We start from the raw sequence: 128,329 nt of genomic DNA on the forward strand, positions 1-128,329 counted from the left end.
GGAGCTGCTGTGGTAATGACAGATGGTAAAGAGAAGGAGAGGAACACGTTTGTGACTCTGGCTCTAGGGATATGAACTGACACACACTGTAAGTAGTAAGTAAAGCTTTATTTATATAGCACCTTTCATACAGGAAATGCAGCTCAAAGTGCTTTACAACAGGAATAAGAACATAAAGTGAATATAAAAACATATATAAACATATACAAGCATAGAATGAATATAAAAGCAGGGGAAAACAGTAAAAAGAAAAGGTAAAGATATACATTTAAAAAAAAAAGGGAAACAATGTACAACCTCTGCTCATTAATCCAACTTTCCATATCCTTTTCATCTCCCTACCTTACACAGTCTTTCTGTACTTCTCACCGGCTTTCCACCAGCACCACAAACATCAGTTTTTGGAAAAGGTCCGTCTCAGTCTCTGTGTACGTTCTCAGTCTCTGTGTACGTTCTCAGTCTCTGTGTACGTTCTCAGTCTCTGTGTACGTTCTCAGTCTCTGTGTACGTTCTCAGTCTCTGTGTACGTTCCCAGTCTCTGTGTACGTTCTCAGTCTCTGCTGGACCTTGCACCAAAATCCAACTACTCAGTATCAACATTACAGTTTCTTTCTTTTGCACAATGCACAATCACCTCTTTCTCAACTAGTCTGTCAGTCTGTGTACGTGAATATAAAAGCAGAGGAAAACAGTAAAAAGAAAAGAAGAAAATACAATAAAATGATTTTTTTTAAAAGGGCTAGTTGTTAAACCTTTAAAGTGCAGTAGCTGGCAAATGACCAGTAGGCAGGTGCAGATGAGCTAGTTGAAGGCTATATTGAATAAGTGGTCTTACTTTAGCAATGTTTCTAAGGTGGAAGAATTATGTTTTCGTCACCTTGTTAATATGGGACTTGAAGCTTAGGTCTGAGTCGAAAATAACACCTAGACTTGTAACCTCAGATTTAATCCATGATGTCAGTTTCCCCAGATTATTAAACAGCATTTCCCTTTTTGCTTTAAGGCCGATCAGTAGGACTAGCTTCAAGCTTCAAGCTTCATTTGGTTCAGCAGAAATGTACAGTTGCGTGCTATCGGCATAACTGTGGAAACATACGTTGAAAGTAGTGTCACACACACCGCCTCACACACACACACACACACACACACACACACACACACACACACACACACCGCCTCTCTCATGACAAAGGGCCAGACAACAACAAACCCCATCTGATGAATATCCATTGGGTATGCATGTGTAGCAAACAATAATTTGATTGAGTTGTTATAATGTTCGTGTGTGTGTGTGTGTGTGTGTGTGTGTGTGTGTGTGTGTGTGTGTGTGTGTGTGTGTATGTGAGTGAGTGAGCAGCCTCATTGCTGGCACTGTTCCTTTAATAGATTTCTGATCGCAAAGCAGTTTTTTTTCAGAGCTCCAATACTGCAGTAAAGCTTAGAGCAGCAGTAGTGAGATTACCCCCCCATACACCCTCACACACACACACACACACACACACACACACACACACACACACACAATAATAAGCTGTGATTCTGAGCCTGGTGTTGATTACACACCAGACATGATCTCCAGCTCTATCTCTTTATCCATTCCCCTTTTTGGCAGCACTCAATCACTCTTGTAAGAGAGGAGGCAGAAGGAGAGAACAATAAAGAGTGTCAGTATTTCAAAATGTTATGCTCCCTTTGTGTGCATTGTGCACATTTTATAAAGTAATCGATTACAATTACTATTATTTACTATACAACAAGAGCGTGTTACCAAACCACGACGACACAGAGAGAGGGAGAGGGAAAGGCCACCAGAGAGATGGCAGTTGGTAAGCTTTGCCCCTATGACCTGGTCTAGAAAAGTAATGTGTGTCTGTGTGTGTGTGTGTGTGTGTGTGTGCGGTCCAATCACATTTCTTATTTTTACCCCTACCCCTCTTTTTCGAGTGCCCCTCACTTTTCGACTTGCCTCTCGGAACAGAGTTACAAGGGGTAGTGGTGGTATGAAATGGGAGAATCCTTAAAAACCCTGATATGTCATCAGTAGTATCATAGAAAATTCACAACTTCGTTCACAACTTAAGTTTTGCGCTATCAATGGATCAAACAAGTCATCAAATAAAAAAGAACAATGCTTCATTATCAGGCCAGTTCATGACAGAATAGCGGTGCTCTGTAGGCTAGCAACCCTGCTCCTACCCTGCCAGTCTGCGCTGATATTACAGGAGTGGTAACAAGTGCAAAACAGAGGGGTAGGGCTAAATTGTAGGGGCAAGGGATGTATTGGGATTGGGCCCAAGGTTCCCTACAGATGTCCATCATCGTACAGCATCACTACGCCTCTATCCTCGTCTCTCTCTGTGCCCCTGGCACGCTGCCCAGGGGGATTCCCATCGTCTGGCTGGCCAGGATCAACCGCTGGGAGACAAGGAATTTAGGGGGCAAACAGAGGACCAGGCGGGGGGGGGAGCACGGGGTGGGGCTGAATTTATTTTCAGAGTGGAGTGAAAACATTTGAAGGGTGAGAAGGAGAGGGGAGAAAGATGAAAAGAGGGAAAGAAAGAACGAAAGAAAGAAAGAGGGACACAATTGAGGAAGCTGAGGAAAAGCCACCATGCTGTACTGACCTGCTGTCTCTGGTCTGGATAGCGCTCTAGAAGCAGTTGATTCCCCAGATTCAACCTCTCCAACACTGTTTCAACCTCTCCAACACTGTTTCAACCTCTCCAACACTGTTTCAATTCAATTCAATTCAATTCAAAGATACTTTATTTATCCCCGTGGGGAAATTCGTTTTGCCGCGCCACTCCACTAAAAACCACACATAACAACACAACACAACATAAAGGACAGACAACAACACTGGGCCAGCCATGTACAGTATATAAAAAACAGTGAGATCATGATATAAAAGTGGATTAAAAAGATGGCTATAGTTATTATATTAAAATACTAAAAAGTGATGATGATGATTAAAATAAATAATAAATACAAATTCAGGAGCCTTGACCCCGACTGCTACTTCGCAAGGCATGCAATCCTGCCAAGACCTTTTATAAAAGACCTTTTATAAAAGCATGATTCCCCATTGAAACCAATGTTAAACTTCATATTCCATCTGGACATATAAGACTGTCTTGAACTGCGATTTTTATTTTATTTATTATTATCTCAAAACACGTCCTGTCTTCGGAGGACAGTTTGATTCATTTTATGGATTTTATCAAGTTTAAAACATTTGTCCCTTTATCAAGTGAGAGATGAAGATATTCTTTGCACTTTCTCCTCCACATCTCTATCTCCCCCTCTTTTCTCCTTCCCCATCTCTCTTGTTCTAACTATCTGTCTCCCCCCCCCCCCCCCCCCCCCCCCTCTCCATCTCTTTCCTCCTTTCTCCTCAAAAGTATTTGATTTGCATGACAAGTGCCTAAGCACACACACACACATCCAGAAGACAAACACATGTAATGTTTCCCTCCCCCTGGCTGTTTCTGGAAGCTCTCATTCGTCTAGGCACCCTGCTGCCCTTGCATGCCCTGAGGAGTTGGGGGGTTGCTTGTAAATGAAGCAAGCTAAAAAAGATGACTCTCTTGGGGTGGAAACATAGGCTGCAGATCACCCAGCCAGTGTCCTGAGAGTGGATGTGCACTTCAGAACTATGCTTAATTAATAAGCTGATTATTGTACCTTTCTTATACAGTTGTGGTCACCAAGTGCTTAGCACACCTAATAAAAACAATGAAATTAGATAATTAAGAACCAGAAATAAACATAAGTAATGAAAGTCAATCAGATATGAACAACTCAACAGCTATACAACGCTCATATTAACACGAATAGAAACGATTCATCTTAAAGTGGCAGTTTACCAAAACAACACATTTGGCTGTCTTTCTGGTTGGAACACAGTTTTATACGGTGACCTTTCGCTTTTTCACAAACCCAAGCACTTTAGATATCACACTGGTCTCTCTCTCCCTGTTCACTCAGATCCATGATGTGTTGTAACCAGTACTCAAGTTGTAAAAGAAAATCAGGGGGGATGGTAGATTTTATCATATGCGGACAATTTTAGCATCCCCACAGCGTCAGTGACTTCACTGTCAGTTACTTGGTAAAAATGTCACACATGTGTGCACCCTCGCCCGCAGTATTTTACTCAATATGCGCAAAACCAAATGATGAAATAGCAGTAATACCACGTTCATTGATAAAATGACATAAGGGATGGAAAGGGAGGATCGCAGTTTTAGAAGGGGGATGATTTTTACTGTTTTTGACTCATCCCCCCTCAACTCGAGTGCTGGTCGTAACGTGTCTAGAAAAGAGACCCTTTCTCCACTCTTACAGACCCTTGCCTCCCTAAAGGCAAAGAGCCCACCCAACATGCAACTCTGCCCAGAATGTGAGCAATGCCTTGTGGGGGTTGAGATGTCATATGGTCATCTGGATCAGTCTGATAATATCAGAACGAGATTCCAAAGGCGTTACCGATTAAACAAACAGAAGAACTCTGAGATGGAGTGAGTCAGCGTTGCATTGAAAGCAAGTTGATGAAACCTCTGGAGCGGTTAGTGTGTAGACTGGAGTCCCTATACCACCACTACTGCTGCATGCTCTGGAAAGGTGTTTTCCTTCAGAAACAGGTCTAGCTCCCCCCGAGGCTACACTGTCTTACAATGACCCCTCAGGATTGAGGGGAGGAGGGAAGGAGGGGTGGCGGATGTGCAAATGCCCAGTGGCCTATCAAGGTGTTATTTATGAGTCTGTCTGTGTCTGTGAGTGGGTCTATTAAATCTGCCTGCGTGCACTGGTGTGTCTGTTTGGATGTGTGTGTCTCTGTACAGGTGCGTGAGTGTATGTACAGTCTGTTTATCTGTCTATGTGTGCGTGCGGACATGTGTGTGTATGTGTGTGTGTGTGTGTGTGTGTGTGTGTGTGTGTGTGTGTGAGAGAGAGTGTGCATGCGTGTATGTGTGTGTGCGTCTGTGTAAAGGAAGATGTTGGCGTGACCTTTAGGGACCTCTAGGGTCAACATAACAACAACGAGGGTCAACCATGAATACGTCTCCCTTTCAGCCGCCCCTGACTCACCCCCCAGTGCTCTCTCCTCTGGTGGGGTTAAGTGCGTCACTAGCCACCATTAACATCCTGTTAGGCCATAATCTCACATTCCTCCATCACAGCCTGGCTCACTGTGTTCTGCAGACACTCTTGACCTCTCTATGTATCTCTCTGTAAAGTGCACCCCCAGACTCATACTACGGCTGTTGGTGACCATTCATTTGCTTTGCTAGTGAGTTGAATAGGATTCTAAATAGCATTTAATAGAACATTATAATGTTATAATATGCATGGTTGACAACATTGGGTTTTGTACATTTATTCCAAATAATGTTAAGAAAAGTTGATTGAATGATAAGGAAGAATAGAAAATAAAAAACATTTTCAAGTTTATAATGTACAGTATGCAGCACATTAGACATGGGTACATTATATGATGAATACATTGTTTCAAGGTTCAAGTTTTATTCTTATGTCACATTACACAAAGAGAGTAAAGTTCTTAGGCTTCGGTTCCTGACATTACAGCACAAAGACAATAAGGCAAGATAAGTCAAGATAAATATAGTGGCAATAGTTATAAGACATAAGTGACACAATTGGACAAGTGACAAGTTGTAGGAGACAAATAGACAAATAAGACAGGACACAATTGTCAATTGAGCAGTACAAATTATTTAGGAGGGGAGCCACCCCTCCTAAATTTCGTTGTTTGGTACCTGTACTGTAGCAATGACAATAAAGTCCATTCATTCATTCATTCATTCATTCATTCACAAATAGTAAAAAATCAAATAGTACAAAGTAGAAATGTCATGAGTATTACACTCGGAGGCAGTGGGAGTTACTGAGTAAAGTGACTGTGTGCTTAAGGTTAGGTAGTCCGTATACATGGGATGTGCTTGGGGATAATAGTCATTTGTCTTCAGTAGGCTTGTTTTGAGCCTGATGGCCTGGGGGAAGTAGCTGTGGGTTAGCCTCTGAGTTTTGCCCCTGAGGTTCAGGGAGAGGCTTTGTCTTTTGGACGGCATCAGTTCGAACAGACTGTGGTTGGGGTGGCTAGGATCTTTCATGATCCTCTGAACTTTGCTGACACACCCTTTATTGTATATATCCTGGATGGAGGGAAGCTCACATCCACTGATACGCTCAACTGTCAGGGCTGTCTACCCTCTGTAGCGCTCTGCGGTTGAGGGCAGTGCAGTTGCCGTGCCAGGCAGTGATGCACCCAGCCAGGATACTCTCACTTGTGCCTCTGTAGAAGGCCCGCAGGATCTTGGACCCCATGCCAAACTTCTTCAACCGCCTGAGGTGAAAGAGGTGCTGCTGGGTCTTTTTTCACCACCTGTTTGGTGTGCACGTCCCAGGTGAGGTCGTCGGAGATGTGGACGCCGAGGAACTTACAACTGCTTACCCTCTCTACGGCTGACCCGTTGATGGTGATGGGGTCCTGTTCCAGACCTTTCCTCCTGAAGTCCACCACCAGTTCCTTGGTCTTGTCAGTGTTGAGAGAGAGGTTGTTCCCCCTCCTATACTGAACCAGGCGGTCAACCTCTCTCCTGTAGGCCGTCTCATCACTGTATGTGATCAGGCCAATCACTGTCGTCAGCGAATTTAATCACTGAGTTGGAGCCATGCGTGGTCACGCAGTCGTGGGTGTACAGGGAGTAGAGGAGGGGACTCAGGACACAACCGTGGGCTCCTGCGTTGAGGGTTAGAGGGGTGGAGGTCTTTGAGCCCATTCTCACCACCTGTCGTCAGTCCAACGACAAGACATATGGACGTATTGCAACACGTGTAGCTTCATTTATGAAAATGTAGAGATATATTTCATAATATAATTATATATTCTATATTCTATATGGAAATATAGAGATATTTTTCTGGAATTGCTTACTGTATTTTCTGCCTGACAATACAAATGTAGTTCTTATGTTTCATATGCTTAAACTGAATTAATTCGATCTGGGACTGAAAATGTACTAAAGCAGCAATGTACTGTACCATTGTCCAGTACATTGGGATAACCACAAACTGTGTCGGCAAATCCCTTCATCAGCAATGTTGCCAGTTATCATGAAGTGATAAAGTTAGTGTTATCATTTTGAAACACATTCAAGATCAATGAAGAACGATATGGACACCGTTAGTAGAGGAGGTATGTTGTCATCGTCTAGACATGTGCTCTGCCAGCTAATTAGCCGCTTAGTCTAAGGAGTGCTTTATAGCCGTCAACAGAGGTTGTCGTCCCAATGGTCTCTCCTCTATCCCTCCTCTCCGATCTACACGCTCCTTCTTAAAACGTATCGGAGGAGAGTATCTAAGAGGAAGAACATAGGAGCTTCCTCTCTAATGCTTTTGAGAATAGGAGAGGAGAGACTATTGGGATCTTGCATGGAGCTCCTCCCTGTGTTGTTGTTGACACAGACAGAGACAGATCAGTGGAGGGGATTGTGGGAGCCAGCCAGGCAGACGGTGGCGCTCTTTAGACTGATCACCAAGGGAAAGGTGCTGAGACTGCAGGTGCTGCACATTCCTCACTTCCCCAAATTAGTAAATGCAATCAATATCTATTCACTCATAGATGAAAACAGTTTTATTTTCAGGGGGTATTTTTACTCACATTTTGTCATGTTCAGCAATTAGCACGCTGTGGAAAATCCAAGGTTCTTCTTTAAGATGCACCATTGACATTGTTTACCTTGACTTCTGGTTTGAATTTAAATAGCATGGTTCATACTGTGCACATACTGTGTCATTTGAATCAGTGTCTTACCTTAACACTAAATCCTCAGTTTTATGTAACCAGACAAAACAAATTACTTTTTGGGATTTATATTTGTTGCTGATAGGCTGTTGATTGGTGTCCCTCGAAGAGCATAATTCTGTCCAATGACGTCCAATTTCAGGGACACTGTTTATGAGTGTGCATCCGTACTGAGAAATTAATCATTTGTACCATATACCTACTACAGGACGATTATGAAAGGAAAGGTCAATATGAATAAATAACTATGGGGACAGAACTGATTTCAAACTGCAAATGTGCTTTAAGCAAAAAAATATGAACATTACAATGATACTAATTATATAGATTTTATATAGATTTTCCACCTTTATCTACATATGGCGTTGCCCCACCTACAGATAATATCTGTTCTAAGTGCAGCAGCCTCGTCACCTTCAGAAGGGTGTATAGAACCACGTAGACGGACATGTCATGAATAAGAGTGATATGACTCATTACTCTACATGTGAGAGAGGCAGGTCTGTTCTACACAATACACAAGTATGCATATTAACATTAAACCCCATTGAGCCCTTACTGAATGAATGCAACCCTTGTGGATCTACAAACATGAGACAGAGGTCAGGAATGATCTGGGGGGAGACAGGGGGCTTATAAAATGAACCGGTAAGTGTAGCAGTAAGAGGAAAAGCTGGTGCCACCCCCCCATTACCTCCACTAATGCCCAGAGCAACAGATCAATGTTGCCACACCACCAGACTGCATTAGCCCAGAACACATAGGCCTTCTGGGGCTGGGAGAGGCACTAGAGTGTGTGTGTATGTGTATGCTAATGTGCGTGTGTGCGTGTGTGTTGTGGGGATCTACCCTAATAGTCAGTCATTGATTGAGCAATAAAGACTTTATTTACTGTAAAAGGTGAGTGGGGCAGAGAGGGGGAACAGACTAGTGGGAGGACAGTGTGGAGAGCTGGACCCAGGACGAGAACCAACAACCTCAGTATGTGTGTCAATATGGGCCGTGTTATGGGGCTTTTGTACAGCAACGTCTCCTGTAGCGTTCAACATGATGAGGCGGTGTTTGGAAGTATGTGTAAACGGTATCTCACGCTGAGAATTGGTTTCTCTCACACAAGCTCACAAGACTCTGGGACATGCATCATTTGTTTTGTAAACACACGTGACCCACCAACACACCTGATGTCAACTAGTTATGCCACAGCAATCGATTCAATATCGTGTGGGGTATTTCAACTGGATGAGGGAGTTTACCATCCCAACTCGGGTTATGCAGTGAATAACTAGCAGACTGTCAAGGATTGTCAAAGAGATATATAGGGCCGGTTTCAGAGACAAGGCTTAAGCCTAGTCCTGGACTAAATCACACTTTCAATGTAAAATCTCCATTGAAGATGTTTTTTAGTCTAGGATTAGGCTTAAGCCTTGTCTGTGAAACCGGCCCTTAGTGTTTTTCAGACTAGAATTGAAGGAAAACTGTATCGTACTGTAAATCTCAAGAAAAAGCTGTGTTCAAGAAAAAGCAGTGTTCAAGAAAAAGCACCTAACCCTAAAAAATTTTTTAAAAAAATTAAGACTTTCCAGGAGTTGAACTGATGGGGCTGTGAGAATCTTTAGTCTTCATTTGGTCTATGTAAAATTCTCTCAATATACGCAAGTGAGGTGTGACCTCCTTTTAACATCTACATTATCACTGCACCTCCCTGTGTGTGTGTGTGTGTGTGTGTGCGTGTGTGTGTGTTTTATCGTACTGGATACTGCGGGTGGTCATGGTGTGTTGTTGTGGGGTGTTCCAGGGGTGTGGGTGGTCATGGTGTGTTGTTGTGGTGTGTTTAACTTGTGTGCATTCGTCTCTTCTGGATCATCATACTATTTAAGCAACCTTCTCCCTTTGATTATGACTCCAATGGCCTCACAGCTTTGATCCCCCTACTGACGCCAGTGTAGAGAACGGTGACAGTCTGGAACCTGAGGTCTTCTAGCCTGTAGGCGAAGTCGCTGCACTAAATAAGGATGTCCAATTCATCTGAGACCCAAGGATGGATCTAACTAATGATGTGGTACAGGGACACATGTTGACATTACACAATTTTAAGTCTGTCCATAGTGTTTTGTTATAACTTTGAGCATATTACTGTTCCTTTACATAATAGCAAGCACTAAAATACACAGTGGAGATCATTATAGCATTAATTTAAGGTTGTTGCAGATTCCCAATTTGAGAGCCCTTATACGTTTCTCTGGATAAGATGACAAGTATGTACACCTCAATTCTGTTCAATTGTAGTGTTTGAAATCCTGGAAAGAATCTAGTACTACTCTACCTTGCCTTCACTCTGTATGAATTGCTGGATTCTTCTGCTCTCTAGTGGCTGAATTATCAATGGCACCCCGCCGTTGGCTGGTATTAGCATGGTATTAGCATTAGCTGGTATTAGCATATTAGCATAGAATAGTATTAGCAGTGAGTGACTGAAACCATAATGCGCATGTCAAATAAAACACTGTTGGAATACACATGGAATAAAAGGTTAAAACCCACCACAAACACATTTATTATTCAAATAAAGTAAAATGCACATGATAACAGGAGTTTTTCCTCCATAACATTTTTGGTCTAAAACACAGAGTGACCCCCATCAAATAATAGATTACATTTGATGTATTTGTTCATAAAAGAATCTTGCAGTTTCACCAAAAGAGGAATAAAAACATGTGTACACCACTAAGGGTAAGTCCCTGGGTCTCTTACAATTGTAGGAGAATAAGGATAACAAACCGATTTCATTATCCAGACAATCTGCAGAAAAATCATTTGATACACCTGCTCACGGTTGAACCTCACCTGGCGACAGATTATCTTCTGTAATTTAGGTTTCCAAAATGAAGCTTTAAGTAGCATGCCTAACAGAGTTCCAGTATGCAGTAGTAGGCTATTATTTCTATATGAAACATTTCATTGCCAACATATTTTGGTCTAATACTTTATTTAGGGAACTACTTATCAACATGCTTGGCGCATTATAGCTTCATGTTAGGTGGCGCAACTTTGCTGAGTGTGTTGTTGTTATAAGAAGTGAAGACGCGAGGTATATGATTGTCTAACTGCTTTCTATGCAAGTAAGGGAAATTGTTTGATCTCATAGAGTGCTGGAAAAATAATTAAACATTCTATATGCCCGCATGTCAACATGTTATGTTTATGTTATTATGCTATTCAAGTACACAAAATCTACTCCTGACTTTTCACAGTCTGAATTCCATATCATGACTTTAAAATTGTACAACATGCTTAGTGTTGCAACCACATAACTTGGATTACTCATGTTTTGCATAATTCTCCAAATAACATAAATGAATGGCACAAATCAAATTTACACACCCAAATCTCAAGATGGGGATTCAGCCTGTAGGGATTGTTGCCTATATTTTGAATCCTCTCCCTTTCAGTAGTCTCGAGACATCTGTACTAGCTAATTCATCTTTTTAAAAGTTTTTTTTGATAACTTAGAGAAAAGTCTTCTGGGGGGGCTAAGAATGAATAGAGGAGGCTCAGAGTAATAACACTAGCCAGTTTGCTGTGTGTGCATGTCCCTCACCTTCTGTCTGTAGTAGAAGTCAGTTGCTGGTCAGATGGTTAGCTAGGAGCATATGTCATTTGTGGGAGACAACACATGTGATTTTAACCCTTTCAGAAGATACATACAGTATAGATGTATCAGGGATATAATGGAAGTTAAACAAACGTAAACACGCCTTTTTTAAAATGGTGGATAGCAGTTACTCTCCCAGAGTTTTAACCTGCATCCACCAGCATCCAGCGTTTCTCCAGCATTTGACTGTTTCTCTATCGCTACATAATATCACTTCCTGATTCATGGTCATAGTCATTTTAAAGACTGTTTCCCAGAGTGTGGGAGTACTGAGGGGTTAGAGAAGGGTTGGTCCTGGGTCTAGTGGTGGGGGAGGTGTCAGTCTTTGTCGGTGTAACCCACTAGACGAGCGCTCTCCTCCCAGAGCCTCCTGGCCACCGCATCGTCTCTCCCCTCTGGGGTGGTCTGCTTCACAGCACAGTCACTGCAGCACACACACACACACGCACACACATACACACGCACACACACACACACACACACCCACACACACACACACACACACACACACACACACACACACACACACACACACACGCACGCACACACACACACACACACACACACACACACACACACACACACACACACACACACACACACACACACACACACACACACAGACATGCACAGACATGCACAAACAAGAGACATGAAGACCAAATCATACATAGCTATATAATACAATATATAATAATGAAGTCATTTTTGATCTGTCTACTTCAACACCAGGCAGCAACTCTTTGCTCTGTTTACTTGAATAATCATTGGTTTCTCAAACACACTGTTAAATACAAACTACCATTTAAAAACAACATGCTGTTTGTAGAGTATTCTGAAAGCGCAATGAAATGTACATCATAAAGTGCAGAATGCAAACATAACTAATAACAAACATAACTGGAGGCACTCGTCGTTTTTGGAGACGGGAAGTAACGGTTTCCAGCAGAGAGTCAAAGAGGTTTGTGATTAATGATAACTACAAATAAATTACTATTTTTCCTTTAACTGAAAATGTAACCTTGGGGCGAAACAATCCACATATTGACTTAGTTAAGTCTGGACTTACCAGTCGGGCTGGCCTGTGTTCAACAGTGACGAGTGTCTTCAGTGATGTATACATTCTGCAGTTTATGTAAGTATGGACTTTCATAACGTATGATATGAGGTTTCCTGTTTGCACAGCTAAGTCCTATTCTGCCCAATACCTCAAGTTAGGCATCATTCAGACAGGATGTTCGTCATGTATGAAGCTCATATGTGTCAATGGACAACAGAGTAACGCCGTCTGTTACCTCTGTTTTTACATACGTATTTTACAAAAAGTAGAAATGAGTCAAATTTATGGTGGATAAGCGTAAAACACAATCCGTTTTCCCTGCATTTGGTCCTTCTCTGTCTGACTGGTGCAATGAAGGGTTCACAAGCCCACAGTCCTGACCTGAAGTAGCAGCCGGACTGGGCCTCCAGCCCGGGGGAGACGGCACAGTAGATGGAGGTCTGAGCGCCCTGGGTGGGGGTCTTCATCAGGAGCAACGAGGGGGCCGTCAGGATGGCCCTCAGCATGGGGAACCAGCTCTCCACGTGGCGACTCAGCTCTGTCCTGATCACGCCCGGGTGCAGGCTGAAGGACGTCACCCCTGTGTCTGGGACCACCGCGGTGGTGGAGAAATGAACGGCTTTATTTGACAAATTGTAAAACTCACAGAAGTTGCCTCAGCCATTGGAGTACAACAATACACACATACAATATTAAAAACTCAACAAAGTCTACACATTTATTTCCATTGTAGGTCCTCGTTATAATCTAGTCTGCAGCGAGATGGGACAGCTGATGGTCATAGCCCCCACACTCGTTAAGACTGCCGGTCTTGGATGGAACAGGAACCTTCATGTCACTCATAGAAGAGTCCCTCTGGTAAACGTTTCCTCCGTCTCACCTTTGGCCCGGCGGGACAGCTCCCGGGAGAACAGGACATTGGCCAGCTTGCTCTGGCTGTAGCTGACCAGGGAGTTGTACGGCCTCTTGGCAAAGAACAGATCGTCAAACTGGATCTTGCCTGGAGTAAAAAAATAAAATAAAATAAAACCTTTCACATTTAATCGTTAGTAGACACCTATCAAAACTGCTTGAACACATGCTCACTCATTTGAAAGTGATCAATAATAAGCAGCATCATTATAACATTGGTATAGTACAGTACAGTATAGTCGCTGTAGTATAGTAGTGTAAATTACAGTCTAATTGTCATTTTGTAAAGAAGAGCCCTAGTGACTGTAGTAACCTAATGGATTTAAAGGATTAGTTCACCTAATTACAAAATCACATTTGGTTCCTTACCCTGAACGTCTATGGAATCTACTTTTGGTTCTGTACCGGGGCACTGTCACTAACCGCTAACTGATAGCATTTGTAACCAAACACCAGTGGTAAACACTAGAGGACAGACACATTAAACACCAGTGGTAAACACTAGAGGACAGACACATTAAACACCAGTGGTAAACACTAGAGGACAGACACATTAAACACCAGTGGTAAACACTAGAGGACAGACACATTAAACACCAGTGGTAAACACTAGGGGGCAGCCACATTACCGCCTCTGTGTGCGATACTGGCCACGTTCACCACCCGGCTGGGGGCAGAGCTCCTCAGCTTCCCCAGGAGGAGGTTGGTCAGCAGGAAGTGTCCCAGGTGATTGACAGCCATCTGTGTCTCAAAGCCGTCTTCTGTTATCCACTTTGGGCACATCATCACACCTGATGGACAACCATGAACATGATGATCTGGTGCTTTAAAAGCCATGTGCAAGGGCGAAACTTTGGTTGGGGAAGTGGGGGAGACACAATAAAAGGGTCACAGTAAAAATGTTCATCCCCTCTCCAAAGAAAGACAAGATTCAAGTGTTTTTGGCGCTTCATTTTTATTGGTTTGCAGTCTGCACTCTACACATGTGGGTCAGCACCTTTCTCATCTTGAGCATTTTTTTCAAGTGGGCGTGCCTGATGCCCGTGTCCAAAGATGCCATAGGCATAGCATAAAAGCAGGGATGGTAGAAGCTGTCGCTACTCCTCCGTGGCAATCTTTTGGAGTATAACATATCAGGGGCTTAAAAAATCTGCAACTCAATTCACATTCTCAGCCAGAATATGATGGCTGGCCAAACAGTGTATTAAGCATGTTTACGCACGATTTCTTTCGTTTAAAAAGTGGGGGGGGGGCAGAATCAAGGATTTGAAAAGTCTCTAGTGGAGATTTCGCCGATGGCCATGTGTCTGACAACATCATCTTCAGCATCTAGATATGTGTCTGTCTGAGAGGGGCATGGCTCCTGCCCTCTCTCTGCCATTTCCTGAGCAAGTGTCTTCGATGGTATCTCTAGTTTGGCCTGGAGACTAACACGAGGCAATTGTTTTATATAAATAGTTACCACTTTAATTTTCAATCAAATCTGAAAGAACACCAACGCTGGACTGGACAGCCCAGAGAGGAACAATGCTACAGGTCTTGGAAGAAGCTGGAGGACTCAGATTAGCACTCTGAGGCTTGACTAGTCTCGCGTAGCCAAACCCCCCAAAGCACACACATTTTCACTCCTCCTTTGGAGTTCAGGAGGATTGTTGATTAGCCGATCTGGCTTGGATTGAACCGAACGGAGTGATGGGAGAGCCTTAGTATATTCCAAGAACACCCTCCCACACGGCTGTAGTTGATTGCTTGTTGTTATGTCCATCGTCTTTTCCGACTGGGTAGGACTATTTTACAGAGACGTTGTTACTGGATGGTTGTTTTCAACGTAGACTTACGGTTGTCATTTGATGCTCATCATCTAACATTGCTCCATGATTGCACATGGGTTGAAGATGTACGTGTTCTTAACATTGGCAGTTGACGAAGTCAGCATCAGACCATATCACAGTTGAAAATAATAGTTCATTACCTTTTTGCCTATTTACTTACTCTGAAAATCTGTATTTGACGGTCATCACACAACACTGGAACAAGGTTGCATGTGGACTCTAATGGAAGGTTTTCTACATGTCATTATGTGACAGTCATGATGCAACATTATACCACGGTTGCCCATTGATTCTTAACCAAAAGTCAGGTAAAAAATAACATTTCATTAATAGAACTTATTGGATGTGTTACCTCCTTTCCGCCTTCCTTTGCAATCAATTTCATCATGTCTATTAGTTAAATTAGTCAGAACCACCTTCCCCTGTTATCATTTTATGATGGATGGAAGATATTACAATGACATTGCACAAAATGTAAAAAAGAAAAAAAAAGATACTGTATTGTTTGCTTTGTTTCACTGACACATAGGACTGTCAGCATGGATCAACTTTCAACATGTAATAATGCATTTGTGACACAGCAGCCCCGTGTTGTACTCACCAGCATTGTTAATGAGTATGTCCAGGCGGTCCTCAGTGACAACATACTCTTTGGCAAACTCCCTGACAGAGTAGAGAGAGGCCAAGTCCAGGTGACGGACCACCACGTTCCCATTCCCTGTGGTCCGTCTGATCTCCTCTGCAGCCCTCCCGGCCCGCGCCAGGTCCCGACACGCCATCACCACCCGTGCCCCTGGAACACCCCAAAACAAGACAACATGACCACCCACACCCCTGGAACACCCCAACACAAGACAACATGACCACCCACACCCCTGGAACACCCCACAACAACACACCATGACCACCCACACCCCTGGAACACCCCAAGACAACACACCATCACCGCCCACACCCCTGGAACACCCCAAGACAACACACCATGACCACCCACACCCCTGGAACACCCCACAACAACACACCATGACCACCCACACCCCTGGAACACCCCAAGACAACACACCATCACCGCCCACACCCCTGGAACACCCCAAGACAACACACCATCACCACCCACACCCCTGGAACACCCCACAACAACACACCATCACCACCCACACCCCTGGAACACCCCAAAACAACACACCATCACCACCCACACCCCTGGAACACCCCACAATAACACACCATCACCACCCACACCCCTGGAACACCCCAAGCCAACACACCATGACCACCAATGACAAGACAGTTCCTAAAGTTCCAGGGCCTCCACCTCCACCGACTATCCCTTCATCTGGGCCTCCCTGCCTACCCTCTCTGCCCCAGTGCTAATGGGCACCTGGTATGTCCTGTGTTGTCCTGTTTTTGCATTTGCATTTGTATTTGTATTTGTTTTTGTTCATGTATACATGTGAAAAAAGCATTAATGCACCTACTGTATTTTACATGTATTTGTATGTATTTGTTCATGTATACATGTAAAAAAGCATTAATGCACCTACTGTTATTTATTTATTTATTTATTGAATGTTTTCTGTCTGCCCTACTAAGCTGTTTGACAACAAAATTTCCCCATTGGGGACAATAAAGGTTTTCATCATCATCATCATCGTAATGCCAAAACAAATGTGTCAAATGTGTCAAGCATAATGGCAATAAACGTTATCTGAATCTGAATCTGAATCTGAATGTACCACTCTACCTCCCACACTCTAAGTCCTACCAAGACAACACACCATCACCATCCATGCCCCGGAACACCCCACAACAACACACCATGACCACCCACGCCCCAGGAACACCCCACAACAACACACCATGACCACCCACGCCCCAGGAACACCCCACAACAACACACCATGACCACCCACGCCCCAGGAACACCCCACAACAACACACCATGACCACCCACGCCCCAGGAACACCCCACAACAACACACCATGACCACCCACGCCCCAGGAACATCCCACAACAACACACCATCACCACCCGCAGTATCCAGTACGACAAACACACACACAGGCACACACACACACATACACATACCATTATGAACTACTATGGTATACTGTAAACACTGTGGTTGTATACACTGTGTGTTAACATACCTCTGCGTGCCATGTCACGAGACGTCTCCTTGCCAATGCCTGTGTTGGCTCCAGTGATCAGCACTGTCTTGCCCTCCAACCGAACTGGACATTGACACACACCACCAGCGATCCATTTTCTTAGCAGAACCAGGCCTGGGGGTTCCAATAAACAAATAACACGCTGTTAGGAAACAATCCATTTCCTCCCACATAATAATTTGAGTGCAGCGTGTTTCAGTATTCAGTATAACATACAGTATGTACAACAACAAGAACATGGACTGGATCTCTTGCAGAGAAGCTAAACAGAGTTTAGGATGTTTAGAAGAGGCAATGCTGTTTTTCAAGTGTCTTTTCTGACCGTTTTTGTGTGGTTACACCTGTGCTCTTGGAATAATAGTATGGTACATTTAGCTGAAAACATGTTTCTGGGAATGATATCAACGACAAAATAATACTGTAGTCATAATACTGAAGTCGTTGATGCAGAAAAGAAGAGGAGTGTCATAACATAATGTATATGGTAACTGTTGCAAACAATGGATAAAGAAATGCAAGATACTACTCTCATTTAATTTCAAAAGGAATATTAGGTTTGAACATGTATATTATAGTTTGATCATTAATATTTAACAGAAAAGTGGAATATTCTCCTGTGAGTGATTGAGAACAAGATAATCAAACATAGTGAAAGAACTACAATGATTAAATAGATGAAAATTATCCATCCTGATTGTTTTGACTGTTTATTTCATTTCTTAATATTGAGTCTCTTTATAATTTCTCTATAGACAAAAAAAAAATCAGCAATACCAACTGTATTCACTGCTCTCTTATTCTCAGTTATGTATTTAATCTTCGTATTTGATTTGAAACGAACATTATTCAAATTGATGCAACAAAGACACATGAGCCACAAAGGCCATGACTTACAGATCCCTGTCACCGCTATGCCAGCGCCATACATCACCGGCGCAGACGGCGCAGACGACACAACTTCATCCCACATTTTCTCCGTCGGCGCAGACCTGCCAAACCATCGGCTGATCGAATCCCCTTACTGGAAGAGCCCTCTCTTTCATCGAGGAATGGTTATGATGGTCGATGCTCTCGCTCGACAGCGAGACTATGAATAGGTTTAGCAACTTAACCAGGCTTTAGCGTGTCTTCAGATTACAGGCGATTACGACGCGATTCTCCTGTGTGTAATGTAATGGACAGTAGAGAGCCGCGGTGGTGGCCGATACCATTTTAGTGTTACTGCTCTAGGACTAGGTAACCTAAACCTGACCTTACTTCAGCGAATGAAAACGCTGCAGACAGATGTGTACACAATACCAACGCCAGGACGTAACGCCATGCATTGCATTTTATTCGACTCCAATTCCTGATGTATTATCTGCCATGCCTGTTTCATGCGATTCGAATAGGTTGAATTCCTTTTGCAACTGGTGTTGCGAGTAACGAGTAGGCCTACAGTAGCCTACAGAAATAGATACTATTGACAAATGAAGTAACATCTTAATTTAGCACTAAGTATTCATCTGAAGAAGTTAGATATTATTGCAGCTGATGTTGTGAATTTAAAAAAGAAAACATAGAAAAATAATATTTATGCATGCATAATCTTAAATGCACAATCTGGGATTTGTTTAATGTTCATTTCAAGATGATCAAATATGATTATATTATTGTTGAAGAATATGACCTACAGTGTCCTCCATAAGTATTGGAAAGAGGAAGCGTTTTGTGTTCTCTCTATACTCCAACAATTTCTATTAGGTTAAAGTAGATATTCTCATCAATTCATCATTTAGAAATTGCAACCCTTTTTATACATAGTCCCCTATTTCAGGGCACCAAAAGTATTTGAAAATTGGATTGACAGGTGTTTCTGGTCAGTCAGGTGTATTCTGTTACATCATTTGTCTAGTAGGCCTATTGATTTTAGGCTTTGCATTTACCTTTGAAGTGTGCTATTGGTGTCTGTCAACATGAGGACCAAAGAGACGTCAATGAAAGTGAAGGAAGTATTTATAGCTTACCACCTCATCTGTGAAACATGGTGATGGGGGTGCTATGGTTAGAGCATGTATAGCTGCCACTAGAACTGGCTAAAACTGTCTAACTGCCACAAAAATCGGCTAACTAATTCGGTGTACAAATTCATTGGATGGCGCTCCGTCATCCAGTAAGAAAATTAAACACCATGCCATAGCAACTAGGGAGTTCAGTTTTTCAGGGCCGAAAACCAGACATTTGTTGACTGGCCGAGTTAATCTTCAGATTCAAATCCAATTGAACGTGCATTTATTCTTTTACGTAAAATCTTCTTTTTTTTACCTAAAACCTCCCCCCCGAAGATGGCTGCACTACAGGCCTGGTATAGCATCACCAGAGAACATACTCAGCCTCTGGTTGGGTCAACTAGTCGCAGACTTCAGGCAGTTATTGCATGCAAAGGATTGTCGACTCAACATGAGTACTTATTTTGATATTATTTATTTTTTTCCAATACTTTTGGAGTATGTTTTTTAAAAAGTTATTTCAAAATGGTGAACCCAATCTGAAAAAAAACAACAACATTGAATTAAAGCTTAGAATTTGACCATAGTAATTGTTTAATTTCAAATCAAAACTGCTGGTATAGAGCTAAAATATGAGAAAATGCTCCTTCTTTCCAATACATATGGAGGGCATTAGCCTATATACATTCCTAATGAGCTTAGTACAACTGTCTACCTCAACAAATGTTGTTTTACTACACTAAAACAAATCTTCTTAACAAATAATGTATTGCTCGAAATACATTTAAAGCTATCAATTCAATATCATGGATTAGTCCTCACAACCATAGCTCTGGCCATCTCTCAACTTTATACCAAAACAAACAAGGGGACAGCCTTTTTGTTAAAAACAAACAAATGTAGCCTACAGTATAGACTCAGTGGTGTGACATGAAGTGGGATGACCTCAGAGCTGTTTTAGCCTCACCCTTATAGGGATATGTTTAGCATTTCAACAAGGGAACTAAATATCCCAAAACTGTATTGGAGAATCGAACTGGGTGAAACCTATTCAATCATAAGATCTACAGGAGTGCATAAAGGGCAGGGGTTACTAAACACTCTGAAACACGCACGCACGCACTTACTTACACACACACTTACACGCACACACAACCAATTTCAAATGTACATTTCAGACATTGGTTGGCCTTATCTAATCATTGTGCTTCATCATTAAATGATGTAAAACCTGAATTGTTGAACACAACAAAATGGCTGCCTGCAGTCCCCATAATTATGTCTTTATCAAGTCTCAAGAAGTAAGTATTGATAAAACTATAGTTTTAAATGATTCCTTTGGATGTGATGACTGTACATGACCGTGTTGCCAGTTACTGTACAGAGTAAATTTACGTTTACAATGCAATTTCTGAAAACACCGCAGTTTTGAAACAATATGGCTATATTTCCTGAATGTCTTGTCCCGCCCCTTCTTTGCATGCGTTGCCAATCAGAGTGCAGTTTGCAAAACGGAAATGAGATAGAGCTTTGTGTCGACCAATGAGAGCTGATAAGAAGGGAGACGTCGACTCCCTCCGAGCGCAGTGATACGGCTCTAATAGGAGACAGTAGCCCGCGCGTACTTTCCCTGTGTTCTCAGATTAGTGTAATAGTGACCGTAAATTTCACACAAAGAAAAGGTAAGTCACTTTTATGTTCTATCGTCTACTTGCAGCTTGTACCTTTCACGTAGAATTGCTACTATTCTGTGGTGAAAGTCCAATGTTTAACATGGAATATCGCAGTGCAGGGACATCAGCACAGGACACAACACGCTGTTGTATCATTACGCCGACATTATACGTTTTTCCAAATTTGAAGAATATCGTTTTTTGAAGAAGAAGACCATGTCATTCTTTTGGAATGCAGCAGTTATAGAACGTCCACTACAATATAGGTGTATCATGAGTTTGAATGCAGACAGGCACATCCAGTCTCAAATGCATGAAGGGATCTATTTTTCTCCCATGGAAAATGCCTGGTTGCCAAGGGAAATTTTGCGAGGACTTTTATTAAAAGGAACTCAACGTAATTGTTCTTGTTTAACGGTTTGATTGCAAATTCTTGGTCTCAATACCACAAATAACCTTGTTTATCTAGGTAAGATTACTATTGATCGATTTTTACATTCAAAATAGAACAAAATAATATGTACATTTACAGGATACATTGGAGCTTCTCCTGACAAGTCTGACGTCAAAAGTGACGTTTAGCCATTTCCGAGTCCAAACCAGAAATTCCCTCCACCAGTGAACTACAGCGGTAGAATGACAGTTTAATAGTTTTTTAGACTCGGATCTATTCATACAACAAGGGACACAGCACTTTCCCGTTTTCTCCATATTGTCAGGGTATTTGAGCCTCGGAAAAGCGCTATATAAATATAATTTATTATTATTATTATTATTTCGGCATTTCGAAGACAGCGCCTCAGCCAACGTTGGACCCGGAAACACGTCACGACTTAACAAGCGGATAGCTCTGTCCACTGTAATGATAATAATGACACAAAATTAGTATATGCTAATTCATATTAATCCATATTATCATCACCAACATGATAGAGATAATTGTATTATATGTAGCATCTTGCAAGCATTGATTAGTAGTAAGATCACTAATTAACAGAGGAAGTAGAAATTAATAGGTGTAATTAACAATCAAACTGAGTACTATTACAATAGTATAGTTAATGTCAGTCAACCAATAAATCGCCCAATAGCCTAAAACAACCAATCATCTAATAGTAGCCTAAAGCCCAATTTATACTTCTGCGTCGAATTTACGCGCTACTACGCCGTAGCCTATGCAAGGGCTCTCCCAATTTATAGTTCTGCGTTGGTCGGTGTACTCATAGCGGCATAATAGCGATTTTTTTTGTTATGCTTGTTGTAAAGAAAATGTCTATAATGCATTGAAATGACATTAAACTAAGATAATAAGATGGGTATCATAATTTTTCTAATCTTTATTAATAAGTAATTACAGAAAAAGTAAATGACATTTCTGTCATGGCTTCCGCATTAAGGCCTACGAGAGAGTCGGAATGTGACACTACCAAGCGGACCAATCACAGTTCTTATAGATAACTTTACATTAAATATGTCTATCATCCGCTATCAAATGCCACAGGTAATAATTTATTTCGAAATAAACAGGACAGTGTTTCCTCCAGGATTTTTCACATTAGTGGTGGAGTGTTCAAACTTCGCGTGCGCATTTTTTCCCGCGTGCACGCGCATGAAACGCGCACTGGCGCTCAAAACAAAGACGTCATTTCACCGAAAACCAGAGGGTGGCAACATTTAAAATAAATAAATAAATAGTGGTTAAGCCATTAAAGCCGAACAGCTGATTTTATATAGAAGGTGATCAAATACCAAGATATCCTACAGCTGCAGCAGAACATGCGGAACGCGCATACAGCACTGAACATATAGCCTACATGTGACTGACAGGCTAAGACACACACACACACAGAAAGATCATCAGCTCATCGAATATGAAGTACACGAGAGATAATCAGCTCATCGAATATGAAGTACACAAGAGTAGAGTACACTCCAGATATGGCCGAGGCACACGGGAAGCGGCATATTGGCCGGCCGCTTCCGAGGGGGGTATAGGAGTATTTCTGGACTAGGATCCGTCGCGCAACACCGCCCCCTGGGGTGCCGGAATAACGGTACTGGGCTCGAGGAGCCAGTCAGCCTAGTCTGCCTGGCGCCCTCCTCTGGGACTGCCGGCCACGGGGTCGGGCGGCGGATCCAATGCAATAGGCAGGGGATAATTGGATGCTAAGTTGGGTTAAATTGGCTACCAAATTGGGTGAAAAAGGGATAAAATCTGAAAAACAAATAAAAAAAAAAAAAAAGAGTAGAGTACACAGGGAATCGGGAACGCGCATACAGCACTGAACAACATCCGTGGAATATAAACTTGTGACTGACAGTCACATACACACACACACACACACAATGAAAGATCATCAGCTCATCAATATGAAGTAGGCCTACATGAGAGTACACGCACAAAACGGGCTAACGTTACTCATTAACTGTTTACACAAGTAAAATCACAGTGTGACAGTCAGATGGAGAATTCGGTAAACAACCAACAGCAAGGTAATGCATCAGCTGAGTTAAAGAAAACCAACTCTTACCTTTGATGACAGCGACATGAGCCCTGTTTACCCGTCCGCCGTTCTGTTGGTGATTTTAGAGGCAATAGATTATTTTTGCCCAGAGCATATTGCCCTGTAGTTAGACCACGCGACCACAGCTCCGTTGTCTCGTCCAAATGTTCCCTGAATTTTTGCTGCACGTTTTTCCAGCATGTAAATCTGTTGTCAATAAAAATTCGACTCCCCTTCTTTCCCCCTGCCAATACTGTGTCGTTTGTGACATTTACCAACGTTTATGCTATGAATAGTTCGAAGCTAGCGTGCGAGGCTGCTCGGGAACATTATTTGTTTCACAAAATAGCCTGATTTAGTTGACCATGAATATCAGACTACATTACGAATGTTCATTTAAAATACTCTCCAGTGGTTTTCAACCCTCTCCTCGGGGACCACCAGCCGTTCCACATATTTGATTTGTTCCACCACCAGCACACCTGATTCAACTAATCAAGTACAAACCATAATTGCTTTGCACTTGATTAGTTGAATCAGGTGTGCTGGTGGTGGAACAGATCAAATATGTGGAACGGCTGGTGGTCCCCGAGGAGAGGGTTGAAAACCACTGCGCCTAGTCTATAGTGAGCACTGGTATAAGAACATGAACCAGAGAACAGCAGTAAATGCAATAACCCACAGTCGTCGCTGATGATGTTGCATTTCCCATTAGGATACGGGATTAAAGGGCCGGGCGCCGGGCGAAGAGAGAGAAAGGGATTTCCAGAAATCCAAATGTCCCGCTAAATTCGGACCAATCACAAAACTGTTTTGCAAGCACGTCGCCGACGAGGTTAATTCCAACATTGTAACATATTGTAACTTACTACACCCTAAGTCGGAACGAAATGTAGGTCTGAAAGCGGCCTAAATTAGCTTCAATCTGCTTTTTTTCTGTTCTCCGGTCATAAAGTGGACTGAATCAATTAGTGGCGGAGAAAAATAATTTGTGGCGGCCCGCCACGAATCAATGCATGTAGAGGAAACACTGCAGGATTGTACATCTCGTAAATGTGAATCGCGCTCCTTATGGGAAGGCTGTGCTTGACGCTTCCATTTGGAACGGTGTAGGTACTCATTAGGGATGCACGATATTATCGGCGCCGATATTTATCTGCCCGATATTGGGAAATTAATGTTATTAAATATTTTATCGGTTTTATTAAATTTTAGCCGATATAGAGCCGATAATATGAAGCCGGAAATATTTCCGGTTCCGGTTGTCGCGCTCATGATGCTGCGCCTGCGACGCGAATCTATCGACATTAGTCAAATACATGCTCACATCCAGTCATCCGCTCACTGCTCTCCATCAAAAATGGCACATCCATCAATAATATTACATAATAACAACTGCTCTGATTAGATTGCTTAGATTGTTTAATACATCAACGGGGGTGAAAGCGAGATGAACTCGCGAGTATCATGCTTCCTCCATTGAACGGAAAGTCCTATCTATTCCATTCAAAGTGTTTTAGCCTTCCCCCTTTCCACTGGTAATAAGGAATAGGCAAGAATAGATCTATATAAATAGATCAACATAATGCAGCACTATCATGCACAGATCAGCCTTAAAACATGTAACGTTAGATATATCGATGTATTTCTACGGAAAGGCTGACTGACGCGGGGCTCATACAATCTCCGCGTTTGTTATAGATATGAGTGCTCCGGTGTCTTGCTGGTAGTCAAATATATTTATTTATATATACAGCATATGGATGTTACGTGCCCGTTACCCGCCGCTTTCAGTTCTAGTAGTTTAGATCTCGCAACCAGGGAAACGCCGACATGTGTTAAAGGGAGCAAGACGCGAATCTACCGGCATTTGACTCATGAGTGAACGGAGAAAATGGCTGGACGGCACAGCTTGGGATTCCATTGAAGTTACAGGGAACTATGTGTGAAAGAGGCTTAAATGTTGAAATAACAGTAATACAATGTTCATTGATAAAATGACATAAGGGATGGAAAGGGGAGATGGCAGTTTTAGAAGGGGGATGATGAAGCGCGCTAGACTGAGGAACAGCATAGGACAGCACAGCACATCGCCATAATAGCGATTTTTTTGTTATGCTTTTTGTAAATAAAAGTTCTATGATGCATTGAAATGACATTAAACTAAGATAATACGATGGTTATCATATTTTTTCAGAGTTATCAAAGTTATTACAGAAACAGTAAGTGACATTTTCCGAGAGCGAAATCTGTTGTGGTATTTAAAAATGGCGGTTAGCGATGAAATCTATGAACATGGGATGACGATTTCCATTGACCAATCAACGGTGTGCAGCGTCACACGTCACACGCAGCCTGGCAAAAAAGTACCTTTCGCTCCTGTAGTTCAGCTCGCTTCGGCCCAGCTCGGTTGGCAATGGAGAAAGGATAATAAACCAAGCCGGCACGGCTCGGCTCGAGTTGGCCCGGTAGTGGAAAAGCGCCATAATAAGAGGTATAAATTGATCCATATCAATTTATAACATAATTATAATTGAATATTGGATTGCTGTGGGCAATCCAGTCAGATAATGTCATTTTCACTTTACTCTCTCACCTGAAAAAAATATGTCCAACTATAAAAAAAACAGACAATTCCAATGTCCAATCCACTGTCCATGTACTGTAAATATGCCATTATGGTATTACCATGAAGCCCAATTCTACCAGAATAAGAAAGATTGTATATCTACTTTAAGTAAAATAATAAAGTGCATAGCATAGCTCTTTAGCTGGCAAGTGTGCAAGCAGACTAGCTCATCTCATCACCTCTGAGCTAGCTAGCTTGCTAGTTCTTCTTGCTAGGTATTTTACAATTTTACCAATTTTAACCAACTTTCTCTGTCAGAACACTCAGCAAGTATATTTGCTAACGTTTCAACTTGCTTACTTTCCATCTGCAGACATCTCACCCTGCAAAAACTCTCGCGTCGCGTGCACACACTCATCTCGCACACACTTGCGCAACATCTTGTATTATTCTCCAGTGCGAAGCGAAGTGTGGAGAGATAGGTCTGGCTATGCGAGACTACTGGCGGACTAACGTTACCAACGAGCCCATGGGCTTGCCACTCGCCAGATTCGGGTTGGGTGCGTTTAAAAAAAAAAAACGTGGATATTTTAGCCTGCTTGACAGATGTTTGGTGTCTGTCTGTAATAATTCCTCTTTCTTGGGGAGGCGGGGGGCGGCCGGCCCCCCCAAGGCAATTGTAGGGGAAACACTGCTGTGTGATCATCTAATTATGTGTAGTAATGAGTGTTTAGCATGTTGATGTTCTATCAGCATCTTGTGATGTGCTAATCATGCAGTTAGATGTTCATAGTAATGTTCGTCATTTGAAAGCTTAAGTTCTGCACTTTTGTAATCTGTAAAAAAACTGAAAATGACCTTGCCCTACTTGGGGACTTTTTCACCAGACCCTGTCACGTTCTGAATCAGCACCATGGACGGAGAACTGTTCATGGAGTGTGAAGAGGAGGAGCTGGAGCCATGGCAGCAGGTGTATGACGAGGTGGAGGAGGAAGAGTTGGAGTTTCCGGAGGGTGACACTGATAACGGTGAGCATGCCCTATCTATCGCCGTGATGACAGGCACCTTAACGGCTAACTGTGTACATGGCTGGATGTGTGTTCTATAACCTCCCTGGATGTGTGTTCTATAACATGCCTGGATGTGTGTTAGGGCTGGGCAAACGATAAACATTTCTTTTTCGATAATCACAAGAATTAACGATCAATTATCGATTAATTGATACGCTTTTTTTTCATTAAAACAACGCCTAGGGCAGAAATAACAAGTTTTCCTTGGGGAAAAAACGTTATTCTTGATTTCTATGCCCCTGGTTATGGAACGTCGCGATGGAATAGGATATGCTGGCTCGACTATTTGCGCACGAAATCCTCTACCCTCGACAAAACTGAGCGGCAGAATATCTGTTTAGATTAATTTGCAGATGGCCATCGTTACTTTCTCTTCTCGTTGTGCATCACACCTCCCGCGTATTAGATGAGACGTGATGGAGGGCTGAGAAGGTAGCGAAGGAGCAATCAGGGTCGGATGTACTGTTTGCAGGTGGTATTTCATCGGGGTCGTGTTGTATTTATATGTCACTGCGCAGTGTTTGCAATGAGCGGCGTAACTTGTTGCATCATGCCGTACTGCGTTGCGAAATTCAATGCGAAGGCAAATGCAAAGTTCATTTCTCACACATAACGTGGACAAACTAATTTCCACTCAATTTATTAATGATTATTGAGCAAAATATTTTGTGATCGACCTAGATCCTTATCAATCAATTATCGATCGTCGATCATTGATGCCCACCCCTAATGTGTGTTCTACAGGGTTCCCACGGGACCTTGAAATCCTTGAAAGTTCGTGAATTTGAGAAAAAGAAAATCAAGGCCTTAAAAGTTTTTGAAAATAGACATGGGTCATTGAAAGTACTTGAATTCCCCCCCCCCCTCTCTCTCTTTTTTAACGTAATTGTAGTAGATAAGTCTCTGTATTGCTTTATACAGTCAGTTTACACATATTTCACAATATATTGTTCTGCTGTGCTGTGGTAGAGAAGGCAAGAGACCATCTAATGTTCAAGCCTCGACATTCAAAAGCCTCTCTTTTTAATTGTTGTCTGTGAGCGGATAGTTCCTATTCTATAAATTCTCATCTAGATCTGTCTCAAACTATGCCGTGTTGGGTCCTTGAATTTGAGAGAATTGAGTCTTGAAAGTCCTTGAAAAGTGCTTGAATTTGATATTTCAGAAGGTGTGGGAACCCTGGTTCTATAACCTGCCTGGATGTGTGTTCTATAACCTGCCTGGATGTGTTCTATAACGTGCCTGGATGTGTGTTCTCAGCAGCGCTTCAAGCCTCCTCCTCCTCCTCATCTTCCTCTTCATCTTTCCGTGAGACTCCACTTCCCAGCATGCTCCCTGCTGCTCCACAAGCTGTGCAGTGTTCCCAGGCAACCGTTGTTAACACTAGCGCCTGGCCTGGCAGTGGCCAGAATACGATCGTCTCACAGCTCACCACTATAACACGTGAGTCGGTTTGCGTTGCGTGCGTGCGTGTGTGTGTGCGCGCACAAATCTGCTTTCCGCAGAAACAAATCATTTGTACACGTCAACACCAGAGACGTACACCCAGGAACTTAACTGGCCCTGCCTATGCACTATCCACACTCCTCCCATCCCCAAAAAACGCTATAGAAGTATCAATTCACACACCACCCGCCTCAGAAATAGTTTCTTCCCACGGGCAGTTAGGTTGCTGAACAGCTGAATCACTTGGCACTTTACACCCTGCACTACGCACCTTGTACTGTATTGTTGTTTTGTTTGTATTGTGGACTATGTTTGTTTGTGTGTAATACTACAGAGAGAGACGATGCTGAAGAATTTCATTGTATTAATACATATGACAATAAACATGAACTTGTGTAGTTGAACCAGCACACTCCTCCTTTACCCCCCCTTCCCTTTTGTCTTTCAGCGCCAGTCATGGCGTCGTCCCCTCTACCTCAGACCATCATCCCCACGGTGGCCCCCCCGGCCCACCTATCCGCCGTGCCCTCCTCCCTGGTGCCACGGGCCCTCGCCCAGGGCCAGCAGCTGATCCTGACTCAGACGCCCGGCGGCCTGGGCACCATCCTCCTACCCCCCGGCGGGTCCAACACCCAGCCCTTCTTCTTAACAACCCAGGTAAGGTCCTTTTTTTCTGGTCCATTAACTTCCATTGAGGACCAAGCCACGGGTTCAAGTAGAAGATGATTCTCTTGCTGGGAGATGAGGTGTTACCTCTCTGCTGTGTGTCACAGATGTGCTGAAGTCAGAGTAGTGTGTAAGAAGAGTGGCGCTAATGAGCTTCCCGGTTAAACTTCCCAGGTGATTTGTTACTGGACTAACACCTGGTCGTCTGGCAACATGCTCTGCTGCTATAATGTAAAGGAACTATTTCAAGTTGGCCTATAGAAAATGGATGCCGCCATTGGCTCTGCTGTTAACACTAGGGCAGCCGTGAGGTGTCATTTGTTCTCAGTGAGTACAAAAAAAATTCTACCTTTGCACTCGATAAAATTTCAGGACCCTCCTTTCATGACTTTTCCTAGATATGTGCGTTCTAGTATAGTGCGAGTTATAGTATAAAGCGATTTTGCAGTATTTCTGTTAGGGATGTCCCGATCCGATACTGAGATCGGATATCGACCCGATATTGGTCCTGAATGCTGGATCGGAGATCGGACCAGAAAAAAAAAAGGCTCCGATCCGCGTGCCCGATCCGCGTCTGTGTTACGTCTGTGTTTACGACAGTTTGGGCTTTACGACATGTGCCGTATTACGTTTTGTGTTACACTCGTGTTTGATTAAATGGAGTTGCCAGCTCCGACTACAAGCTCTGAGTTCGACTCCGTTATTGAACATAACATTGGCGAGATGCGAGAGAAACTCCCCCCAGACAGCAAAATTGCAAAAGCAATAACGGAGAAATTGGTTCGGTTTATTGTGCTCGACGACCAACCACTTTCGGTGGTAGAGAATGTGGGGTTTCGGAGTTTAATTGAACACCTAGAGCCGCGTTATACTTTGCCCAGTCGGCATTATATAACCGAAAATGCCATCCCGAAAATGCACAATGAAGTGTGTGAGTTCCTCGCCAAAGTATTGGAGAATGTCGATGCTATTAGCTTCACAACGGACATTTGGAGCTCAGACGTGTGTCCAATGTCGTTGTTGAGTCTCACAGCACACTGGATAGACTCTGATTTTACTTTCAAGAAAGCGGTGCTGCATGCCCGTGAGTTCCGTGGCTCACACACTGGGGATTCCATTAAGGCAGCCATGGAGGAGATGCTGCTCGAATGGAAAATTAACAAAAGCAAAGTCCATGTCGTTTTAAGAGAGGTGGTCACTGAGTACTGCAGAGTACTATTTTTGTTGCTTTAATAAAGGCTGGCAGTCTTTAATTTAACTGTTGTTGGTGTGGACTATATACTGGGGAGGTATTTGAATGAATGAATGAATGAATGAATGGTCTTTATTGTCATTGCTACAGTACAGGTACCAAACAACGAAATTTAGGAGGGGTGGCTCCCCTGGTGTTAGGAAAAAAAAAAAAATTAAAAAAAAAAAATATTCAGGGGTCAAAAAATTTATACAAATATCGGATCGGTATCGGTATCGCCGATACCCGAAGCCCAGGTATCGGTATCGGTATCGGTAGTGAAAAAGTGGGATCGGGACATCCCTAATTTCTGTGTGTTTCTGTGTATTTGCCTTGGTATTCGGCTGCCATCTTTTTCTCCAAGGCTGCAATTATCTTTTATATCAGCAGAGGTAGCAAGGGGACACACACTGTGCTCAATCTTCAGGCTTCAGTGCTGAATTAGATACAGTGGATAAGACTGATATTTGTAACATAATGTGTTTATATATAGGCTATATATAGCAATAGGGATACATAAGATATGTATATGTACAGACAGTTATGAAAATGATAAACTGTACAGTATGTCTCCCAATCCCTTCAGATTTGTTGGAGCTGAGTTGTTTTTTTTCACAGCGGGTTTACCCAAGTTCCATGCAATAGTGATAAGATATTATGATATGTGTAGCAGTTATGAATGATACACTGCACAGTATGTGTGTGTGTGCATGCATAGCTACCGCAGCAAAGTACCGTAATTGCAGTAGCCTACGTTTGATTATGCCTGTACTCATCAACGAATATTATAACGAACGGATATTTATAATATTGTATTATATTTGTATATAATGTTGTTGTATAATGTTTTTTCTGAGTGGGGCAGTCCCACTCATAGTTTTCATTTTATTGGACTGATACAGTGAAGACAGACAGGAAAGTAAGGAGAAGAAGGGCCGACATATGTGTGCACGACCACGGTGCTAGACCACTGGACCACCTCAGGCCACCAGTATATTGATAATTGATAATAAGATATTGATAATGTATTTCGCTGCCGCAGAAAGTCGATCAAAATCGTGTGAAATGACGTGCGTTGTGCATTGAATGACACTATTTACAGCGCTGTCAATTTTCAAATAATGCGGCTATAGGCTATATATGAATTCACAGAAACACAGAAATTACATCAAATAAAATGATGTCGGCGATTCCCTGGTTGCGCGATCTATAGAACCTGAGCGGGACGGGCGTGTGCGACTGCAATGTACCATATATCTGATACCATATCATACCGTTTTATATTTGAAAATATTATGATAAATACATGTGGTACATGAGGTGTGATATGGCATATGGATAAATACATGAGGTATGATATGGCAGAGGTGTGGTGTGTATCAGTCTCGCGCGCCTGTCTCGTTCCAGCGAGTCAACTTTATTCCAAATATAGCTGTGGGCTATGCGCGATGTGTTTATATCACAAAATGTACATTTGATAAGTATTTGTATATATATGTCAGATGGATATTTGTACTACTTTTCCAAATGCCGGTAGGCCCTAGATTCCTCTGTTGCTCCCTTTCATTTATCAGTTTATCTTTGACCAACAGATTATTTATTAATCATCACAAATAGAAACACGCAGAGCATGTATTTGACAAATAAACGTGTAGGCTAAGAACTAGTTTCTAAAGTGAGTTACAATCACTTGATGTAATGGTTGATGCATGGGGGAGGGTCATGTTATTCTCGATGATCGCTTCTTGATCGTTTCCGATCAACAAACAAAGGATGCCAATTTATCCAGCAAGCCCTTCAAACCATCCCCCCACACCTCCCACCAGAAAGGTTGTACTCAGTTGTACTCAACTCTCTCAACTCTCGCAGCAGTAGTAATGAAATTAATTGCAGTAGGCTACATTTGATTATGTAATCATCAACGAATATTATGTAACGAACGGATTATTATTTTTATATAACGAACGGATATTTTTTTTTTCTGAGCAGTCCCACTCATAATTTTTCATTTTATTGGACAGATCTAGTGAAGACAGACAGGAAAGTAAGGCCACCAGTATATAATGTATTGATAATGTATTTCGCTGCCGCAGAAAGTCGATCAGTCGTGTGAAATGACGTGCGTTGTGCATTGAATGACACTATTTACAGCGCTGTCAATTTTCAAATAATGCAATAGGATATATATATGAATTTGTGTGTGTGTTGTGGTGACCACCACGTAAATAGACTACACACCACCCAGGCAGGAGAGAGAAAGAGTTTAGGGGCAGAGGGGAGCCAAGCGGGTTTCAAAGCTTACAAGCTTACAGCAGTCGCCAGGGCTGACAGGCTGATGTTACGTCCGGCGGGAAGTTCACGACAAATAAACACGACAGGCTTGTGCATCTCTGTGAAGCTCATAACACAATATTGCAATATTTATTTATTTACTATTATTTTTTAAATTATAATAATCAACCATCATTCGTTAGTAGCCTAATGAAAACTCCTGCAGTCCCGATCAATCTCCTCTCCACTTTACCGTGCAGGTACGCGCTCCAGTGAGATCATTCAAGTTTCAAGTTTATTTGTCATTATACCAAATACAATTATATAATGTAATCAAAATAAAAAGAATGAACATATTCAGCCATTCCATATAATCACATATAACAACCCCTGTGAGCAGTTGCAGGGGCTGACAGGCTGACGTTACCGGCGAATTTCAAGACAAATAAACAGACTTTATCACTGTGAAGCTCATAATTATGATAACACAATATTGCAATATTTATTAGTAAAGCTTAGTAAAGCTCCCGCAGTCACAATCAATCACCTCTCCATATATATCATTTAATTTGTTCCATAGTTCGTTTTCAGCTGACTCAAGCTTCATATCAGATTGCGCTAATAATTTCCCCGCTTCTCTGTTTCTCTGCGCATAGGAACTTTATGCATTTTTAGAGGTAGCCTAGTGATCTTGTCATTTTCTCTTCTTGTGTGGCATCGCCATCCAGCGATCTTTGTTCGTCAGTACACACTCCCCCATTGTGAAGAGTGGTTGTGTGATTCGACACCTCGTTGCGCTAAAAGTAGGTGAAAAAAACGTCGCGCTCGCAGTGTTAAGGACTGCTCTTATAGAACACTTATTGAACACTCTTATAGAACACTCTAGCTTAAGGAAGTGAAAAATCATCTAGTCCCCTACACGACTAATTGTCTATTTTCTTATCGTGTACTCGCGGGGAGAGAGAGGGTTAAAAAATATATATACCGTATTGACCCGAATATAAGACAGGGTTTTTTCCCTGGAAATACGTCTGAAATACGTCTGAAAAAGCATTGTCTTATATTCGCGCCCTACAGTTTAACACGTCAATATTCATTCAGAACAACGTATGCCGCCAAAGGACTGTTCCCCACGAGAGCCACCGTGTTTCTCCCACTCCCTCTCACACACACCCCAGTGACAGGTGCCTGGAGAGATGGAGACACACTCACACACACACCCGCGGAGACACACTCGGACCAGCTCGAAGACTTCTAAAGTTGGACAAGTTTACCTGTTCTTATCAGTCGTATTTTTCAGGTTTTCTGCCCGAAATGACATGCCCACAGTGAATATAGAATATCTCCACAATCACAAGGGCCTTCATAATGATCTTGGTATCAAATGAAAGCTAACACCTGTGGGGTGACTGTAGAAGTGGGTTAGGGTTAGGTTCAAAGAATCAAAATATATGTTACTGTGGGTTAGGGTTGGGGTCAGAATCAAAATATATGTTACTGTGTCAGAGTAAATAGAGCTAGAACATTGTGAAAAATCTCAAATTCACTCTCTGCCTAAAAAAAAAAACAGCTTTTAGAGTGAATATCAGCTTGGAAACCTGACTGAATAAGCCCAAATCATCTAGGAGTCAGTACTCCAGGGTCTGATGAGTACTTGTTCCAAATTAGATGCTAGTAATGTGAACCAGTGCAACTTTGTACCTGTTTTAGTACAGGTATGTTTAGGCGGACAACCAAATTGTGCCATTTGGAGACATTTTGTCACCAGCAGTCTATCAGACTTTCTCATGTATCAAGACTGTAAAATGTATTATATTTAATTGACCTATCACTATAGGTATAAATTGCACCCAAATCCAACTGTTTAGATTCTGTTTCCACCAAGCAGGGCCCTGCTGCGCGCTTGTCTATGCGCGCGTGTGGCGCACCCGCCTTTTTTTCACACCAGGTGAAATTACGCAGTCAGATTTCTCCCGAAACCATTGGTCAGAATGTCATGATTGACCCCTCATTTGAATCGTCAGAGCCAATAGAATCCAGCAGAGGCGGATTTTTTTTTTTAGACCATGGTGATCATTGAAGCAGAGGCATCAAACAACTGTCGAGCAGCCAAGAAATATGATATTACAGAGTGTAATGTTAGAAGATCGGCTTAAGAACGGTAACAGTCAGAGGAAAGCGTATCGCGGTCCACAAAGCGGTGATTCCAGGTGATTGACAGGAGGATGTGTGAATACGTGACTGAAAAAGTTAACGATTGTATGCCCATACCCCGAGATGATAAAAAATAACCTACATTGTTTTATTCAATGTGAATACAAATAAAATTATTTTCTTTATGAAAAGATTTGGTCTTCAAAAAAACTCACTTTCCAAAAATGAGTTGAAAAAGTGGGGTCGTCTTATAATCAGGGTCGTCTTATATTCGGGTCATTACGGTACATAAAAATAAATAAATAGCAAGCTATACGTAGGTGACTGGTGCCATCTTGGCTTCAGTCACTTCACTAACTATCATTCATAACAACATTTAAAAAACAAATAGAAAGATAGAGCTACAAGAGGCAATTAAGGGTGCAAGGGTTAACCCCAAATTTGCCTAGATTTTTGCCAGAAATTTGCCAAAAATGTCTAGGTTATGGCACTGTCTCAAAGCACACTAACTTTGAGATTGATTCATCTAGGTGATGGCACTGTCTCAAAGCACACTAACTTTGAGATTGATTAAACTAAGAATGACTGACAGATGTATTTGCGTATGTCATCATTTATGGTACATATTCATTTGCATGAAGCTGTGTATTTTCAGAAGTATGAACTTTGGACTTGTGGCTCATGAGAAGAAGATTTTTAAGTGTTATTTTTTAATATTTAAGAATGGCTGCAAATGCAGAATATTGAGTGGCATGTGGCAGCCATGTTTTTCATCCGATCATGTTAGAATTTGGTACACATCTGTCACCTAAAGGTTGGAGAGGCCGGCTAGCAATCGAAAGGTGGCTGGTTTGATCCCCGCCTCAGGTCACTGCATGTGACCTGGTGACTGGAGGTTTGCATATCTAAGGTGCCTATTGCTGCTGTTGTGCCCTTGAGCAATGCACTTAACCCCTAAATGCTCCAGGAGTGCTGACTATGGCTGACTCTGTGCCTAGAGCAAAAAAGCCATTTCGTTGTACTCTGTACAATGACATCTATCTATCTACTACTGTTTTCAGGCTCACCAAGTTTCACATTAATTTGCATAAATATGGCCGACATTGCCTCGTTTGCATGTTCCATTCATTATGATGCTGATTAATTTGGATGTAGCATGGTAATTTTTTTACGTGGGGACCTTTCGTTCTCAAACTTATTAGAGTCGATTAGACTTACGGTATAGTTGAAGAAGATTTTTTTGTGTTTTTGACAATTCTAAATAGAATCTAAAATATATCATCTTTTCTTTGGCATCATGGTAGTAGAGGAGGTGGATCTGCCAGTGTTGATGTGGTGTTGCCAGGACAAACGCATCAAAAGTTATAGCCTCTCAAAGTTAAATCCCCCCAAAAATTCTACGTGTTGCTATCGCGTCCTCTTATGGAATGTGGCGTCAAAGTTGTTGTGAGGGTGTGGACTGGGGTCCTCTACATACCTCAGTGTTTCCTCTACATGCATTTCATCGTGGCGGACCGCCACGATGGAATTTCCTCCGCCACCATTCAGATTTCTCAACCCAAAAAAAAAAAAAATTTAGGCCGCTTTTCAGACCTTCACAGCGCTAGACACACCCACAAGCGCTGAAACTGGACCAGTCCGTGTGTGTCGCGAGTATTGAACTTGAGGCTGCGTTCGTAAATTCGCTCTGAGAGCCCCGGAGCGCACACTGGGTTCAACGTCATAAAGGGACCAAGTCATTTGATTGGACAAGAGGCATTCCGTGAGTGCTGATCAGATTTCCAGAGCGTATTTACGAACGCGCCCTGGCTGTCACCCGAACACCGCGAGCTAGCGTAGTGTAGTGTAGTATAGGATGCGTAGTGTAGTGTAGTGTAGGATGGAGAGAGAAAGGAGAAGCCTCTCTATGTGTTACCTATGTCCAGTGTACTAGAACCACTCTAACAGGAGTGTTTGTCCGTGAATAACACCGGCTATGCCCGGGGTAGAAACACAAGACTATAGCTGGATAAGGTCTACAGGTCTACACGGTCATTTTAAGCCGTCGACCAGCCCTCTACGACCACGGGAAGTCATGTTAAAAGTGAAGATACTTCTGTTAAACTAAGCTAAGCTAAACATCGCTAATCGCTAACTCCCTCCTGGGCTTAAAGTGACAAGTAATAACGTTGTGAAAAAAAACGTCAGATCAGTGTTTTTGTTTTTATTGACAACGGAATTACATGCTGGAAAAACATGCAGACACAGACAATAAGAGACACACGGGAGAAGTACAGGAAAACATTTTATTTTTTTGGGCCATCCTCGAGTTTTGGCTGAAATTACGTCGTTGTTTTGAGCGCGCGTGCGCGTTTCATGCGCGTGCACGCGAAAAAATCGCGAGCGCGCGCGCGGTCAGCACTACCCGCCACCATTGTAAAAATTCCTGGAGGAAACACTGATACCTGCCAAAAAGAAAAAAAATGAAAGAATATTTGTGGGAGTCATGGCCGTTTTTCATGAAAACGGAACAGGGCTGAATAACTAACATTTACAATACGGCTGTAGCGACTAGATAGAGTCCAGTAGTAAAAAAAAGTCGCTGAGAGACCCGAGCAGGGTCTGTGTTGATGTTATGACGCGCCCAAAACAATTCACTTGAGGAAAAAAGATACGTTTAAAGCATTTATTGAAATGGAACAATCAAACTAGTGAACGTACATAATTAATCCATATAAAGTAAGAAAATAACAAACAATATATTTAACGAAAATTCGGTCAAGAAAAAATATGACGACCCTGTCTCCCCTCTCTCTCCACTAATGCCCTACAGGTGAACAGGTGTTTTAGTTAACCTCGGGCTATCCCCGCCCATAATCATGTGACTTCCGGAAGGAAGAACATAACGTCATCAAAACAATAAACAAACAAGCAAATAAACTCACAAATCGTATTCATGGCTCCTACAACGGCTATGCCCACTGCGTGTGCTTTCGTCCTAAGGAACAGATCTCTCCCTCACTCCTCCAGCGCTGCGTGTGTGTGTGTGTGTGTGTGTGTGTGTGTGTGAGTGAGCCTCCCTCTCTTGCTCTCACAGCTGAGGAGAAAAAAAATGTTCTACCAGATCAAAGTAGCGCCACACAAAGCTTAGCATAGTAGGATGTACTGGAGTGCATGTTCACACCCCTACTCCCCTGGCTACGGCTATTCATGTTTTATGGTTAATATTTAGTTTGACCCTCTCTGAGTTTTAAAAGCAGTATTCCCTTTTCTTGTGTTGGTGTCCACAGTTGTATTGAGTCACTGTTGGCCATGTTCCACCCCTAGTCTCTGGCAGGGTTTCATGTTCTATTCTCTGGCAGGGTTTCCCGCTTCAGAATGTGAGGCTTGGCCAGAACACAGTCAACCCCATGGGCTTTGTGCTCCAGGGTCAGACGCTTCGACCTATCACACTGCTCTCTGGTAATGCTTTGGTTTTAACATTTTGTATTATTAAAAAGTTGTAAAAAAAAGGTTTCCTGTGCTACCATAACTGTACATAGCGTACAGCTATCCTCTCCCGTATATACCTCTAACTATAACTCTAACGTACTTGCTACATACTGTACCTATCACTATCATGTTTTATATCACTATTTGCACTTCTGGTTAGATGCTAAACTGCATTTCGTTGTCTGGTACTTGTACTCTGGAATGACAATAAAGTTGAATCTAATCTAATCTAATCTAATCTGTGGCAGGGCCAGGGGGCCAGTTCTTCCGGCCGGCCCAGTTGGCGCCCCAGGTCAGACCCGCCCAGGTCAGACCCCCCCCCGCCAGCACTGCCTTCAACACCATCCAGATCCCTGCCACCCTCACCATCCGCACTAGCCGGCCTGGCAGCAGTGGTGCCACCCTCACCGCCACCAGCACGGGCACCCGGCCCACACCCGCCCCCTCCGCCACCGTGCTCACTCCCACCGGTGAGTTTTGATAGTAATACTACTTGCTCTAAAACTACAGCTACTACTATTACTAGTGACAATAATGTATGATGGTATTTCTTTACACTCGAGTGCTGATTTATATGGAGGATAACCCTGAAATACAATACACGCATCAAAATACAATACATGTGTAACAATAAATCCAATGCCAGAATTAAAACATTACAGCCGTATTGTATTTCGGGATGTGTACATTCTATTTCTGGATGTGTACATTGCATTTCGTTGTCAGGTTTTGACACGATAACCACGTGATGGTGCATTGCATTCTGTGTGGAGTTTCAGTTCTGCCATTATGTAAATTCTAGTCATGTTATAGGCTGGTTTCACGGCTGGGGGAGTGGCTGTAACATTTCTGCAATGTAGCCGTTAGAATGGTCGTAAGGTTAACAACATGGACCCATTCGGGATTGTATGACAAGACATCCATGGCCTCCTACTTCAGGTGGAGCAAAACAGTGTCTGTTGGATAGAATGGGGCAAATCTCTGCTGCTGCTGAATTTACTCAATCAACGGTAACTGTCTTGGAGACCATTCAGCAGCACCGACCGGGCCGTCCGAAAAATGACGTCCCGGTCAGTGAAATTGAGCGCTACCTCGAGTTGGGCACGTCAGTGACAGATGTTGCCAGTATACTCAAGGTTTCACAAAGGACGATCAAAAGAAGAATGAAGGAAAACAATATGAGGTCAGTCAGACTTCCCAGACTTGCTGTCTCCTCTGCTGTAGGCTACTAGCTACACAACAGTCATCCATTCACTGTCAGAGTAACATTCACACATTGATCTGAATTCTGAATACTCAAACTAAAACCAACCCTTGAGATGAGCATGCTCATTCGCATGATGAAATCACAATGCCGCTTTCGATCACAGTACACAGCATTAATTTGGTCTAAATCTCATGCTACGAATGGATACACAAACATCACAGTATACAGAGAGAGAAATAATTATTTGATCCCCTGCAGATTTTGGACGTTTGCCCACTGCCAAAGAAATTATTGGTCTATGGTCTATAATTGTAATGGTAGGGACAGTGTGAGACAGAATACCGTGTTTCCTCCAGGAGTTTTCATATTAGTGGCGGGGTGTTTATTATTCGCGCGCATAGCGCAAAAACGAGAGGGTGGCCACATTAAAAAGAAAAAAAAAATCACGCAGGTGATTTTATATAGAAGGTGATCAAATACCAAGATATCCTACAGTAGCAGCAGAACATGCGGAACGCGGATACAGTACATAGGTTACCGTATAAAAACAGTACAGGCCAAAAGTTTGGACACACCTTCTCATTCAATGTGTTTCCTTTATTTTCATGACTATTTACATTGTAGATTCTCACTGAAGGCATCAAAACTATGAATGAACACATGTGGAATGATGTACTTAACAAAAAAGTGTGAAATAACTCTAAATATGTCTTATATTTTCGATTCCTCAAAGTAGCCACCCTTTGCTTTTTTGTTGTTAATAAAATATATATTTTTTGTTGTTAATAAAATATATAATAATAATATTAATATATATATATAATAACATATTATTATTAACACATATTATATTTAATATATTATTATATATTTTATTAACAACAAAAAAGCAAAGGGTGGCTACTTTGAGGAATCTAAAATATAAGACATATTTAGAGTTATTTCACACTTTATTGTTAAATACATAATTCCTATGTGTTCATTCATAGTTTTGATGCCTTCAGTGAGAATCTACAATGTACCAAATAGTCATGAAAATAAAGGAAACGCATTGAATGAGAAGGTGTGTCCAAACTTTTGGCCTGTACTGTACATGTGACTGACAGATACACACAGAAAGATCATCAGCTCATCGAATATGAAGTACACGAGAGATAATCAGCTCATCGAATATGAAGTACACAAGAGTACACATGGAACCGGACTACATTACGAATATTCATTTAAAATACTCGTATACTGAGCACTGGTATAATAAGAACATGAACCAGAGAACAGCAGTAAATGCAATAACCCACAGTCGTCGCTGATGTTGCATTTTCGATTAGGATACGGGATTAAAGGGACAGGCGAAGAAAGAGAGAGGAGATGGATTTCCTGAAATCCAAATGTCCCGCGAAATTTGGACCAATCACAAAACTGTTTTGCAAGCGCGTCGCTTCGCGCGTGTGGGAGCGATTGCCTAAGTGTAACTTACTGCTTCCTAAATCGGAACGAAATGTAGGTCTGAAAGCGGCCTAAATCTAGCTTCAATCTGTTTTTTTTCTCCATAATACCTCGCTGCCTTTCTCGTTGCCCGAGAATCAATGAATCAATTAGTGGCGGAGAAAATTCATTCTTGGCGGCCCGCCACGAATCAATGCATATAGAGGAAACACTGGAATATCAACAAAAAAATCCTGAAAAACACATTATATAAAAGTTATAAATTGATTTGCATTTGTTCGAGGGAAATATGTATTTGATGCAAATCAATTTATAACTTTTATATTGTGTGTTTTTCAGGATTTTTTTGTTGATATTCTGTCTCTCATTGTTAAAATAAACCTACCATTAAAATGATAATTTCTTTGTCAGTGGGCAGACTTACAAAATCGGCAGCCGATTAAATAATTATTTCCCTCACTGTACATACATTCATACACTGTAATATAAGCATATGTCATAGATATTACAATATATATTTTTTCCACAATAGGGTATCGGATTTCTATTCTGATATGGCAGATGAGCACCTGGACACCATTATGTCTGATATCCACAAAAAGTTTCCCAACTGTGGGTACAAGATGATGCAAGGACATCTTCAAGAGAGAGGCATCAAGGTTTCGAGTATGTAGACTGATTCAGAGTTTGGCAAACCTACAGCTATCTTGGCACCAAAGGTTTTTTATCACATAAATACATTTGCAGTCAAAAAAGTTGAAGTGATGTTTACATCCAATATACAATAATTGAAAAAGGTCTATGGTGAAAATGAGTCAGTATTCCACAGCAGGATCCGTATATCATGCTTGAACACTTGTGAACCCTGTTGGAATTGTCTAATTTCCACACATTTTAAACATTTGAATGTATAGTATGACATATATGCAAGTATAAAATATAAGTCCAATTGTCTGATGATTGATGACACGACTTTCAAGCGTGACTGTATAGGATGTATGTTAGGGCAGAACAGTATACAAAGCTCCAAATCCCTCAAAACAAGGTTGTGGTATATTTTGTAACCATAATGTCCTTTTTCATTGTATTAATGATCACTGTTATTGGATATTATGATCATAGGTGTCCGAGTCCAACTATCAATGAGACGCATTGACCCAGAAGGAATATTGGAGCGTACCAGAGGTGGGCGTAAGTCACACGTGCAATTCACAAGCAAGTCTCAAGTCTTAACCTTCAAGTCTCAACCAAGTCCCAAGTTACTGTCGTGAGAAGTCGAGTCAAGTCACTGCTATAAGCCAAGCAAGTCAAGTTGAGTAACTGCTATATGTCAAGCAAGTCAAGTCAAGTCACTGCTATAAGCCAAGCAAGTCAAGTCAAGTCACTGCTATAAGCCAAGCAAGTCAAGTCAAGTCACTGCTATAAGCCAAGCAAGTCAAGTGAGTCATTGCTCAGGTCAACAAAGTCAAGTCATGATATTCTGATGACCTACACAAGCCTCCACATTTAAATCAGTTAAAAGACAGTGGTTATGAAAAGTAGAGTTTTATTTTTCAACATTAATGTGGCCCCATTGTATCAAACAGACACTCTTTTATTCTTTTTCATAATACTTTATTTTTATAGTCACAAAGAAATGCAACAAAATATAGTGGAACAAACAATTGGTCATCCATGCATTCATTCATACATACAAATGTTATAGTGATGATAATACACATGTCCGGTCAAACAGTCATGACTCAGTAAACATCACCTACGGTCTCAAACACAATACATTTTTCCTAAGATTTCCAAAATGTCTGGGCCTATTGCTTCAGTGAAATGGTCATTCCCTCCATACTTTGAATATTTGTCACAATCTCCATCCAGTCAGTTTTTCTTGGAGGTTTGGGCTATAACCTAGACACCGTGTTTTGCTCCACCTGAAGTAGGAGGCCATGGATGTCTTGTCATACAATCGCGAATGGGTCCATGTTGTTAACCTTACGACCATTCTAACGGCTAAATTGCAGAAATGTTACAGCCACTCCCCCAGCCGTGAAACCAGCCTATAACATGACTAGAATTTACATAATGGCAGAACTGAAACTCCACACTCCACAGAATGCAATGCACCATCACGTGGTTATCGTGCCAAAACCTGACAACGAAATGCAATGTACACATCCAGAAATGGAGTGTACACATCTCAAAATAGAATGTACACATCTCAAAATCAATTGTACACATCCCGATATACAATACGTCTGTATTGTTTTAATTTTGCCACAAATATTCTGTATGTATTGTTGCACGTATTGTATTTCGATGTGTGTATTGTCTATCATTGTGGCACGAATCATCCTCCATAACGGATTACACTGCATCCCTTTTTTGTTCATCATATCAGGCGTTCTATGTGATTTGCTCAATGTGACGGATAACAGTCAGTTAGTTTTCTGTGTGATTTTTCCCGTTCTTAAACATAGCTCTTAACTACTAAAACAACACAAGTGGATAAAAATGTCAAGTATGGATTTTTTCTTTTGACTAATGTGTGTAAACCAGTGCTGCCTGCAGTGATGACATTCCTGTGACTGTATGTTGTAGTGAACCTCCTGCCATCGAAGGCCATGAATCAAGCCCCTCCGGTCAGAGGCCAATCACAGGCCCTGCAGGTTGTGGCAAGTGAACACCAGGCCAATAGACTCTCGCCTGCCGCCACCGTGGCTACACCCCCGACCCGAGGCACCATGGCCACACCCCCGACCCAGGACAACACCATAGGTACTCAGACATCTGTCAAGTCATAGTGAATGAACTGAGAAGTTCAGTGTAGTGTACTGAACAAAATGTAGTGCATGTGATGTTTTGTTTCAAGTCCCCATGATTTTTAGCAAAAGGATAGATTAAAAATGCTTCTACAATATATGCTTCTGCTGTCACTGAAGGGGAGGTCCGTACCTTTGACAATTAAGGGATAAATGGAGAATGTGTTGTACTAGTGTGTGGTGAAACTTACTGGCAAGAAATGAGACAACGAAGCGTTGTTCGGCTGTACATTCTAAAAGTTTTAACAAAATAATGACTCAGGTTAAGAAATTCAGTAGAGATTCTCAGCTTTTATTTGATGGTATTTGTGTACAGATGAGTTTGACCATTCAGAGATGACACCACGTTGTTACGCTTGCCTGGCTCTTGACAAGGTAACAAAAAGGGAGACCACACATGGTTAACAATAATAGGAGATTTATTGTAGAAAATAATGTTGAATTGAAATAATGAATAAAGAAAATGGTAACGACAACCAAAAACGGCTGCTGGTCGACAAGGAAGAGAGAGAGTCCATCAATCTAACCCACTCTTAAAGTGATCCAGGGACAATCAGCATCATCACCCACACCTGAGCCCATCTGGAACACAGAGAGAAGGTAGACCAGACAACAGGTGTAATAGCGCCCACTATAGGTTCTGGTGTGGATCGTCACAATGTGTATGCATGTTTCAGAGTACCCAAAGTAATGGGACAGATTTATCACTTGTCCAAATGAAGCACTCATGTTTAATATATTTTTGACAATCCTTTGCATGCAATAACGGCCAGAAGTCTGCAACCCATTGACCCCACCCAGACACTGGCTGTATTCTCTGGTGATGCTCTGCCAGGCCTGTGCTGCAGCCATCTTCAAATGTTTGTTTTGAGGTCTTTTTGCGTCTTATCAGGAAATGAAATGCATGTTCAATTCGATTTAAATCTGAAGTTTGACTTGGTCTGTCAAAACCTTTCTACTTTTTGTCCTTGAAAAACTACTATGGCAGTATGTTTTGGGTCAATGTTTTACTGTGTGATGTGGTGCCGTCCAATGAATTGTCAAACAGACAAGATGTTTCTGCACACTTAGAATATATTCTGCTGCTGCTGTCAGCAATAACATCACAAGACATGTTAGCCAGATCCAGTGGCACCTGTACAACACATGGCCAGACCCAACACCCCTTCCACCATGTGTCACAGGTGAGATGGTATGCTGCAAAGCTTGGACTGACCCTTTTTCTTTGAACTTCCCTCTTGCTCTGGTACATCATTTTGAGTTTGCAATTGCTGAGCTCACCAGTGCTTTTATTTATTATTCTATTGATGCACCCAGATTGATCTGGCGTTTAGCAATAGACCCAATAGAATTATGAAGACCTTCAACATGCTTACTGGACTGTCAGACCATAACTTGATCCTGGTAGCCAGGAAGCTAAGCAAAGCACGATTTAGACCCCTCGCAGCCATTGAATCAAATGGAATCCCCAAAAAGGAGCAGGACAACTTTAAAACTGTGGTCCAAAATCTCAACTGGAATGAGCTACTGGCAGGAGTAAGTGTAGAGGAGGATAGTCAGGCATTTTTGAATAAAATGAAAAACGTGATAAATAAGTTCACTTGTTTGATTAAACACAGGACCAAAAAGAACAGCCTTCCCTGGATGAACACAAACATCCTGCAGCTGATGAGAGAGCGAGACACTGCATTAAAAGCAGCCCTCAAAACAAAACTACAACATGCCAAGCACCATTATGCCATGGTGAGGAACAAGGTTGTAAGGGAGATTAAAAAAGCCAAAGCTGACTTCTTTATTACAACTATTAATGAGGCCAGGGGTAATGGTAAAATGATCTGGAGACAGCTTAAGAAGCTGACAGGTACACAGCAGGGCAATAGGAAAGCACTTGAAATCAATATCGGAGGAAACCTCACAACAAACCCACTTGAAATAGCAGAGGCCTTCAACCACTACTTCTTTGAATCTGTAGCTAACATTGCACAGGGCTTTGCAGATCACCAGGAAAATATATGCCCACTCCCAGCCATCACACTGGAACCAGCCTTTTCCATTAAGAACGTCTCTGAGTCAGAAGTTAGGGAGATAATCAGATCCCTCAGACCATCTAAGGCCAAGGATGTGTTTGGGATGGACACAGCCATGCTCAAGGAGCTTAGCCTTAGTAGCCCCATCACTAGTAATATTAACCTCTCTATATCACAGAAACAGTTACCAAGTGCTTGGAAATCTGCTATCGTCACTCCCATTTTTAAGGCTGGTGATCCACGCATAATCTCCAACTACAGGCCAATTAGCATCACCCCGACAGAGTCGAAGGTGGCAGAGAAATGGGTAGCCAAGCAGATCATCTCCCACCTCAACAGTAGTTCTTTCCCCTTACATCCCATGCAGTTTGGCTTTAGGGCCAAACACTCTACTGAGACCGCAAACTGTCTCTTTATAGAAAAAATAAAATCTCTCATGGATAAGGGTGGTGTCGTAGGTGCTGTGTTCCTCAACCTTAGAAAAGCATTTGACACTGTCGATCACAAAGTCCTCCTCTCCAAGCTAGCCACTTTTAACTTCTCTGAGGGTGCTTTGAAATGGATGAAAACGTATCTCTCTGGCCGCTCTCAATCAGTCTGTGTAAACGGTCGCCTATCTGAGCCACTGAATCTATCTACCGGTGTTCCGCAAGGATCCATACTGGGGCCAGTCTTATTCAGCATGTTTATTAACGATCTGCCATCAGTGTGTCCTGAGGTTGATACACTAATGTATGCTGACGACACTGTACTATTTGTACATGGTCAGACCAAGACGGAGGTAGCTGCTGTACTTACCAAATCTGTGGCTCAGGTGACTACATGGTTGAACCACTGTCGTCTCCAACTTAATGTTTCCAAGACGGTCAGCATGTTTTTTACCAAAACAAACCGTTCTGCTGAAGAAGCATATGTCATTATCTCAGAGGAACAACTACATGTTGTGAACGAGTTCAAATATCTTGGGGTGCTGTTAGATTCCAACCTCACTTTTAAGGCACATATCAAAAAGGTCTGTAAAATTGTCAAGTTCAATCTGTCCAACTTCCGCTTTATAAGGGACTACATGTCAACAGAGGCAGCTACCATGTATGTCCACGCAATGATCTTCACACACATCAACTACTGCATAACAAGCTGGTCACAAGCAAATCCCACAACCTGCAAAGCACTCGAGTCACTATACAATCAAAACACTAGACAAGAAGCCAAGACACTTTCACCACTGCACAATACTGAAGAAACACAACATTCTAAGCTGGGACAATCTGAAAACCTACACAAACCTCTGCCTTGTCTATAAAACTATCCACAATTTAGCCCCACCACCACTTAACACCTTCATCTCACGACCAGGAAGTACAGCACACACCACAAGGGGTGTCACCAGAGGGGACTGCACCATCCCATTTAGGAGGAGTGCCTTTAGTCAGTCTGCCTGGTCAGTTAGAGGGGCACGTGAATGGAACCTGATTCCAGGGCACCTTAAAGAATTAGGCACCTTTAAATCATTTAGAAAGCACCTAAAACAGTGGATGATCAACACACACACCTGCCAACATTGAAATGTCCTGTCCTATACCTGTATGTCATGTGTACCGCCTGTCTGTGTACCGCCTAACATGTCTTACCTGTACAGTCTGTGTGCTTGTTTTTAGTCTGCTTATCGTGCGTATATGTTGCTTGCTTTTAGTCTGCTTACCGAATATGTACCCTCCTTTTAACCGCCTATGATTAATGTATGCTCTTTTAACCCCCTATGTTATGCCCTTAAGCTAAATGCTTGTCCTGTCTACTTTTTTGTGCCTAGGTCTACCTATATTTTTAAATCCTTTTAAATGTACTTTTTTCCTCCAGGGAGCCGTATACAACATCATGGCATAGGGACTGCGGATGAAAACTAGCTTTCGGGCTAACTCTGGCGTATTTACAATTTATTTTTGTTTTATTAATATGCACTGTCCCTTGAATAAATAAATGAAAAAGAAAAAAGAAAAAAAAATGTTACAAACCTTTGATTTTGCCACACCTAAGGTTTTGGCAATATTTCTGAATATTTTAATTTATTTATTTATTTTTAAGCCTAATAATGGCTTTTATTGACACCTCTTTGGTCCTCATGTTGTCAGACACAAATAGCAAACTCAAAAGACAAAGGCTAGAATCAATACTAGACATTGACAGCTCTCTTATGCCTGCACAAATGATAATAATAATAATTTATGTCACATTAAAAATTAGACTTATATAGCGCTTTTCTAGACACTCAAAGACGCTTTGATGATGTGATGGAACACACCTGACTTTAGTCCAATTTATACTTCTGCGTCGAATTTACGTGCGGCTACACCGTAGCCTACGCAACGGCTCTCCCAATTTATACTTCTGCGTCGGTTGGTCGGTGTACTCATAGCGGCATTATAGCGATCCTACGGCGTAGGCTACGCCGTCGATTTTACACAAATAGTCGATTTTACAAGTATAAATTGGGCTTTACCTGACACAGCTGTCAAGCCAATTGGCCTATTACTTTTGGGACTATGCATGGGACTATGCATGCAATTGGCCCTTAATTTTGGGACTATGCATAAAAGTGTTGTAATTTCTGAACGGTGAAACTAATATCTACACAAATACCATCAAATACAAATGCATAGTAATTGTTTGATTTAAAATCCAAATGTATGGACTGTAGAGCAGAAAGAAGAAAGAGAAATTCTTCACTGTCCCATACTTGTGCAGAGCACTTTATACCCATTCATTCTTAAAGATTACTTGGATTCCTCCATGAGCTTGATGCAACTGTCGAACCCCGTCATCACACAAAATATAAGGTTGTTCTACTGCAATGTTTACAAACATCTTACAGCTTCAACATGTGTAAAACTCCCATGTTGATGTCACAGACTGTTTGTAATGGCGTCCAGTCTATTCTGTCTATTAAGTAGAGAGTGGTAATGGACCCAGGAGTTGAACATAGGACTATCCACCACTAATGGTGAACTCATGTTGTCTGTTCTAGTCCCGTCCGCTCCTGACCCCAGAGCCTGCCCCCGATGTGGAGCCCACTTCAAGATGCCAGAAGCTCTCCAGGGACATATGTGTGTAAGAACCTTCATCCTATCTGCTACATGGGTCAATGTTTTATGTTAAAGGATGTAGATTCCAGTGTCTGAGGTTTGTTTCACTGTATATAGTGACTGCTGTGTCTGCTGTTCTTGCTGTTATCCCTCTCAGACATCACTGAAATGTTGTGAAACTACGCAAACTGAGTGGCGAAGGAGAAGCAATACAGAAAACACCACCATACAGACCAGACCTGGGTCAAATACAATAATTATGTCAAATACTGCAGTTGCGCTGCATTTAGGGCATGTTCAGACTGAAATATTAGTTTGAGCACGGTTTGTTTTCATTTGAATGGTCTTAATAAAGACAAACGAAATAAAACAAACCGAACTCAGTCCACCTGAGAACGTCTTGGCGTTTTTTGCCAAGCGAGCCTCACAATTGGATTTTATCCTGCTAGTGGACTTGGTTTGTTTCCTTGTAATAAAGGAACAGATGCTTTACCCAGCAACAGCGTTCCACTCCGACTGACTCACGGACTCAATACCCTGTGTCATGTTTTGTATGCAATTTTGAAGTAGTTGCTAAACTTCCTGTTCTGAAACATAACAGTTTTTTTGTTTTGTTTTGTTATTGTCGCAACTGTAGTCTAGATACTCCAAGCCCATGGAAGGGAAAGACCCACTGGACATTCCGTAATGTTTTGGAACTTTATCATTCTACATGTCTGAACAATCAAACCTATTTTAAACAAAATAGAACTGAACTGAACAACTTCAGTCTGAATACAGCTTCAGTTTTCCTGATAAGATGGAACCAATGGTTTGTTCCCAAAACAGTGCAAACAGCCAGATCAAAGTCTTTGTTAAGCTCTGTGTCTGTCTATGTGGATATCTAGAGATGATTATTAGCTTTCAGAGACGAACCTCACGGTTAATCACGGTTGGGGGCGGCTATGGCGCAGGAGGTAGAGCCGCCGTCTAATGATCGCAAGGTTGGCAGATCGGCGGTTCGAGCCCCGGCTAGCCACGTGTCGAAGTGTCCTTGGGCAAGACACTGAACCCCAAATTGCTCCCAGTGATGGTATGGTATGCATGGTAACTTGCCGCCATTGGTGTGTGAATGAGAGGCAGCTGTATAGCGCTTTGGATAAAGGCGCTATATAAGTGCAGTCCATTTACCATTTGACCATTTAATCAGCTGATGTCATTCTAGTGTATACACGGTGGTCCGTCAACGCCGGTCTGGTAACCGCTGTGTCGACTGCGCCACCTCGTGTAACGTCGACTGTAACAATGCCGGTTTTTGATGCCGATGTTCAATGACTCCCGCTCTCAGTTCTGCTGTCCAGACATCGTCAACTCCAGAGGGTCTTCGGGCGTTGCGGCCCCCTGGAGCCTGACGTCTCAGACCCTCGCCCCGCTGCCGGAGCCTCCCAAGGTGGTGATGACAGTGAACGACTTCTACTACGGGACCTACGAGGGGGACCGCCGGACCCACGCCGGACACCTGCCTCACAGTGAGAGCGTCGCCTTCAAGTGCCTCACCTGTCACAAGAAGCTCAAGGACAACATCAGGTGAGATGGTGATGATGATATGAGTCGCCTTAGGCTTTAGCCCAAGGGATTAGTCTGGTCCCTGGGGCTAAAGCCTAGGTATTAGTCTGGTCCCTTGGGCTAAAGTCTTGGTATTAGTCTGGTCCCTGGGGCTAAAGCCTAGGTATTAGTCTGGTCCCTTGGGCTAAAGTCTTGGTATTAGTCTGGTCCCTGGGGCTAAAGCCTAGGTATTAGTCTGGTCCCTGGGGCTAAAGCCTAGGTATTAGTCTGGTCCCTGGGGCTAAAGCCTAGGTATTAGTCTGGTCCCTTGGGCTAAAGCCTAGGTATTAGTCTGGTCCCTGGGGCTAAAGCCTAGGCTTTAAGTTTGTGGAGCTAATGCAAGTCTGGGGTTTCCTGAACCCCCTCTTCTGCTTCACCCTGGTCTAAACCAACTGGTATATCCAAGAGGCACAAGGACTGTATTAGCCTGCTGTGCTTGACCAGGTGCTCCACTACATCTTGTGGTTGCTTTGATTGACCTTTGATTGGTGGTTTTCTTGTTGCATATATCCTTTGAGCCCGGTACACACATACGGATTTTCAAAAAAAATTAAAAATAATTTTTTATCTGAGACAGACCCCACACATGAAGATAAAAAATCTTGGATTGAACAGTCTTGATCGTATTGTGTGTGGTGTGCGCCGATATTCCCATTTCAGCACCCCACATACATAAAGATTATCGTTACAGCAGTCTAGAGTCTCGTTCCCCAAGCCAGAAATCTCGCAATGTGTGACAGGGCAAATAAAGTCCCGAAGAACGAAAAGAAGAAGTCAGCTCGCTTCTTGATTCATCAGAGCAATTGCGCGTCATCTCCCTGTCATCAGAATGATCACGCCCCTTTTTGGGTGATAGAAGTGGAGAAGTTTGACTGGCGGTCAATGGGAATTTCTGGTCTTTGCTACTTTAATCCGATAAAATAAGAAAACCGTAGTGCTTTTTAAATATTAGGAGCCCAAATCCGATGGCCAGTTAGGCAAACTATTTTATAGTGTCATTGCCGATCAATGATTTACGTCGTTATATAGAGAAAATTAATTAAATAGGGGTTGATTCATCAGAGCAGTCATACGTCATCTCCCTGTCATCAGGGATTTCTAGTTCTTCATTTGATTTGCCGTGTAAATCCCCAGACTGCCCAAATCCGATGGCCAGTCAGGCAAACAATTATATAGTGTCGTTGCCGATCAATGATCGACGTCGTTATATGGAGAACATTTATGAAATAGGCAATGAATGTGTGTCGTTTCAGTCTGCCTCCATCCATGTGGATGAACCACCTGACCCAAAGGCCTGAGGTGTTGTAGGGGGGTATTTAGTATAACAGGTGAATGGGTTTATTGTGAGTTTACTTTGATTGTTTGTTTATTGCCTTGATCACCGTATTGAGAAGTCATATGGTTATGGGGGGTGATATTGCAAGGTAATTTAAGCACCTGCGCACCTTGCATGGCGGTAGTGGAGAGAGAGGGGAGCGATGTATTTTTGTTGACCGCATTATACACATATTCTATACGCATTGTTTGTTATTTTTCTGATTTTGATCGCTTATGGATTAATTTTGTACGTCGCCAAGTTTGATTGTTCTATTCAATAAATGCTCTAAAACGTACTTGTCATCTCATCGGATTGTTTGTCGCGTCATACAATTACCAGCCCAGACCCTGCTTGCGTCTCTCAGCGACTTTTTACATTTGGCTCTATCTATCTATCTCGCTACAGGTGTCATATAACCCTAACCCATATCCTGTCATATAAGGTACCTTATTAAATCTTCAGGTAATGTATTTCTGACATCCATCACTTTCGTTGTCGTTAAGATACTTTATTTTTCTGTTTTGGTAGTCTGTCCAATGTGACACTTTCCCTCCTCCACTGGCCCTAGTTTTGGATCTAGCTTGCTGTTCATTATTTTCATGATAAATTGTAGCTAGCTAGCTATAACATCTTCATATACACCATACAGGCTAAATACTGATTAACAGTAGGCTACTTTGGCAATCCATTGAACAGATTTATTTATTATCCTATCTTAAGAAAACTAATGTAACACTCTCGTCTGGGAATTTACACGGCAAATCAAATGAAGAACTACAAATGCCTGATGACAGGGAGATGACGTATGACTGCTCTGATGAATCCACCCCTATTTCATTAATTTTCTCTATATAACGACGTCGATCATTGATCGGCAACGACACTATATAATAGTTTGCCTAACTGGCTATCGGATTTGGGCTCCTAATATCTAAAAAGCACTACGGTTTTCTTATTTTATCGGATTAAAGTAGCAAAGACCAGAAATATAAATTGACCGCCAGTCAAACTTCTACACTTCTATCACCCAAAAAGGGGCGTGGACATGACGGGTTGCCAAAGTACCCGGATGCGTTGCTCTGATGAATTGGCTACATTCCATCCACGTCACAATCGGACTCGTGAGCAGGGTTGCCAGATGGGATTGACATTTTCCACCCTAACCACAGTCTAAAACCGCTAATTCCACCAAAAAAAACAGAGCCTATCTGGCAACCCTTGTCGGGAGTTGTCGGGAGTCGGGAGTTGCCCCCACACATAAGGATTTTTGGTCATAAATATTGAACACGTTTAACATTTACGATTGTCGGCCCGACCATTTTCCGAGCAGATTGTCGGGAGAAATTGACTCTTAACACACCATACACCACAGGATAATATTGTAGGATAATCTTTAGAGCCATCCGATAATCGGGCGTTTGCTGTCTTTGGTCGTAAGGGGGGAAATCGGCCCGAAATCGGCCAGATTATCTTTGTGTGTACCTGGCTTTAGTTTAGATGCAGACTTCAGTCAGCTCGTTTTGTCCATCAACGCCCATTAATTCCTCAACAGTAAAACAGACTCCAAACAGACAAACAAAGGATATAATGCGACAATGTTGCTTCTGACTAATTTGTCTGTATTACGTTTTCGATAAGTAATTTATAAACCCACTTTTGAGCATTTATTTTATTGAAAGAAGTTCAATCTAACGGGCAAGTTTGGAAACTAAATTGTTCACATTTTACAATACAGATGTATTACTATAAAGTATTATTAGCATTAGTTGAATTTGAGTGTACATTGGGCTTTTCGGAATTAGGAATGCAATTCTTACAGTAATTGAGAACATCTAAATATACACTCAGTGCATGTCAGTGAAGTGTCTGGGGTGGGGTACCACATTGAGTACTGCTGCTAGACAAGGATAATATGGAAATATAGACCATCACTTTAAGCCTAGGCAGTGAACCTACATTACAGTATACTACCAATGTATGTATATACCAACTAAGTGTGTGTCTGTGTGTGTCTGTGTGTGTGTGTGTGTGTGTGTGTGTGTGTGTGTGTGTGTGTGTGTGTGTGCATGCGCGTCAGGATGATGAACCACATGAGGCACCACACAGAGCTGGACGAGCGGAGGGGAAAACTGCTGAACAGCACATCGACCACCTGCAAGGAATGCTTCCGTCAGTTCTCCACGCTGTTCCAGCTGCAGTGCCACATGGAGAACGTCCACGGACCCGTCGACTCCTCCAGTACGCATTCATACAACCTCTCCGATTACATCCCCCAGACATGGTGCTCTTCTCCTTAGACATAGCAATGTTATGCTAATTTGGGATTAGACCCGATAAACTATGAAGAGCATGTACAATTTATAAACGGTAACTGTAACCAGGGAGTAGCTAAAGGACTGTAGAATTTTAGGAAGGGCTGGTTATCTAACTAACTCTGAGCTAAATCGGCAGTGTAGGAGGATAGAGGCAGGGGGCGCCAGCAACCCTTTAGACTAGCATATCACAGTTATATATATATAATATATTATAATACAAGCTATAACTCAGTTAATCACACGATAAGACAATACTTAAACCCAATACTAGATTTGCTGTTAAACTAAACAATACAGACAACTAAACACACAGCAATGTATCAAATATAAACAAACACATTTATTTATACAACTTATATATACATCCCAATATACTCCCTCCCCGCCGGCCACACACACACTCACTCACTCACTCACACACAGTACCTGGCCTGAAAAGGCTTAGAGTCCCGGACTGAAAATGAGCGCGTTGAGGCCTGGTCGGGGCCCGCATGCGACTCGAGGAAGGCAGCAGACAAGGGGGGGGAGTGACGTTGCAATTCGAAGGGAAAGGGGCTTCTTCGTAGCAAACGACGAGGTGTGAATGGTTCAGGTCCGGTGGTCCACGGTCAGCTCCGGTGGTGTTAGCGGTCGGTCGCAATCCACCTCGGAGGCGACGGCTTTGTTTGGCTTTGGTCTCGCTATGCGCCAACGTTAGCAGCCGGCGGCTAGCAAGGCTGGCTAACGGTGACACAGCTAAACTGGGCTAGCGCTGTTAACTCACTAAAACTCCGAACTCTTCTTCACGTCGTCTGTCAGCTTGAAGGCCTCGAAGATCCTCTTGAAGAAGATGAAGTTGGGGTCGAAGATCTCTGGTTCCTCTGTGATGTACTCTATCTCCACCTCGGGCTCCTTCTCCTTCTCCTTCCCACTCTCGTCACTCTAACGCACAGACCACTTCCGTCGCTATAGACACCAACCGGACATACATCAAGTCACGTACGCCAATCAAAACCACGCCCACTAATCTGGCGCTTGCACAATACTGAACAAATCTAAGACAGAACTTATACAATTACAATTAACAATACATACACCTTCATGAAAACGTACATGAATAGTATGGAAAATAATTAAGGAAATAACAGGGGCAAAATAGGGCTGATTTGGGGAAACTAACTGGCTCTAAATTGTGGGCCTTCATAACAGTAACATATCGTATTAGTATTTCTAAGGCTACTAGGAAGTTGCCCAGTTGCGTTTGATGTCCTATTGCGAAGCCTACCTTTTTTAAAGGTGTCCTGAGTCAGATTTCACACGCAAAATAGTCTGTTAATTTGATTCATTCTACTATTTCAGTGATGAATCTTGTTCGTTCTACTTTTAAATTGGCTTTGTTCAAGAAGTTGTCCATAATGTCCCAGTTTCTAATCAAATGAATGTATTTGATGAATACTGGATGTGCGACTTGTCTGTGCAGCGAAGTGTAAGATCTGCGAGTGGACGTTTGACAGCGAGCCCGTGTTCCTGCACCACATGAAGAGCACCCACAAACCTGGGGAGATGCCCTACGTCTGCCAGGTGGGTGGGGAACTTTGGCCGTCAGTAACACCGTCGAAACGAACGCCCCTGCTCATTGTTGAGACATGACTCTTTAACTGGGCCACTTATTCATGAAGGGCCCAGCACTGGTTTGACATTATAGCACATACTATGTAACTAGTCATTTTGAGTCCGGCTTCGGCCCCATAAGCATTATAGGTTTGTCTGCATTCAATCTATAAATGAAAATATGTATAACTATGGTCAGTTTATTTTTATTAGTATTATTATTATTATAGTATAAATGTTAATTTGGGGCGGTGGTAGCCGAGGGCTGGAATCATATTTAAGGTGCCTACCACTGCCGTTGTGCCCTTGAACAAGACACTTAACCCCCAATTGCTCCAGGGGCGTTCAGTATGACTGAACCTGTGTCTAGAGCAAAACATACATTTGGTTGACAAAGGTTGAATCTAATCTAATCGAATCTAATAACAAAGATGTTAGACACTTCTCCTTCCACCTCAACCTCTTACACATCTGACGTTTCTTTCCCTCTCACCACGTTAATCCGTCCCATCCCTTGTTTTATAGGTGTGCGAGTACCGCTCCTCGTTCTACATTGATGTCTACAGCCACTTTCGGACCTGGCACGAGGACACCCGGCACCTGCTCTGTGTCTACTGTCTGAAGGTGTTCAAGCTAGCCAGCAACTACCAGCAACACTATCTACGTCACCAGGTAAACAACACTATCTACGTCACCAGGTAAACAACACTATCTACGTCACCAGGTAAACAACACTATCTACATCACCAGGTAAACACTATCTACATCACCAGGTAAACACTATCTACGTCACCAGGTAAACACTATCTACATCACCAGGTAAATAACACTATCTACGTCACCAGGTAAACAACACTATCTACGTCACCAGGGGGGTATTCCACGTACGTTGATTAGTATATCGGCGATTAAAATAAAAGCCGCGTTCAGGCAACTCGTGATTGGGATTCAAGCCTCAAGTGATTCCTCGAACGAGGATCAGCCTTGTGTCATCAGTGTTCACAGAACACCGGTTTAGAAATCCTCGATATGGGCGCGTGCACGCAGACGCCGAACTGTCGAAGAGCCGAACTGTCGAAATGAAGATACTACCCTGCCCAGCGGTCCTACTTATTGATCTTTATGAAGACGAAAAATAAGATGTAAAATAGTGCAAGGCAAGGGAAATGGTTTGGCAAGAAATTGCTGACCGATTAAATGCGTAGGTCATACTAGCCCCAGTTATTGTTATATGTTCATATTTTAATAAATGAATATTTACTACTGTGGTGATATCAGCAGCAGGCTACATACAGTCATATCGTCACGATGGCATAGTGGTATTGACCGCTGCCATGGTATTCATTCGTCATTTTAAGACGGTGGTTCAAATCCCTCTTCTGACACACTTTTTACTGCATTTCGTTGTCTGAATCTAATCTAAAATCTCATCTAAAAAAGTATGTAGGCTATAAAATGATGGTGTAGGCTAATTTACAAGAAGTGACACGATTACAATGGTGTTTGAAGCCTTTCTGAGTAGTAAATGATGTTCTTCTAACTGGACCCTGGATTTGGCATCGATTATTTTTTCTTATGATTACTGTTGGATAGATGATTCACTTAGACAGATATATATATATTGTAAATCGATTTGCATGGAGGCTTCGGTTAAATGTAACAAAAATAAACATTAAATTAAATCAAGTATCGAACCGGCAACCTTCGGACCTCTAGCTGGCTGCCTTAACCCCTGCGCCAAACTCACCACTGTGATGACAGCAATGCAAGTTAATATTTTTATTGAATTTCACAGAGACATGTACACAACAGGACATAACAACAACAACTAGTATCCGTGGGGGAGGTTATTGTCCCATGTAAGAGTAGAAAACTAGTTTTGCACTTCGTTATGCAGTACATTGTCCATAAACAATAACAGATAATGTTCTTTCTCTTTTCTTTTAAAAAAACAAACAAACTAACAAACAAAAAACAAAAACACAAACAAAACAAAAGAAAGACAAAAAAAAAAGGGGCATGGGGGGGGAGGCCATGTCACATATCAGAAATAAACAGAAAAGAAAATGACACAACAAATACGGCAATGCAAGTTGATAGACATACCTTTTTAATTTATCTATCTATCACACTTTCAAAATATCAAGTTATCTATCACACAATCAAACTATTTATCTATCTATCTATCAATCACACTTTCAAAAGATCAAATCATCTATCTATCACACAGTCAAACTATCTATCTATCTATCTATCTCGTAAAAAGTGGGAACTAATATTTCCTAAAAGACATTTGGGATGTAGTTTTTGCCTGTGAGACATTTTTGATGCACGTATTACCTAAACCAGACTGTAAACCTGCTCGCTACCAGGTTTGCTCTGAAGGATTGGTTGCATAGCAACCACAGGGTATCTGCGGTGTCTTGAAAAGTATTAAAAGTTGATAAATACATTTTGGGAAAATCAAGACCCTTAATAAGTATTAAAAAGTCTTATCACGATTTTATGAGGTCTTGAATTTTGTAGGTATTTTTCTGAATTAGACTCTGTCCAAAGAGTTTGAGTCCTAAAAACTTTTAGTAAAAGTTTGTGAATTTATTAGTTTTATTAAAAAACAAAGATGAACCGGAAATTCTGTTGTATGATAGTGGGTCTAGTCTATTGCAAACTAAAACTGTTAAGTTAAAGGTGTCACTGATGTAAACGGTTACAGCTAGAAGTGGCGGTGAGGTCTGGAAAAATATTGACAAGGTCTTTAAAAAGTCTTAGAAAGGTATTGAAATGAACCTCAAAATTCCTGTATATACCCTGAACCAAGCAGCACATTTTTTGAGCCACATTGATGGAACCGAACGCAAGCTGAAATTAGCTCCCGGATCTGATTTAAACCTGGATGAGATTTAATCACGGTACGTGGAATAGGCCCCAGGTAAACAACACTATCTCCGTCACCAGTAAATAACACTTTCTACGTCACCATGTAAACAGCAGACCCAGCACCACAGAAAAAAAGACGGTTTGCATGCATTCTAAAATGCTAGGATTCGCTGACTTCATTTTAGTGATGGCATGGCCCTTCCTCAGTGAGCAGGTTCATTGTTTGAGACAACGCGTACCTGCGCACCGCAAAACTGCATCACCCCTCATTCCCCCAAGGTCTTCACTGTTGCAACCATTCTCGTATTCTATTGCAATTCAACTAGGATTAGAATTTCCAGAAACTAAATTGAAATGTGCCGATTATTCTCTAGAATCGTTCAGTTCTATTTCGAATTGGCTGCTTGGAATGGATTTTGCGGTTTGCTTTATTTTACAGCCCAGTATTGATTGACTGCCGGTATTAAGCTGGCAGTCAATCAATCAACATCATGTAGTTACCACCACATGATGTCTCAGTAAATAGTTAGTGAACACAAGCTGTAAACAAGGCTGTAAATAAACTGTTCTCCAACTTGCCCCAGTCATGGCAGCCCTTTGGCTCAACCCTCCCTGCTTGTGTCTTTCAGAACAGTAAGGCGCACCACTGCAACAAGTGTCGCCTCCAGTTCGTCTTCATCAAGGACAAGCAGGAGCACAAGACCCTGCATCACCGGAGCTACCGCAAGCCCCGGCAGCTGGAGGGCCTGGCGCCCGGGACCAAAGTGAGTACGCGCTGCCCGCTCTTCCTCCCATAGCTTTTGTTGCCACGTTTGAGGGAAACGGGCCCCATCCTGAAATTACCCCCCCAGGCCCATTCTCCCTAGATACCTGGTTCAGTCAGGACGCTCATGTCAGTTTAACAGATGAATGTGTGAAAATGGTAATAGATTTAAAGGCTTGGTGTCATTTGGACGGCTCCACTCTCCTCAGCTCCCTGGAGTATTATTATTATATTATATTATAGTATGAGTATTATTCTGTCTGAATAAACAGTCAGTCGGGGTGTTAAATGATGAGTTCAGATTTCTTTAAACCAAGTCTCAAACTCAGAGGTTTGTGATTTTTACTTGGTTTTGAGAAACTTCCAGGCACCAGCGATACCCTCACATGGGCAACTATGAACAAAGTCTCCAAAAGCGCTCAAACACTGCAAAGTTGTCAGCATGGTGAGGTTGTCAGTATGGTGAGGTTGTCAGTATGGTGAGGTTGTCAGCATGGTGAGGTTGTCAGTAAAAAACTCCAAACTTCTCCTTTGAACATCACCTCAGGGCCTCAAGCCTTTGGATAAGTGTGGAATCCATAATTGCGTTAAAGAGCTTGATTCTGATTAAGAGAGTTCAGGAGACTTTGGTGTTGTTGGATGGCTCTGCTCTTTATAGCGCCCCATGTGACGTTTAACAACACCAAATACAGTATAAAGCAGTTAGCCTGTAACTTGCCAAACCCCAACCACAGAACCGTCCAACACCAATGCAATTATGTGTCAGGAAAACCCCTCCCGCTGTCCCCCTGCAGCTTCTTCAGTGCAGGGACAAATGACTTTGCATCCTGGATTAGATTTGCACATTCAGTATTTTTTCAATGTTGTGTTTCCACAGTCAGGACCGTGAATTTACATGTATTGGTGTCCTGAACAATACTGTACATATTACATATTAACTCATTGACTGCCAAAGACGCCAATTGGCGTCTTATAGAATAGTAACGTTGACTGCCAAAGACGCCAATTGGCGTCTTATAGAATTTTTTTTTTTTTCCGCGGGGATCGCGTTATTGACATGTTCTACACCTAGCGATTGAATTTCAGACTTGGGTGTAATGTATTTCGGTCCCAGATGGGGGCAGTAGTTCGATAAAAGCCTGGAGAAGGAAGTGGCTTGCTGTGGGTTGTAGCAATGGCGAAACGGATCAGGGTATGTGCCAAACACGGCGCGGAGCATTGCGGGGCGGAGCATCGCGGAGCAGCGCGGCCATCGCCCGACTCTTCAAACAATTCAGAGTCGGATGATACAGAAAAAGTGCAGATTTTTTTTTTTTTTTTAAAGTTCTGCAGAAAAACCTCGTTTTCTCTGTTTATTGGTCAAAATCAGGTGTTTTTGCTGAAACCACCCTATGTTCTACGGCCGATTTCTAAACACTCAAAGAGGCTAGAAACAAACTTTCTTTTTCTGATGAAAGAAGAGAGTCTAAAGTTTTGGTAGATATGTTCAATGTTTATGTAGTCCAAAAAGTCAATATTTGGTGGGTCTTCAAAGTTCAGCGAAAATGCCCCAAAAGTCTGGCAGTGTGGAGCTCTCCGCTCTGAACATGGCTGGCAGTCAAAGAGTTAATGATGTGACAGGTCAGGTGGTCAAGAATCCTTCTGGCCCTGTTCATTATTACTCCCAGTCTGGGCCACAAGGGGGCGTCACTAACAGAGAAATATTATTTTTAAATAGACTCAGGCAAGCTGGACTGAACAACACTGGCTCAAAGAGCTGTCAATAGAAACAAAAGTGTTTTTTTCAAATATGTTATTCATCTAAATGGCAGAAAAAGAAAGAAAGACGCACACTCTTGGTCAAATGCAGTTATTTTATTCAGCCAGTGTTTTGGTCGCAAGCTGCCGTCAGGGTTCCTTCATTTATGTAAATGTCCCCCTACTGTGTTGGTATCAGAGGTTGAAGTTACAATCCATATATACAGTATACTGAAATAAAACAATCCATATATACAGTATACTGAAATAAAACAATCCATATATACAGTATACTGAAATAAAACAATCCATATATACACTATACTGAAATAAAACAATCCATATATACACTATACTGAAATAAAACAATCCACTATACTGAAATAAAACAATCCATATATACACTATACTGAAATAAAACAATCACAAGATTAAAGTAGAGATTCTCAGCTTCAGTGTTTTTTTTTTTTTTTCTATTTGCTTTCACAATTTACAAAAATTACAACCCTTTTTATACTTTTTCTAAAATTGGCTCGACAGGAGTTTCTGGTTAGTATGTTCCGTCACATTGTGCAGGCATAAGAGAGCTGTCAAGTATTGATTATAAACGTTGCATTTGCCTTTGGAGTCTGTTATTGGTGTCTTGTCAACATGAGGACCAAAGAGACATGAATGAAAGTCAAGGAAGAGATTATGAGCCTGAAATATGAGAAAACGAGGACTTACCATCCACAGAATATGTCACCAGCCAAACTACAGAGGCTTCATTGCAAGGTGCAAACCACTAGTTATCCTCAGAAAAGGATGGTCAGGTTACAGTTTGCTAAAACGTTCCTAAAAAGCCTGCAGAGGTCTGGTAAACTGTCTTATAGACGGAGAAGACTATCATGTACTAGAGTGATTGCAAGAGGGAAGTTTGAAACATCGTGGAGGGGGTGCTATGGTTCTGGCATGTGTAGCTTCCACAAGAACTGGCTTACTTGTCTTAATCGATTATGTTACTGTTGATAGCAGCAGAGGAATGTATGGTATGGAAGTGTACAGAAAAATCTTGTCTGCTCAAGTACAAGCAAATGGCTCCAAATTCAATGGATGGCGCTTCATCATGCAGTCTCACCCCAAACATACTGACATAGCAACTAGGGACTTTTCAGGGCCAAAGATCTCAAAACAAACAACTGAAGATGGCTGCAGTACAGGCCTGGCAGAGCATCACCAGAGAATAAATACACCCAGCGTCTGGTGGGGTAAATGGGTTGCAGACTTCAGGCAATTATTGCATGCAATGGATTGTTGATTTAAATGCTAAACATTTATTTTTCAGTACTTTATTTGGACCTTATGATTTTTTACTTTTGGGCTTCTGAAATAGAGGGAGTATGTTTAAAAAAGAAAATACTCTAGACCGAATTAAAGCTGAGAAGACCCCATAGTAATTGTTTAATTTCAAAATGTTGGAGTACAGAGCTACTTATGGAGGGCACTGTAAATGTAGATACATATCCATCGACTCTTGAAGAATATTACTTGAAGCTGCTCATGAACTTAATGCAACTGTCCTACCCTAAATGACCATAACCCAGTAGAAGGCTGTTTCCCACCAGTGTTTACACACAGAAATAAACAGTAAACAAACACTGTTCAGCTTTACGTTTCAATCTCCCACGTTGCTGTTCCAGACTGTCACAGTTGTGTCTGACATTGAGAGTGGTAGCATTTCTCCAACACCATCTATCTGTTTAACGTGGCAGGGTTGATGGTTTGTTGTTGTTCAAATTAAAGATTGTTGCTTGACATGGGGATAAACACACATCTCTCTGCCTTAACTTTACAAAGATTCATGAAATGTTTCCTGGACAGAACAAAAACCAAAAACTATGTTAATCATATCCGTCTGAATGGTTGTGTGTTGATATAAGAAGTCTTATATACAGTGCTGCTTGAAAGTATGTGAACCCCTTGTGCAATTATAGATTTTTTTGGTTTTTACCATGAAATCTATTTATCAGAGTTCCACCCGAACTCTTTCCTAAAGATCTCTCCTTCAACTGATTCATTTGGTACCCAATTATTTAGACACCGGATTCTACTTACCTGCTTAAGCAATGCAACTTGGGATTCACTTATTTTTGCACCTTCTTTATAATTTAGTTTTTCTACTACACACATGATTCCCTCTAAACCAACATATGGAATTGGTCAATAAAACACCAAACATTAAAAAATCTCTAATTGCACAAGGGGTTCACATACTTTCAGGCAGCACTGTATGGTGCATGGGGACAAAATATTGATATTCAATGTAAACATTTTACCATAGGGATTGACACCCATGCAGATGTTGCTAGTGGGCTGTCAGTATAAGTATTGCTGTTTATCTATTCAATAAATGTTTCTGTTAAGGAGCAAATTATGCCCAGTCTCCCTAGGATGAAAACACTTATTCCCACAGATGTCCCTGGTTGCGCATGCGTAGCCTTAATGAACTGAATATGATATCATCCTGTCTGTGTGTCAGGTGACCACCAGAACTGAATATCATATCATCCTGTCTGTGTCAGGTGACCATCAGGACGTATGCCCAGAACAAGGCCCAGGTACCCGGCAGGACCCTCCCCGCGCCCCCCCAGAGACCGACCCCTGACCCTCACACGTTCATGGTCCCCGTCGTACGCACTAGCGTCCTGAGGGAACTGAAATTAGCCATTGAGCAGAAACTGCACCCGAAACCACCTCTACAGTCTGCCAAGCCCGTTGTGAAGAAGAAGTCTGTCACGAGGATGATGGAACTGCTGACCAAGTTCCAGGAAGAGAGGTAAGGTGATGTTGAGGACTGGAGAGTGAGATGGTAGGTAAGATGGTGAGGACCGGAGAGTGAGATGGTGAGGACTAGAGAGTGAGATGGTGAGGACTAGAGAGTGATCATAGGTAAGATGGTGAGGACTGGAGAGTGATCATAGGTAAGATGGTGAGGACTGGAGTCTGATAGTAGGTTTACATATATTACGGCATGTGGTAGGACATTAGCCTATAGAATATAAAAATAAAACACTGAAGAATAGATGATGGGTCAAACATAAGACATACAGTGGGGGAAATAAGTATTGAACATTTTATTTTGTCCAGTAAATGTATTTCCAATAAGCCTATTCAAGTGAAATTTGCACCAGATGTTGGTATTAACTCAAACAATCCAGACAAAAAACTAAACATTAAAGTCCATATGTAAATAAAGTTATGTGTAATAAAGTGGAATGAAACAGGAAAAAAGTATTGTACACACTAACGGAAATGAATTCAATACTTAGTGGAGAAGCCTTTCCATGTAATGACAGCTTCAAGGCGCTTTCTGTATGAAGTAACTAATCGCCCGCAGTATTCAGGAATTGAAGGTATTCAAGGAATGGCCAAGGGGCGATTTCCTCAGGCACATAACAATCGCAAAGGAATTAACAAATGGAGAGGGTGTGACTTCTTCAGGATGTCCGCCAGGCTCATTGACCTCTTGGTGACTTCTCTGACAGCGTGTTCCTGGGCAAACAGAGGTGCATGGAGTGCAGTCTGGACGTGCCCAACTTCCCCAACCACTACCCCACCTACGTGCACTGTCTGCTGTGTCCCTACGGCACCTGCTGCTCCCGCTCCTACGCAGACCACATGATCAAGTGAGTCACGCCACGCCGGCCACCGGCGGTAACATTGAGTCCAGCGGGGTGTGTAGTAACATTGAGTCCAGCGGGGTGTGTAGTAACATTGAGTCCAGGGGGGTGTGCAGTAACATTGAGTCCAGTGGGGTGTGCAGTAACATTGAGTCCAGCGGGGTGTGCAGTAACATTGAGTCCAGTGGGGTGTGTAGTAACATTGAGTCCAGTGGGGTGTGTAGTAACATTGAGTCCAGTGGGGTGTGTAGTAACATTGAGTCCAGTGGGGTGTGTAGTAACATTGAGTCCAGTGGGGTGTAGTAACATTGGTGTGTGTAGATCAGTGGGAACGTCTTACCTTAATGTATTTACATTTTAGGCAACGTTAAGCAGGGGGAGAATATTTGTGTATTCTAGGTTGGAAGTACCATATGAAGTACCATTATGTTTTCCTGAATTTATATTTTGTTTGTATGTCGATCAATATATAGTAAATTATGTTTGTCATTGTTTATCTTCAACTGATTTATTTTCAGTTCCAAGTGACTGTTGAAATCGATCCAAAAAAATATATTTGCAAAGGAGGCGTCATGGATGGTGTGATGATTGTTTTGATCCTGTTCATTGTATTTATTGCAGCAGCCACGTTCCACGCACAAAAACCAAGCACATTCCCATGCACAAGCGGTCGCCACCTTGGTAATACCAAACACATTCATATTTTAGTGTTTTTATCAATGTGCCATGTTTTTGTTGTTTAGCCAGTACTTGCAAACATTTATTGTCAGTCTTTCCCCTACAGCTATTTAAAGCTGAGGTGTGCTGGCTGTGCTTTCATCTCTTCAACCGGTGACCTCATGGCTAAGCATCTGGTCCAGCACCCAGACCACGGCTACATCAGCTGTGCACCGAAGGGTGGGTGTCTTCAAGCTGCCAACTGAATTGCAACTTTCCATATTTGCTAATTAATTTACATGGTTTAAAATTAAGAAGCCATGGAGTCTGATGTGTAACGTATTAACCGGTGAGCATTTCTGACACATTCTAATGTTTTGGTCCTCATATCGGCAACCAATCAAAACTGTTCAGACTTTTCTTTTGAAACACGGACATGCGTTTCAATCTTGTTAAGAATCACAACACAAACTCGCTAATCAAGCCAAATTACTGCAGCGCAATGGATTGGGTGAGTAATCTCCACTGCTACCTAGTTAACTATAACAGTACTTAACATTGTTAGCAGGCTCCAAAACAAGCTGTGTTTCGTTTTTTGAAAGAAAAGTGATCATTACATTGGATCCCGATATGAGGACAAAAGCATTAGAACGTGTCACATTTGGCTTTCTAGTAACCAACAATGAATGTGCCCAGAATCTTCTGGGATGAGGGTGTTCTCTTCATTGTAATGTCCCTGGAAAAAGAGATTCATATCTCACTGGGCTTCAGCTGGATAAATCAATTAAGACTGAAGCCGTACTACTGTATGTTAAATACTGTCACAGACTTGTGTGAATATCAATACGCAAATCTTAATTGCGAGAGTGTTTATAATTTCTGTACATTTCTACAGAAACTTCTGTTGTCAAAGATGAATTGCACATGATGATTCTCAACCACACAAATAGTACATGTTCACTAGCACTCACTACCCTTCTCATTGTAGTGTGCTGTACAAGGCAGCCTGCAGTAAATTCTTGTTTCCCATTTTGCTAGTGAACTCTATTTCACTCTACCACTCTAAATCATGCTTAGTGCCAATTTGAATAGCGGCTGCAAATGGTGTCCAAAAACCCCCCAAAATGGGTCCCCATGACATGCATATGATGAATTTATCAGGGAGACACAGGACTGCATACCAATTCTGTTTATTTTAGCCACTGTTGTCTTTAAAACTTCTGGCCAGTGCAAAAACTCTTTTTATATCTTTGTATATATTATCATTGTGTTGTAATGGTGGACTTCAGATGACCTTTAAAAAAAGGGTTCAGGATGTTGCAAAAGAGATGTAGTTTATATCAAGGCTAACTGTTGTTCTTGTCATCCCTCACCCACAGAACATCTGGAATCTGACATTGAATTCTGCCCATTTGAAGAAGAGGAGGAGGAACCAAGAAGGGATGAAGATGTGCAGAGGCCTGGGTGTTCATTGGTGGAGCACTGGACAGAACCTATCGGCGCAATCCTGAAAGTTCCAGATTGCTCTGCCCACTCTGGGCCTAACCACTCCTTATCCAAGAACAGTGACGCCATCGACTACTTTAACCTGCTCTTCCCGTACACGCTCATGGAGCTCATAGCCTACGAGACCAACGCCCACGCCAAGGCCTGCCACTTCCTCGGCCGCTGTGACCAGAACTGGATCCCCGTCAACGCTCACGAGATCAAGGGCTTTATAGGCCTCTGTATCCTAATGGGCCTACAGAGCCTCCCTGAGCCGGCCAGCTTCTGGTCCTGGCAGCAGTATGACGACTGCCACACCTTCTTCCGAGCCATGCCCCTTAAGCGCTTCCAGCAGATCGCCAGCAACATCCGCATGGGGAATCTACGGACTGAGGAGTACGGTGGCGATGGTGGAAGCAGCAATCGGCTCCACGCCTTCAGGCCCATGCTGAGCATCTTGAGTGACACCATGTGGGAATCCTACATACCCAACAGGTGCCTGACCATCGACCGGGCACTGCTGCCAAACTTGGAAGCAGACACCACTTCAACCCAGGGGAACCCTAAGGCGCAACCGCGAGTGTGGCTGATGTGTGACTCCAAATCAGGCTACTGCCATCGGCTGCTGATCCAGATGAAGGAGAAGGAGAGGGAGAGGGAGCTAGGCTTCAGTGTAGTGCTGCCTCTAGTGGAGGGCCTCCAGAAGAAGCACCACCAGCTCTTCCTGGCCAGCTCCCTGACATCAGTCCCACTCATGCAAAAGCTTCTGGAGCAAGACGTCTACACTTCCAGCTCCTTCCCCCCCCCAAGCGCAATCCTTCCAAAGGAACTCTGGGACGAGGGCCAGCTGGAGAAGCCTGGAGACTTCCTGCAGAGGCAGTTTGGCCCCCTGCTGGCCACCCGCTGGAAGGACACCAAGGAGATGGGCTGCTTGTCGACCAATGCTGAAGCTGGCCAGCCAGACACTGTGTGGAGGAAGTCCCAGACCAAGGTGGGCGAGCTGAGCCCAATTGAGCGGCCACTGGCCTTCCGGCTCCTCCAGGAGAACATGCGGGGCGTGGACATCTGCAAGCAGCTGCTGGCCTGCAACCCATTGGGGGGCCTGCCACAAGACACGCACTGGCGTAGCCTCTTCTGGTTCCTGGTCAACCTCAGCGTTGTTAACTCCTTCATTGTGCTCCGGGAGAGCCGGAAACACAACCCACCACCTTGGGTGCAGGATGGACTCTTCTCTCAGGCAAACTTTCGCAAGCGCCTGGGCCACCAATTGGCCAAGTCCGCTGAAAAATATTCTCGCATCCACGCGGAGATAAAAGAGGAAACACCAGTAGTGGGAGAGAGGGCAGGCAGCCCTAATAAGCTACGACATAGGTGGGTCAAACTCACCGCCAAGACCAAGAGATGCAGAAACTGCAACTTGAAGAATCTGCGACATGAGAGTGTGTATGGGTGCAACATTTGCAGGGTCAACTTGTGCAAGCGTGCTAGCTGCTTCTGGGAATACCACGGATTCTCCCCCAAACACCCAGGTCAGTTATTGCTTAATGATGCTGAAGGTGCTTCTAAACACATGATACAAACACACTTACATAAACATGTCCATGATTCGTATTAATTGAAACTGGTGACTGCTTGATGGTGAAATGGATATTCATTAGTGGCCTAGTATATATATAGTAGTATAGTATATATTACCGTATTGACCCGAATATAAGACAAGGTTTTTTCCCCGGAAAAAAGTCTGAAAAAGTTGCATCGTCTTATATTCGCGCCCTAGACTTTTACACGTCAATATTAATTGACAACAGCGTATGGCGCCAAAAGACTGTTCCCCACGTGAGCCACCGTGTTTCTCCCTCTCACACACACCCCAGTGACGGGTACCTGGAGAGATGGAGACACACTCACACACACACCCGCGGAGAGACACCGCAGAGACACACTCGGACCAGCTCGAAAAAAGTGGCTCAAGTGGTTGGTCAAGTTAACACACAACAGAGAAGGAGTTACAATGCCAATTTTAAGACCATGGTGATCAATGAAGCAGAGGCATCAAACAACTGTCGAGGAGCCAAGAAATATGATATTACAGAGTGTTAGAAGTTGACGAGCCCAAAAAGATCGGCTTAAGAATGGTAACAGTCAGAGAAAAGCGTATCGCCGTCCGCAAAGCGGCCTCTTCCAGGTGATTGACAGGAGGGTGTGTGAATACCTGACTGAAAAACCTAACGATTGTATGCCCATACCCCAAGATGATAAAAAAGAACCTACATTGTTTCATTCAATGTGAATACAAATTTAAATTATTTTCTTTATTTAGTCTTCTTGATTTGGTCTTCAAAAAAAGTATTTTACCAAAAATAATTATTGAAAAAGGGGGGTCGTCTTATAATCAGGGTCGTCTTATATTCGGGTCAATACGGTATATATTTAATAGCTCTTAGCTGCACATTGTTGACAACTTGACATACATAAGTTAAAGTCAGACTGAACTTTCTACATGGTCTGGCACCCATCTTTGTTTACAGTCAAGACGGGTGCACTTCAACAGTGCCTTATCTTGATTGTTGAATGTGCGATTGGAATTTGTGTCACAGCCATTTGCAATGTTATAAAATAAAAAGATGGTGAAACAGACGTCAAGTTGTTGCAAACAACAAATTCAAGTTGCTCAACTGAGTCTCAACCTTGTGACCTCTAACTTGCCAACACACCGTCTTCTCAAATATATGATGTAAACCAGCTATGCCAGTGTTTGCCAAAGTGTGGGGAGCACTGCAGGGAGATGGGATGGGAGAGCGAAATTATATTTTGGTTTAAGATTGTACAAAAAAATCCCAGTTGGAAATATGTAGAAATATGTTGCACACGAGAGCTGTAAAAACCAGCAGACTCAGGAACAGCTTTCTCCATGCAGCTGTGACCCTGCTGAACACAGAATCCTGGCGGTGGGCCAGCTACCCCCTCCTAACCTTCCCCCTCCACCTCCCAACCAGAGGAACATTGACTCCCAGTATCAGTGTACCCTCCCCCCATACCTCTACTGGCTTCAGACTCAGGACTTCAATTTAGCTTTGCTCTACTGCTTGCCTACACACCATGACTCAGTACTTGGTGGAGAAACCCTTGTTGGGAAGCACAGCGGTTAGACGTTTCTTGTAGTTGGTCACCAAGTTTGCGCAGATCCCTCTTTGTAGATCCTCTCCAAATCCTTAGGGTTTGGAGGTTGTCGCTTGTACACTGTATATGTAACATACCTCAAGACCTATTATCCTTGTTCAACTGTACATATCATGTTGATATTCATCTCATGTATATTCACTTATTATATTACATTCATTTATACTCACAGTGATACCTTATACTGTAATACCAGGCACTGGGTACAATATCATGTCTTTTGCACTATGCCACCATCTGGTTATATGCCAAACTAAATTTTGATGACTCACTGTACTCTACAATGACAAGGTTTAATCTAATCTAATCTAAACAAACACTGTTACTGTTGCTACAATTTAAAAGACTCATGCCATTTTGTATGAATTGTTAGCCTAGCTATCCACTCAGAGTAAAAACATGGACAAATTCGTATTAGTGGCTAAAAGAAAGGCAGACGCCCCCCCTCCCTCCAAGTGTTCCAGATAAAGCCATACAGTTGAAGATCAGAAAATATGACACGGCATATCTTTCCTTCAGAAAATATATATCTCGCCTTCGGGTTCACTTCTACTGAGGTCGGTGCAGAGGAGCGACCAGTGTTTGTACTGTGTCTCAAACAGTACTGTGTCTCAAACTTGTGGCTGACGACATTAAGCCCTGTAAGCTGAGGCGTCCCCTTGAGACAACACACCCAAATTATGCTGATAAGCCCCATGACTTCAAGAGAAAGCTCAATGAATCCTGAGGTCAGCAAAGTCGCTTTCTTAAAACGGCATCTGTACCCGCAATGCTCAGCTAGCCTCCTACAAAGTGGCCCAATGCATGAAGCCGCACACTATAGCAGAGAATTACTACTCCCTGCTGCTATAGATATGGTCTCTGCCATGATAGACGAGGCAAGTGCCCAAAAGCTGTGAGAGATGCATCGATGCAAATCATTTCACAGAGGATTTGCTGTTTTGTAACAATGTTCCAACACGGACAACAGCTGATGAACTGTTCAAAATCATTGACAGCTACGTGACATTTTTAAATGGGAGGACTGTGGGGATTTGCACGGACGTGGCTAAAAATAGTGCCGTTACTTGTTATGTTAGTTTTCTCTCCACAATTTAACTATTTTTAATTATAAAAAGGTTTTACTTATATAATTGCATCTTTGTATTGGTATTTATATAAGAAATATATATAAGAGAAAATTACAGTTTGTGCAACTATGCAATAAATACAATTAATAATAATAATAATAATTCATTGGATTTATAAAGCGCTTTTCCGAGGCTCAAAGACGCTGACAATATGGGAAAAACGGAAAACACAGAAACAACAAGCAACAGATAACATGAGCACATAGAATACAGAGTTAACGAACGGGGAAGGGGAGGTTGTATGCATGTCCATGGGGGGAGGGGGGTGGCAGGGTTAGAGGAGATGGTTAGGGATAGGGGAGGTTGTATGCATGTCCAGGGGGGGGGCGGGGGTGGCAGGGATGGGGGAGATGGCTAGGGGTAGGGGAGGCTGTAGGCGTGGGAGAACAGGTAGGTTTTGAGGTGGGATTTAAAAGTGAGGAGTGAGGGTGATTCAATTCATTTTACCAAGAAAGATGGGGACGGTGTTGTGTAGGGGGGGCCTGAATTATTTTCTGTTACCAAAGGGGGGCCTGACTGAAAACGTTTGGGAACCACTGAGCTATGCTATTGAAAAGCTAGCAGTTTGACATAGTGGGTGCAGGTATTTGAACTTCAGGAGTGTGTTTTACCATCTCAACTTGGTTACAGTGGCAAACTTCGAAGCATTAATATCTTTGAGTGTAATTATTTTGGAGACAACTTGGATATCAAATGTGCGGCTTGAAAGTCAATGAAAAACGAGTTAGAGCATTACTATGAGCGCCATTTAGGGATTTCCATTGATGAGAAGGAACTCAGGATGCATAAATGACTATTTATACTGTACATAATGACATTAAGAAGTCCATGGTTTTGAACAATGTGATACAATATGTTCAGAAACATCTGTAGATCTGTTTGTAATAGCACAGTTATGTTGCTGCATTTGTTTGCTTTTCAAATCTGAACTCTTCTTTATTTTTTATTTTTTTACAGAATCCCCAAAACTTGGATTCATCATGGAGGATAGGAGGTACTTTTCAAAAACCCAATTCAGGTGACCTTGGTTTCAAGCTAATTTGCTAAAGATTGTAATGTGACTCAACAAAATAACAAAAATAGCACTTTCCACCGCTTGAGTGGTTCTTGATTTGGTATTTGTTATTTCTGTGTCAATTACCACTTTTACATACCTGTAAACTCTATTTTCTGCCTTTGTAATTCTGCAGAGACACCATAGGAGCAAATTACTTTGGCAGTAGCCAGTGTGATGATGACATGGACCAGGGAATGGCCCCAGTGGAGGACATGGACTCAGAGGACACAGAGCAAGAAGAAGATGACGAGATGGAAATTCAACATCCTGATGGGACTGAGGGGCAGTCGACACATGAAGTGGAGTCTAAACCTCAAACATCGCAGCTGGCCACACCTGACTCCCCTGCTGATCCTCCTACAACACCCCTGGTGGCCAAGGAGCGTGAGGACACCCTGTCAGCGCGCCAGCTGCGGATAGTATTGTTTGCACTGTGCTGCGGCATCCCTAAGGCACGTGAGCACCTAAGGCACCCTAAGCACCTCTCCGCCCAGCCCCAGCTGATCCATACCTGGCTGGCGGTGAAGAAGAGGCAGCTGGAGTGCGAGGGCCTGGCGCCCAACAGAGCAGAGTTGGAAGAACGCATGGTGGAGTGGGTCCTGGCCCAGCGTGAGCAGCAGCTGCCGCTCAACGAGGAGAACCTCTTCCTGAAGGCCTCGGAGATCCACCACCAGATCGGCTTACGCAGCGCCATCCGCATCTCGTACGACTGGGCCGTGGGCTTCATGCTGCAGCACGACTTGGGGCGGCAGGCCACGGGGCAGGCGGCCACTGTGGGGCGCTGCCTGCCACGCTACATGGAGGAAAACGCCCACTTTCTCACAGAGTTCACCCGCAAGCACATCTATGCTCATGATCTTCCCCACACTGCTATAGCAGCCATGGCTGAGTTGTCGGTGTTCATTGATCATAAGATCCTGGAAGACAAAGAGGCGGTCCTCCAGCTGGTGGGTTCTGGAGAACCCCTGCTCACAATCTACCTGGCAGCACTAGCTGACGGAACCATGCTGCCAACTCTGGTTCTGTTCAAAGGACCGCTTCCCGAAGGGCCCAACTCAGTCCTGCCTAACTCTGTCCTGCTGGAGGCCCGGAAGGAGGGCTTCACGGGGCAAGAAGCGGTAGAACTGTGGGCGTCCAGAGTATGGCAACAGCACATGCCGGCCCAGAGCCGGAGCAACAAAAGCATGCTGGTTTTGGATGGCCACCACGGACACGTGCACGACGGCTTCCTCGCCACCCTCAGCCAAGCCGGCACCTTGCCAGCCGTGATCCCCGCGGGCTGCACATGCCGCCTGCAGCCGCTGGAGATGTGCTTGAGGCCTGTGCTGCAAAGCTTCCTGCTGGCTCGCTGGTCCCAGGCGGTGTCCGAGGGAAAGGCGGTGGGAACCTTGGACAAAGTCCTACTGCAGCTGGTGTTGGCCTCGACGGCGGAGGCTCTAGCCTGCCTGGCTGACCGGCCAGAGCTGATGCAGCGGTCCTTCCTCCTGACCGGTGTTCTTCCTGGACAGGAAAAGGTTGCTTCCCCTGCAGAGACCCAGTCTCAGCTGCTAAGAACATTCAGAGAGGCCCTACTAGGCCCTGATGGTCCAGAGCCAGAGTTGCCTGCCGAGCTGGTTCCAGACAATGTACAGGACACAAAGGACATTGAAGGGAAGGTAAATGAGGAGAAAGAAAATGAGGTGATGCCTCAGCCAGCTGTTGAACAGGATATGGTCATGGGGGAGGATGAGGACAGTACGAAGGATAAAACCACTGAAAAGGATGATGTAAGAGAGGTGGTGCTACCAGAGATTGAGGAGATTGGAGGTGCACTTAAGAAACACTCAGCCTTGTCTCTCTCTCCAAGTCCTCCCCCCTCATAAGCCCTGGTCGTGTGCAGTAGGTAAGAAACTGGAGAAAATCGTTGTGGTGGTGCATTTAAAAATGTTTTTCTATGTTGTATAGATGCACCGATCCCTTACTGAGCATATCGGGCAGATATTGGCCTAAAATGCTGACTGGAGAATAAAAAATGGGAAATGTTATTTACCGATCTGCGAAGGTAGTAACTATTATTAGTGATTAGTGAACAACAACAACAACAACGTCTGCCATGTTGCCTTATGCCATTTGCCATTGTGGTGCATCCCTGCAAATGGATACTGTACCGTCTGCACTATATGCATATGATACATATAGTGTTACGCTTAAAGGTAGATAGCGGTGAATTCTGCTGGAGCGAACATTCTATGCGAATGTAGAGCATTTATCATATCAGTTTCCACAAGGTTTGGCAGAGATGATTTTTGTTAATAGTCTGTCTTATAAGCATGTCTTTTATTGATAATATGACTCCAATGTACAAATGTGCAAAGAATTGTTGAGTACAATAATAAAATTCAAATGCATTTGGATATTTTCTAATGTTTGTCGTTTGTTTGCACACTTTGTTGTGCGTTTACAAACTTGCTCAAGTTTTGTCCACATCTCAAGATATAATTCACCCAAAATATTAAACCCCATTCACACATAAGAGCTTTCCTATTAAATTCCATGGAATTTACCTGGTATATGGCATGTGTGAACGGAATTTCAAGGGAAATCGGTTCAGGCAATTTCCCTGGTTTAAGACCTTGTGTATTTTCATGGAAAATGCAGGAAGGTTGTGAACAGAAGCATGAACATTGCCTGGTCCGGCACGTAAAGGGTTAGGTATGTCTGATGCAAGAAGACGTTTTTACGTGGAACAGGTGAACCAATCACAGCGAGTAGTTTATCGTCTAGGCTTGGTTCTTTTGATTTACTACCACAGATTAATGTGTGTATCTTAAATTAGGAAGACAAATGTAATCTTCTGGCACTTAAATAGCATTGAGGTTGATGCAGGCTCACTAGTCAGCCATAGCTTTTACGTTGGCATGGCCATTTTATATGAAAACACCTGCTAGCATGCTAATTTCACACGTAATTTGCTCCGCTAATGTTACAGAGTTGGCTAGTTAACCCACATCACATTAGTCAAAGTGATAAATATAATTCCACAACTGGATACTACTTAATTTCCAATCATAGTTAGCTAGCTTACTTACTTATCAAATGTACATTTTGTGATAGACGCATTACGGAGCACCCACACCATCTCTTCCCACAGCAGTCCTGCATCGCGCAATCAGCAGGGCGTAGCGCAGACCGCGCAAGAACTGCCCCAGACCCTGAATATCGCCACTACTAAATATAATTCCACAACTGGATACTACTTCATTTCCAATCATAGTTAGCTAGCTGACTTACTTAGCTAGATTACTTATCAAATGCACATTTGTGATATGTTTACTCAGTGCGCACCAGTGGCATTTCCAGTCACTCCCTCTCTTCAACTGTGCCTACTCAGGCCGACAACACAGTGTGCACTGCACTGTTCCGTCTGTTTATTGTTACTAGCAATATGTCTAATTGAGTTAACTCGTATTATGCTTACCATCACCAAGTTCTCCCATACTGTACATATCATTTCATAACTGTACACATCCTATTCTAATATCCTATCACTATTATGCATATAAGTACAATATGACGAAAGTTTGTCATTGCCATTAAAATACCTGATATATACCAGATCTGTCATCACGGGGAGGCCCGAGAGAGGACGACTGGAGGCTAGCACCCTCCATTGTCTCTCTGATTTGGGCGCAATACGGACAAGTGATGGGCGAGGGTCCAGTTATATGTGTTTCCACCCCTGGCATCTATCCTCCCACTGTTGGCACGAGTGAGATCGGAGGAGTTAATTCTCATAGCCCCTGACTGCTCCGGAGATGATCAAATAAAAGCGAGCCAAGCAGGTGACCCAAATAGGCAGTGTAGGCAGCTTTTCATTCAAGATCCTTTCAGAGTTCAATCTGGGGATACACCGTACCTGCTTTACGCTTTGTTCAAATCCAGAGAGTTTGGACTCTTCTCCAACACTACATATCAACTACTATCCTGTAGTCCAAAAGTTACATACGCAAGTGACAGGATATTAGAATAGCATATGTACAGTTACAAAATTACTTATGAAAGTACAGTAGGCTGTGGGATATCATAGCATAATACTATGATACTATCATGTAATTTACAGGGAACTGAGCATCAGAAAAAAAAATGCGACATTAAGAGGAAAAAACCACATATAAGTCGCATTTATTTAGAAATATATTTCACAAAATCCAAGACCAAGAACAGACATTTAATCTGGAAAGGCAAGTTTATTCAACTACACAATAGCACACAGAACAACAGGCTGAATAGAAGTCTGGTATGTTAACGTAACACATTAACAGTTATTCAGCTACACAATAGCATAAAGAACATACCTGGGAGGCTGAATAGGCTAAATGAACATAACAAGCCAGCGAGTCCAACAAGCAAGTTACCAGTAAGCAAGTTCACCAAGCTACCGTTTGCTTAGCTTCAACAAGCTAATGTTTTAGATAACTTCTTCAGGGGTTTCGGAGCAGCATATAGTTGTCACAAGCCCAGAGCGGCCTAGAGCGCCCTCTGTCGGCTGTAATAATAATACATTGAATTTATATAGCGCTTTTCCGAGGCTCAAAGACGCTGACAATGTAGACGGTAATGTTTACTCCTTGGTTCATGTCAGTCAGTATGAAATTATATATATATTGATATATAAGTCGCACCTGACTATAAGTCGCAGGACCAGCCAAACTATGGAAAAAAAAGCGCCTTATAGTCCGGAAAATACGGTATGTGTGAAAAGGGCTTTATACACTCTGTAGCAAGTACTAACTCTTCTCAAGAAACCAACCCTTGACCAATCCTTCTCTCCACCCTGTCAGAACTGGGCCTCTCTGGCTCTGCACTCTCCTGGTTTGCATCCTACCTGGCTGATCGCTCCTACCAGGTGACTTGATCGCTGTCCTCTCCATGAGCCCTCACCACTGGGGTTCCCCAGGGCTCTGTCCTAGGAATCTTACTTTTCTCCCTCTATACCAAGTCTGGCTCGGTAATTTCCTCACATGGGTTCTACCACAGCTACGCAGATGACACTAAACTCTTCCTGTCTTTCCTCCACCTCTGACCTACATGCGGCAACACGTGTCTCTGCGTGTCTTGCTGAGATCTCTGCATGGATGTCAGCCCACCACTTGAAGCTCAACAACACTGAGCTACTCTTCCTCCCTGGGAAAGCCTGCCCTCTTCAAGACTTCTCCATCACAGTTGAGAACCCCACTGTTACCTCCTCCCAGACAGCCAGGAACCTTGGAGTGATCCTCAACAACCACTTATCTTGTGCAGCAAACTTTGCAGCGACAGCACGCTCCTGCAGAATTTTCCTTTATAACATCAGAAGGATACGTCCATTCCTTACCAGAGAAGCAGCTCAACTCTTGGTCCAGTCACTGGTCATCTCCCGTCTTGACCACTGCAATGCACTCCTGGCCGGGCTCCCTGCCTCCTCCATCAGAGCTCTGCAGCTCATCCAGAATGTGGCTGCCAGTCTGGTGTTCAACCTCCCCAAATTCTCTCATGTTACCCCCCTCCTTCACACCCTTCACTGGCTCCCGATAGCAGCTCGCATCAGATTCAAGGCTCTGGTGCTTGCCTTCCGGGCGGCAAAAGGAACAGCCCCTGCCTACCTGCAAGCAATGGTCAGCCCCCAAACATCAGCCCATTCACTCTGCTCCTCCGCCTTTTCTGGCCAACTGGCGGCAGTCGTGCTGCCCGGTCATGTCTCTTCACTATACTGGCTCCCCGCTGGTGGAACAAGCTTCCCACTGCTGTCAGAACTGCAGAATCACTCCCCATCTTCCGCTGGAGACTGAAGACCCATCTCTTCAGGCTACATCTTAACTGTGCCTCCTAAGACTTGCTTTGGAATAAGGCGTCTGCTAAGTGCCAAAAATGTTAATGTACTTTATACTAACGCATTCCCTTACATTGAACGTAGTCTATGGGTCTTGTCGTGCTGTGAAAGGAAAGTAGATTAATGTAGGATTGAGTCACATTATCTATGGACTAAAAAGATTCCTTTCACAAAATGTTTTAACTGTGAGCTCCATTTGGTCAATTTAGTCACAGTCCTGTTTCAGTGAAAATATCAGATGAGATATTGACCGTACTGACACGAGATGTTCCCGGGGCACCTGTGGGTATTTCAACTTGAGCACAGCTGTGTGGAAGGTTTTCCTAAGAATCTCATGAGAATATGTTGCATTTTGGAGAGTAGGCTTTTTTAAACAGATTGTTGTTGAGTTGTTTTTATACCTGGAAAGGAATGTGTGGTTCTCTCCATACACTTGTTTTTCAAGTCTCCCAGAAAGTTATCTTGACCTTATTATTTTTTTATTTTTTTACTATGACCTGTAAATCATTGCGGTTCAATGTTTTAGCTGTCTGCTTTAGTTATTATCTACTGACAAACTTGATCTGGGACTTTCATTTCAGGTCAAGAATTGAGAAAAAAACTTTTTATTTTAAATTTAAACAAAACAGTTGTTTCCTGAAATGAAAAGGAATTCACCCCAACCCTGGCGATAATAAGTCATCCTGAGGTTGTCTTTATTACAACTTTTGTTATTTCGGTTCGAGATTAGGCACCGGCTCCGAACCAGCCATCAAACTGCCTGACTGAAGCCAAGCATCCATTACATTTAGTTTAATGTGGTAGTCATTTGCTGCTTACTTTAGTTTTTCAATTGTAAAAATAAAATACTAAATGTACCAGTGAAAGTATTTCATATACAGTGGGGGAAATAAGTATTGAACACGTCAACATTTTGTCCAGCAAATGTATTTCCAATTAGCCTATTCAAGTGACATTTGCACCAGACGTTGGTATTAACTCAAACAATCCAGACAAAAAATCTAAACATTAAAGTCAAATGTAAATAAAGTTATGTGTAATAAAGTGGAAATGAAACAGGAAAAAAATGAACAGTATTGAATACACTAACTGAAATTAATTCAATACTTGGAGAAGCCTTTGTTTGTAATGACAGCTTCAAAGCGCTTTCTGTATGAAGTAACTAATAGCCTGCAGTATTCAGGTGTGATTTTGGCCCATTCCTCTACACAGATTGTCTTTAAATCTTGAAGATTGCAGAGGGCCCTCTTGTGAATCTGGATCTTCAGATGCTTCCACAAATGTTCAATTGGGTCAGGTGATTGACTGAGCCATTCCAACAAGTTGATTTTCTTCCTCTGAAACCAATTGCGACTTTCCTTTACGCTTTGGATCGTTGTCCTGCTGCAAGGTCCACCCACGTCTCATCCTCAGCATCCTGGTGGATGGCAGCAGGTTAATCTCAAGAATCTCTCTGTACATGGCTCCATTCATTGTTACTTCAATGATATGAAGTCTGCCAGTACCACAAGAGGAGAAACAGCCCCACACCATGATACTTCCACCTCCAAAATTCACTGTTGGTATAGTGTTATTCGGGTGATGTGCAGTGCCATTTCTCCTCCAAACATGGTGTGTTGTGTGACAGCCAAAAAGTAAAATGTTGGTCTGGTCATCTGGTCATCTCCTGGTCTGGTCATCTCCCAGTAGTTCACTGGCTTCAACATGTCTTTTTTCAGTAGTGGAGTCTGTTAAAGAATTTTCTTAAGTATCACAGTTGTACAGTTGTACCTGCTGCCTCCAAGTCTTTCTGGAGCTCTTTCCTAGTGGTCCTTGGCTCTTTGGCTACTCTTCTAAGTATCCTTCTGACTCCTTGATCAGAAATCTTGCGATGAGCTCCTGTGCGTGGCCGGTTGATGCTGGAGTGTTGTTGCTTCCACTTACGGATAATGCCCCCAATGGTGCTTACTGGAAGATTCAGAAGTTGTGAAATACGTCTGTAGCCAATTCCATTTTCATGTTTTGCAACAATCTGGTTGCGACGGTCTTGAGACAGCTCTTTGCTTTTAGCCATCATTAGATGTTTGTTGTGTAGCACCTTGGTAACAAAAAAAACATTTTATAGCCAATCAATATATTCTAACCCAGCTGACATTAATTAGCACAGTTTGGAGGTAGAGTTGCTTCCTAATTAGTTATGGTTTTCAGCTGGTTCCTTGCCTTTCCTTGCTGTGGTGTACTGCTTTTTCTTAGGCTGTGTTCGGAATTGTATACTAGCATACTGCATACTAGCATACTCAATGAGTATATACTGCATACTGCCTACTAAATTCATAAAACGTACGTGAAAACCAGCCGACCATTTACACAGTACGCATACTGCCTCCCAGAATGCATTTCGCCGGGAGCGGCGAATTTAAACCTCCATTAGCTAAAATATGTAATTTTGGCTTTACAAGTGTTAACATGTCATTTTATGAAGTTTTAATATGTTTTCAGGCGAGAAAGTAACCACATATATTCCCAGAATGTGTCCAGTTTACCAAAATAACCCGTTTATATATCTGATCTGACGATTTTTTGCGTCTTCTGTTCGCTAGCTGCGTTCGTAAATTCGCCCTGGAAATATGATCAGCACTCATGGAATGCCTCTTGTCCAATCAAATTACCTGGTCCCTTTCCGGCGCTCTCAGAGCGATTTTAACTTCTCCCTTCATCCAGGACACCTTGTGCATAGTCTACCCCCAAATAGAGTGCTTATATAATAAAATTCCATGAACAAGAGTGCTCCAGGCACAGGCATATGGATGCTTAGGGTCATGGTCCTCTTGCTCACGGCCATAGGCTACTAGCCTGAATACGCCCGATCTCGTCCGACCTTGGAAGCTAAGCAGGGTTGGGCCGTGTTAGTACCTGGATGGGAGACCGCCTGGGAATTCATAGCTTTCATGTGACGTCACAGCATAGTGGAAACGCCCACCTGACGGGCAAAAGGCACTGCCTGTGAAGTTGCAGAGCACCAGGAAACACAGTAGCATTGGTTAGAAAACAATCATGCCAGATAGTTGCTGTGCAATCGGGTGTACAAACCGGCGAGGAGATAGGCCTGGGTTGTGTCTTTATAGGATACCGAGTGAAAAAGAAAATAAAGAGAGGAGAAATGTGTGGATTAATGCCATCAAACGAAGTGTACCGGGAGCGGGACAGAAAGAATGGGTGCCATCAAAGCACACACGTCTGTGCAGCGAACATTTCATCAAAGGTAAGTTAGCTAAAGTAATGTTAATATAATTAGCTACAATTGCAAAGCATTTAGCCATTATCTGTACATAGCTAACGTTCATAATTTCTGCATGGTTTGTTTAGGTGGCTTGCCAAAAGGTTGCTAACGTTAGCATTAGCTACTAATGCCGTAACGTTATTATCGCCTTGATTCATAGGTTTCAAATCTGACGACCCTTTGTCTCCTGACTGGGTTCCATCAGTGTTCTCGCACACATCACCCAACAAGAAGAGGAAAAGGGAGAAAGCAATGGACAGGTACGAGCAGCACAACACAATTATGAAAAAGCGTGAGGAGAAGCAGCAAGATGCAGCTGCCCCAGCACTGCCAGATCAAAGCCTACCTGACATGGAGCCAGAGCTACCTGCTCCTGAGGCTGAGCAGTGTAACAACAACAGGTGCAAGGATAATGTTGCAAGACTAGAGAGGGAATGCAACTACCTTAGGGAAGAGAACCGTCGGCTGAAGGACATGATGTACATTTGATGAAGCCACCTTAGAAAAGGATGATGAAAAAGTGATAACAATGACTGGAATGCCCACCTATGCCAAATTACACATTGTTTATATGTTTGTCTTCTCCCTGTTACCAACTGGTACAATCCTCTCTCCTTTCCAACAACTTGTACAACTTGTACAACCTGGACGGGTGCTGGGTGAATAAAATAAACTAGGAAATAGGATGTCCCGCACACCGTAGAAGATTTCTTTGTATGCCTCATCACAAATGTGTACATTTCATTTGGAAAAACTTCATATTCTTATGTACATTTAATGAAATAAAAAAACTGAACATGTACTGAAAGTTTGTTTTATTTTAATTTTTATTGTTTTATTAAATATTAACATCTGAACATGTTTGTCCTTTGTGCTGTGTATACCATAGAATGAATGAAGACATGTCAAGGTTTGTTCAGTTTTTTCTGCTCCCTCTTCTGTTTAGCTAGTTCTCTTTTACAGTCACTGCATTTCCAACATGATCGTTTTATGTTAGTGGTGTCTATCTTTAAGCAAGCGCTGTGAATGTATTGTGTTTTACAGATCCCTGATGTACACTCAAGTATGTCATCAGTAGGCAGGACAGGCATTCCACAGTAACAACTCTTGCCTTCAGCTGGTTTGGTGGCATGTGATGCTAGAACAGGAGCTGTGAAGACTTTACCTACTAGCTCTGGAATTACACAGGTCCTGACAAATGTGTGGACCTTCTCGCAGATAATGTCAAAGAAGTCTGAATCAGGCAGAACTCTCTCAATGTACATTTCTTCTGTGTCTGCTGTCCCTGGTCCCCAAACAGCGAAGTCACAGTAGCTTGCTTCTGTCAGGTGAATTTGGGTCTGGACCTAATAATAAATAATGCATTATATTTAGTCAACTTGAAATGAAAGTAACAATTGCGATGCTTTACACCAGCAAATATAAAAACAGATTGATTTTTAAAAAATCACCTGATAATAGTACTGATGGTCCCTCTTTAGTGATAGTTTGCCCTCAGTCAGTTGTAGACAAAACGTGCTGTCTCTGCTTTTCTCCACCATTGTGGTACCCTGAAGGCTGCTGGGTGCCTTAACCTCCAACACACCCATCCATGTCATGGCAGTCACATGTTAGGACACCATCAGGTGATGCCCCTAACCAAGGATATTTGGGGGTGATGAACAGCCCTGCTTTGTTAACAGTGAGGTTGGTGTGTTGGCTCTCCGTGAGCTTGGTGTATTTCTTAACAACCTCTTCTTCATGTTCAACACCCCATCTAAAAACAACACAAACAGTGTGTCTTAGCAATTTATGGTAATAGCTTACATGTTTACCACAACAAAGTGCACAGCTAATGTGACAGCAATGAACACAGCTCTTATCACAGTAACATTACTGAGGGATCATCATATACTCATTGTACATCGAGAAAGGTGATGGGGGATGAAGATTTAGGGGTAATGGTGGAGTGGTGGCCTGGAATGAACAATGCAGGGCCATCACTCTAGAGTGACTCAGCATTGTTTTGAGTTTCTAGGGTCAACGACAGGCATGGAATACAAAAGGGTAATTGCATATATTCAAATGTATCTTATGGAACACAGAAAGGCAGAAACTGTGCAATCAAGTCTTTGTAGTCATTTAAATGTGTCTATTGTTCTAGCCCAAGTCAAGAGTTGCATATGATAATTTTCTCTTACATCCCCTAGATCGCTGTCGATGTGAGTACCTAAGTAGCTGTGAATACCTGAGGGAATGTGGTGTTTTCTTTGTATCCTTGTAGGCGACAGGATAGCACACTTTCTTCAGCAGGGAGACTGATGGTTTGACTGGGTCAGTGTGGCAGACTGCTCGTATGTTGGAAGCAGTCACCCTTCCTGCCTTCTGCTCAAACCACATGGCACATTTTGCTTGAAGTTGTGTCTCCTTCTCTATCACGTGGCACTATTTGAAATAAATAAGGTTTAGTAACAAGTTTGTGACATGTGGATATGACCAAATTTACTGACTGATGTGGCCTAAATGTAGCCTAACTGTTCTTCTGTCAAACTCAACCCTGTAAAGATCTCTTCACTCTTTGCCTGTAGTTCTTTGTCTGATAAAGCTCGATACTGGGGCATGTACAGTTGGCTTAAAGGTGCAGGGATGTTCAGCTGCACTGCCCTTGGTATGAACCTGAGTGTGAATGAAAAGACCATTGTAAATTGTTATTGGTGCTGAGAAAAGTTGCCATATTAATGCAATGAATTACTATCATAAAGATGGCATGGCATGTTAGTTATTTTTTGGGAAACCAAACAATCATTATTATTTAGTGTTAACCTCTTTGCATGGCCAGGGACAACAGACAGGATGCAGCTTTTCACTGGTTTTTTCTCCCTGTCTTCAGTTGCATGCAGCATGCTGTAGAATGCTGTACATTCATCAGGGGTTGGAGGTGGTATCTTTGCTGGGGGGAGGTCACCCCAGCCAGCAGCTTCTCTCTTTCGCTGGACCTTTGTAAACCTTATCTGGCTCGCTTCAGCATACAAGTCAGCTGGTTTCAAGGATGCCATACTGGGCTCAATCCAGCTGCAGGCCTTTTCAGTGCATGCAGTGCCATCTAGCCTGCATTGGATGTAGTAAAGCGAACCACACTGGAAATAAGTCCCGAACTTTGTCGTGACGTCCCTAACAAATGACTTTACTGTGATGTATAATGCATTTGTTGAATCAAATCAAATCATACCTGTTCACAGCTGCAAGCAGGGCATATGTTATGGCACCTATGTGGGAGCAAACTTCTCCTAATCCTGCCATGCAGACACAGTGACCAAATCGGATTAATCCGTCCTTTTCCACAGCAACCCATGCAGTCAGTGGTGGATCATTGAGGCAGTAGGAATGGTTCACCTGACACGGACAGAGGTTTTGTTTAGATTTCATTTCATCAATGTCAGCCCTGTCACCAGCTGTAAACATCTGTGATCAACGTAACTATCTACCAAAATTAGAGCTATCTAGCACAAGAGAGTAATTTAGCTGTGTAACGTTAGATTAGACAACGTAGCATAACCAAAGGCAAACGTTAGGTACCTTCGCTTTGACAAGAGACTAGAGCTAGCTTACCACTGACCGTAACGTAACGTTAGCTAGCATACCGATAGCATTGGCTAATTTAACGTCACTCACCTTGGCTTTGACGATGAAGAAATTCTTCACTTTCCACACGCCAGCATTAGTTACCCAACCAGATTGGAAATATTTGTAGCTTTCGGTGCTTTTAAAAGCCTTCATCCTAGCTGCGGTATATGGGGATGGATTCTCCACCAGATATATCCAGATGTCACCGAACACGAGATCAGGCAGGGACTTAGCTGCATTTAGTGGTTCAAACACAGCCGCGGGGGCTAAATATGGGTCGCAAGTGCCCAATATGTGTAGCTTTTCCGTGTATCTTGCTAGTTCTTCATGGGTGAGGTGGTCTAAATAGTCGGCAGCCGGTAAATTGCGTCCACTCGCCATGTTGCGCGATGTTGCTATGATCCTTTTTGCCCGTCAGGTTGGTGGTTGCTAGGGAAGAAACCACGTGACTGAAAGCTATGAATACGTGGTGCTGTAAGCTTTTCGTTCCTCCGCGTTACCGAGGAGAGGCGCGTGCACTCTTTCCGGATAGACATTTATGCATGCTCTTGGGGTTCGAAACATAACTTCCCGGGGTGCCAGTGGGTTGGTTGATGGCTCAAAATGACCGTATAGCGATGGTGGAGTTAGCAAAGTAGTATTGTATTTTTACCACCTTCCTAGCCGGTGTTATTCACGGACAAATACGGTGCCCGGGGCACACTCTTTGCGGGTTAATAACGTCGCTTTACCGGGGCTTACGGTAAAAATTCAAATGTGTCCGGACAGGGGAGAGGGGCGGGATCGTAAATCACTTTGAATGGAGTCGATTGGAGACCCCCATCGATGTCGACACTGCTCGGAGTGAATTTAAGCATTTGACGCATGTTGAACTCCCTGTTCATTGAGTTTTACTCCCGGTTCACTTCTCGGGGTGGCACCACGGTGGTTCAGTTCACTCACTCGACAGAAATATCGTAACATAATTACAACACGTTGTAAAATGATTTGGGGGGCCAACATCTTTAGCTAGCTCAAGTAACTAGATTACTATATATTGTTGTCTTAACAGTTGGTAAAATAACATGATTAAAATAAATATATATGAGCAATAACATATCGTGGGCAAGCACTACAACCAACTTGTCCGTCTGAAGCTACAATACTGGGATCATTCGTGATTGGGCTACAAACAGTCAAATACTAGGTGAACATGTGTGTAAGACACAAATAAACTTGGATTTCATGCATTTCAAGTGGCATATTTGTAATCATGACGATGTAGTCATGTCTAAGAATGCATTTCACCATGTTAATGTTAATTATTGTTAATACGAGTTAATTCCCAGTATAGTGAAAATACCACCGCTCATCCGTGATCAGACTTAGCTGGGGTGCTGCAGCTGAAGAGTATCAAATAGAGTGCAAAAAAGCAGCATCTGCACACTCAAATATTTGCAAAAAACGATGTTTATTGCAAGCTTTCGGTCCCCAGGCTATCGGACAATGTAAACAAAAGCTGTATGACAAGTTTGTATGACGCAGTTTGACAAGGCTGAAAGCGCACAGGGTTGCCAGATGGGATTGACAATTTACAGCCTAAACTTTCTATAACCTCAAAATCAAGTAGCCCATTCGGCGGTAACCCGCCCCATCTGGCAACCCTGGACGCAACTCTGCAACCCTGGACGCGAAATGCATTTTGGGAAATAGGACCCGAGCTAGTGTCCATCGTAACCGACTTCAATTTTCACGGAAGTAACTGCTCGCCTACTAAATTTCTCGCATACTGAAATCTCGCATACTGTACAGTGTGAACGTACTACATACTCAAAAGAGTAGTATGCTAGTATGCTATTCCGAACACAGCCTTAGTGTGTTCAATACTTTTTTCCTGTTTCATTCTACTGTATTACACATAACTTTATTTACATATGGACTTTAATGTTTAGACTTTTTGTCTGGATTGTTTGAGTTATTACCAAAGTCTGGTGCACATTTCACTTGAATAGGCTCATTGGAAATACATTTGCTGGTCAAAATATTGATGTGCTCAATACTTATTTCCCCTATTGTGTCTCAGATATGTATAGATCAGATGATCAAGAACAAAATCTTGAAGCTAGAATGGTAACATGTAGCCAAACAAGATGTTTTATTTTTTTTACCAAGGAAGCCTAAACAGTTATAATTTTGTCTCCATGGTAATGGTAATTCTCATTATTTGGAGGCCTTTTTTTATCGACTGACAGCCCTTCTCACAAATGTTTGTTACAAATATAATATGTTTTAATGTTAACCGTTGGGCGTGGTTTAACTTGTTATATAATGTTTGATAGAATTTTCATCTTTTCAACTTTGAACGAATGACCTAACAGCTGGATTGAGTGTAACTGTTTTACTAGTCTCGATACACTTTGACCTGCTGCGAGCTACAAACATTTTGACACTTCCCATTGCGTATTCTTCGGCCTAATTATGATTTCAAAAGTAACATGACATGCAGTCTGTTTGACGTTGAGAATGATTTAACTTCTTCACCTGCTGAACGCATAATATGAGGGAACGAAATTGGCACTCATGCATTGCAATTTATGTATAAATACGTATGCTTATGTTTAATGTAAACGTATTTAAAGTATTAACGAGTATTAAGAGATGGAATCCATATTCATAACAAATGACAATAAAACGGCTTTTGAAATATTGTAGTTGCAAGTCTTCATATTTGTTTTGAATGATTATTACGTTTCATAGTTACCCAAATGTTAATGTGTGTGCATACATAAACCGTGCAAATGTAAGGTGGTCTTAACAAATGGACATTTTAAATGGACAATCTTCTAATAGGAAACTGCACGACAAAATGTAATGAATAAACAGTAAGTCGACAGGTGCTCATGTACGCTTAAGCCCTGAAGCCTGTGTTTTGAGTGGAGTTCTATATTCTCTTGTGTTTGGTAACAGAGATACTTCCAAAGGTCAGACTATGGGATCTGACGTCAATGTGAAAAGAGCGGGCCGACGCTACCAGAGATAATTTCCATTTTTTTTTTTTTTTTTTATAATAATCACTAAAAAAAAACGTTACCAAAGATATTTGAAGTAAAGACGTGAACATCGGAACTCAGTTGGTAGACATTGGCGCATGCGCAACCTAGCGATGGACTCGAGGAGTTGTGTTCCTCGGGCGTTATGTAAAAGAACTTAACTTTGACACATTTTTTTTTCTTCCCCAGGACCCCAGTTACTATGGCCCCATATATATATAACTATTACACGCCTTGAAACTTGTGTATTCATAGGCTAATGTTGATAACACACAGGGTTAGGACAGGGTTAGTGTTGGATTATTAAACTGCTATCAATCATTAACCTGAGAACTTGAGACAACCGGTTGTTACATTTATGTAACAAGAATGCAGTTAAGTTGGACAGAGGAGTGTTTTGTGTCTACGTGCAACAGGATAGGTTCTCCTGCCAAAAACTCCCCCTCTCCTGTCAGACCCCTCACCCGTTGGACCCCCCCCACTCTCCTGTCGCACTGCTCACCCCACAAAACACTCCACATTCTCTGTTTCTGTCGTGGACCAGTGCAAAGTCTGCAAGATGGGTTTGTGCAATTTTCATCATATTTAATTTCTTTCTCGCAAATGTTTGTTACAGCCTGTTGAGCCTGGTCTTCAACTTTTTCAATCATGTTATCTTTTCAACTTTGAACAAATGACGTAACAGCTGAATTGAAACGCGTTCCTATACTATACTTGTATACAAGTCTCGTTCTACACTTTGACCTGCGAGCTTTAAACCTTTTGACACTTTTCCCATTGAGTATTCTTAGGCCTAATTATGATTTCAAAAGTAATATGAGACAAGAAGTATGTTTCTGCATAATCTGTTTGACTTGAGAATGATTTAACTTCTCCTTCACCTGCTGAACGCGTAATATATTTGAGGGAACGAAATGCATTGCAATTTATGTATAAATACGTATGCTTAATATGTTTAATGTAAACTTATTTAAAGTATTAACCTCTGTCTGAAAAGAGAGAGGGAATTCATATCCATGACAAATGTAAATAAAAACGTTTTTAAAAAGGAGATAACGTTTTAACTACAATACTTACAATAGTTACCTACAGGAGACAGTGATCACACATTTTGGGGAAATAGCACCAGCAATAATGTAATGTTAGTATTCAATGAAGAGTATGCTATATGCCTGTTTTTATATTAGCTGACTGCAAAGGCTGTGGACCCGGCTACAAAACCCCCCTGGATGCCATGAAAGGTAAGTCCAACCATCCGTTTTCTAAAGTATTTGGACCAAGTTGATGGTCAAATGAATGGAAGCGTTTATTAGTGCTATTTGAGTAAAGGCACATTTCCACATTCTGTTAAATACAATGATGCTGTCTTCACCTGTATTTCGTCAGTCAGTCAGTCAGTCAGTCAGTCAGTAACCCTATGCTTCCTCTTAAAATGATGAATAACATAAAAAAGGATAGTTCACTCAAATGATAAAATTGGTTAAATGGTTGAAAGTAAATTAAAGTCGTTTCTGGGCCTGGAGACTGTTATTCAGAGTCGGTTTACTCAGTCACTGATACCAACTGCCAATAAACACTAGAGACTTCAAAACATTGTTCATTGTTTTCATTCAGTTACATAATCACTGTTAAAAACTTGGAGGTGTTTGTCCATGCAATTTGGCACAATTCAGCCAATTTAAGCCTTTCACCATTAGGTTTTGGTGTTAACAGTTTGGTATTGGAGTCAGTGGTTAAGCAAAAGGTCCAGGACCATTGTAAGAAAATAAAGGACAGCAACTTCTGTGTTTAAGGAATCTTTTAGTTGTTGTATCAAACAGCAGAGCAAGTTCATCCTCTGGGTCCAGCTGTGTGGTCTGAGCCAAGAACTTATTTTTTTTGTTTTCTATCAGCTCTTGCAGTGTGTTACCCTTTTATTGTCTGTCTGAAGCAGTATAGAACACATTAATATCTTCATGTCAAACCAACCTGTATGTTAATGGTTTGATAGTTTTAAAACATCACTGGGTGTTGTGAACCAGTTCCAAATAGTTAGCATGTCTGCTAAAAGACTAGTTCTAACATTCTTACACCACGGAACGCTCTCTCCAGGCCCATAGACTACTTTCAAGGGAACCCCCTATGGTCATTTGGGTGAGCTATCCCTTTAAAGAATGAATAAATCCCCATAGATGCATCACAAATAATGTATAAGTAAATTGTATGTTGTATAGAGGTACAAAAGAGTTAAGCTTTTTATGTGCAAAGCTCCAGATGTTAGGACATGTTATATCACCTTTATATAGCATTTGTTCTATGAAATGAGAATTATTAAGCAATGAGAATTAGATTGGCAACCAATAAACTGAGATTATTGGCAGACCTCCATGGGTAAAATGCAGGTATTTATAGGGTTTGCAGTTGTCAGGGTCGCCTTACCCTGTCGCCGGGAGTATACTCCAATGTCACCTGAAATCTCTTGTGTTTAAAGGGCCACGGGAGGAGATTGTGTATTTGCCCTGCATTTATCGCAACACTGACATCCAGAAACCTGATTACCTCGCCACAGTAGATGTGGACCCCAAGTCTCCCACTTATTGTCAGGTACTGTAATCCATTCTTAACAGGTAAAATGTTCTATAGATGTTAAAATACCACAACCATTCTGCAGTCTTGGTTCTGGGATTGTAATAGCATCACTTCACTACTCAAAATCAGATTGTCATCCATCAGCTTTGCATCTAAGTTAGAAGTCCATGTCCTGTGCACTAGTGACATCTGTTGGTAGTGAAGTGGGGAAATTTCAATTCTGCCATTGTTCTCAAATGGACCATCCCCTGGAAGACAATGGCTGTGAGCTCTGTGGAATGGCTTGAGGTGTCAAAGTGTTGTGATGTCATCAGATTAAATGTAATAAGATGAATGATAGTATGAAATACCAAATCAAAGATCAAATAGAATATCAACTTATCAACAGCTCCTAATTGAAATACAGTAGTGTGGTTTTTAGGATGATATAAAAAGCAGAGGTCAGGGAAACGCTATCTTTTTTCGTGTGTCCTGTTCTGGGGTTTTCATCATGTTCTGAGTAGCATTGTTTTGTGGTGACTGGTGGTAATCTTTATCTCTCGCTATATAAAGTATTATTACTATTATTATCATTTTTTCCCTTTTTTTTCTCACTATGTTCATTGCCATTTTCTTATTTTATAACACCAGAAAAACCATACAATAACAAAGACCAGAAACAGAGACACATACACACACTACTACGCATCAATATTGGATTGAATACAGAGAAAACAAAACATTCCTCTACTTTGTACAAAATATTCTCAAACAAAGCCTATATTCCCATCACATGATGTTCATGTATGGTTCCCAAAGTCCAGAAGTTTAGTCTGTTTTGATGTTTGTATGAAGTCCGGGTATATTCCAACATTTTAACATTTTAACATTTTAACAAGTTTAACATTTAAAGGGACTTTAAATTAATAAAAAATGATTTGTGTTATGTCAGTACGCTAGGAAACCGATATGTCATTTGGTCGTATAATATATTAGGGATGCACTGGAGACAAGAAAAACATGATAGGTAATTTCTTCATTTTAACATTAGGGCGGTTATGTGTGATAGGTCCCAACATGTGGAAGTCATCAGAGCATATCAAATTGGGTGTCAAATGAAAGCTAAGAGTGTATTTTTTAAGGAAATTAAGTAATAAATACAAGTCTCAACCATCTTCCATCAAAGAAATGTAGATAAGCAACGGCTTTGACTTCTGGTCAAACATATTATGGAAATGCGTCTAAGAAAACATCTACCTTCTTTGAAGTCTGTGAAAAACATCAAACCTCATTAATGTTTAGGAAATGGTTTGGCTTCATAAGTGTAAGATATTTTGCTAAGATAAGTGCTCTGCGTTATGAGGAGCAAAAATAATGGAAATGAGCAAAAGTAAGAAGTATAGATAGACCTACAAAATACTTGTAGTGTTTTTACTGATATCTATTTAGTTTATGAATTAATAAGTGATTAAAATAGGTCATTCTGTTACCAAATCGGCAACAGAATGGCAAAATCAAATCAGTATTGGATTTACTGCAATGTAATTGGCTACATTGACTTATTGTACAGGTTGTTACCTAAAAGGGTTCTTCAGCTGTCCCTGCGGGAGACGCCTTTGAGGAACCCTTTTGGGTTCCATGTCGATCCTTTTCACAGAGGGTTCTACATGGAGTCTTCAGAATCAGAATAGCTTTTATTACATCTTACTGTACACAAAGAGTAAACACTCAAAATACACAAGAGTAAAATTATTTGGCTTTGGTTCTTCAACATTGACATTGCAGTATTCAGATACAAAACACAATAATAACACAATAATAATAAGTAACATAAGTAAATACGTTAAAAAAGCAACCCAACATTGATAAAATAATTAAGTGATGGATTTTACAGTGGGTTCAATAGTGCAAAAATGCTGTGCAGAGTACGATGATTCATTGATCTTGAGTACAATGGGGAAAGTGGTTACATAATTAAAAGATTACCGAACGTTGAAGCTGCACAGTTCTTAAAGTAAATGTGCTTTATTTATTTTTATAGTTGGAATTGTTAGAAGTACATAGAGTTGTATAGTTGTTAAACAGTGCTATCAAGGGTTTTTGTTTGGCATATGTTTGAATATGAAGAATGTAATCCAATATGGTGTAAGATTCTACTGTAGTGGACATGAATATCAGGGAGAGAAGTCTTGATCTTTATCGTAGTGTAACAGGAAGCCAGTGGAGGCTGGTGACTTCCAGAATTGAGGAGGCCAATTATTTTCCGCTTGCTCGCTTCACTCGCGATGGAATGTTCCCTGTTCTTCTTATCTCTGAAGAAATGACATTGCTGTAAGTCTATGAGCCTGCCTGATAATTAACTCAACTTTAAAAATATATATATATATTTATATATATATTATATATTGATAAAGAAACTGTTACTTATCTTTTTTATATGCTAAACTTGATTAAATTGATGATTACATGTTGAAGCTGTAGAACAAGAAGAAGAATGAAAAATGTAGGCTAAACAAAATTGTTTTTTAACCACATAATTATCAAATTCCTGCCTTTTACACATGTTCACTGGGCATTTATATTACATCCAAATGTCATTTCTCAACTTAATTATCAGGCAGGCTCATAGACTTACAGCAATGTCATTTCTTCAGGCAGGCACATCTAAGCTCTGCACAATGAATTCCATCAATCAGAACTTTCCAAATAGTATGCCTTTGGCAAGCACAAAGACAGATAAGAAGAACAGGGAACATTCCATCGTGAGTGAAGCGAGCAAGCGGAAAAAAATTGGCCTCCTCGAAATAGACTACATTAAAAATAAAACTGTTTAATAAATCCTAAATGTTGTCTACCTATTCGATGTATAAATCGCGCCAGAATCTCGCCGACTTCCGAGGTCATTTTAAGCAAAAGTATTTGGCCATTTGAACTGTTATTTTCAGGGATAATAGCCATGGGTGTTCTAGACGTGTCCTGCAAAGGACAGGACACTCGTAGCCACTATGGCGAGTGTTTCTTTGACTGAAGTGACTGGCGAATTCTCAAAATGGCTTCATGTGATTGGACGAACAAAATGTCAATCTTTCAGCCCTGGGCTCAATGCATGGTGAGGCCAGGCCTCCTCTGCCCACCCATTTTCAGTGATTTGGCCAATCACATATTGCCATGAAAAAAATTGCATTACATTGACTTCTATGAGAAACCACTTTCCTGGGGGAGGCCTGGCCTCCCTCAATACAAACGGATAGGGATTCTGGCCTGTAGGTGCTTTACAATTGCAATATTGGGTTTAAGCCATGGAAAAATTCAGATTTATGAACAAAACGGAAATAATATTAATATACAAAAAATTTCAATATGTTTTTTGTTAAATAAATAAAAAATAAAAAATATAATTATTGCTTTTTAAAATCTCTCTCTCTTCTCTCAAATTATTGGGGAGGCCAGGCCTCCTCCACCTCTATGGAGGAGCCTCCACTGCAGGAGGCAGTACAGTTGACTTATACAGTGAGGGAAAGTATTCAACACATCAACACTTTTTAACTCAACATAAACTATATGGATAAAAGTATGTGGACACAATTAGCATCTGGGGCTGTTTTCATGGTTTGGGCTATCCCCCTTAGTTCCAGTGAAGGGAAATCTTAATGCTACAGCATACAATGAGATTCTAGAGAATTGTATGCTTCCAACTTTGTGGCAACAGTTTGGGGAAGGCCCTTTCCAGTTTCAGCATGATAATGCCCCCATACACAAAGTGAATGAATTAATGACATGGTTTGCCGAGTTTGGTCTGGGAGAACTTGACTGGCATGTTCAGAGCTCTGACCTCAACCCCATCGAACACCTTTGGGATTAATTGGAACGCCGACTGCGAGCCAGTCCTTCTCGCCCAACATCAGCGCCCGACCTCATTAATGCTCTTATGGCTGAATGGGAGCAAATCCCCACAACCATTCTAAAATATAGTAGAAAGTCTTCCCAGAAGAGTGGAAGCTGTTATAGCAGCAAAGGTGGGACCAACTCCATATTAATGCCCATGGTTTTGCAATGAGAAGTTCAACAAGCACATGTGATGTTCGGTTTTCTCAATACTTTTGTCCATATAGTGTATTTCCATTGCAGCTATTCACATGCAATTTAGACCAGACACTGGTATTAACTCAATAAAACTACACAGCTAAAGCAGTTGTAACACTCCAATCCATAAAAAAGTTGTGTGCAATAAAGGGGAATGACACAGGCAAGAAGTATTGAACACGCTAACTGAAATGTACAGTTAGGTCCATATATACAGTATATCCCGAATTTTTGTTATTTTAGCTGTTCATCAAAACATCTTCAAGTTACTGTTATATAATTAATATGAGCTTAAAGTGCAGACTCTCAGCTTTAGGGTAAGGATATTCACATCAAAATTGAAGGAAGGGTTTAGGAATTACAGCTCTTTAATATGTAGTCCTCTTTTTCAATGGACCAAAAGTACCGTAATTGGACAATTGACTCAAAAACGGTTTCATGGGCCAGTGTGGGCTATTCCTTCATTATTTATTTATTAATTAAGTAGGTAAACAGTCTGAGTTGATTCCAAGTGTGGCATTTGCATTTGGAAGCTGTTGCTGTATACGCACAACATGCGGTCAACGGAGCTCTCAATGCAAGTGAAACAGGCCATCCTTAAGGCCGATTTAAGCTTCTGCGTCGAATTTACGCACGTCTACGCCGTAGCCTACGTAAGGGGTCTCCAAGTTTATAGTTCTACGTTCTAGTTCTACGTTCTACGCGGACCGCGTCGCGTTGGTCGGTGTACTCATAGCGGCATAGAAAAATATGCTTTTCTTATTCTATCTCGTTAACGGTACATGACTAGGCTGCAAAAACAACCCAAAAATCCATCAGAGAGATAGCGGGAACATTAGGAGTGGCCAAATTAACAGTTATGCACATTCTGAGAAAAAGAAAAATGCACTGGTGAGCCCGGCACCACAAAAAGGTCTGATGTTAATATCCTGTTCATATTCTTGCAATAGTTAAATTGTACTATTGACAAAAATGTGCTGTTTTACTGCTGTACTGTTTTTAACTCCAACACTATTACACTTTACTGTCTGAATTGTTGATTATTGATAAGTGAATATTTATTAGAGGTCTGGCCATGTTTGTGTCTTAGGTCATTCACAGACTGCCCATGCCCAACCTGAACGACGAGCTCCACCACTCTGGCTGGAACGCGTGCAGCAGCTGTTTTGGCGACTCTTCAAAGAAGCGCAACCGCCTCATCCTTCCCTCGCTCATCTCCTCGCGGATCTACGTAGTGGACGTAGGGACGGAACCCCGCTCTCCACGCATGCACAAGGTAACGAGTCCCCTAACAGGTGATGGTGACGGTGACGGTGGATCCTGGAGATTATGTTGACTGACCATGTTGTATATGTAAGGACCAAAATCCCTCCTGAGATGTGCTGATGTCCTGAGAAACCTGGTGACCAACTACAAGAAACATCTGACCTCTGTGCTTGCCAACAAGGGTTTCTCCACCAAGTACTAAGTCATGTTTTGCTAGGGGATGAAATACTTATTTCCCTCACTCAAATGCAAATCAATTTATAACTTTTATATCATGTATTCTTCTGGATTTCTTTGTTGATATTCTGTCTCTCACTGTTAAAATAAACCTACCATTAAAATGATAGACCGTTCATTTCTTTGTCAGTGGGGCAAACTTACAAAATCGGCAGGGGAAAACTGTAAATCGGTTTTGACACAGAACATTGTTTTTGAAGGGCGAATCATGATTGTTCATTTCCTTTAGATAGTGGAGCCCACTGAGGTCTTCTGGAAGTGTGGCCTGGCCAACCCCCACACCACACACTGCCTGGGCAGCGGCCAGATCATGATCAGCAGCATGGGAGATCCCTCTGGGAACGGAAAAGGTAAGACCAGTGCAGGATAGTGAATTGTATTTCGCGGACTCCAGATTACAGCCTTGTACTGAATATACTAGATAACACACCTTCATGTTTATATACTAGATAACACACCTTCATGTATATATACTAGATAACACACCTTCATGTATATATACTAGATAACACACCTTCATGTTTATATACTAGATAACACACCTTCATGTTTATATACTAGATAACACACCTTCATGTTTATATACTAGATAACACACCTTCATGTTTATATACTAGATAACACACCTTCATGTTTATATATTAGATAACACACCTTCATGTTTATATACTAGATAACACACCTTCATGTTTATATACTAGATAACACACCTTCATGTTTATATACTAGATAACACACCTTCATATTTATATACTAGATAACACACCTTCATGTTTATATACTAGATAACACACCTTCATGTATATATACTAGATAACACACCTTCATGTTTATATACTACAGTAAATAACACACCTTCATGTTTATATACTAGATAACACACCTTCATGTTTATATACTAGATAACACACCTTCATGTTTATATACCGTACTAGATAACACACCTTCATGTTTATATACTAGATAACACACCTTCATGTTTATATACTAGATAACACACCTTCATGTTTATATACTAGATAACACACCTTCATGTTTATATACTAGATAACACACATTCATGTTTATATACTAGATAACACACCTTCATGTTTATATACTAGATAACACACCTTCATGTTTATATACTAGATAACTCACCTTCATGTTTATATACTAGATAACACACCTTCATGTTTATATACTAGATAACACACCTTCATGTTTATATACTACAGTAGATAACACACCTTCATGTTTATATACTAGATAACACACCTTCATGTTTATATACTAGATAACACACCTTCATGTTTATATACTAGATAACACACCTTCATGTTTATATACTAGATAACACACCTTCATATTTATATACTAGATAACACACCTTCATGTTTATATACTAGATAACACACCTTCATGTTTATATACTAGATAACACACCTTCATGTTTATATACTAGATAACACACCTTCATGTTTATATACTAGATAACACACCTTCATGTTTATATACTAGATAACACACCTTCATGTTTATATACTAGATAACACACCTTCATGTTTATATACTAGATAACACACCTTCATATTTATATACTAGATAACACACCTTCATGTTTAGTGACTATAGATGATCGTTGTTAAAGCTACTACTACCCATAGGCCTACTGGTCTAAAACCTCATAATCATGTTAAAACATTGACAACTGTGTAACAGCTTCTAATGATTATTAATGATATTGCTTAAAAGGGACTTAAAACTTTACAAAGATGAGACTTGACTGGGACAAGCATGAAGTGGCTTATTGGCAGCTTTATTCTGATGAAATGACTAATGCTCGAAATCTGTGTGCGTTTGTGCGTGTGCGTATGCGTGTGCGTGTGTGTGTACGCATGTGCGTGTGCGTGTGCATGTGTGCGTGTGTGCGCGTGTGCGTGTGTGTGTGTGTGTGTCTCTGCCTGCTCTCAGGTGGCTTTATCTTGCTGGACGGTGAGACGTTTGAAGTGGTGGGTAACTGGGAGCAGCCTGGGGAGGCAGCGCCGTTCGGCTACGACTTCTGGTACCAGCCGCGGCACAACGTCATGATCAGCACTGAGTGGGGGGCGCCCAAAGCCCTGGCTGGCGGCTTCGACCTTGCACACGTCAAAGAAGGTGCAGGAATCTAACAGATCATCAGCATCTGGAAATTAAAATGTATAATAAAATGAGTTGGGTTGGAGTGTAAAGGATATTGTAAACAACTAATAGTATACGACTTACTAATATTCTAATGACTTATGATTAATTTGCTTATTTTCCAATCAATTGTAGTAGTTATAAAGGTGGGGCACTACTAAAGATTTGATAATAGACTGTAAAATTCAACTTTACATGAACCAATTATGCCAATATCTAGTCTCAGTATTCTAAAGGCGGCAAACTCTTAAGTTTTCATGGATGCAGTCATTCACATGAAGACACATCGATCATTCACATGAAGACACATCGATTCGATGCACACATTCGACTCGATGCACACAAACATCGATTCGATGCACACAAACATCGATTCGATGCAGAAAACATTTATTTTCTAACAAGCTTGAATATAAAACATGGTGGGAAAGATTACAGTCCACACAATACAATATTTACCTAACTTTACACTGGCACATAATGCCCTCAAAGAAAGAGATAGTGAAAATTGTTAATTACTTTGAGGTGCCTTGAAAGCTTTGGTTGCTGAAGAATGCAGTGGAATCTGTTCAATTACATTTAGGGAGTGAATCTGGCGAGAGTGGATCGTGATGGTTTCTTAGTTCAGTCTCGTCAGGCAAAAAATATCAATAAGTGCAACAGTCTTTTAAGTATTTGAAATTATTTCCAATACTTTTTAAACCCAGGTCTAGTATGGACCCTCCTATCCCAAAGTATGACGTAATCGATGACAATCGACATTGATTGATTTATGTATCCAGGAGAAAAACTGTATTTGTAGCTCCGAAAAGTCCGAAAAGTTTTGACCCTCAATGGAAAAAAAACTGAGGTTATTGTTTTTAATTGTGCCCCCCTGGCCCCCCTCGTCGATGCCCTTGGTCCCCTGGGTTCTAACCTCTCCACCTCAGTTGGGAACCTTGGAGTAATTTTTGACAGTGCTTTTAAATTTGAAAAGTTTTGACTGTTTCTTTTATCATTTTCGACTCCTGGCCAAGACAAAGGCCTACCTCTCCCAGAAGAACCTGGAGAGCGTGATACACGCCTTTGTCACCACTCGCCTTGATTACTGCAACGCACTCTACGTGGGGATTGACCAGTCCCTGCTCCGCCGCCTACAACTTGTTAAAAATGCGGCTGCGTGCCTCCTTACGAGGACTAAAAAGTACGAACACATCAGCCCAGTTCTGTGTTCGCTCCACTGGCTGCCTATGCATTACCGTATCGATTTAAAATGATCCCTGACCGTTTTTAAAGCTTTCAATGGACTGGCCCCCCTCTACCTCTCTGAGCTTCTGCACCGCCACACCCCCTCCAGATCCCTTAGATCAGCAGATCAGCTACTGCTGGTGGTGCCCAGAACCAGGCTAAAAACCAGGGGAGACAGAGCCTTTGCGGCCACTGCATCCAAGCTTTGGAACAGCCTCCCCCTCCACGCTCAGACCCACCTGTTTTCCCTGGCCTTCCCCCCCACTTAGCCATCGGTCCCTGGCTTTTATTGTTTTATTGTAGGTCCCTGGCTTTTATTGTTTTATAGTTTTTAGTCCTTTTATCTTCTCTTCTTTAACTTTATCATATCTTGTATTGAATTGTGTTGCGTCTTATTTAATCTCCTGCACTTTACCTGTACTACACCTGTAAAGCACTTTGGTTTCAGCTGCTGCTGTATGTAAACGTGCTATACAAATAAAGCTGACTGACTGACTGACTGACTGACTGACTGACGGTCTTCTTGCGTGTGCAGGTCACTATGGGTCTGCTCTCCATGTGTGGGACTGGACGACGCACAAACGGCTGCAGACCCTGGAGCTGGGGGAAGAGGGCGCCATTCCCCTCGAGGTCCGTTTCCTTCACGACCCCGCCGCGGCCGAGGGCTACGTGGGCTGTGCCCTCAACGGAACCGTCTTCCGCTTCTACAAGACCACAGTGAGCAGGCCCTCCTTATCACTGCCACACCTTACAGGCCCTCCTTATCACTGCCACACCTTACAGGCCCTCCTTATCACTGCCACGCCTTACGGCCTCACTCATTCTATAATCCAGTTTATATCTACAAACTTGGGAATACTGTAGTTGCCTAGACAGGCTTTATTTAAAACTTAAGTGACACAACAGTTGCAATGCATTATTATAAGCATGTATGAAATGTTCCATACACATATCCTTTTTTCTCGACAGAAACAAATGAGCACACTGATACTGCTCTCATGGTATATTGATGGATAGTTTTTCAAACCTAGCTGTGTCTTCGTCAGGTCAGCTGACGAAGTCGAAACATTGTTGGTCTCTGTGTGTCAACAAATCTCTGTGGGAGTAATGCCAGGGTAGCCATACCTCCAAATCACGTTGTTCTCACGACTTCTTTGGAGGTTTCATAGCTGATTTCGTTTGAATGGAGCACGGGTTGTGACATGACATTTTGATTGGCTTTGAGCTGAAGTGTTTCAAGAACATCAACCCCTTATTTCGTTACTCTTCATGGAGAAAAAAAACTACCCACGTAGTGTTAGGGTGAGGGTTAGGGTTCAGTGAAAATGATTGGCTGTTCCTTTTTAAGCTGCCTATTGGCTAGCCTCCACCCCTCGCTAATGCATTCCTGCTGAAGACTGGGACAAGAAAGACTGGGAGCCTAGGTAACTATGGCAGCAGTACAAGTGTTGTAGACTTTTCCCCCTCCTCCTCTTTCTTTATGCATGAGCCATTGTAATTATCTTAATATTGAGCCATAATATGTTCTATCTTTTCTATGGGTTCAAGTTAGCTGATAACTCGCTGATCTTTGATTGGTCATAGCCCCAAGTATTCCTACAAATTATGATATCCAATCGTTACAAATGTTATAAAACATTTTGACAGCGAAGCATTTTTCCTTATTTTAGCTCTATACCTCAAAGGTAACATTGAAATCAAACAATTAATATAACGTTAAAGTACAAATTGTCAACTTTTATTTGAGGAATATTTTATGGATATTGGTTACAGCATTTAGAAAAAAAAGGTTATACATAATCCCCCTATTTCAGGGCACCAAAGGTATTTGGACAAATTATGTCCAAATTAAGCACTCATGTTTAGTATTTGGTCACACCCCAAGGCTCAGTCCTCGGCCCCCTGCTCTTCCTCTATTACATACTCCCCCTTGGTCACATCATCCACCAATTCAAACTGGACTTCCACTGCTACGCCGATGACACCCAGATCTACATCAGCACACAGTCACATCGAAAACTGCATATCTCCAATAAAAACCTGGCTGACCCACAACTTCCTCAAACTGAACAGTGACAACAGAACTCTTTCTAATCGGGCGCTTAGGTGGCGTAGCGGGTTAAGCGCTGACCATGTAACCGCAGGGTCCCCGGTTCGATTCCGGCCGGGGACATATCCTGCATGTCATCCCTCCTCACTCTCTCACCCATCCTTCCTGTCTAAATCTTCACTGTAACTGTCAGTAAAAAATGTAAAATGTGAGTGGGACTGCCCCACTCAGAAAAAGAAAAAAAAAGAACTCCTTCTCATCGGCACCAAATCCACACTCAATAAAACCGGACCCATCACACTCACCATTGAAGACACAACCATCACCCCTCCCCACCTTGGCTTCATCCTGGACCCCACCCTCTGATTTGATCCCCAGCTCCATTGTCAAGACCTCCTACTTCCATCTCCTAAAAATCGCCAAAATCAGACACTGCCTCTTCCCCCCCGCTGCTGAATCCCTCATCCATGCCTTCATCTCCTCCCGCCTTGACTACTGCAACTCCCTACTCACCGGCATCACTCACCTTGATCCCCAGCTGGCCACAGGTTGAGGTGTCCTTGGACAAGACACTGAACCCAAATTGCCCCCAATGAGCGGCGCCTTGCATGGTAGCTTGCCACCATTGGTGTTTGAATGTGTGTGTGAATTGGTGAATTTACCCTCCATCCCCTGGACATGGCTGTGTTAACTGTTTCCTGTACCTGTTTGTTAATACTGTGTTCTATGTACTCATGTTATCTGTCGCTTGTTGTTTCTGTGTTTCTCTGTACCCATACTGTCAGCGTCTTCGAGTCCCTGAAAAGCGCTTTTATAAATATGATGAGTTATTATTATTATTATTATTATTATTATTATTATTATTATGTTATGAGAAGGCCAATCAAGAACAACACTGGGATCTATTGTAGGAGCTCTTAAACTCACACTTTAGACAGGTCACACGGTAGGGACTGTAGGTCCTTTTTATGAACATACATGAAATGTTGCCTTGGTAATGTTGACACAGTATTGTTTTGTCTATGCAGAAAGGTGACTGGGCAGCTGAGAAGGTCATCAAGGTCCCCAGCAAGAAGGTGGAGGGATGGGTCTTGTCTGAGATGCCAAGTGAGTGTGTGTGTTTGTGTGTGTTCAAGTTTCATGTTTCATATTTATTGTTACGTCACATTACACAAGTGTAACAGAGTAAAATTCTTAGGCTTTGGTTCCTGACATTGCATTGCAGCACAAGATATATGGCATAATAATCAAGCATAATTCAAGATAAAAGTCACAATAGTACAGGACATAATGTATATAGTATAATAGGCATATTACAAGATAAGGTTGTGTGTGTGTGTGTGTGCGTATACTGACATACTGAACATAATGTATTTGTTTCAGGTCTCATTACAGATATCCTGATCTCTCTGGATGACCGCTTCCTGTACTTCAGTAATTGGCTACACGGAGACATACGACAGTATGACATCACAGACAGGAGGAACCCACGCCTGACTGGCCAGGTGATGTTATTTCTATCTGCCTATGACTGTTGGACACTCATTTCAGATCAATCCTTCTGAAACAACTGATTCAGAAAGATGTCGTGCGCTGACTGTGGTCACATCTCTGTGGGTTTAAAGGTTTTCTTGGGTGGCAGTATCCAAGACGACGGTCCAGTCAAAGTACTGGAGGACCCAGAGAACCAGAGCCAACCACCCCCACGCATAGTGAAGGTGTGTAAGAACAGCCATCCTTAGATTTTGTATGACCTCTGTACCTTATCATTTTACACACTTAGTATTTACACTGCAGGATATATCACTGACGTGGTCAACCATTTTTTTTATGTAAATGTCATGTAAGAAGGGTTTTGAGAAACGTACAGGTGCCAGCGATACATCAGTCTACAATGGAAGAAACGGGGGATAACCCTGAACAAAGGCTCCAAAAGTGCTCAAATGCGTCCTGTTGAAACTGACGAAGCTCACATTCTAGTGACATATCTTACCGGTACATGCTTCTGTTGCCTTTAAATGACTCATGAACCCTATGGGGGGGGGTGTTAGGGGTTCGTAGATGACCCATGACCCCATGGGGGTGTGTGTTAGTGGTTTGGGACAGAGGTTGGGAGCAGACCCTGACTTCTCTGTGCTCCACACCAGGGGAAGAGGGTGCAGGGGAGCTGCCAGATGCTGCAGCTCAGTCTGGATGGGGAGAGGCTGTATGTCACCACCTCTCTCTACAGTGGCTGGGACAAGCAGTTCTACCCTGACATGATCAGGTAAGACCCAGTCTCTGTCTGTGATCAGGGTGTGGAGGGGTGTTATTAAGTGCGAAACTGTAACCGTAACCATTGTTGTTTTCAATTTTGGTCAATTTTGACTCAAAATACTCTATATAGCATGTTTTTTTTTATTGTAGCTTGTATCTAACAATGTTCTTAAAGAAACCATTGATTCTTCAACATGAGTGTAAGAAAAGAGTGTACTGCACGCCAAGCTATTGCTAGCTGCAGTATTCTAAACTCCCATTGGGTTATGCAGTGGGGGTTTGATTCTCAATGTGGCGGGGACAATAACGCTGAAATGCAGAATCCAACTTTGGACAGAGGATGTGGGTGTATATGTGTTTCAACAGTTGTCTTGTTAATTACTTAATCACGTCTCTGGGGAAGATTTTTCTGCTATTTCCCTACAATTTCTCAATCAAAACAAACCTTTAAGGTGGATTGTGTTGCCAAATTGTCTCTTTTTTATTTTTACTAAAGCAAAACACCATGTTTTCTGTGTTGTTAAGCCAGACTGGTGGGTCAGGCAATTTGCAGTTTCACAAGACATTGGACATTAGAGTACTTATTTCTTTATCTTGTAATTGTATATACTGTATGTATTTTCCTTTGTCTTCTTCATTTACTTTTGATCCAAATTATTGTTGCTCAGTACAGCCTTTGATTGATGATATCATTAAACTATTTATATATAAAGCCTCCAAAACTTGAAGTCATTGTAAGGTATAGCTCTCCTATGCATGTGCCATTATTCAATGTAAAATCAGTGTCTCGCAATATTTGAATGCTTATGTTGCCTATTTACCCCAGTCTGGTCCCCCCCACCCCTCTCTCTCTCTTTGTCTCTCTCTTCTTCCTAGGGAGGGCTCTGTCATGATGCAGATAGACGTGGACACAGTCAACGGCGGCCTCAAGTTAAATGAGGACTTCCTGGTTGACTTTGGCAAAGAGCCTGGTGGCCCGGCCTTGGCCCATGAGCTCAGATACCCCGGAGGAGACTGCACCTCAGACATCTGGCTCTAAACCTCCTCCACCCCTCCTCCACCCCTCGCATTCCACATTAACGGACCGTAATTATTAATCGCTTGCCGAGCACAATGGAATCAGTGGAATAATCCCTAGTGTAAACTATGGGCACAAGCTAAATCAAGTACAGCTTAAGTATCTAAATGAAGGAAAAAGTATACTATTGTGATTTTTACTTTTGATCCAGTTCTGGTAAAGAGTTGGCTAGGCAATACGGCCAAAATTCCACCCAGCATGGAATGTATATGTCTTGTAAGGATTGAGGTCAGTCAGTGCACTTAGTACACACACACACACACACACACCATTTGTTCATTTGTTATCTGTGTGTGTGTGTGTGTGTGTGTGTGTGTGTGTGTGTGTGTGTGTGTGTGTGTGTGTGTGTGTGTGTGTGTGTGTGTGTGTACTGGTGCACTGACCTTAAATCCTAACAGTGTGTGTAGGGCTACGGGTCCATTGAACGCTCCATGAATAGAGCAATCAGTATTAGTTGGGAAGCAGCAATTCATCAATGAATGTTTGGGCATTTTAGACATATATGAGAATTATGTAATTTTAACTAGTACATTCCTACAGATTGACTGCCTAGGTTTTGGTCGGGTCAAGGAATTTGTCTGGATTATTATTAATTTGTAATTTTGCTACATATGCTGTACATGCTACAGAATACTTTGAATCATAGCACTATTTTTTACATTCATATTCTTCCTATGCTTTTAATAAAAAGTGATATTAGTTAATATGCACATTGGTTCATAGTCATTACATAAATATATTTTATCATTGAGTCTCACCAAAAGTCCTTCAGCACAAATCACAGATTTCTGCTTCACTGTGTCCATTACACTTACTTACTTACTTACTTACTTACTTACTTACTTACCTGGGACATAACATAAGGCTGTGTCCATTACACAGGGAAGCAGAAACGTGCCTATTTGCATTGCCTCCCAGACACACAAGTAGCCCAGACACATATGCACATCTCCAGAGAGATCAGAGCAGTGTGTAGCACTCCAGGAACCATTTAGGGTTAAGTGCCTTAGATTCAACCTTAAGCCCGGCAGATACAACACCATTTCAGACAACAACAAGTTCCCACAATGGAATGCACGTTGACTGTAAACACTGCTTGTCTGCAGTGAACTTGAAACGATAACACATATCACAAAACAAATTAGACGCAGACACACTTACATTACAAACCGGTTATAATCACACTAAAAACAAATTAGACAGAGATTCTGAAAAATCCCAAATATTTTGACAGGGTTTGTAATGATAAGTACTTATGCATTATGTTGTGAATTGTGTTCTACTTTGCAGGGTCAGATGAATCACTAGTTATCACCCTGTCTGGGTCCAGAGGTTCTGTGAAACGTCTGGCTCACATTCTCCCACAGTCTTGTTCTGTGATGCTGATGTTGTTGATGCGTTGTTGTTTTATCCAGGATCTTTTCCCATTGTCGTTGTTTTCATCCGTTGTCCATCCTTGTTGTTTGTAGTGGTGTTTTTGTGTCGTTGGAGAGGAATCATCCTCGGTCAAATCAGCTGCCTCTGAGTCTTCGGGTGCACAGCCTCCGTCCGCAGCTGAGTCTTGCAGTTGCAGCCGGTATTTGAGGCTCACTTGTGGGCTTTGAAGCGTCCGAGAGGAACTTGTGTAAAGCCCCTCTGTCGTTTTATTTCTTCCTCCTAATTTTTCTTTTTTTTCCCGCTTCGCAGCTGCACCCGAACATTTTAGATTGGATTTTTATATATTTTTAAATATATGTTTAAGACTCAATGTCCCAAAATGCACTACTCGAACACAGTCCACTGTACGATTCAATGCTGAGCTAGACCCATATTTCGGGTTTACAATGTTTTTTAAATTTTCTAGAGTCGAGTTACATGTAACAAGTTGAATTGTGTTTATTTAGGGGATTAATAGGCCAATATGTTTCCTTTGGTGATATTAGAGTCGATAAGTAGGTTAGAAAGTCTTTAAAAACAGCACACTAAAACTCAATATCCCACAATGCACTACTCGAGCAGAGACTTTAACTTTAACTTTCTTAGGTTTTCATCTTACGTTTGGAGACATCTGGTGGACATTTTATGGCATTACATTCTTACTTTATTAATTGTATATCGGTGAATAACAGACGTGGTAACTCGTGGCAGCAGTTAGAGAGAGAGCTCCGGAAAATCTCCTTTACGTTCTTGCCCTGGAAAAGGCTTTATCTGTACATTGCCATTAATGTTTTGGGTTGATCATTGAGGTTGGGCAGGAGTAACGCGTTTATCTAAAATCTACAACCAAGAGAACAAGATGCCATATCAGTGGCATACTGGCATTGTAGAAGGATAACTGCCCTCTTCCCAAAGGTCATATAGCCAGGGTGCGAAATAAGGGGGAGCTCGGGGAGCTATAGCTCCCCTAGTGGTGACATGAGCTCCCCTGGAAACATGGTTTGTGAAATTTTGGGGGAGCTCTAAAATATTCCAAATTGCGATGGATTTATTCCAAGTTGTGACGGATTTTACCTGGTGTAATATGATTTGTAGAGGCATACAATCTATTTTGATGTTGGTATTAGGTATATAAATGATATATTATAGCCTACATATAGGCCTTTATTGGCTACAACTATGCGAAGGTAACAGAGCGGGGTGCACTGACGCTGAACCCCTCATAGTGATAAGTAGGTGGACATGGTGCGTGCTGCTGAAATAGCCGACATGCGGTGTGTGGTTTAAAAAAAGTAACGCCAGCTCAGTAAATAATTCAAACTTAATGTTTACTTATAGGCTATGTGAATGTGACTGCACCACACATGTGAACAGTAACAAAGCAAATGCAGTTTAATTTTATGAAAAACATTGACAACTAAATCAGCGCAAAAAAAAAAAACATCTCCCATCGGTCACTATTTGTTGGCTATCTGGTGATATGGACGTCTTTGAGTGTCTAGAAAAGCGCTATAAGTCTAATGTATTATTATTATTTATTATTATTATGGACGTCACTTTAATCCGGCAGTTCTCAAGGTTTTTATGCACCAATCGATTCCTCTAGTCAGTGCGTCTTTATCACATTCATTGATGAAAAGGACGACTCGCATGTATAGGTGGAAGGGAACATTCATTGTGAGCACGGAAAATGTGAGTCTCACAACGGCTTTGCATTGATGAAACCAGGTAGGATGAACGCATAGTTCACTGTCCATTCCTAAATGCCCTGTTTCCACCGTCAACTTTCCTCTTTAGACCTTTGGAGAGTGACATGATGTTTCTCTTGCTAGCAGGTTAAATGTTTAGCTAACTTCACCCGGCACGCAAACAACCAATCCAATAATAATGTGACCTTGTAAGTCTGGGAGGAGGGGGGAATAATTATCACAATAAAACTATGTTAAATAATTATTAGAATAAGTTAGGCTGCGCTACATCGTCAGTCCACACATTTATTATTCAAAAATATGGAAAAGGGTGAAACTACGTTTCAACGTTGTTGAGAATCACAACACAAACTTGCTAGTCAAGCCAAAATACTGCAACGTAATGGATTGGACTGCTACCTAGTTAACTACAACACTACTTTACATTGTTAGCAGGCTCATAAAACAAGCCGTGTTAGTTGACTAGCGATGTGTCATTGATTTTTTTTTTTTTTAATCCCTGGGCTCCCCCGCACACCGTGATTTAATTCGCACACTGCATATAGCCATTCTCAGGACACAGCACCAACCAATAGTAGAGAGAACATGGTCATTTTGACCCCTAACCGAACATGGTCATTTTAACCCTAAAGGCCAATGCACACGGCCCCGATTTTGTTGCACCGCCGAATTCAATTCTATTGTTTTGAATGAGACAATGCACACGGCGTGCGATGCGATATTGTCGCACGACAACATTCGATTCTCCATTCACACCAATTGAAATAATTCAAAGAATTGAGAATCGGATGTTGTCGTGCGACAAAATCGCACGCCGTGTGCATTGGCCTTAACCCTAACCCTAACCCAACAGATAATATCATTACCATTGACTGGGTGAAAGTTGGCTTAGTAAGGCTAGCATGGGATACCAAAAGAAAAGAAAGCCTCCATTACCTCACTGTGAGTTCCTGAATGTCCTGTATGGAAATCATATGTAAATGAATGACATGTTGACGGTTAATCTGTGTTTAACATACTAGTCTGTCCTTATACAGCACAGTTATGTTTAATTAACTATTTATTCCAAGCTCTTGTAAAATGTAATGACCTTGATTAGTGCTGTAAGGTAGGGTGCATCAAAATGCAATGCAAAAAAAAAAAGTCAAAATATCAACTTGTTCATTGTTGCATTTTGTTCTAGTGCACATACAAATGACTTTTGCAAAGTTTTGGGAAAATTCATTGAGATTTAGAGGTGTAACGCAGCATGTGAAATTTAGAAATGTAGACATTTTGAAATGTTAGTGTTCTTTCAGAACTCCAATTTCTTGACAACATGACGAGTCAATTTCTAAAGATACAACTAGTTTTTGAGAACAAGTTTTTTAAAAGAGTGAAAAATATTTATTAAGAACAAAGGTTTTGAGAACAACATTTACATTTTCATTGAACATCATTGAAAAACATTATTGAACATCTTGTTCTAGTCCTAGTCGGTGTTCAGCTTGCGCTTGCAGCACCGAAGGTTTGGGTGTTAAGAGCGGTCATGCTCAACTGCCTGCAGCACATTCTGCAGGTGCTGCTCGCTCCTGGCTGCTGCCACAAAGTCTGATGTCAGTTTGACACCACGCTCGGCACAGTCATTGACAACATTGATGGCACGTACATTTACCACACCTGCCTGGAATTAGGGTTGGGTACCGAAAACCGGTACCGGTTACTTTACATTCGGTAACTACCGAACCGAATTGCAACAGAGATTTCGGTGCCTCGTTTCGGTTCCTCCTCGGTGCATGTAATCCGAGACTGAATCGCTCTCAACAAGTGCGAGGCAACACGCTTGCAAAACAGTTTTGTGATTGGTCTGAATTTAGCGGGAAATATGGATTTCAGGAAATCCCTCTCCTTTGCGTCTCTCCATCACTTTAACAACGTTTTATTGGCAGGGGGAAAGAATTGGAGTCGAATTTTTATTGACAACGGATTTACATGCTGGAAAAACATGCAGCTAAAATTCAGGGAACATTTGGACAATAAGAGACACACGGAAGCTGTGGTCGCATGGTCTAATTACAGGGCAATATGCGCGGTGCAAAAATAATCTAAAATCATCACGAACAGAACGGCGGAGGTATGGGAAAACAGGGCTCATGTCGGTGTCATCAAAGGTAAAAGTTGGTTTTCTTTAACTCAGCTGATGCATTACCTTGCTGTTGATTGTTTACCGAATGCTTCATCTGACTGTCACACTGTGATTTTACTTGTGTAAACAGTTAATTAGCCCGTTTTGTGCGTGTACTCTCATGTAGGCCTACTTCATATTGATGAGCTGATAATCTTTCAGTGTGTGTGTGTGTGTGTGTGTGTGTATATGTGTCTGTCAGTCACAAGTTTATATTCTACGGATGTTGTTCAGTACTGTATGCGCGTTCCCGGTTCTGTGTGTACTCTTGATCAACGTGCCCCCGCAGAACCCGTACCCATCCTCCCTGCAGAAGAACACCTGGGAGGGCCAGGGTATGACAGGGTATGACAGTTAAGCAATATCACACTCGAGGTCGTGCTGTTATACTGAATATCAGCACGGCTGTGATTGGGTCGTAGGTACGAGGTAAGACAAACCTCCTTTTGCTTATCAGGAGTCTCTTCCTTAGGGACTCCTCCTCAGAAATCATCATGTCCAGCAAACTCTGGGACAGAACATTGCGTTAGTCTGTCTATGCTGGGAGAGACAGTGTTTGTGAATGTAAACATGCGTGTTATGCATTTTGAGAATGTTGTCATTGGTTTTTAGCTCACTTTGATATGGTTCTTGACCACATTGGTTCTCTCCAGTCTCTGGTCTTCTGGGATGCCGATCTCTTCCCAGATGTCCTTCAAGTGGCACAGGGCTTTATTCAAGAATGGATCGATGTGCAGCTGGTGCATGCCGAACCAGCAGTCTGGGTTGGCAAGGTCGGCCAAGCTGGTAGTCAGCGAGAGAAACTTTGGCTTGCCAAAGCCAGTGCCAAAGCGCAGCTGTGGGGCTCGCATGGGGAGAACAGCTGGCTTGTGCTCCAAGATGGCATCTGCAAGTGCACGCCTCTCGCCAACGGGCACCTTGGTGCTGAAGAGTGCCAGCGGCAGCATCTCACCAGTCAGGTACCAGAGGTGCCTCTCCAGTGCCTTGATTGCTGATGCTGCAATGCCCTCGTCAACAGACTTCTATGCGTACAGGTGGTGGTGAAGTGTGAGGTCATTCGATGCAGCATCTACGGCTTTGTCGCAGGTCAGCCACCACGTTGCGTAGATGTGCGTTATGAAGTTGGCAAACGCCCACTTCCGTGGTGTCGAGGTCGGCCTCTTCATCGCCCATTGCTGGCGCTGCAGGGGACGTGCCGCTCTCCTGCTCCTCCTCCTCCTCCACCTTCTTCTTCTTCTTGTCTTTCTTCACCTTCTTGGGCGTGGCGACGGCGGTGGCGGTGTCTGTCTCCTCTTCCTCTTCCCTCCAGCGGGGGGCGCTGTGGCAGGCTCAGAGGCCACGTCACCCGACACCTTCACTGACAAGAACTGTCCCATCTTCTGTATGTAGTATGCAGGTCCCGCCGTGGTAAGGGGCGGGGCCAGCAACGTATAGGGATCTGTTTTATGTAGAAAGACGAAATAAAACAGGAGAGATCATATTGCTTGTTTAGCAGGCTGTGGAATCTTTATTTACTTAACATCAAATGAATCTTCTCTTTATGCACTCTCATTGTTCCCCATGCATCTCAACAACCATCCTTTCCAACCAACAATCATCATACCCCAACAAACTTCCATCACACCATGTACACATCACATTTCTACCTGCACTTCATGCAATACTAAACCAATTAAATAAATTGACCTATTAACACTAACTGTTACGCTCCTTACTGTTTTTATTACAGTTCACTATAATCTTATTATCTATATTTTATTATCTTCAACACAATATTCAAAATATATCAGCCTCTGTCCAGCAAACTACATACAAAACTAGGCTACACTTACCAACAGTAACTGAAGTGAGCTTATATTTTATTACATACATACATACATACTAACTGATTCACAAACCAAACCCAATGAGCCCAGGAGCCAAAACGAAACAAAAGAAACACTTAACACTGGCGCGAATCACCACTCTCCCCCTCAACGCAAATTAGCATGCCACTAGCCTCAATGCTAGCGAACTTGCAAAGTTTGACAGAATACACCCCTCAGTGGTTAACAATACCCCTAACTGTATCAACTAACACTTAATATTTATATACATCTGGTTCTCAAAATGTTTTCCTTCTTGGTGACTTTACATACCTGTTTTATGTAGAAAGACGAAATAAAACAGGAGAGATCATATTGCTTGTTTAGCAGGCTGTGTAGTCTGAGCTGCAACAGTCTTATAGCCTAGGTGCACAAGATGGCGTCGTTTGACTTCCGCCGTGCGTCTACTGATGTAAGAACTTCCGGTCTGGTTTGTACCGATAGATCGGAAAAGATAAACGCCCTCTATTGGCGGGAGGTGAACATTGCAACAAATAATTACCAAATTAATACAATACAATATATAAAAAAATGTGACAACACAATTGTGAGTGTCACACACGCGCTAAATTATACTGGATTTTCTCCGGTGTCTGGGGGTTCGCAAAGGGAGTGAGCAGCCATGTTTTCAATGTCACCTGATAAGAATAAGACCATTATATTATTACAGTATAAGCAGCACTCGAGTTGAGGGGGGGTGAGGGGGGATGGCATCCCCCCTGAAATAAAAACAGTCAAAATCATCCCCCTTCCAAAACTGCCATTCCCCCTTTCCATACCGTACCCCCTTTTCATACCGTCCATACCCCCCTTTCCATACCGTCCCCCCAGGGCTGCGTGCTAAGCCCCATCCTCTACAACCTCTACACCTACGACTTCACCCCCGTCCACCCCAGCAACTACATCGTAAAGTTTGCAGACGACACCACCGTGGTGGGATGTATCTCAGGGGGGGACGAGGCGTCGTACAGGGATGAGGTAGAGCAACTGAGCAAGCTGTGCAAGGTTAACAACCTGCTGCTGAACAAGTCAAAGACCCAGGAATTCATCGTAGACTTCAGGAGGAAAATGTCCGAGATCCAGCCCCTGCTCATCGACGGAGAGAGCGTGGAGAGAGTCTCAACCCTCCGATTCCTGGGACATCACATGCGGGATGACCTGACCTGGAAGGACAACACAAAAGGCACCATCAAGAGGGCACAACAGCGGCTATACACCCTGAGATGCCTCAGGAAGGAACACAACAAGCAGGAGATACTGGTGGCCTTCTACCGCGGCGCAGTGGAGAGCATCCTCACCTACGGCATCTGCAACTGGTTCTCCAGCTGCACAACAGCGGAGAGAAATGCGCTACAGAGAGTAGTGAGAACAGCACAGAAGATCACCGGCGCCCCCCTCCCCTCTCTGGAAGAGCTGTACAACACACGCTGTCTCAGGAAGGCCTCAAAGATCTCCAGGGACCCGACCCACCCTGGGCACGTACACTTTACCAGGCTGCCCTCGAAAAGGAGGTTCAGGACCCTGGCCGCTAAGACAAACAGACAGAAGAACTGCTTCTACCACAGGGCCGTCCAGGCCCTGAACACAGCAAAGACCTAAGTTCTGGGCCCTGGACAGTCTGGACGGATTGTATGGCAGCTGCTGGACTGAAAAAATCAGGTGTAGTGCTGAGGCACAAACATGTACATTTCAAGCCTGCAAACTGTGACACTTTAAATAACGTGAAAAAATACTATTGTGCAATATGACAACCCTAGTTGACTATCTGTACAGTATAGTACAGTGGATTGTGTACATAGCCTTTATTTATGTAAACCAGCTCCTTACCTTCTTGTGATATTTTTTTTCTAAAAGTTTTTTTTTTCTTTCACTTTCCTAACACCAGGGGAGCCACCCCTCCTAAATGTCGTTGTTTGGTACCTGTACTGTAGCAATGACAATAAAGTCCATTCATTCATTCATTTATCAATGAACGTGGTATTACTGCTATTTCAACATCTAGTTTTGAGCATAATGAGTAAAATACTGTGGGTGAGGGGGGCACGCACACATGCAATGACATTTTTACCAAGTCACTGACGCTGTGGGGATGCTAAAATTGTCCTCATATGATAAAATCCACCACCTCCCCTGATTTTCTTTTACAACTTGAGTACTGAGTATAAGCATTTGCCTGGTTAGTTGTCATGATCAAACGTTACAAATGCAACTTACCGAGAAGTCACCCTTCTCTGCCCTCTCCCACTTCCAGACGAACGCCTACCCTATATTATAGCACTTGGCTTAATTCAGCCTCTATAATTGAGCCGCTATCACAGGGCGTTAATACAAACCTCATTCACCTGCGTTCCATTTCAAGTATATTTGGTATTTATAGAAGGAAGCACGTACGCAATTTTAAACAAACGCAGCCCGTTTTATAAATAATGCTTACGTCCATTTAGAAAAATGTGCTTACGTGAAAGTCAAAGATGACGTTCAAGTACTTTTTTATAAATGAGGCCCCAGGTCTTGGATGTGCTATGACTTTGTAGGACTTGGCTTTGAGCACCACACTAGCAACTCCTTTCAGGTCTGGCAGAGAGGCCTCATCTTCAGGAAGGAGAAACTGGAAATCACGCAGCAAGTAGGCAGTGAACAGAAAGAGTTCCATTTTGGCAACAGACTCCCACAGGCACAGTCGGGCCCCCCCTCCGAAAGGCAAGAGACCATGCGTAGAGGCCCCCCCAACCCTCCAGAAAGCAAGAAAGAAGGGGCTACTGTTAGCTTTCCTGGAAATGTGCTGCGCCAAGTGAAAGGAATGTACTGAACATTTCAAGCACCTGGTTTGAAGGTGTGAGGGTCCGTCCACACTGCAGGGTCATGGTGCGCCGCAAACAGATTAGGGACGATTGGCTGTGTTCTCCGGGACACATCTCCGTACACATACAGTACGGAATATGCAATCTGATCAAACACACATTTAGGTTTGCTCCGAAAAAGGTAGGGAAGGAAATAGGCAAGACATACATTTACAGTGTCAGTCAGTGTCAGTGTTACTGTGAAGTGTATTATGCTGCACTGCAAAAAGTACATATCTTAAATCAAGGCAGAGGGAGGGGGGAGACAGAGAGACTCATTATACACTCTACACTGCACCTAGAATATAAGTGGATAATGGATAAGTACTGGGGGGCACGAGCGTGGAGGGACTTGTAGGTGAGGAGGAGGATTTTGTAGGAGATGCAGGACTTGACCGGAAGCCAGTGGAGGTGGATGAGGGTGGGGGTGTTGTGCTGCCATGGCTTTGTGTGCGTGAGAACCCTGGCAGCAGAGTTTTGGACATACTGGAGCCGGTCCAGGGCTTTGTTGGGTACCCCGAACAGGACACCATTGCAGTAGTCCAGATGGGAGGTGACAAACGCATGGACCAGGGTTTCAGCAACAGACTCCGAGAGTGACGGTCGGAGTCTGGCAATGTTCCTTAGGTGGAAGAAGGCGGATTTGGTGACAGACTTGATGTGGGTTTGGAAGGAGAGGGTGGAGTCAAAGATGACACCCAGGACCAGCCGTCAACCTTGAGGATGAAGTCACCAACCTTCCTGAGCAGCACCTTGGGGGCCACAACCATGACCTCTGTTTTCTTACTGTTCAATTTGAGAACATTTGATGACATCCAAGTTTTTATTCCGTGCAGGCAGTTGACCAGGGACTGAGGGGGGAGCTGGGAGAATGGAGTAGTGCTGAGATAGATTTGGGTATCATCAGCATAGCAGTACTGGAGCCTCACTCTCTGTGATGGCGGCCTCTGCTGGTCGGCCTGCGCTTCTCCATCCGTCCCTGAGTCGAGGGGTGTCCGTTCTCTCTGCTGGCGGGCACGCTCCCTCTGCATGGCCCTCGTTTCTCCTGCTGGGGATTCTGCAGCCTGGAGTTTTCCGAGCTGCAGGACCTGGTTGCATTGTTGGGCCTCACTGGTGCCTCCCTCCGGTGTCTGCCTGGACTCCACCTGCCTCAGCAGGGTGACCTCCCTCTGCAGGTTCTCTGCCTGACCCTCAGCCAGGGTCAGCTTCTCCTGAGCCGTGCTCAGGTCCTGGGCCATGGTATGGAGTGTCTGCCCCTCTGGGCGGTGGCAGCCACCTTCTGGTTCTCCTCCCTGAGAGAGTTGACCTCTGGGTCTGGGTCTACCTCTGGCTCTGGGTCTACCTCTGGCTCTGGCTCTGGGTCTACCTCTGGCTCTGGCTCTGGGTCTACCTCTGGCTCTGGCTCTGGGTCTACGTCTCTGAGCGTGGCTTGGGTTCCGGATCAGGCTGTGTGGAGAATGTTTCCTGGCAGCCCTCCCAGGCAGCTCTCTGGGCAGCCTCGACTAGCCTGGTGGGCTGTAGGTCAGCGGTCTGCTGCTCCAGGGCCCTCAGTTCATCCCCTGAGAGCTGCCACTGCACTCTGGGCCTGGGCTTCCCACTTCTGCTGGATCAGCCTCAGCCTGGCCTCCTGCAGCTCCAGGTATGGCATGCTCAGCGAGGTCAGCTCCGGTGGCCGCTGGCTCCCCCACCGGCGGCAGTGAGGGTGTTGCACAGGAGACCATTCTCCCACCGCAACTGGGTGACCTGTCCCTTCAGCTGCATGGCTCTGCTCTGCTCTCTGGGTGGGACATCCCACTGGTGGCGAGGGTGTGGTCATCTCCTCGGAGGTCTGGTGGGGGCTGGTCAGGTGTGGTGGGGGCTGGTCAGGTGTCGGGCGGTGATGAGATCCCGGATGCCCCTCTCCCAGATCCAGTCTGCCTCAGCCGCTCTCTCCCTGTCAGCCTCACTTGCTCCATCATCGGTTGACCGCCCCCAGCTCCTCCTCCATGTCGTCACCAGTGTCAGCGTCATACCCATCTCCTGCGGGGCCGGCGGTGTTTGTCATTGTCAGCCTCTGAGTCGGGGACCTGCGGACCCTCGGGCAGCCTTAGGTGTGCATCTGGGTCCTCCTCTGGCTCCTGTTGAGGGCGCCACCTTGGTGGCGCGGTCTCGGGGTCGCTGGGGGTCACGGGTGCCTGCAGTGTGCCTTGTTCTGGCCCAGGTGGCAGGCCTGGAGGAGAGAATCAAGGGGGTCAATTATAGGGTTCTGTCCAAGTCTCTTTCTCTCCTCTTTTCTCCTGGCCTTCCACCCCATTATATCCAGGTGGTCAAAAAACAATTCAGTCCTCAGTAATAAATCGCAACCAATGACTAGCTATTGCAAGTCATCCTACTGGGGTTTGCTGTGTATGTTCAGCCGTCTCTACCCTGGATGTGCTCCAGTAGTGGATTCTAGTCACCCGCAATCCCCACCATATGTAGTGACCACTACATGGGACCGGGTACAATAAACACCCAAGGTAGGAACAGACACCGACAACAGGGGCGGTTTAGCCACACCACATTTAATCCAAAAGAACCTCAAGACGAGAGTTACGGTACAACTTAGGTTTTTAGGTCTCCTGTCACACAGCCATGTCCCACACATGCCTAAATGTCATTCAGATTTTTATCTTTACATATCAGAAATGTACACAACATTTGCATTTATTTGTCATCATTCATGCCAATCAGAATTACATCATATTGACTACAGACACACTTATGACTTATGATTGATTCAAATGAGCTAAACTTTCTACCAGGCTCTAGTCTACTAGACACACCAACATTTAAGACCGCATATATGGCCACATACACACAAAGCTACATCACTACAACACACATTAATATCTCCTGCCACAGAACTGTGCTGCCTGAGACCGGCTCTCACCCAGTCCAAACATGTCTCCTGTTCGTAGCTCTCCTCCCTTGTGACAGCTCCCCTCCTACTTATGTGTGCCTCCTGTGAGGGGACACAGGTGTGGCACGCTGGGCTAACGAGCCTGTGGTGCGCTTCCCTGGACCATCCGGCTGATTGGGGAATACAGGGCAGCTGTGTGTGGTTATGGTGTCTTCCTTCTATCACTCTGTTGTATTTTTATGTGTAAAAAATAAACTATATCAAATAAAAGACTCAAATATGAAACATACAACGCCATATTAATTTGCCACGTTTATTCCAATAGAGTGAGACAGTGCATCTTGTGTTACGGTAGTAGTGGGGTGGCAAAACGTTATGATGTCCATCTGAGATGCTTTGGTCAGAATGATACAATGTGGTTGTAGTCGATGGTAACGGTCGGTTCATAACAGTATTATACAACATGCTGCAATCAGATGATTCCTGTCTACAAAATACATCAAATCACAAGAGATACAGTTAGAACATGCATGACGAGGATACAGAATGAAGACGGGTGGTGCACTGTAATTAAGTAAGTAATGAATTCTAAACAGTCATAACGGCTGTACAGTACATGCAAGTCGAGGTGGACATTGAGATTCAGAAAGCCTGCTAATTCACTCTCTTTGGGTCTCTCTGTGGTTTCGGTTGTCTGTTTTTTCAAACGTAGGGTTTCAGGGATGGAGTGCGTAGCCAGGCTCAGCCGTGAGTTGTGGGGGAGAACCCAGCTGGTCGGAGCTTCATCTCAGTGGAGGCGATGGAGTAGTCTTTGCCTTTCCAGTCTATCCACACCACGCCCTGTAGCACACAGCACAAGCACTCCAGTTAGAGTTTTGCAACATAAAATCAATACGCCAATAGTGTCATTATATTATTATTACCTAGAAATTACTTTGAAACTACTGGGGAATTCATTACCAATTCAATTAGAAGACACTTGAAGATTGTTCTGAAGTCCTTACATAAATAGCAAATAGATACCGATCATAATTCAATTGAAATTAAGTGTTCCCAATCCATTTTTATGTTCGAAAAGCATTGAGTTGAACAATACTGAAGTTTGAGGAAATCCACTGGACCTGGTTGTTGCTGTTGATGCCAAAGAGACCGTTGAGGTTGGTCTTGTAGCAGTTCTTGTACCACCAGCCACCCATGTAGGCCCGGGCACAGTGGATGCCCAGGGGGTTGGGGTCCTTGTCCCGGGTGGAGAATGGGCGCCCGTTATGGTACCTCATAGAGTCACCTGATTGATGTAATGGGGAACAAATACGAGAGAGAGAGAGAGAGAGAGAGAGAGACAGAGAGAAAAGAAAAAAACATGCAGTATTGAACATTTAGCACTGTCTCTCTTGCTGTTTCTCACATTCTATCTAACATGGAGCACATACACATGTACCGTGGAGAACCTCTGTTCCTCTCCTCTAACTGTACCTGCGGTGCCAGTGTACCCGGACACCTCGATGGCATAGAGCTTTGCCTCTGACTCGATGGTGAAGTTGGAGTAGTGGGCGTAGGCTGTGTCGTTTCCTGAACTCAGATCCACGCGCAGACTCACAGGGCCCATGCTGGTCAGGTTGTGCAGCAGCTCGTTTCCTGCAGAGAGAGATAGAGAGAAGAGAATTATCTACACACTGAACAATTTCAGTTGGTGGGTTGAATAATATTGCCTGATATACAGTATTCACTCAATGATGTTCCAGTGAATTAGTAGTAGATAGGAGGCACATTGTGTCAGATCGAAGGCTTTTTATTTGATTGATGACCTAAAGGTCACCAAAGGTCATCAATCAAATAAAAAAGCCTTTGATCTGACACAACATGCCTTTTATCTTACTACTTGCATTGTTTCACACATCAGTCTGGATATCAGGACTTTGAACAGAACAGAACCTCACCGAGCCAGAACTCCCCGCTGAGGTTTCCAAAGCCATTGGTGTAGTCGCTCCAGGTTCTGTAGAAGTCTGTCTTTCCGTTCATTCTCCTCTGGAACACCTAAACAACATATGGACAAAGCTGGAGTTGAAAGGCGGACGGACACAACACAGACATAGGCCGCGTTTGTGAGTGCCGGATCATCCACGTGACTGCCTCTAGTCCAATCAATTTACTTGGTTCCATTATGACGTCGAACCCAGTGTGCGAATTTACGAACACGGCCATAGTCTTTGGAATTGAATGACTTTATGCTGCTAACACGTTTCCATTCTGTTCTGCACAGTGGTAAAGTCCAGAGTCTCTTACCGTCCAGCCACCTCCATCAGTTTCCATGTCACAGTAGACTTTGACTGCTCCGCCCTGCTTGCCCTCAGGGTAGATCTCCACCTCCCCTGACTGCAGCGCTCCGTTCAGCAGCTCCTGAGAGCATTCCGTCGGGAAGGGGAAACGCAGTTTGCCTGTGGGGGTGGAGGGGTGGGGGGGACAACGATAGTGGTGATGACTTCCCAATACTGGAAAAATGTAATTAGGATGGTTGTTTTTTAATGGAGATTCACTGCTGGTCTCAAGTTTTTACCTGTGGTAAACTCAGTGGTGACAACTGATGTATACTGTCCCTCGCTCTCTCCCTCTACCAGTACAAAGTACTTGGACATAGAGAGCAGTCCAGTCAACTTATACTCAGTCACAGTAGACTCCAGAATGACCTCCTGGATAAACAGTGGACAAGGGAGAACGTATAGTTATGTTTATGACCAAAGCAGTGCTCCTCCTCGGTTTCACTAGGATTTACGCTGGTTTGCTTCACCTCAGATACACTATCTGGACCAATTATTGGGACACCCGAACATCACACCCATACAGTATGTGCTTGTTGAACTTCTCATTCCAAAAACCATGGGCATTAATATGGAGTTGGTCCCACCTTTGGTCCCACCTTTGTATGGTATAACATTAAGATTTCCCTTCCCTGGAACTAAGGGGCCTAGCACAAACCATGAAAACAGCCCCAGACGATAATTGTGTCCTCATACTTTTGTCCATATAGTGTATATAGGCCTAGTGCTGTTTCATATACTGTAAGCCTAGTGTTGTTTTAAATTAATGTATGGTTGAACACATATAAATGAACATGTGAGTGTCAGTGTGTCATCACCTTGGTCTCCTCCCCCCCTGTCATCTGATAGGTCAGTCTGTAGCTGTGGAATGCTACACTAGGGGCTTTCCACGATACAACAGCAGATCGTGAGGCCACCTCACTAGCCTTCACCGCTGAGGGAAAAACAACCACCACACACACACACACACACACACACACACACACACACACACACACACAATCGGTTGCTTTATATCCAACTTTTTTATAGGCTACAGCACAGGCTTACTGTAATGGATGGAATGGAATGCATTACAAATGAGCCCGTCCTCCAATTTCTACCTCCACCAACCTCCCCTGGGCTACTAGGCGACACTGGGAGGGACTGTACTATGTGGTTTCCTATGTAGGCCCACTCACCACTGGCTGTTGTGAAAGTGGTTGTAATGGCAGCTGCGCTCTGGAGGCTGTCCTTCTGACTAAAGACTCTGACTGTGTAGAGGTTGGCTCTCTGCAAACCTCTCAGCTGGTGTTCTACAGAGTTACCAGTCACCATCACTGTCACTGTGACATTGGGAGCTGTGGGAGTGAGAAGACAACATCCATAAATCAATGATATCAATTGCTAAAAAGAACAAGAAACCACAGGAAATATCGCTGCACTCACTTTTTGCTGAATCGTAACTAATAATGAAACGGTCAACCTTTCCCAGGCCAGGGGTCCATTGCAACAATGCTTTGGTGTCAGTTATGTTGATGGCTTGGAGATGGGTTGGAGGGGCAGGCACTACAAACAAAAGACCATTAAAATGGGGTTATTTTTTGTCTTTAGAGCAAGTCAAATATCAAATTCACTATTATAGCACGCTAACTATAAAACAGGATATCTGATCATACAATTCTTAGTATATAGGACTAGTGGACTGCGGTCACCTGTGGTGATGGAGGCTGTGAGGGTGTCACTCTCGCCCTTCCCCAGTGTGGAGGTCACTCTGACCTCATAGGAGGACCCAGAGGACAGCTTGGACAGAGTCACATAGGACTGCTGAGAGTCCACAGACACAGAGCTGCTCACTCCTGGAGCCAGACACAGCAATATAAAAAACACAGAGAACATGATTTACAGTACACATATATAGTGTCAGTGGTAAGGAGGTTTATCACGTGGTCACACAAAGATTCCACATTGACCCAGCTATGGTAACAGTCTTACCGGTGACAGAGTGGGTGTAGGTGACTTTGAAGCCTGTGAGTGAGGTCTTTGGTTTGGACCAGCACACAGAGAGAGAAGACTCTGTCACGTTGCTGAACACCAGCTCTGTGGGTGGCTCAGGGCCTGCATGCGAAGAGAGGGAATATGGAGGATTAGGAGTCAGGACGATGACCTTGTATGTTAGGAAAAGGTCAATAATGACTAACATAGAGTACATTTAATGCTAGAGAGAGAAGTGAACTGGGAGATTATACAGAGAGGAAGGATGAAATAATGCAGCAATGTTTTACATCCAAGAGAGAATGATTATGCAAAACATACTTAGTTAAAGTAAAAAAAAAAAGAGGTTATTATCAATATTTTGTGTCGTTGGTTTCCAATTACCTGTTGTGACCGATACTCTGTGAATCTTGGACCGCATTCCGGGAGAGGTGCCGAATATGTACAGGCCATAGCGGGTCTGAGGCCGCAGGTTGCTGAAATCCACAAAGCGAACACTGCCAGGGAGGACAGTTGAGACTCTCTTGATGTGCTTGCCATCAGCTCTACCCTTGGAGCTACCGGGGGCTTTAGTAGTAGTTCCATTGGTGCTCTCATCCTGTCTGAGGACCTCAGTTGCGTTCCCAACTGTGGCTCTGTTATCATCTCCTCCCAGAGCTCCGTCCTCTGCCTCTTCCTCCTCCTCCTCTTCCTCGACCTCTGCTCTGTGCTCTCTCCTGGTCACAGTGAAGTTTTTGAACATTGCGGGTGGGGCGGTCCACGTGACAGTGAAGCCATATGAGGTGATATTTTGAACTTTCACAGAGCCGAGACCGTTGCCTCCAGCTTTTTTCGTGGCGTTTTTAAAAGACTGGGTATTTACTTTTACCTCAGAGGTCGTTTCTACAATGGTCACGTTGACTAGATATTGACTTTGTGCAATCTTTCCTTTTCCAGCAGAGACCTTGCCTGACCCACCCTTTGTACTATCAACATGCAAAGTCACTTTAGTAGCATTCACATTCTCCTGAACTAATTTGACCTTCTTGATAGTTTTCTTCCCAGATGTTTGGGTTGCATTCTTCTCAGCCTGTGTTGACTGCTCTAGAGTCTCCTTCCCTGACCGGGTTTTGTTTGCAGACGTATTTGAATCCTTTGTTAGATGGATCAAAACTTTAGTGCCATTTGATTTCTTCACTGTGATTGATGTGATATTGGGGTTAAGAGGCTGGTCTTTTAGGTGGACAGATTTAGCATTAGCTTTTCCTGTTGATTCCTGAGTGACTTTCAACTTCTGGTCAGGTTTGATGTGCTTTTTAGGAGTAAGAACTGTGGTTTTGCCTTTGCGAGCTTCCACTTGCTTTCTTCCCCCGTGATGTTTTAGCAGAACCTGACCAACGGTTGGTCGCCCCAATGCAATCTTGGTAGCGTTGGAAGCGGTTGGACCTTTAATGGTGGTTTTAGCGACAGTAACCACCTGTTTTGCTTGTGTTTTGGTGAGGACTGCTTTTACATTTGTTGTCATCTTTGTTTTGGTTTTGATTTCCCCTTCTTTGCTTGCCGTCCCTTTTTTCTGCTCCTTGGCGTCTTTTTTCTTTTGGATGCTTTCCTTGATAATGTTGGTCTCCGGGGACACCTTCATGGTCACTGTTTCCACTGTTATCTGGACTTTGTCTTTGGCACCTTCTGGGGATTAGAGACATGAGAGGTTTAGATGAATTCATCCATCACAGTCTGGTACGGCAGCTCGGACAGTAAATAAAAAAGTAAACTACAGCGAATAGTAAGAAAATCATCCAAGATCATCGGCAGCCCCCTCCCATCAGTTGAATCACTATATCTCAAACGCACCACAAACAGAGCACATAAAATTATCTCTGACCCCTCCCACCCTGCTTACCACCTGTTTCAACTGTTGCCCTCTGGACGGCGCTACCGATCCCTGGCCACCAAAACATCCCGTTTCAAAAACAGTTTTTTCCCCTCTGCTATAAGGACTCTCAACACCTGACTCACTGCACTAACCCTGTACTACCCACGTACTGCACTTTATAAATTGTAAATATGTTCTTGTCTTGTGGTTATGTGTGTCCATGTGATAGTTATGTGCAATGTGTGTATGTTTTTTTAACACTGCTGTATTGAGCTTTCCACCTGTACCGAAAACAAATTCCACCGACCTAGGTCGTGTGGTCATTAAACGATTCATTAAACGATTCATTCATTCATTCATTCATTCATTGAAATAAGGAAAATCGGTCTAAGAAACCAACTCAGATCAGAAGATAAACAAAAGAGAACTCACTTATACTGCAGTCAGCTCCAGGGGCACACTTACTGCAGTCTGAACCAAGGAATCCTGGGAGGCAGAAACACTTTCCTTTCTCACATTTCCCTTGGTCACTACAGTCATTAGGACATTGCCCTTTGGAGCAGGGACCTGGTTAGAATCAAGTGTAAGTCAGAGTGTATGAACAAAGACTGACTAGTTAACAGTAGGACTGCATTACTAACTTCATAGATCATTTCATAATCAGGCAACTGAATGTGAGGTCTTACATTTATCCTTGATTGAAGACATCTCCTTCTCCAGCCTGGCCACACGTCCTTTCAGTGCTGCCATTTCGACCACACAGCCCCCAGTGCAGGAGCCAGGCAACAAGCTGATGCGGTGGGTCATCACCAGAGGGGAGCCAGGCTTCAGCTGAAGCTCTGTGGCCTGCTCCTTAGTGCGGATACTAGAGTCTCTCTGAGAGTCCTTCTGGTGGCAGCCCTCAGATGATGAGATGACCACCTTAATGGGGTGTGGGAGTGTCGGGGAGGGCTTGTCTTTGGAGACCTTGGGACCAGTGCTAGTGGGAGGCTTGGTGTGAGCTGTAAGGGTCTGGTTGACTGCACTTGGTTTTGGGGTCGGCTTCACAGTAGCTTGTTTGACAACAGGGATTTTTGGTTTCAAGAGGGTAAGAATGACGTTGGGTTTGGGTTGGTCACCAACTGTGGAGTTTCTTTTCTCATTGGTTGTGGTTAAGATTTTGGGTTTCGAGAGGGTTGGAACGACATTGGGTTTGGGTTGGATACTTCCTGTGGAGTTTCTTTTGTCATTGGTTGTGGTTAAGATTTTGGGTTTCGAGAGGGTTAGAGCGACATTGGGTTTGGGTTTGTCACTTTCTGTGGAGTTTCTTTTGTCATTGGTTGTGGTTAGGATTTTTGTTTTTGAAAGGGTGAGAACGACATTGGGTTTGGGTTGGATACTTCCTGTGGAGTTTCTTTTCTCAGTCGTTGTGGTTAAGATTTTGGGTTTCGAGAGGGTTAGAGCGACATTGGGTTTGGGCTTCTCACTTACTGTGGAGTTTCTTTTGTCATTGGTTGTGGTTAGGATTTTTGTTTTTGAAAGGGTGAGAACGACATTGGGTTTGGGCTTCTCACTTACTGTGGAGTTTCTTTTCTCATTGGTTGTGGTGAGGATTTTGGGTTTCGAGAGGGTTAGAACGACATTGGGTTTGGGTTGGACACTTCCTGTGGAGTTTCTTTTTTCATTGGATGTGATTTGAAGGGAGGGGAATGGAGTGAGCAGAAGAAGGAGAGCCAGAGAAAACAACATTTCAACTCAAGTGCAGTAACTTGATATTGAGACGGAATTGTTTGGAGGGTCCGTATTCCAAGCACTCTTTGAAAGTTATAAACACCTTCCTCTGTGTCTCAAAGAAGAGGAGGCCAGAGAATCCGCCAGGGCTATCCTAGAAATTAAAAAAATAAGAAAAGAAAAATAAGTACTGTACATGCAAGTTCCAGCTTACGCCGAACACTGAATATGGGAAGTCAAAATGTGGTTTGTGCTTTAGCCATTGAGGTAGGGAGTCAGGGAGGCTTATGAGCACAGATACTGTATATATTGTTCACTCTTATAGGGCTTTATGTACAATACAGTACACTTTCAGTAGTGTATTCTCAGGTTGAATGGATGCTCACACAGACTTTACATTTTTACTGTACATTCCTGTTCCCCTTCCCCAAAGCACACACACTTTACCCCTTCCTCCAATCACTCCCAAACTGTTTTTTTGTATGCTCCTCATGTCACTGCTCGATGTTGGGAAGAAAGGAGCCATTATACTGTACATGAACTGCATGAACTAGCTGTATCCAAAAGTACACCTTGTGAATCCCCCTAGTTAATCAAATTGAACTGAATGATGACATTTTTTTCAGAATGCTAAGGACATAATACCATACTGTATTATACAGTAGGCTAACCTAATCCTACCCTCGCCCCAGCCAGCTGGAAATGAATATTCTATTGAGCGTTTAACACAAATATACACCATCAAAACGAGACAGAAGAAAGTTTATTTTAATTAACTCCAGTAGACGGTATTACGGGTATATAGAGAACTGAAATCCAAGATATGCCTTTCAGCCAGAAGGGAAAAGGTGTCTGGTGAGGAACTGTAGTGGGTCAGTAGAGAGACTGTGCAGACCAGTAACAGAGATGTACTGTATGTTTCTATGTGTGACAGTAAGTCTTTCACCATAGAGAGGGTTACATAATATGGACCCGCGTCTTATGAAAACCACAGAAAGAAATATGGCCAGTTTAAATACGGCGTTAAGTCAAGGAGAATATAATGATAAAATCTCATTACACTACTATAACTGTAATCATGTGCAGTAGATACGTTACCATGACTATAACAGTACTAAAGAACATCACAAAGTACATCCATAATTACTACTAATTGTTCATTGGACTTTTGTAGCAATAATTCTCCTTGACTTTACAAATGAGGCAGATCGTGTGCACTAACCTCTGCTCTTTTCTGCTTGAAGACTGATGACAAATATCACACAGTGGCAGTGTGTTATTTAGTAACAAGTTGTATTCAAGAGAATCGATTTTTAAAAAGCCTGTTAGCTAAGTGATTCAGTCACACTGTATATAGTTCACTAACACTATGAATGTAAATCAATGAATTCGGTAATGAGAAAGTGTTTTGGTTGCATTTAGATTTTGATGATAAAACATCCAAAAGTTTAGAGAAAAGGTGTTACTCACCAGGATAATGATTTCCTCCTTGATTTGAAAACCTCATATAGACTGCTGAGCATGAAGGAGGAGGAAAGAGGAGAGAGAAAGGACCACCACTAGAAAGGAGGGGGGTTGATGAAGTCTGCTCCTATTTAAGGACCCCCCCCCCCCACACACACACACACACACACACACACTGCCATCACACACCCCAGCCCACCCCCTCATTCCCACTCTGTCAACCACAACAGAAAATATTTGATTAGGATGTGCTAAAAACTGAGGTCAATTACCGGTAGATTGGTTGAAATTATTCCACTTTTTTTGCCATTATTGCTAGCTAATCAAAACACACAAACACTAATACACTAAGTACAACACTTTCCTTTCAAATTCCTTTCTTTATAGTCTACTGTATGACTCTGTTCAATGAAACCTTCCAACTGTCACCAGCCTCGGCCTTTCAGATAATCATGATTCAGCTGGGATACATACCATAGTACCACAGGTATTCACCGCTGAGTTTGGGCTACAGCCCCTCTCTCTATATGAATTGCTTGTTTGTTGGAGGTAATGAGATGTAACTACGTGGGAGTTATGTAAGTGACCAAATCTACCAGATTAAACGGATACTGCATATGAAGGCTGTTGCATTTTGACCAAGTGACCACCCACCAGCCCATCTTTTGTAAACCACATACACACACAAACAAACACACACACACACACACACACACACACACACACACACACACACACACACTGGTGGAACACAAAATAGGCACTCACATACTCTGGAATGCCTCATCCCACACACCCACACCTGCACAAACCTAAATGGTTATATCTTACTGCACAGTGGACCACTTTACTACTCGCCATCTCTCTTGAAAAAACACACCAGTATGTCCTCCTCTCAACCATTTTTCAACGCCATATTTTCAAGCGAATGATGTGCTGAAAAGCGGAAAAATACAGCAAAAAGCTGTCATGTCCACCTATGGGAAAGACACGGGATTAGCATTAACTCTTAGCCTCCCTCACTGTAGGCGATGATTCCAGTGATGGACTGAGCTGAGTCAATCTCACACCC

At 42.7% G+C, this 128,329-nt stretch overlaps 3 protein-coding genes across 3 annotated transcripts; 2 read left to right on the forward strand and 1 right to left on the reverse strand.

Annotated features, from left to right (window-relative positions):
- Positions 1-11,798: 11,798 nt before the first annotated feature.
- On the reverse strand, positions 11,799-18,426 carry LOC308166590 (retinol dehydrogenase 13; the record flags this gene model as incomplete). Its single annotated transcript, XM_080540920.1, has 7 exons — positions 11,799-11,904; positions 12,922-13,126; positions 13,421-13,540; positions 14,082-14,243; positions 15,886-16,077; positions 17,436-17,570; positions 18,351-18,426. The coding sequence occupies 7 exons, from the start codon at positions 18,424-18,426 to the stop codon at positions 11,799-11,801; spliced, it is 996 nt and encodes a 331-aa protein (XP_080397046.1).
- Positions 18,427-27,103: 8,677 nt separating this feature from the next.
- Positions 27,104-74,682, forward strand: LOC308166758 (uncharacterized protein; the record flags this gene model as incomplete). Its single annotated transcript, XM_080541083.1, has 20 exons — positions 27,104-27,218; positions 28,521-28,703; positions 29,155-29,363; positions 38,370-38,469; positions 38,748-38,969; positions 43,745-43,921; positions 44,282-44,340; positions 45,283-46,540; positions 49,015-49,097; positions 50,400-50,638; positions 54,052-54,212; positions 55,749-55,849; positions 56,405-56,551; positions 59,386-59,520; positions 63,818-64,071; positions 64,781-64,921; positions 65,700-65,812; positions 66,952-68,586; positions 72,325-72,385; positions 72,558-74,682. 20 exons carry the CDS (start codon positions 27,104-27,106, stop codon positions 74,284-74,286), a joined length of 7,122 nt encoding a protein of 2,373 aa, XP_080397209.1. The 3' UTR covers positions 74,287-74,682.
- A 13,955-nt stretch (positions 74,683-88,637) lies between these two features.
- Positions 88,638-105,777, forward strand: selenbp1 (selenium binding protein 1). Its single transcript, XM_080540293.1, has 12 exons — positions 88,638-88,726; positions 89,351-89,404; positions 90,634-90,746; positions 95,884-96,069; positions 96,526-96,646; positions 98,250-98,432; positions 100,219-100,400; positions 102,762-102,840; positions 103,117-103,238; positions 103,359-103,451; positions 103,881-103,999; positions 104,866-105,777. Exons 1-12 carry the CDS (start codon positions 88,723-88,725, stop codon positions 105,026-105,028), a joined length of 1,419 nt encoding a protein of 472 aa, XP_080396419.1. The 5' UTR covers positions 88,638-88,722; the 3' UTR covers positions 105,029-105,777.
- Positions 105,778-128,329: the final 22,552 nt, after the last annotated feature.

This window comes from Nansenia antarctica, assembly GCF_963989245.1.
Source record: "Nansenia antarctica genome assembly, chromosome: 10".
Lineage (NCBI taxonomy): Eukaryota > Metazoa > Chordata > Actinopteri > Argentiniformes > Microstomatidae > Nansenia > Nansenia antarctica.

Coding starts and splice junctions, on each gene's coding strand:
- selenbp1 (XM_080540293.1), top strand. Junction 96,647..98,249: donor TCCCTCTGGGAACGGAAAAG/GTAAGACCAGTG, acceptor GCCTGCTCTCAG/GTGGCTTTATCTTGCTGGAC. Junction 98,433..100,218: donor CCTTGCACACGTCAAAGAAG/GTGCAGGAATCT, acceptor TTGCGTGTGCAG/GTCACTATGGGTCTGCTCTC.